We start from the raw sequence: 121,896 nt of genomic DNA on the forward strand, positions 1-121,896 counted from the left end.
GGAGTCACACAATGCCAAGCATGGTCTGTGTGGTGTTTCAGTTACCTCCACATGCAGACATCATTTGGGAAATACCTGTCATAGCAGACCATTAACCAATAATCTGTGGAATGGAAGAAAGAGCAGGAAGTTCTGACTTCTTCAGTCCCAAGCACCAAACTTTCCTGACTTAAGGAGGGCTGTCAAAATCCAAAATTAGATGCTTAACACCTGACCTCAGCCTTAGGCCCTCTTTGGTTTCCCTGTTGTTCTAGATCAAGGGCAGGATCTGCAGCCTGATGGCCTATGGGGAATGCTACTGAAAGGAAAATATTTTGTTGAGCCATCTTGGGAACACCCACAGTAGCCCTAGCCTTGAACTATAGCTTCCTAATGCCAAGTACCCTCCTTGCTTCCTTATGGGTTTGCACTTGATCTGCACCTGAGTCCTACCGCATTCTTCTTTTTACACTGAGAACACTGTAGCACAGAGAGGTGGGTTCCAACCCACACCTGTCTGACTCCAGAGCCTGTGTTCTTAACCACCCTTGCACCTACTGCTTTCAGCTGTTAAAAAAAAAAAAAAAAGAAAGAAAGAAAGAAAAAGAAAAAGAAAAAAGGTCTGGAAATTTACCCAGGATGGAAGAAGCACACTCAGTAGCTTTGCAGGGAGACAACTGCTGGCTTCTAGCAGTTTGGGGGAAGGGGCTGCCCTGCCCACTCAGCACAGGCCCACAGCCCAAACCAGGGTGTGTTACTGCCCCCCCCAACACCAGGCTCACGTCTAAAGTGCCCTGTGGTTCTGGGGCTCAGAATACAAGGTCAAAAGGCCCAGATAGTCCCAACTATGTCATCCCTCCACAAAATACTTCACTGCTTTCCCACCTCACCTACAACCAGACCCTCCACCTTTCCCAACTGCAATGGATCAAGCACAGGTAGTCTGCAGATCCAGCTCTGTGTTCCTTCTAGAAGCTTGGTTTCCCGGCTGTGAAATGAGAGTCGCATCCCTCAGTGCTTGCCCCTCCGATGGCTTGATTCCATGAGTATCTCTGCAGCCACATCGGTGAGTGCCTTCCTACTCCACCCAAAGCGCTTGCCTTGCCCCAGTCCCTCCTGTCTTCTCTGCCCTGGGCCTTTGCTCATGCTGTCCCTTCCCACAAAGCCTCTCCCTTCCAGCTCTGCCCACCCAAATCCTCCTCATCCTCCCAGCTCCAGCCCAAACATCACTTCCTTCAAGAAGCCTGCTCCTGTCCCAAGAGGAGCCTTCTCATCCCCTCGGAACCCTCCCGGTACACTGTCTGTCACTCTCCCAAGAGACACAGCTCCCTTACCTCCTTTTTACAGAGTTTCATCCCTGTGAAGAGGCACAGTATTCTTTGGGTTAAGGGCAAGACTTTGAGTCAAACAAGGCTAGGTTCAAATCCCAGGTCCCTTAACTATGATGATTTTGGGCAAGTGACTTAATGGTCCTGAATTTCATTTTCTTTATGTGTAAAAGAGGACTAAAAGAGCACCTCCCTCCGGGTCCTACAGAAGATTAAATAAAACGATGCACACAACAACTCAGTAAATAGGGATATTACTATTGTCTTTCCCTTTTATGCAAGCTCCTTGTGGGCAGACATACCATCTTTCTCAACTCCTTACAGGAGCTCAGTGCAGGGCTTTTCCTGAACACAGCTAAACATTTTTAGAATAAATGAAATGATCAGAAGTGGTTTCTGGCTGTACACCTACATCCCTAGCGGCATTATTCATAACAGCCAAAAGCTGGAAACACACCAGCTGTCCATCAATGAATAAATGAATCAACAAAAGGTGGTATGATCATAAAAAAGAATATTATTCAGCCTTTAAAAGGAAGGAAATTCTGACACATGGATGGATGAACCCTGAGGACATTATGCTAAGCGAAATAAGCCAGTATCACACACACACACACACACACACACACACGTAAATACTATATGATTCCACTTATATGAGATACCTGAAGGAGCCAATTCATAGATGCCAAAGGTGGAAGGGTGGTTTCCAGGGACTGGGGGAAGGAGGAATGGGGAGTTGTTTACTGAGTAAAGGGTTTCAATTTTGCAAGATGAAAAACATTCTGACAATTGGCTACACTTTGTCAATGTACTTAACACTAGTGCACAGTACACTTAAAAATGAGTGAGATGGAAAATTTTATGTTATGTATATTTTAACACAATTAAAACTAAACAAAGTTAAAATAAAATAAAATCAGTAACTTGTTTGGACTTCAAAAAAAAAAAAAAGTAGATTTAGGCTGAATCCCTCAAAGGTCCCAGTAGGAACAGAACAGCTGAAAAGAGGTACTTAAAGTTTAAAATGTTTGAATATAAATATTTTTTAACGTCTATGAACCACCCATATATAAATACGCTAAAAAATGAGCTCTTTTTTCTTCTCCTTTCTACTCCAAAGGGTGACATGGAGATCATCAGCACGGGAGGGACCTGAACGACCTGCTGATTACAGGATAATATTCATACAATGAGGTTAAAAGCACTGGCTGAAAAGTTCTTTCATAAAACCTGCTACATGAGAAGAGAAAATAATTTATGAGAACATGAACAATTAGCACTTTGTAAAAAAGAAATAATGCACTTAACTTGATCCCTATATTTAACATCAATTAAAGATTATCCTCATGAATGAAACTCGACCTGGAAATTAACAAGGGATTTAAATTGCATTATGCAAGCGACAGAGAAAGCGTGCACAGGTTCAGAGCTTCCAATATTCGGCTAAAATGGCAACTGCACAATGAGACCCGGCCACTTCCTCACATTTCTGCAAGCTCGAAAATATTGTTGCAACATATAGGAACATTTGTTTCAGCTCCAAAATCCTGTGATAAAAATCCCTAGGTAGCTGCACGCAAAAGGTTGGCATCCTTCATTTTTAAAAATAACTTCTGGGTCATTTTTTTTTTTTTTAACCGATAAAACTAACCAAGAGAGTCCCTTAAAAAGAGTGTCTGCACTCTTCCTAGATTTGAATCTGGATCATTTCCATAGAGCTATCCAAGTGAATCTATAGGGCAAGGCTAGATCAGAAATTATATTCTGGGTCACCTGGTTCCAAGTCATAGAACATTTTATTCCCTAAAATGAGCAGCTCAAAGGGTGTGAAATGGGTCTTAAAAAAAACAAGCATGGACTATATTTACGTGTGATTTTTTTAAAATAGTTACCATGTATTGAGCCAGACTCTATGCTAAGCAGACCAAAACCCACGAGGACAGTACTACTATCTCCATTTTACAACCAGAAGACCGTGAGGCTCAGAAGGTGCGGATGGGCAGATACGGAACTGGGACTCCATTTCTTCCATTTCCAGATCTCACCAGTAGTGACTAGCCTTTAGGGTGAAGGGCAGATATGGTGGCAGAAACACAAAACCCCTCAGCAGACAAGCACAAGAGTCCTTCCCTGAATGTTCCAAAGCTTGTATCTGGAACCAGAGACTGAACTCTCTCCTTTTGTCTCCTTCCGGTACAAAGCATCGTGCTGCTTCCCAAGGGACATGTCAGGACCACAACTCTGATACTGATGGCTAAGAATTGCCCTGTCGGGAGGAAACACAGAGCTTTTTGCCATCTTCCAGACCCCCTGGAAGACAGGGTCTTGTTCACAGCCCAGAACATACCCCTGAGAGATCTGGCTTGGTTTTTGTTTTTTTTTTTGGGTGGTTGGGTTTTTTTTGTTTTGGTTTGGGGTTTGGGTTTCGGTTTTGTTTTTTGTTTTTTGTTTTTTGTTTTTTGTTTTGCTATCACTCTTACTCTTGGCACATCCAAATTTTCTGGTTATTATTCCCAGCAGTGGATCTTGGGACAGTTTGCCACTTTGTCAAGAGAGAAGAACAGAGAGAAACTCAACTCTCACAATCCTGGCTCTGTGTGTGTGCATGCAGGGCACGGCTTTCTCCCATTGTTATCTGGGGAAGAGAAAGCAGATGTTAACCGCTACCCCTTGAGAATTCACCTCGCTATGCTGTAAAATTCTGCATTATTAACATTCCAAAATCCTTCCACTCTTGTACGCATCTTAGATGGGAGTGAATTTTTGAGAATTCAAAAATGTCGAGAGGATGGAGGTGGCAGAAGTTTATTAAATTGGCCCAGGGCAGTTTTGAAATTTGAAAGTTTCTCACTCTCCATGGCTCTGGGCCAATTCTGCTGAGCAGTCTCTGCAGAGCTTTCTCATTGGGTGGCCCTCTACAACCTCACAGAAGGTAAAAGCCAAGCACAATGGACTCTGGGGTACACCAGGAAGAGGGTACAGTGGCAAAAGGAAGACACTCCAGATGACTTCACAGTAAGTGCACTAAGTATTAGTTACATTAATGGATCTTTTTTAAAGACAAATAATTCTAAGGCAACTTCTCTTTCATGGAAGTCAGTAGTGAAACTCAGCAGTTTCTTCCTTCTCTGATCTGGCTGACCCATTGGAAAGCAACAGTTAGGTTATTTTTGTTTTTGTTTTTCAGTCTGCTTTGAAAAAAAGAGAGAGAGAGAGAGAGAATCAGCAGAGCCAAATATCCACTCATTGCAAAACTGTAGAAGAATTTTAAAGGGTATTGCCCAGCCTACAAATGTGCTGTGCAGCAAGATAGCTGCAAGTTTCTGTAATAACAGAGAAGAGTAATTAAGTCCAAGTCTTTGAAATCAGAACTTAGGCTGAGTTCTGCCTCTGTCCCTTTCCAGCTGTGTCACTTTAGGCAAGTCAATTAACCTCTCTGAGCTTCAGTGTCCTGTGCCAAATGAGAATAATAATAGCACCGACTTTATGGGGTCTACTCTGAAGATTAAATAAAATAATGGAGATTAAATCCACAGTACCTGACCCATATTACGTCCCCAAGAAATGCTAGCTGCCCCACATTATTATTCACATCATTCGTATTGTTCATGTTGTTGGTGAGGTCGATTTTTAAAGCACCTTGGCCCCCAAGGGCAGTAGCATCCACACATCATGCCCTAAAGCTATAGCTGGTTTTGGTTTTGCATCAGGAACTGGACCCAAGGATTCCCTCCAATGAGGCAAACGGTGGGGGCGACGGGGGGGGGGGGGTGAGGGGGGGAGTCTCTTCCAACAGGAGAGGCTTCTCCCCAATCTACCCCTCCCCAACCCTCACTCCCACTCCCAGGTTTTTATTTCAGAATTCCCAACTAGGGAAGATATAGAAGAACATTTGGGGGGAGGGAGAAATGAAAGACAACATAGGATCTAATTCCTATAATTGATTAACTATAGCCTTCCATGAATGGAATTTTTAATGCCCTATCTTTTAATGAAGAGATGAACAAATAGCCAGCCTCTGTGATGTGCCTTCCCAGAAGTAAGCTGTTCTCTAACCCAGGCCCAAAATGCCACCCGAAGATAACTCAGGTGAGTCCCCGCACCCGCTCTGCCTCAGAGATAGGAGTTCGGTAGACCGACGGTGGGTCTGATGTAAAAGGTTGGGACAGTCGAGCCCGGAAGACAGGATGGACGTGTGTGCAAGACTGCCACAGATCAGGATGACACCAGAGACGCCGGTCTCATTAGTGCGAACCAACTGGCCAGGTTGCAGGACCCAGAGCCCCTAGTCCCCGAGCATTCGGGGCAGGGCGTCTGCCGCAGCCGCAGCGCCGGGGGTGGGAGGCTGAGCGCCGCTCCCTGCAGAGGGAGCTGTGTAGGCGCTCCCCCGCCTGAGTAGACAGCCATCCATCACTCCCGGAGAGGCAGCGGTGGGGACGTGAACTCGGTCACCTCCTCCCCCTCCCCCTCCCCTGCAGGCGCAGAGGAGCCGAGGCGGTGGCGGCAGCGCGGGGAACAGAACGCGCTGCAAACTGCTTGGCTACCGCTTTGCAAGACTGAAGCCGCCGCCGACACAAGTTTCGCGCCGCCGACAACAGCCTCTCCCACTGCCAGGAAGGACGGCCGCTCTGGGGGTTTGCACGCCGTCCAAGGGGGCCCTGTCCAGGGGGTTCGGAGAGGCCCTCTCCGCCCCTTACGCTCCCGGGGGCCTCGGGGACACTCACCTTCACCCCCTCCGTGGCTGGTGGTGACCCCGCGGATGGCATGGCCGTACGGAGTCATTACCGAGTAATTTGATGGCTGGCCTGCAAGGTGCCAGATCCGAGTCCCTTTCGAAATCGAAATCGGCCGCCTTCTGCGTCCTTGGTGCGCACGCAAGGCACAGTTAACGCATGGGATCCCACACTCGGAGGCTCTCGGCTGCTGTGCTCTGAGCCATTGCGGCCTGAGCCGATTTGACAGGCTCCATTAGAGAGCGCCTCTTTCATGGAAATTGTAATCTTAACAGAGGGGTACAGGGCCGGGGGTGGGAGTGTCGGTCCTTGCACCTCTCTCCACCGCCAGGCAGGCCGCCTTCCCAGGGTGACAGAATCCATGGCTGTTCCCGCCGCCATTCCCTAAATCCGTGGCCGCCCTCATCAGACCTGACCTGCAGGGCCCCGATTGGGGAAGGCACGGCCTGGAGATCCACAAGAGGGAGAACAAGGCGGCTTCAACGCCTAACCCCACTCCTGGCACCTAACCCTCCATGCCCTGGGGAACACGGCCTCAGATGCTTCTCAAAATCAATGCAAACTTAAGAACTTGGCAAGGACTAAATAGAGAAGTATTCTATCTGGCAGCAAGAACCCTAAAGTAGAAGACCTGGACTTCCTGGAGTGACCTTGACAAAGGTCTTCCCCTTTCTGAACTTCGGTGTCCCCATCTCCAAGTGCCAAGGCAAGACCTGCTTTCTCAGAACCTGAAGCGGTTCGAGTCCATCATTGATCAATGCATAAAAACAGCCATTAGGCCAAGACAAATTCAGATGAGCCCCCTTCCTCCTAAAAAGCACAGAAACCACCTCCGGAGAAGGAAGTTCACTGGAGAAGGGAGGTGAGAGATGTTTGTAGAGCTCGCCTGCCCCGGAGGCAGCTCCCTGCAGAGTAATGTAGACCCTTGAAGGCAGAGACCCTAAAAACTGGAGCCTCAAAGAAAGGGCGTGATAAAATTAATCCATACTTCATATCACACTCTGCAGAGACAATAGGATTGACCCCAGTCCCTGGGAGCCACCTTCTCACTGCTCCAGGAAAGGCAAGGTTTGTCCCGCTCCAGCTCCCCTCCCCCACTCAAGGCCACCTCCTAGACACGAACAGCCATCTCTTTCCAATAGCTGGACCCTGGGGAGGGGCGGGGGTGATCCCACCTGCCATGGTGGGTGTTGAGGGAGAGGACCGTCGCTGTGGCTGAGGGGCCCGCGGAAATTGACCTCAGACCCCTGCGCTGCTAGTACGAGGCTCATCACAAGCAAGCCTGGGAGAAGCGGAGGGGGTAAGCCTTAACTTTCATCCGTAGGCTACGTCTAAGGGACCGGATCTGGTTAGACAGGGTGGCCTCCCGCCGCGGATTTCACCCAGCCCAATCCGGCCCTGGACTCGCGTGCCGCATTGCCCAGGGGGTTGCCCAATGCAGGAAGTGCCCGCCACTCCGCAGCCCTCCCTGAGCCCTCGGACCCTGCGCCGGGAGAGCCTGTACCAAGCCCTCGGTCCAGTTCGGGAACGGGGAGCCTGGGCGGCTGCTTCCAGCAACTCTCTTCGTTCGGTCGCATGGACTCTGCAACCCCGGGCTTGGGTGCCAACTGCAGCGCCTCCCGTGGAGCAGCCCGCGGGGCCTCCTGCCAACCCGTCCCGAGCGCGGCGGCGGCGCCCGCAGAGCCCCCGGCTGCGCGCGCTCAGCGCGGCGGAGACCAAGGCTGCCATCTAGCGGATGCGGCGGGCAGGCGACGGGGGTGGGGGAAGACCGGAGCCCGGTCGGGGCGGAGAGGGCTCCCGGGGTCCTCGGCAGCTCGGCTTGGAGGCCAAGGACTCGGGTGCAAACGCAGACGAGCTGCGTGTGACCTTGGACAAGTCTCCGGCTCAAGGAATCAAACCTCCCTTGCCGGTGAAAAGCAGAGGATAGGGCTTCTCCGCTCAGGGTCGTCGGGAAACGCGAGACCCCGGGAGTGGTGCACCCTCGTTCCTCGAGGCCACCCCCTCTGTGCATCGGCTCCCCATCCTGCTCTGGTCCAAACGAGTCTTGAGCTAACCCCTTCCCCCAAAGACGGGAGAGGAAGGAGGCGCTGCGGAAAAGAAAGCAGGAATCCGCACTGAACAGCAGGATCCTTTTCTAGGAATTGTAAACCCAGAATTGTAAATAAAATGCTAATGATTTATTCCTGCTCAAACTCCGGGGGCTGCGTCGCAGCTTTTGAAGACAATTCCAAGCAAGGCTTTCCAGGAAGGCGGGCCTCCCCGCGGCGCCTTCCAGGGCTCTCCGGGGGCTCGGGCGGTGGTTCTCAGCTGAGAGCTCCAAACGGTCCTTCACTGAGGCCTGAATGGGGTCGGAGGAGCACCCATCCTTTTTCTTCCACCCACAACTGAGCCAGACCCCTCCGCATTCACCCATCATTCATTCAACAAATATTTACCCATCACCAAGTACCTATTAAGTCCTCAGCTGAAAGCTGGTGATCAAAACAGACCTGGGATTCACATCTGGTGGGGAAGGTTGACTTAGCGGACAATCCCACAAATAAATACATGCAAATCACAGTGAATACCTTAAAAAAAAAAAAATACAGGTGTGTGTGTGTGTGTGTGTGTGTTTTTCCACTTCCAGTATGGAGACCATGAAAGTTCTAAGAGCTTCCATGGGCCCTAAAAATGGCTGGGGAGCAATCCAGCAATAAGCCTTCAGTGTCCTAAATATTTTAAGACATTTATGTAAATAATGAGCTTTTAAAAACTTAACAATAATTCAAGCAATATGCATTTGCCACTGCCATGGTAGCTGTCCCGATGTCGGACCTGGCTGGGGAAGGGGAGGGTCACTGAGCGCCTGCAGCTGCCAAGGGCAGATCACAGAGAACGGGCAGACTGCCCTCCATCCCGCTCAACCCGCTGAACCTGCAGAGATGGCCTCATTTCAACTTCCTCTCTGGACTAAGCAGGTGTGCAAGAGCTTCCTAGAGAAGCATCACAGGGGCCCCAAATCCTACTCCTCAGAGCTGGATACCTGGAGCAACCCTAGCCAGCCCTCCAGCAGCCACCTGCAAATGCTCCTTGCATACTTTGTTTTTAATGAATGTCTCATCCCACACTCCCTTTTACGTGATTCCCTGAGAAACGGGTGAATCTCTGGTCAACACTGACCTTTCTTGGGTCCTTTTGAATATAAGTCACAAACGTAAGAAGGATGATCAAGATTCCTGCCTCCACCGTGAAGCTGACTTTTTTGCATTTGGTGGAATCTCGGTAAGATCATCAGGACATAGTTCTTTCCTTCATCATTGGTCACCAAAGTCTGTATTGTTGAGGAAATCCAGACTTCCTGCAGAGGGCTGTTCTGAATGATCTTCATTTTCCTGCCCTGGACAAATGTTTAGTGATCTCCTGCTAGGGACGGACTCTTCACTGGGCCTTGGAGAAGTAAGACCCATAAAATAGCTCCTACCCCCATGGGGCTCACAGTCTAGGTTAAGCACCTCATTTGCAAAGCAAGGAATTCTGGGGTTCCCTCTCCTGCCCAGCACTGTGGAAATCTGGACTCCAGCACAATCCTGCATCCCTTAAATTAGTTTATGTTTTCAAGGAATTCATAAAAACAGTCCCTAAAGCTATAAAAAGAGATTAGTATTTGGTCTGGGCAAACAGAACCAAAATTTAAAAAACAACAAAAAAAAATTAAAAAAAAAAAACTCTCTGGGGCACCCTTGTCCCAAAACCCACCCCCTGGACTGAACTATAACAAAAATCACACTTTATGTCACAGGGCGGAGCTCTGGTGGTTTCTTTAAAATAATTTTCATGTAAAAAAATTACTAGTAATAAAAAAGAATAAAATTCAACTATGGGCAAAAACAGGGGTGAATCTCTAATGTTGAATCAAAGAAACAAGACACAAAGAGCTCATGCATAAAGGAGGATTCCACTGATACAAAGTTTAAAAGCAGGCACCAAGAAGCTATTTTGGGGGGCACCTGGGTGGCTCAGTGGGTTAAGCCGCTGCCTTCGGCTCAGGTCATGATTTCAGGGTCCCGGGATCGAGTCCCGCATCGGGCTCTCTGCTCAGCAGGGAGCCTGCTTCCTCCTCTCTCTCTCTGCCTGCCTCTCTGCCTACTTGTGATCTCTCTCTGTCAAATAAATAAATAAAATCTTTAAAAAAAAAAAAAGAAGCTATTTTGGTTGAAAATTTAAGAAGGAAAATTAGTAAGTGGTCATCACAATAGTGGAGATAGGCATGATTTCTAGGAGGGAGGGCTTGAGATAAGGGAGGGGCACACAGTGGGCTTTTGGGGGGAGTTGGCAATACTCTATTTCTTGACCCCCATGTTATTTGCAAAGGCATTTCCTTTATGAATTATTTGTCAGATTGTATCTGCGTTTTATGAACTCTTCTACGTATGTGTGATAGCTAACACTAAAAATGTGTTCAAGAAAATGGAAGAAAAGGATTATCCAGCCTATTTTTTAGATACAATTTTTTCAAACTGAATTCTATAGTCTGGGGCTCTATACCCTGCCTGAATTCTCTAAAACCACGTATATCAACCCCTTGAGTCTTTCATGCAGCTGCAACAGATTTCCTGACTCATTCTTACAGACACAGGAAAGACAAAGAGCTTGTCTCCTGGGACACTTGAATTCTGGTTCCATGGCATTTCCAACTCACTGTGTGACCTTGAGCAAGTCTCTTCCCTCGCTGGGCCCATATCTTCTACCACACAGTGAAAGGGTTACAGATGATTCCCCAGGCTTGCCATTATGTGGGAGGTGCCTAATATGTTGGGTGAGGTTTTCTCTGTTCTAGAAATCCCTTCCCATCTCCTTCAGGACCCAGCCCTGGAGTCTAGCAAATCCTGCAATGAGGTCACACTGCAGAGCAAGCAAACATCCCCAAAGCAAGACAATCAAACACCCAAGGTTGTCCAAAACTGCCACAAAGTCTCTTCCTGGGGGGGGGGGGTGAGCACCCCACCTCTCACCACCTCCCAGAACCCACACACAGAATCAGCTCTATCCGTTCTCAGATTCCTCCCCTCTGCAGAGGCAAGAGCTGTCTGCGGGCCTGATGTCCCTTAGGGATGAGAGCACCGCTAAAATCCCATTGATTAATCGGGTCCCACCCTTGGATCAATGGCTGGCATTAGGCGAGCTTAGCGCAGTTTTATTAGTCTGGCTGCCCTCTTGCAGATGTTATAGATGAAGAAATAAAACGAGGAGGAGAGGGAAAAAGGACAAAATCATTAGTCTGAAAGGAGCAAAAGAGCATCTTCTCTATTTTGTATTCAGATTCAGAGCTGCGCTGGGAGCACACACAACAATCCATTTTTATGCTGTTTCCAGAAGTTCAGCTCAGCCTCCTGATTTCCCATTTTCCCTGATATCTTAGATCCCAGGAGCATTTGGTCAGAAGCATCCTCCAGCCCAGTCTCTGAAGCCATTTTCTAGAACCCCCAAAACACCTGAGGACCCACTCCTACGTTCATCCATTTCTCACCAGGGCAGGAGGCTTCTGCCTGATGCAGGGTAACAGGCCCAGCTCTCCCCCAGATAATCCATCTTGCAAGTGTCATACTTGCTCTAAGGAGCCTGGCCCGTCACAGGCCCTGCCCAGCAGCCCGCCACATGGGTCCCCACCTTGCCAAAGCTTTGGTTCCAACCTAGGAAACCCACAGCCTCTTCTCCCTGAAGCTCTCCAGAGAGGCGCTTTGAATTAAGACCAGGAATGCTTTTAAGAGACTTCGGTCCCTGGCCTTCTAATGATGACCTCTTCCTTAATTTTGTGATGGCTTCATCTGCCTCCTTCGATCATCGAGGTAGCTATAAAAAGCTAAACACCTCCTACTAACCCCATTAGGATGAAAGCGGAGGATTTTATTATTCATTTTTAATAGGAAGAAGCTCAAACTCCCCCAGGAAGTGTAAAAGGTAGGGTTTTGAAGTATCTGGTATGGAGAGGTGGCAACAAAGCAGACCCCCCACCCCACAACCTGAGAATGGCAAAATCAAACGGGAAAGACTTAGGGTAACCAGTCTCTGCAGAAAGGAAATGAACTCAGGCAGCCCCGACCCGCTCCTCCAAAGCGCCTGGGCTCCCCTGAGCGCACTGATTTCGAGCCCTGCTGGGGAATCCAGAAATAACCCAAATCCCCTAGAAGGCCGTCTCCTGATAATTGTCTGTTAAACATTTGCAACTCACACACAAAGGTAACTAAACGGAATGGTTCCCTCCTGGACCGCACCGTTCATAACAGTAATAAAGCCCCTGCCACAGACAGCGTCATTATCCAAACGCCATTAACATCAATATTCGTATCAAATGCCATCTGGCAAAAGGGCTTGCAAAAGCAAGCCCCTCCTACTCGGGACTTCGAAGCCTGGTGGGGAGAGGACGGAGCCTGTTCAGCTTCTGCTTGGGGCGTGGGGGGCCGGGCCTGCCTGGGAGCGCAGGGCCAGGCCCGTGGGGCGGTCCCCGGAGGGAACCAAGGTGTACCGGGAACAGAAGGACAGGGAGAAAGAGCGACAACCGTCCAAGTCTAATTTAGTCCCTGTCATTGACTTTATTTCTTCAAGTCTTAATTAGAAAGATGCAACCACCCGCTCCTTCACATTCTCATAATAAGAAACTGACGGAGTATTTATATCGATCCTTGGGGGGATCATTGTTTTGAAGAGAAACAGAACTTAACCTCCCGCCAGTCCTCTAGGCTTCCTTGCAGATAGCGTCACATGCACAACCCTATACTTAAGTTGAAAGAGATTTCTGCTGGGAGTAATTACCTGACCCCAGCACAGGGTGTTTCCTGGAGAGAGGGGCTGGGTGCGTGACGTACAGCCCCGCTCCTCCTCCGCGCTGGTTCCTGCTGCCCTAGCCCCTGCCTCCGTGCCACCCAGGTGTCCCCCTGAGGACCCGAAGCCACCCAGCCGTGGGGCCCCACAGCCTTGAGCCTGGGCAAGGGAAAGGAAGAAAGAGGACAGGAGCCTTCTGGTGTTGGAGTTTGATAAAGTGAGGCTGGGCCTGGGCAGAGAAATATAGAAGAAATATAGAAATAAAGGCTCTGGGAGCATCCTACTATACCCAGCCTGGCCTTCCCCTCTGTCAGTTTCAGCTATTGTGATTATGAATATTCATAAATAAATACCCACCATGGGGGGGGAGGTCACGATGAGGTTCGAATGAAGTAATAGTAATGACAGTAATAATAATAACGGCCACCATTATTGAGTTCATTGTGTGCCGGCTATGAGTCTGAGGGTTTCACATTTTGTCTCATGCTGCCCTCACCACGACCATGGGAAGTTAAAAAGCATTGATCTCCAGGGGTGCCTGGGTGGCTCAGTGGGTTAAGCCTCTGCCTTCCGCTCAGGTCATGATCCCAGAGTCCTGGGATCGAGCCCCATATCCGGCTTTCTGCTCAGCAGGGAGTCTGCTTCTACCCCCCCACACCTGCCTCTCTGCCTACTTGTGATCTCTGTCTGTCCAATAAATAAATAAAATCTTAAAAAAAAAAAAAGCATTGATCTCCATTTCATACAAGAGGAAGCAGAGGTTCAGAGAAGTTAGGTAACTACCCAACCCAAGTCGACTCGTAAGTGGGAGCTAGAGTTTGAGCCCAAATCTCCTCTACCCCCCCCCTTGGCAAGCTCTTGACCATTTTGTAAGCTCTGGTGCACTGAGCACAGGATCCCCAGGCAGAAGGCCGGGGTGCTCATCCTGGCTCCCTCTGCCTCACAGCTGTGTGGCCGTGGGTTTGTCGCTTTGCCTCTCTGGGTTGCAGTTTCTCTGGCTGCCTCATTGAGAGGCAGTGATGCTCTTATGGGAAGAAGGCTGAGCCTGACTGCTCTTCTTAGTGGGTTAATGGGTAAAGCCCTGCTCAGCTGAAATGAGATTCCCTCTGAAGAGCAGCGTGGCTCAGCCATAAACGGTGGAAAGTGGCTGCAGCGAAGAGGAGTGGCTTTAGAGAAACCCCAGGGAAGGATGCTCTGCGTGAGCTCAGGGGCCCGGGGCAGCCGGAGAGCAAAAGGACCATTTCCAGAGAGGAACCAAGGACCAGAGAAGATGCTGCTTGGGCCACAGGCTAAGGACAGGCTGCTGGCTCCACACTAGCCTATCTGGGGACAATCACACCGTGAGAACCAGGGACCTGGGCACCGGTAAGAGGATCATCATTACCCTTCACAGCGGCTGCAGCATCTTTCATCCTGAGACATGACCGTGACCGGCTGCCGGCAGCACTCAGAACAGCTCCCACATGCCCTGTCCCGGTGAATGTGATCATGGGATGAGAGAGGGAGCTCTTCTCTACACTCACTGTCAATCCTTTTGGGAAAGAGACAGGACTCAATAAATTCAAATAATTTTTTCGACGTGAGCTTCCCAGCATCGGAAGCATCCATACGTAGCTGGCCAGTGATGTCCCAGGAGGAATTCTCACATAGAGAGGGAGGCCTTTCAGTGCTAGAACTTTGGTTCTGTAGCCGCCCTTTGTACTCACCCCTCACAAAGCCTCCTCACAGGAGACAAGGACATGCTTGGAGAGGGGACAACGCTCTTCTCTGGGAGAACAGAAGTCTTTGACTCCAGTTCAGCACTGTCTGAGCTCTCATGTCCCCTGTGATAACAGCGAATGTTTCCCGCCCCGCCTCTCACTCCCTGTGTGTCCCCCCGGGGAGCTGATGTTGTGGACCCTCACCAAGGGGCTAGAACAGGGTAGGGTGAGAAGCCGGGACAGAGCTGGGGTTCTCTGATGCGGGAAAGCAGAAGGCACTACTGTCGGAAGGGGGCAAAGTCAGAAGGTAGTGCAAGGAGTCCAGAGCAAGGAGACAAGTCCCGCATGGCCGGCCAGGATCTAATGGGAAATCTACATAATTGCATCAAATACCAGCCAGCATTTCAAGCTCGCCTTTGCAGCCAGTGAGGACGTGACTCATGGCTTGGTTCGTCCTGTTCAAAAATGACCTAGGGAGAGTGGGTGCTTGGAGTGACTAGGAGCAGCTCCAGCCAGCAAGCACCCTAGACTGCCCACAGAAACCTCTGAAAATCTCAGGCACATCTCTGACTCCAGGCTAATATCACAACCTTGGCAGAGGGAACTTTTCCCTTTTCTACTTTTCCCTAATGCATTCAGGCAGAAGGGCCATTAAAATACTTAACAAAGAACGAAAAATCAAAGGAGGAAGACAATTTTTTACTCTATTTTTTAAACATTTGGGTATGAAAAGTCAGATGTCAAAAAAAATCCCCATTTACATCTTTTAAAATGTGAGCAATTAATATTTTCCATGGAGGTTCATGCTCCCTCTCTTCATTCTGTTTGCAGGGTATTGTTAAGCCGTGCTTTGTAATTTGTTGCATGTTTAAATATTCAGTCTGTATTTCATTTGGGCTACACATTTAATTCAGCCAACATGTTCATTTTAAGATCAATACTGTCATAACTATGTTGAAAAATTAAATTATTGTAACTTTATTTACATTTCTTAAAAGTACTGTGAAAATTATTCTTAACCAGGACCTAATCAATGTTAGAGTCTAAAAATATGCCACTCTGCATGAAGCTATAAAAAGATTAATGTACATTTTTTTACAAGAAATTAGTAGCTTAATGAAGTGGATAAAAACGCTGTCACAATTTTTATTGGATCTAAATTGCATAGTAGTGGAGGTACAGTAAGTGCCTTCCCCATAATGACATAATGAGTCATGACTGGTGCTGGAAGGCTAATTTGCCCTTAACTGACACAAAACCAGGGAATTAACATCCCAGTCGCTCTACGCCAATAGCAGATGCATTATTTCATTGCACAGCAGGGTTTTTAACTAAACTCTTAACTGTAGAAATATTGATCTATTCTTCTGTGAAATGATGAAATTGAAATTTTTTAAAAGGACGTCTTAAATTATGGCTGTTGCGGTGACATTTGCTTTCACAGTACCACGCCTGTCAACCAAGCAGATGCAACGGGAGAAATTTGGGGAGGCTCATACCTGGGTCTTAGAGTCTTTCATCGGAGCAGCGAGGAAGGGGGAATTTGGTAGGAGAGCAAATGCTGGCATCTGGGAAACTGACAGATCATCTACAGGTGCCCAGGTTCTGGAGTGAATGCTCTAGAATATTGCCCTAGCCCCTAGGTTGGTTTACTTTGACGATGATCTAGGGCGAGTTGTTCCGAGCAACCCACTCACCAAAAACGGTGGTATTCAACTTAAGTTCCAAAGACAAATGTAGTGGTGAAAAGTAGAATAGGTAGTACTTGGAGGAGTTAGCAACCCTTCGAAGAGATAAATATGAATTTAGAGACACTATACTCTCCTGGCTTCGGTTTTGTCATTCATTCATTCAGCCATTCACTCATTCATTCATTCATCTTATATTTATTGGGCACCTACCAAGTGCCAGAGATGAATAAATACAGTAACACATCCTTTGGTGGCACACTGTTGCTTCTGTCACACAGTGCAATGATGCATACTCCTAAACTAAATGAATCAAAATTCATCTTGCTTTGAAATTTTCACAATAAACCTGGAACTAAGGGCGCCTGGGTGGCTCCATCCTTAAGCGTCTGCCTTTGGCTCCTGTCATGATCCTGGGGTCCTGGGATCAAGCCCCACATGGGGCGCCCTGCTCAGGGGGAGGAGTCTCCCTCTCCCTCTGCTGCTCCCCGTACTTGTGCTCGTTCTCTCTCTCTCTCCCTGTCAGATAAATAAATACAATCTTTAAAAACACACACACACAATAATTTATTTAAAAAAAAAAAAAAAGGCAACCTGGAAGGAACTGCAGGTGCTTTGAGCTATAACAACCCAGGAATTGAAATTTTGAAAGAACGGTGTGCTGACTCACATAGAGATCTGACATCTTTTATGCGTCTCTGTTTGTCACCTTGAGTTACCATCCAAAAAAAAAAACCAAACACACACACACACACACAGAAGCAGCAAAATCAGAATTCTTGATGCTGGAAGGCCTGGGAAACCACACCTATTTAACTCAATTCAACAAGCCTGTATTCTACCACATGACCTAGACCCAGGCACAAAGAATAACTAGACGTGCGTCACCGGATCCAGTGAAGTGGTTGGGGATGGACCTGGTATGACTATTTTTCAAATCACTCCAGGTGGTTCTGGAGTGTAGCCGGGGTTGCAAACCACCTCAGTAAAGGCAGTCGACACAGCCAGCAGAGAAACCACACAGACCTCTCGCAGGGAACTGGAGCACTTAGTGAGGGGGCTCTGCCCAAGAGCGGCGAGGAAGGGAGCCCCAGACCGGCCAGGTGAGGACGCAATCAGAGTCATTGGAAACTGCCGACGACGATGAATTTGCTCCTCTACTCTGAGGCTAGGACCATGCTCGGCTGCATGTAAAAAACCAATAAAATCTCCTCCTCATCTTCTCTTCAATATTTATAGAATTTTTTAAAATGCATATATGTATATTGTTAATTATAGAAAAGGATACATATTCATTGTAGGGAAAAAATTGGAAAACACTCTTTGAAAGGTAGGAAGAAAAAAGAGGCTTTTCAAAATCTCTGTTATTTTAAAGAGGTAGAGGAATCCATCAGTTTGAAAACATCCTAAAATTGATCGCTAAAGCTGGAATGAAAGATCCTGTTCTTGTATCCCCATCAACACTGAGTATCATCCCTTAAAGAAATGCCCATTTGATAAAGAGAAAGGGAAGCCCATTGCTATTTTAATATGCATTTCTTCTCTTCCTTGCGAGGTTTTCTCGTTTTTCATGTTTCTGGCTTCTTTGTGTGTACGTGTCACATACTAATATCTTTTCCTCACTTTCTTTTGGAATGTGTTTCTTACTGATTTATAAAACTGTATGAAGAATGTTAACTTTGGGGGTGCCTGGCTGGCTCAGTTGGGAGTCTTATCTCAGGGTCGTGAGTTCAAGCCCCACTTTAGGTGCAGAGATTATTTAAATAAATTCATAAATAAGTAAACTGAACAAAAAAGAACGCTAACTTTATGTATTCCTCGTTAGCCAACATTTTTTCCTAGTTCTCTTGTTTTGTGTATAGTAGTATGTTTTGACATAAAGAAGTTTTTCATTCCCATGTAAAGAAGACACAGAAGAACAATAAACAGAACTTTTCTGTAAATTGTCTCTATCTTTCATTTCTCTTTTCCCTTCCCCCCTGCTGGGTTGACAAGCCCCTGGGACACAGAGTCAGATCAACACTCACTCCCTAGCTGTGTGATCTCAGGCATGTCCTTCACCTCTCTTAGCCTCTACTTTCCCCCATCTGCACCCTAACTTTGGTCAGGATGAAATTCATTCACCACTCTCATGGGGAGAAATTTGCTATCTTATTCACTGATATAGCCCCAGAACCTAGAACAGATCCCTGCACCCCATAGGTGCTCAATAAATATTTGTCGATCGAATGAGTAAGTATCTGGCTTGGACCCTCGCCCAGGGCAGGCAATCAGTAAATGTCGGTCACCAGCAACAATCCCAGGCTGCACTGTTCCTAAGAGGTCTTTAAGGATCAGGAATTGTATCTCCCAGTCTGGTTGGTTGTGTTTTTCCTCTGATGCCCCCTCCACAGACAAGTGCAGACAGAGTGTGTCGCGTGAGGCCAGTCCTCTCCCGAGCATCCCTGGTGAATACAAAAGAGGCCTAATGCACAGACCTGGTCCTTCTCCTGGTGATGGCTCTTGTGGGAGTTCATTGTACATATAGAATAATTAAATGAGACGATGAGATGGGCCAGGAGATTAAGAAGGGAAAAGCGGGATCAGGGAAGGTATGTTGGAGAAGGAGGTGCCCACAAGGCACTTGAAGGGCAAAGACACTTCCAAAACACAGCAGTGTTTTTCTTTCCTCGGTTTTTCTTTCTGGGGGTTCAGCTGCCCAGGGTCAGCCGTAGTCGAGAAGCAGGCGATCTTCCTTACACTGTAGCCCAACGCTAGGTCACAAGGCCTGTCATTCCCCCCACTTCATCTCATCACACAGGCCTTTTACCATCTCGCATCATCACGTGAAGGGAGAGTACAGGACAGTAAGATATATAGTTTTTATTTTATTTTTTTAAAGATTTTTTAAATGTATTTATTTGACAGAAAGATCACGAGCAGGCAGAGAGGCAGGCAGAGAGAGAGAGAGGAGGAGGAAGCAGGCTCCCCACTGGGCAGGGACACGATGCAGGACTCCATCCCAGGACCCTGAGATCATGACCTGAGCCGAAGGCAGAGGCTTTAACCCATTGAGCCACCCAGGCATCCCAATATATAGTTTTTAAAGATCTGTTTATTTATTTGAGAAAGAGAGAGAGAGAGAGAGAGAGCGCGCACATGAGTGGGGGGGCAGTGGGAGAGAGAAAAAAGCAGACTCCCCACTGAGCTCAGAGCCCCCCCCCCCTGCAGGATTCATGTTCACAACCCTGAGATCATGACCTGAGCCAAAATCGAGAGTCAGACACTTAACCCCCTGAGTGCCCCAGGAGCCCCAGGACGGTCATGTAATTTTGAGATAGAGACCACATTCATATTACTTGTACTACATTATATTGTTAGAGTTGTTCTGTTCTATTACTAATCTCCTGATGTGCCTAATTTATAAATCAAACTTGATCATAGGTATGTATGTATAAGAAAAAACACAGTATGTGTAGGGTCGAGTATTATCTGCGATTTCAGACACCCACTGGGAGTCTTGGAGCGTGTCCCCTGTGGATAAGGGGGACTGCTGGTACAGAGGAGAGAAAGCTGGTAGGCCAGATGGTAAACAGTGATCGAGGCTCACTTTTAGTCCTATGACTATTGGCCTAATGCGCTGTTTGGCCGCAGGACAACTACGTGTTATGTTCGTGACTTCCTTTACCTGGACAAGTTCACATGCTTGTGGACATTTGTACTATCTGCTAATGTATTGGGTTTAAGAAAAGCTCTCCTTTCATAGTTTTACAATGTACAAGTGGTGTTGGGGGGGGGGTTGGAAATCCCAGGGAAAAAAATGCAAAATCCAGAACATTCAGCCAAGTTGGGTTTTTCATTTATGTTCTAAATAAGCCTCCTACACGGTTTGTGTTGAGCTTACAACTGGGGTTCTTTACTTTTTTGAGTGCATACCCCTTGGGCAATTTGGGGAAAGGCCAGGTTCCCTTGGTCAAGATGGTCTGTGTGATTTTGCACACAAATTCAGGACTCTCCAGAATTTTCCATTGACTCCCAAAGTCATATGGTAAGTTCCTTGCATTAGAAGTTTGCATGAGAGGAAGACTATCCAGCAAACCCCAGACTTGAAATTCTGTAATCATTAGCCTCTCGTTGCCCTGAAAATCATTATTTCTTGTCATTTTGCCACTGGTCACAAAACCCAGATCTTTCTTGTTCACTTCTTCCTGAGATGACTTGCCTTCCCCCTCACTACCTGACTGTGCTCCGAGCCAAGAATCAGGACCTCCGTAGTGTGTGGGTGTATTAAGTTAGGACAACACTGACTGCTCTAACAAATAAAGCTCACCGTCTCAAAGACGGCCCAGCAGAGATGTTTACTCGCTGGTATGGAGGACTCCAATGCAAGTGCTTTTGGTCATCAGATGACCCTTCCAGCAGGTGATCCAGGATTCAGGTTCCTTCCACGTCAAGGCTCTGTGTTTCCAACAGTGTCACTGTGCTCAAAGGCAGCTATCTGGTGGAAGGGGAGAGGACCGAGCATAGAGGATCACACATGAGAGGATTTTATGGCCAAGCCCGGACGTGGCGTACATCACTTCCAACTTGCGTTCTGTTAGCCAGAATGCAGTCACATAAGCATCCCTAACCGAATTGCAAGGGAGGCTGGAAATGTTATTCCTGGGCCTGAGAAAGCTTGCTTGTGGAACAGGTACCCTGCCTCTGCCTACCTGGTGTCTACAGCTATCCTCAAAGAACTCTGGGGCAAGCTGCTCAGAGTCCCCATGTAGCCATTTTCCTTCCTCCTTTTGTAGACTCAGCTTCTAAGGGACTCTACTACTACCAAGAAGGCAGACCTTTTCTCTGGCATCAGACAGATGGGACTTCAAGTCCAAGCTCTGCCAATACCTGGCAATAGGTTCCTGAAAGTCCCTTCGCCCCTCTGTGCCTCAGTTTACTCATCTGTAAAATGGACCACAAAAATAGCTCTAACCTCAGGACATTGGATAGATTATAGGAGAAGGTATTAAGTGAAGTTTAAGCACTCAGATATTATGTGTGCTACTGCTAATAATTATGAATTATATATTTTATATGTATATTATATATTATATAATATTTTATATATAATAAATATATTAGATATATTATATTTATTAGATATATATCTAATATAGATATATAAATGTAGATGTAGATCTATATATTAGATATTAGATTAGATATATATTATAGTATAGTATATTATTATGAATTATATATATAATTATGAATTAATATTGTGAATGCTACTGCTAATAATTATTACAAAAATAGTACTACCAGGGCGCCTATGTGGCTCAGTTGGTTAAACTTCTGCCTCTGGCTCAGGTCATGATCCCAGGGTCCTGGGATTGGGTCCTGCATTGGGCACCCTATGCAGTGGGAAGCCTGCTTCTCCCTCTGCCACTCCCCCTGCTTGCTCTCTCTCTGCCTGTCTGTCAAATAAATAAAATCTAAAAACAAACAAAACAGTATTATTATTATTATTATAGGCTAGTCCGGTCTCTGAAAATGAAGAAAAAAATCCAAGAGACAAACTGAGATTCCGGTAAGAACTGAGATAAAATGTGGCAAGAGGCTGGCCTGGCGTAAAATTAGAAAGAATACCAGTTGAACAAGAACTTTGATAACCTTTCTCTTGAATCTGAAAGAAGTCAAGAATAAATAATTTAAGGATCTAATAAATACATTGGGAGAGTCGAGGACCTACAGAAGTATAAAGTGGCCCAAATCCCCACTTCGGAGGTTTTTCAAAGTCACCAATCCCCCTCCACAAAATTAAGGTCTCTTCTTCATTCTCATCCTCCTGTCACTTGGCGGCATTTCGTACTGTGCAGTCTACCCGGTATTTGTTTGTTTTTTAAGATTTTATCCATGCATTTAACAGACAGAGATCACAGGTAGGCAGAGAGGCAGGCAGAGAGATGGGGGGAAGCAGGCTCCCTGCTAAGCAGAAAGCCCAATGCGGGGCTCGATCCCAGGACCCTGGGATCATGACTTGAGCCGAAGGCAGAGGCTTTAACCCACTGGGCCACCCAGGTGCCCCACTACCCAGTGTTCTTGCTGTGAGAATCGTTCTGACTTCTTTTCCAGCCATCCTCCTTCTGCTGATTGACCGAGGCCTTCCCCAAGTTCTGCCCAGGCCCTCTCAGTGTGCCGGCTCAGTCTTCCTTCAACTCACCTTTCTTCCCCTCCACCCTGCTCCCGGGAACACTGCCCCTGAGATCCTGGGCCCCCTGACACCTAAATGAGCTCCTTTTTGCCAAATAGCCTGCTGTTCTCAATTATCCCATTTCCATCAGGAGATGGCCCCCAGGGGTCATAGAGTGAGGAAACAGAGCCCAAAGAACCCAAAGATATCTTAGATATCGAACCAGGAGCTACAGTGCAGCAAACAATTCCATTTCCCAAGTCAAGGCAGGTGTTAGGGAAATGGCCAGTAGGACTATAAGCTTCCTTCTCAGCTCAACTTCCAGTGCTGCAAAGCCAGTGCCTTATTCTGAGACAAAGGCCCCATCCAGAAAGTTCCAGCACTGCTTTTTCAGAATAAGATAGGCCCCGTCTGTTCAAATAAATTAACACTTGGTTCTCAGCTGCCCCATTTACCTGCAACACCAAGTTCACATGCCTATTTGAATAGAGATGGGAGAGAGAACATGGAAAGAAAGGAGGAATATTTATCATTTACCAAAATGAGTATACCCAGCACCTCTCTTTAAAAGAAGGAAGGAAAGTTAATAAAAGGAGAAGAGAGGAAAGAGAAAAGAGGATAGAAGAAAGGAAGGAAGGGAGGGAGGAAAGGAGAGAAGACATTGTCTGAGATTAATATTCCATTTTCGTGGCCCAGGCTTTTGTTCTCCAGGTTATGTTATCTGACACCAAATTAATCGTCTGCCAAGTGTCTTCTGATGTTTGATCACTTTAACCCAAGACACTTTTTACAGTGTAAGGGTCTTCATGTGGAAGTTGTAACACTTTCACAACACATTGGGAGTAACGGGTGCTTTGAAGCAGGGGCCGGGGGGCACCAACTAGTTTCCTTCCACTCAGTTCCTCATTATAACTGTCCTTCTGCAGTGTTCTCAATTATATTTTAAACAGCTCTGAAGGTGCATTGATGTAGCTTGTTCTTTTTACATTAAAATCTGTCTTTGCAGAACAGAGTCACAGCTGGGGATTGTGGAGAGTTGCTATGGCCCCAGAAGAAAGAAAAGCAAGTGCCCGTGGAAGGATAATGTATCCCAGCCTTTTCCTTTGCAGCTTTAGCTCTCAAGAGTGAAATAATTACAACAGACCTCATTTGAGGCAAAGGAAGCTGATGAAAGCAGGTATTTTAATTCAAAGATGTGGCTTTTCCTTCCATGGGAGTCTTTAAGAGCACACACACCCACAACAGATGGCTCAGGGAGCAAGTAGTCCTGTCTGTTATAGAATTGTGGATAGAGCTGTCTTCTTAAGGCCCCTTTGGAGCCCATAATCCATGAAGCAAATGATGTTATGACCTTTGTCCTATGCCACCCCTTGTTAAAAAGCTGAAAAGATTCAAAAAGTGAAAATCACAAACTGCTCCCCTTCTAAAATGTCTCCAATCAGTCTTGAATATTATTTCAGGGGAAGTAACTTCAGCAGTTCTTTGGATCCCTAAGTTGGGTATACACTTGCGTGATTAACAGGCAATTTAAACTTTCGCAGCAGACCAAAAATGCCGGTGCCCGGAAAGCTAAAGGCTGTGTTAAAACAGTACAACACCGCCACCTACAGGTCAAACAGCAAGGCATCGGCCACTACAGTCAAACCAGATGAAGAGGCTAGGCAAGTTGAGGCCCAGACAAGAAGGGCATCCCCTCCTTCCCATCAAAGATGAGACGAAAGGCAATTTATTTTTTTAATAAAGATTTTATTTATTTATTTGACAGAGTGAGAGACATCAGCGAGAGAGGGAACACAAGCAAGGGAAGTGGGAGAGAGAGATGCAGGCTACTAGCTGAGCAGGGAGCCCCAGGACTCCATCCCCAGGACCCTGGGATCATGACCTGAGCCAATGGCAGGCACTTAACTGACTGAGCCATCCAGGCGACCCATGAAAGGGAATTTAAATGAGCATGGATTTTTCTTAACGTGTGGGATACTGAGGATATGCCTCCCCCATCCCTACCAACAAGGTCAGGTGCTCAGCAAGTTACCAATAAAGCAGAGAACAGACCCACCCAGGTCCAAGGTGCAGAGGGAGGGGAGTAGATGGGGGAAACCGGAGTGGGTGGAGGGCTTTTAGGGAGGATTTGGCATTTAAGCTGAGCTTAGGATGAATAGGATGTCTATAGGGCAAAGGAAGCAGATTCCAGGCTGAAAGAACAGATCAAGCTACCAGGCTCAACTGTGAAAATACACAGGCTTTACTCTGTGACACAACCAGGTCACTGAAGGTTGAATTGAAACACTTAGAAAATGTGGGCGCCTGGATAGCTCCATTGGTTAAGCCGCTGATACTGGATTTCAGCTCAGGTCCTGATCTCAGGGTCCTGGGATGGAGCCCTGGATATTGGGATTGAGCCCTGAGTCAAGCCCTGTGTGGCCTCTGAGCTCAGCAGGGAGTCTGCTTGGGATTCTTTCTTCCTCTCCTTCTGCCCCTCCTGTTCACGCACTCTCTCCAATAAATAAAGCTTAAAAAAAAAAAAAAAACACTTGGAAGATAGAATCGTAGTTCCAATACCACGTAAAACATTTCAGTGAAATGCCCTTCGGTGTGTTTATACACGGCTTGAGTAGGCATTTCTTAGTGTCACACTGACGCTGAACCTGGGATACAAACCAAGGCAAAACGGCTTCTCTACTGCGGTCTTCTCAGAACCTTTAATACTGGACTGAAAAAACAGTAAATTTCCAAAAGACTACAGAAGGCAATTTCTAAAATTTGACTATAGAATTTTTTTTACAAAACATCTCATAAGCAAACCCCTCCTCCCTACTTAGGGAAGCAAGGTCAAATGGTGGTTTAAGGATACAAGTTCTAGGGGCGCCTGGGTGGCTCAGTGGGTTAAGACTCTGCCTTCAGCTCAGGTCATGACCTCAAGGTCCTGGGATCGAACCCTGCATCGGGCTCCCTGCTCAGCAGAGAGCCTGCTTCTCTCTCTCTCTCTCCCTCTCTCTCTCTCTCTGCCTGCCTCTCTGCCTACTGGTGATATCTCTCTGTCAAATAAATAAAATCTTAACAACAAAAAAAAAAAGATACAAATTCTAGAATCAAGCTGCATGGTTTCCAGTTCTAACTCCACCATTCACAACTGAATCTCTAAGCCTCGGTTTTCCCATCCTCAGAATAGGAATGTAATCCCTACAACATAATGTACTCTTAAGATTATGTGAGGTAATAATATAAACGACCTAAAATAATGCTAGTAGCTGCTGCCAATTCACATCTCTTCCAGCTGCTCTTAGATCCACAGGCTCCCCAGCTTTGTGGGAGCAGTTCAGGGAAAATGCTGTTAATGGAAACACACTCCAGCCACGCCAAACTACACATTCCCCTTAAAGACTATGTTCCTTCAGGGTCTCTGGGGGAAAAGGAGAGTGTTACTTTATTAGCTTAGATGGAAAATAGTAACAATATTGATATTGTACAGTAACTAATAATCTCTTTTGGATATAATCAGAAAAGCTTTCGGCATTTGCAAACCGAAACAGGCCAAATCCACACACATTGCTTTCCCCAACAACAAAGCTGTAACTATCTTAATTTTATCTTTAAAATCATTTCTCTGTAAAAGCACAGAACTCAAAATGTAGAGGTGAAATTAACTCACAAATACCTTCGGCATTCTATATTGGGACTTCACTGTGAGTGTGTTTGTGTGTATATATGCGTGTCTGTGTTGAGACTGGTATGAGTGAATGGGAGAGGAAGTGAAACGGCTGTAATTGCTCGTGGCATAAGATTATAAAGGTTTTATTTAACCGTCTGGCGCAGTGCTCTCCAAAGTAGCCTGGAACCAATGAACAGGCAAACCCCCTTAATAGTTTTATAGGATTCTTCCATTTCCATTAATCCCAAGTTGCTTCCCTCATTCACTTGCTGTACTTCACCACTTTTCAAGTTTTCTCCTACATCACCCCCTGAGTTTATAATCTTCCACAGCAATAGGGGAAAGAAAGAATTCTTGGGCACCCATGTGCCATGGTTATATTCATCTTGGGACATCTCGATTGAAACAACAGCAGCGTGAGGCTGAAGATACAGGCAGGCCTTACTGGGCAGCCACAGCCAGCGCAAAGGCCCCATCCCGCACAAGCTACGTCCAGGACTAGGTTGGTCAACATTGATTTACCAGGACAGCACCGGGGCTCACCGGTCGCTCTGGCATCACTATGAATGGCATCCCTTCCACTCTCAACAGTATCCTGGTGAATTTATATGGTCATCCTATCTGTAACTCTAGAAAAGCTTCTCTACTCCTCCAGACTTCAGCTTCCCTAAATTTGGAAAAGGATATGGGATTAGATAGTATTTTAAGAGGTTCTATCTTTTAATCTGCTTCTGTGATTTCCATTTCAAAGTTTTAAAGTTGAATTCTAAAGTAATCCGATGATGAAAATTTTAAGATCTTTCAACCTCTAAATACCTTCCCTCCCTTCTATGAACTAATGCATACTTTACCCCAATCAATTTAGTTCTCACCTAACTGACATTTAAGGGTCAATAATCAGTATCCCAGGAACTGGAAGAACAAACAAGCTGGCACTGGTAGAAATTTTAACATGGTGTCCTACTTAATTCATCTCCTTACCCCTTCCTGGCTTGGCTATAACACATCGGTTACACCAGGCCTTGCATATTCCTCACCACGAGACAATCTGTTGGTATGAAACACCACAACCAAAAAACTATTTTCATCTAGGCCTGGGCCACCTACCCTAAGCAGAAATGGGCCAGGAGAGATGTCTGGACACGGGGCATGAAATTCTGCATCAAGACAGAGCTTGAAGTCCTAACACATATAACATGTTAACCATATGAAGCAGCAAAAGAAATGGATAGAATGATAAAGTGAGACAATCCAATGTCCCAACACCCCACCCTCCTCATACTGGAGGCAAATAAAAAACTGATTTTGGAGTAAATACATTTATTGATACCCATTTTATATAGTTCAGTGAAATAATCTATAAATATAAAAGCATTTTCTTTTGGATATCACCATGGTCCATGTAAATACTCAACAGTCAGAATCATCTGCAGGAAGCACTCCAAGTCACACTGTTAGGTTTACAGACCTGAATATACATATTTCATTAAACAGTGGCACTTATGTACTCAAGTGGTCCAGTGGCTTTGGAACATAGGACTACTGGGCATGTCGAGTAAAAATAATGGGTCACTTTAAATCAATGGACAGGGTATCAACCATCAACAAAAAGAAACAATTATGAATTAATATCCTAGGTGAAGAAAGTACCACAGTTGACACTCGGTGTCAGAATACTGGAGACAAAGTCTATGTAATGTCACATGCTGTGGTGCCATGTGCTCTCTCCAACTCCCAGTGGACAGCCCACCAGTGCCTTAGGGCATTCATGGCCAACGAAACAGCAATCTGTAAAGAATCTAGATAGCTTAGAATAAAAGGTACATAGTGGCTGGTACCACGTCTAAAGAAAAGTGAGCTAAATATTTCAATGACATAATGAGTTTCTCCCCTAAGAGGAGAAGATTGTGGGGAAAACAAATTTTTTAAATTCCCTTCGTTACACTGATCATGATCACTTATCTAATGGAGGAGAAAGAACCCAGATATCTGGTACCCAGAACAAGGTACAAACATTTTCTTCTGTTTTAAAAAGTTTCTTCAACACTTCCGAGAGAATTAACGCAGCAGCCACTGATGAGCCTTGCTCTCGACCTGATGCAGCATAAAACTTTCTCGTTTCTTCAGTAACAAATACAGGAATGTCCTTTGCTGCGGTCAGACCATGTGTCTTCTGAGTTAGCAAGCAAATGCATTTAAAACGTCTTAGGGTGTGCAATGTCCAAAATTGAAATCTGAGAGGCAGTGTTAGAACTTAAGCAAGGCAGGATTTTGAGAGACTACTCAAATGAAAACCTAAGTGAAGCATATAAAAATTCAGTTCTTTCTATTATTTCCAACTGGTAATTGACAGCAACATTCTCTGGTAAGGATGGGTAAGTGGTGTTATCTCCAGGTCCAAAATATCCCAACTACTTAAAATAGGACCCCAAAGAGGAGAAAGACACACTGAGTTCTGTGGTCTCTAGAATTCTTTTTTTTTTTGCCATTTAAAAAAAAAAGAAATAGTAGCTTCAGTTGCACACCACTGGTTGAAGGGGTTTTCATCCAAATGAGAAACTCTCCCCCTTGTCTCTAGTGGGACAGGCACCAGGATTCCCACAAGCGGCAGCTCCCCTGTCCTGTAGCACGTGGCATCTGACCCTGGAGTGAAGAGTAAGCTGGCACAGAGCCCCGACAGCTGGAATTCAGGCTAGATGGCATTTCGCGGCGTGCCATTGTGTGTCAGCGCTTTCAGGCTGGGGGCGCTGGTCTGGTGACCACAGCTCCTGTGAGAAGTCACACCCACCTCAAAAACCTCATGAATAGCTTTCCGGAAACAGTGGAAGTTGTAGTCTATTAAACCTGCAAGAGACAAAAAGAAGATGAGACCCACTGAATGTCAACTGTGAAATTATCTACTAGGAAATATTTGGTGACAGAAGAAAATTGGTTATGTATTAAACAACAAACATCCAACTGAGGAATTTTCTCTGCTAGAAACATGATAAAGCACATACCCCCAACTGTTAACACTGGTTACCACTGGGGCCTGGGAATGAGCAGAGTAAATAAATAAATCCATCAGGAAGGTAAATTTGCCAAGAAAATCTACAATAAAATTTGAAGGGAAAGTAAAATACTTTTCAAATTACCAAGCTTTTTCCTTTCATAAGTCTTTCGGGCAGCCCGTGAAGAGCTGACGGAACAGCAGGAGCAGGAGTTTGGCACCCTGCCTAGGGGAGTCTGGAGGTAGCAGAGAGGCCCACCAGCGAGAGCCTCAGGCAGCCTACACCTGCTCTCTCCAGGCAATGCAGCTCCTTCGATGTTTCATGAACTGGCTTCCAAATAAGATTTTGGTCAAACAGTTCTGTTTTGTGATAGAAATAGCCAGTTGCCTACCAAAAATCTACTTTTCTCCCTTCTTCCGTAGTAATGGAAACCCAATTTCTTTTTTTTTTTTTTTAATATTTTATTTATTTACTGGACAGAGAGAGAGAGAGAGATCACAAGTAGGCAGAGAGGCAGGCAGAGAGAGAGAGGAAGGGAAGGCAGAGACTTAACCCACTGAGCCACCCAGGTGCCCCGGAAACCCAATTTCTGATGAGCACAATGATACTCAGCTAAAACATTGTACTTCCCAGCCTTCCTTGTAACTATGTACAGCTACAGGACCAATTCTGGCTGCTGGGATAGGTGGAAGCACGTGGGACCTCGAAATTTCCTTAAAAGCAAAAGGATGTATTCTTTCCCCAGCCTTGTTCCTCCTTACTGTCTGGAACACACAGCCATTCTGGACCATGAGGTCTGCCTTAAGAACAGACACCAATTAGAAGAATGGCAGATCAGAAAGAGAAGCATAAATGCCCTTGAGAGTACTAGAACATGAAGACAACCACGCAAAAAAAAAAAAAAACAGATCAAAACAATATGATGACAAAATGTCACAGAAGTCTATAGGAAGGAGAACCCAGTGCAGGGCAAAGGCAGCCTTTGGGGATATAGGCAAGGTTTAACTAGGCTGGAAAGAGAACAGTATCACAAAAAAAACAGCAGGGAGCTGGCAATGAGAACACAGCACAGGTATAGACAGGAAAAAAACTGGAGTGACTGGAGATAGGGGCAGAGAATTCTCGCTGGGAAGTACTGGGAATCGAGTCTGACTAAGGAGATTAGAGTCAAATCCCGGAGGTCCTTCAGACTCAAGAAGAAAAAAAGCTATAAAAGTTTTGGTAAGAGGGCACCTGGGTGGCTCAGTGGGTTATGCATCTGCTTTAGGCTCAGGTCATGATCCCACGGTTCTGGGATCAAGCCCCATGTTGGGCTCTCTTCTCAGCAGGCAGCCTGTTTCTCCTTCTCCCTCCCTGTTCCCCCTGCTTGTGCTCTCTGTCTCTGTCAAATAAATAAGTAAATAAAATCTTTTAAAAAAAAAAAGCTTTGGTAAGTTCAACTACATTAAAAATGACTTCTGTGAAAATGGTAAAATAACTGACCACCAGGGAAACCCAAACACTAGCCAGAGATCTGACGATATTATGAAATCACTGTTCATTTTTTTTGTTTATTATTGGCATCGTTATGTTTTAAGAAAGAATGCTATCTTGTGAGACACCTACTGAAATCTGTAGGGACAAAATTATTTGATCACATCAGAGATTTGTTTTAGAATAACCCAGCAGAGAAAGAGGTACAGAAAGAAAAAGATTGGCTATGATTTTTATAATTATCCAATCTGGGAGAAAAAAGGGGTTCATTCTGTTACCTTCTCTAATTTTTTATGTTTGACAGTAAAAAATAATAACTTTGCTGGTAGGATAAACAGAACACGCGACTGACCATATGCTGGGAACTGCTGACGTAGGACGATGGCTATATGGGCACTCACTGTGTTGCTCTACCTTTGTGTATATTCGAAAACTTCTGTAACCAGAAACGGTTTTGTTTTTAACTTTTTTTATTTTTAGATTTTTATTTATTTACCTTTAAGAGAGTGAGAGAGAAAGCACAGAGGGAGCGGGAGAAGCAGACTCCCTGCTGAGCAGAGAGCCCGACAAGGGGCTCCATCCCAGGACCCTGAGATCGTGACCCAAGCCAAAGGCAGATGCTTAATGGACTGAGCCACCCCAGTGCCCGTTTTTAACTTTTAAGACTAGAATGGAGAAAAATAACTAAGAAGCACAAAAATAATAAAAGTATATGAACAGGTAAATTACCAAAGAACAATCTTGAACTGGCATAAAAGGTACCTGCCACAAGGAAAACGCCTGTTCTAACTAGTAATTAAAGAAGTAAAAATTAGAACCAAACGAGATACCATTTTACACCTACCAGACCAACAAGCATTATCAAGGACATGAAGTGACAAGAACTCCCACACAGTGCTACTGGGGCCGAAAATGGGAAAGCCAGATTGGAGAGCGATGTTTAATAAGGCTGAAGATGTATGAACACATCTCTATAAACTCCACTACTAAACATATTCTAAGAGAAACTCTCCACATGTGCAAAGGCAAACATGTTCATTTGCTGCATCTGAGTATTTGCTGCAAAGCTCTCTGTGATTTTAAAAATAACCTAAATGTCCAGCAGAAAGAAAATAAATTGTGGTATATTCGATCCACATAATATGGTGTAAAATTAAAATGAATGAACTAAAGCTACATGTTAACAACACAAATAAATCTCAAAAAAAGACCTTAAGTGAGGAGAGCTAGTTGCAGAAGACTGCTTACATTTTTACAGCGTTTACACAGAGATACACAATACAAAACTCTGTACTGGTTAAGGAAGATATGAAGTAAAATATATCATCATACATGAAGTGAAATTAGATACTACATTCAACACAGCACCAAAAAAGACTTCCAGTGCAACACATACATGAATGACAACCATGTCTCTGCTGTGTTTTGGTTCTGAAGCTCAAAGGTGAATACGCACATTCTTGTTTATCCAAAAATTCTGTGTATTGGATATAGTTCATTAATATTAACATTAGTGAAGTACTAATCCATACAACATTAAATTTAAAAAAGCAGACCACAGAGCAGGCACTTGTAGCACTGAACAACAGAGAGCTGTGTGAGATTCCTGAGCATTTAAATAATATGATGAAAGCAACTTTCTGAAAGCTAATAAAAGACAATACATATAGTAGCCCCTCAAAACATGTGTTGAGAGCATCACTTCAAGCAGGACATTAGTGCTCAACCATGGGCCTGCAGGGATGAGGGCCTGGACTGACAGTGGGAACGGAAAGGAAACCCAAGAAACAAAATTTGGTGAAGCATCAATGTAAACAATATAGGAAAAGAATGGGAAAGGGGGAACACAGAATGCCCTCCGGGAAATGACCTGCAACGGCCCCTTCACAGTGCCACCACACAATCACCTGACTACAAGGTACCCGAGCTTGGACGCCAGGCGATGTTGTAACAGGTAACATCACCAGGGTAGCCAAGAGGGTCAGGAAACAGAGGGGGAACAGTCATCAGTTCTGACACCACGTACATGATGATAATCAAATATTTAAGAGAAAATGTCTTACTAACAGCTCCAAACATGGGACTGGAATATGGGCCCAAGTCAGAACTGGGGAAGTCAATTTTTCAATCAACCACACAGAGAAAATTAAGTGACCATGGCTTGGAAGAGCTGAGCAGGAGAGTAAGTGAAGAAGCAAGCACAAAGACGTGGCTCTGAAAAACACTCAGAACTGAGAAAAACAAAAGAAACCGAAGAGATCAGAGAAACAAATACATAAAATAACTTGGAGAGCTCAGCTTTAGGGAAGCAAAGGGAGAAGGAAACGTCAAGCAAAGAGAGACTGGCCGGGTCACATGCTGGTTAAGGCTGAAGAGGCTACAGAATGAGGAAAGGCCGCTGCATGTAGCAAGAACACGAGCTGGCAACATGCCCAAGAATCATCTCTGTAAGCAGGTGTGGGTAGAAGCCCAACCGCAGGCATTTAGACATGTATTAAAATGACCCAAAATAAGAAAGGTTGGAATTAAATACCTACCTTAACATAAAAGATCAAAAGAAGGACAAAGTCTGGACTATATATGGAAAGGAAGGGACAAGAGCAGTTTGAGCTGATAAGCATTTAACACTGCAATACTAGTTTATCTGATTTTCAAGAACCTAATACATTTTTACAAAGAATTTAATATAAAAACAGCCTTTTAAAATGCCATTACCTTTTCGTTCAAAACTTTCTTCCCTAAGAATGCAGACCAGTGCCAAAAATTTAGTCACTTCCTTTAAATAAAGGACAGTCGTATTATTCAGCTTGATAATTGCCATAGATTCTTTGTCGTAAGCACTTCCACTTCCATCTTCCTTTAGCCTGTTTTAAAAGAAAGTATTCATTACAGGTTTCCCAATGAGGTATTCTGTCATATTTAATTTGCACAATGACAAGTCTTTCCACTCAGTTTCCAAAGTGTCTTTAAGAAAAAATAATGTGGGGACGCCTGGGTGGCTCTCAGTTGGTTAAGCGGCTGCCTTCAGCTCAGGTCATGATCCCAGTCCTCGTTGCTCGGCAGGGAGCCTGCTTCTCCCTCTGCCTCTGTCTGCCACTCTGTCTGCCTGTGCTTGCTCACTCTCTCTCCCTCTGTCCCTGACAAATAAATAAATAAAATCTTAAAAAAAAAAAAAATACTGGGGGCACCTGGGTGGCTCAGTGGGTTAAAACCTCTGCCTTCAGCTCAGGTCATGATCTCAGGGTCCTGGGATCAAGCCCCACTTTGGGCTCTCGGCTCAGCAGGGAGCCTGCTTGACCCCCCGCCCTCTCTGCCTACTTGTGATCTCTGTCTGTCAAATAAATAAATAAATAATCTTTAAAGGTGGGGGGGAGGCAGAAAAAATACTGGCTTAAATATATGGCAACAGAAGTTCTCATTTAAGAAATAAGGTTTCCAGGGGTGCCTGGAACTCAGTTGGTTAGGAGTGTGACGCTTGATCTAAGCTCAGGGCTTGATCTGAGTCATGAGTTCAAGCCCAACATTGGGCTCTACACTGGAGCCTACTTTAAAAAAACAAAAAAAGAAAGAAATAGGGTTCCCAGACGAGGATGCAGTATTCCATACATGCACACCTTCATCTTATTTACCCAGGATACAGCGAACACAGGTTTCAAACCTTCCCTCACCTTAATCTGTACTGACAAGAGTATACAAATAAAAAAGGACCTAACGTAAGAAAACTGCCATTAGTGAAAAAGGAGTTAAGTATAAAAACTAAAATTAATACAGTCTATCAAAGATATTGTCGAATCCCGATGCTTACAAAGTGAGCCTTCAAGGTCTGAAAGCTATTGTTTTTACTAGAATTGTCAGAATTATAGGTAGTTCTCCTTCAAAAGATGTAAATCAAGAGCCGAGTAAGAAGCAAATATAATAAAATACACCACACTGCAAGCACGGATTGTGTTACGAATGAGATAATGGATACTTTTTCTTCTCTTTTATAATGTAGCATATAACACAAAATGTATTATACAATGTATCTTACACTTAAAAAAATTTTGCAGCTAATTTTGATTTTTAAATTATAAAAAAGCAGTTATGAAATTTTGATTTCTTTTAAAGAAAAAACAAGTGTTCTATTCATCCATTTTTAAAATGAGGAATGGGAACATGAAGCTGTACTGAGTAATATAACAACAACAAAAAAAAAATCACATTTTCATTACGGAAAAAGAGCAAAGGAGAGCATGTAACCACAAAAGTGAGAAACAAATAGAAGACAGAAATAGACAGGTAAAGAACATGTGAGAGAAATACATTCTCCTACTGAGTCAGCTGGAGAAAGACACCAACAAATCAGGCTGAGAGACCAAGGTGAAAGGCAAGAACAGAGAGATGAAAGAAGAGTTCAGACCAGGTGGAAAAGGGAAGAGATAAGGGATACAGAAAGCAAAGGTTATGTCAGAGCATCAGAAAGTGCCTTGGGAGTGCTGATGTTAACACACTGGGGGGATTAGGGCTATTAGAAGCAACAGAAAGTTGTTGGCTTTTGAAATACCAGTAATTCTCCAAAGTTTTCATTTGTCCTCTGGACTATTCCACAAAATCACACCTTTGCTGGCATTTATAAACCTCTGTATGAAGCTTGGTGAATTTACATAAAGAAAGAGTTTACATTTTTAGAAATTTATTTTGGAAACTCACGTATGGGGTCAAATTTTTCTATGTTTAAGTCCTTCTGACACCCAAAATTCTGATTTCCTTGTCTCTTGGCTCTCTGAAAGATTAGGATCCCTCATTTCCATAAAGCCTGAAGTTAAATTAGGAACCAGTACTTACTCTGTTATTCAAAATACATTAATCTACTTTTTTGATCTAGCAGAGTCCCTAAGGGAAAAGACATAGTGCAAGCCCCCCAAATAATGGTAGTAGAAACTTTCAGTGATAATTAAATCTGGCACTAGCACAGTTTTTCGACTGCTCTTACCCATCCTCTGAAGCAGTATAACCTAGCAGTCCATCTACAGGGAAATCAAGCTCCAAGTGGAAGCACTATGGTCAGAACAATTCCACTCTATACAGTACCTGCTAGAGGCCTCAAAAATTAATCCCTCTGACAAACTGAACTGGTAGTCTTCAATATGTCTGAGATCTTGCAAATACACACACACACACACACAACTTACCCATATATACAAGACACATCAATTACGACATCAATCATGTCACAACAAAGTTCATAAGATTGCATATCCACAGGAGAACTGTCTGTTGCAATGTAGATTTTGCTGACAACGTCGAAGAGGAAAGCTTTTTCAATACCTGAATTCTAGGAAAAACAAAATTGGAGAAGTATTCAGTTTCAAGAATCAAAATTTGTAATTTAAGATCCTGAAATTATGGATTAATACACAAAGACAATTTAATTGTATAACTCAGTACCAAAGAATCAAACAGTATGTGGTTGAGAGACACTTCTGTTATCCAAAGAATAAAAATGGAATCATGTGTCTGCTCTGATTTACTGACTTAGTTGCATTAAATTTGATTTTTCTTCCTCCTCAAATTAAATGAATTACTTGCTAAGACACCATCAGAAAAGTTAACAACAAAAAAATTCCTCCAAAAATCAAGCCATGCTACATTTTCAATAATCCTTTTTTGTCACAATAATCAACCTCTGATTTAAATGACCTTGCCACCAGAAAGGCATTCTGTGGCAACTAGCAAAACATAAAAGAATTAGTCTGATGTCAACATCTAGCATAACCCAAAAGCCCAAAAGAACTGGGGACCCCTACACCCTGAACTCTTGAAAGTAATGTCTAGAAAATATAATAGTTGAATGTTATATTTATTGAAGGAATATCCTTTTATTAAGCTGAATCCTCAAAATAAGAAAAGTGAAATATGATACTAAGATTATAGTTAGCAAGGAAAAAAAAAGATCAATTTTTCAATGTGACCTCCTATAAAGCAGAGATTAAGCAGGAGTCAAATTCCCAAAACCCAGATTTTTCCAGTTACTATTCTCCATTCAGGAAACAGGTGTCATGAAGATTTTTTCTTTTTATCATGGAGGTTTTTATTAATTAAGAAAGTATGAAGAAATTTTTCACTTCATTTTAAGATCAGAAGGGTGAGCACGAAGGAAAGAACTCAGAAAATAACTCAGGCCATTTTTAAAGTATTCTTATGATTTATTTTACGTGTTAAGTGCGTCATTAGCCTTTCGGCCTGATTCAGACTAAGGCAAGACATTTTTTTGGAGAATTTGATAACACAAATATATTCAAGAAAATGGAATCAGAAACTACAGTGAATTAGCTCACTTACTGATATAAAGATATTTAATAGGTTTTCCAAGGTCGGCAGTTGTGGGATGAGTTTCTGTACCACCTTACTAAAGGCTTCAAATATTGAATGGTCATAGATACTAGTCAAATAAAAGCTGAAAAACACAACACAATTTGATTAATTTGAAACATATCTTAAGTTCAGTGACAATTATAAAATATAAAATTTTATGTTGCTTAACATTTGATTTCACTAAGTTCAAATAAAGGCTTTTTACCTCGCCTGTCATCCCCACTGTTCAAGAAAACAAATGCAGCTCCCCCACTGGCTTGTAACCATCCATCTCTTTACAGCATTTTAAAAAAAAGGGCAACTTCCTAGTAACCAGGAAAGCATTTTCAGATGCAGGAACCTGAATATTCACCTAAGTCTTTGCAACCTGATCCAAACAACCTGGTTTCTTAAGCCCATAACTGACAAAGACCAAGATAAAAACCAAGAGGGAGCATAAAGAGGGGTGACACTTATTCAGTAAGAATGTAATTCAGGTTCCTACGAAAATGCCATCTCTTCAGAAAGTTCTTGACCCTCCTACCTAAAACAGCAGCCCTTTTCCCTAATTTCTTCTCATAACACTGATAAGTACCTAAAATTACACTATATGTTTATTTGTAAGTGCTTTTGAGCTGTCTCATTCATCAGAATGTAAAATCCATGAGGACAGAGACTTCGGTGATCTTGCTCATAGCTACAACCCCACTGACCTGAACAGTGCTCATAAATATTTGTTCAATAAACAAATGAACACAGCTGATGCTCAGAATTTATGCAAATGACAAAATTAGAAGAACAGGAGCCGGGGCCCATTAAGCATAGGAATGGAACAGGAATCTGCCTAAAAGGACATACAGTGGAGAAGCAACAGCCATAGATTTAACAAAACACATATGAAAAAGAGAGACCTTTAACATTTTAATACAATTTTACGTGCTATTTTTAGCTCAGAGAGTATACTCCTCATCATGTAGTTGTTCTACTTATTTATTTGTAAGTACGTATTACAAAGTCAGAAACACAGAACTGTAGCTATGACACTTGGCAGGCAATTTAAAAACACTCTCAGGAAGCAGACCTAGGAACCTAACCCTATACAAGATGCGGCTCGACTCTAGATGTTCGAGCAACAAAACAAGTGAGGCCAAGATAACCCCCTCTCCTAAAGGCACCAGGGACAAGCACTAGGAACAACGGAGTATTTTATTGTTTCCTTTAGGCAAAAAGGTTAGCAATGTGGGAAGGTCCTTCAGACACTCTGAAGCGTGGAAGTAGATGGGGACATGGAGAACCCTACAAGACACAGGGCATTTTAGTAAACTGGATTTCTGGAAACCAGAAATCGAACAGAGCCTAATCCACAGGCATGCTAGTAATTAATAAAAGCTTGATGCAAAGATTCTTCAGAGGTTAACAAGGCCTAGGGTCCTATAAGAAACTAGAAAAAGGGATGGCATGTACCTCTGCAGTGGGACGCCCCAAAAAGGAACAAGGAAGGGGATTAGGAGAATTCCCATATGCCTTAGGAAACACAGGACAATCATGGCCTAAAATCCAGTGTTAAGTGTAGACTCCCAAAAAGTTGAGACTGAGGAATTTCACAGGGAGGGACTTTCACTTTCTCTTACAAATACTGCTAAAATTTTTTTTAAAGCATGAATTACTGATAAAGATTTTAAAATTTCAATCCAAACTACAGATTAATGACACTTTTTCTACATGACTTCCTAGAATAACTGAAAGACCCTGGCACCTGAGGCCCTAGGGAATATTAGGGGTAGGGATGAGGGGTGGCTTGAGCTTTTAAGGAAGTCACTGTAACAGACCAGGGATAAGGAAATAGCTACATGTGTGTCTCTCCCCTGCTTCCCCTTTAAGCTGTTTATAACAAGAGAACATTTTCTGGGTACTTTTTATTACTCATATCTACCTATACCACCAAAAAAATACAAAACATAGAAAATATTCCTCACACACTTCCAGAACACAAGCACATAAATCATCAATCCTATCCAGTACTTGTTCTTTAATGATACTTTCTTCATGGTATTTAGTTATGAATCCGCAGTTCTTTAAACCTAACAGGAACCCTAAACAGATTTATAGAACAAACTCACCTAACTCAAACTTCAGAGATTCATAAAAGCATAAACTGTTTTTAAAAACATACACAAGGTACATCAAAGTCCAGACTCGAACATGTGCCTCTTTAAAATGCTCTTCCTACTGAAAAAAAAATACTGTGAAGACTCCAGCTAGAGTTCTACACCAACTGTGACAGAGTCCTTGAACTGAAGCAAAATGAAAATAAATGATGAAATCACAGAGGGGAGTCCCAAAATAGATTTATGCCATGAGGAAAGAGGCTGATTCCAGTCTCCTGAGATCAATTTTTAAAAGCACCAATGAAAACCCTTCACATGACTTCAATCTCCAGGAAAGTAACTTCTCAAATACCATCGGGCTCCCAAAACTGAATTCAACAAAGAAGAGATCAAGAATATTACAGATTTGGGAAGGGCATACCAGTAACAGAAAGCCACGTGTTTGTAATGACAGAGATGGGAATACATTTAAACATTTTTCAGGGCTCTCATATCAAACACACATGTTGTTACCTAAGGTGGAGTTTTTCTAGCCCAGCATCTGCAAGGTCATCATTGGCCCTTTGATGAATGTCCCTCTGTGTTTCTATTTTGTGATCATCAGACAGACCATCAACTTTGTGAATAAAAACCTCAAAATTCATGTCTGGGTTAACTTTGTAGGCTTTAGAAACAGTAATGTGAAGTCTTGTTAAAGCCTCCATGTAGTCATCCTGTAAGTCAGAACAAAATATTTTTTAAAAAGAAATCTGGTAAAAGTCAGTAATGAATTAAGAAAGCCTCAAACCACCTCTTTCCCCAACCACAGAAAATATATTACACTAATTATTCACAAATACTCCAAACATTCAAATACATTAACCTCATCTCTCTAAATCTTTAATCTCTCCAGATAAAAAAATTCATTTACCAAGTTAATGCTTCTAATTTTTATATTGCTAATATAAGAAAAGGAAAAAGGAAATGGACACTTCTTCCCAATAGAATTTTTTAAAAGTAATCCCAGCTCTGCCATTTATTAGATGTGTGACTTTAAGCAGGTTGCTTAAACTTGTGATCTCAGTTTACTCATCCATCAAATTGGAATTACCATACCTACCTCACAGTATTGTAAAGAATAAATTAAATTGGATCATGTATGTGAAAGCCTCCATTACAGAGCCTCCCAATCAGAAAGCACTCTTTACCAATGTTTAAGCTTCTTAAGGTCAAGGACATGTCCCATTCATCTCAGGGCTTGTCACAAGCTAGGCCCTCAATAAACGCTTGTTGAGTCAAACTCAATTTGGACAACCAAGAAAACTATTCACTTTAATGTTTACTGACTCAGTTCTCCTATTCCTCATTAGATTATGGGCACCGAGAGGATCTTTCCAGTGAGTGACATCACTATTGTAATAGTTAATGAAGTATGGCAATATCCACTATTAACAAATAAAAGTGGAAAACTGCTCATTAACTAGAACTCAAAAGAAAATAAGCCACTATCTCCTAATCATCTCATATTCTGCACCGCACAACGGCATGCCTGCACACCTCTGCAGCTCCATCTCCCATACTGCTAGGAAACCTACCAGCAAAGAAGTAAGCTGCAAGAAGCACATGATAAAGAAGATAAACACCTTTCCTTTGTGTCTACATCTTTTGACAGCAGAGAAAAAGAAATAAACATTATTCCTACTACCTGTGCATCAATGACATATATCAATGCTCCTGTTCCCCTGAAGATCATCTCGTAGTCAAAAGTTGGGTCAAAAAAGTCCATTTGTCCAGGAAAATCCCATATCTGGAAATTCACAAAGGAGCTATTGGAAATGTCATCTTTATAAATCTTGTTGGTACTTTCCAAAAAGAGAGTCTCGTTGGGTGACATTTTATGAAACACCACCTGTTAAAACAAAGAAGATAATTTTATGACTATTCAACTTTGTACTTAAAGTTCAAAATTCGACCCTGAATTAACATATAAAGGATTTGATCCTATAGCAAGAATTTTAAAAGAGATAAAAAGTGAATGGTGTATCATCAGTATTCGCTATCCTTTTACTTCTGAGAAATGAGAAGGCACCAAATTACTTTCCACAAACCTATTCTGGAGCTGAAACTTTTCTGCTATTTTCTCTGCACATAGTAAATCCTAGTAGCAGCACTGTCTTTCATTGTCAATTCATTTTATTTTCTGCTAAGCTCCCAAAACCCACTTTAATATCGTAAAAGCTTAGAGCTAAAGTTTAAGAATTTTTGTTCACTGAAAACTTACCGAAATGCCTCTATCAGGCTCTGAGAATTACAAAGGTAACTGCCTAGACTCTGCCTTCACTGAATTTGCAGTTTTGTGGAAGAAATAAAAGACAGTGATTATACCAAGTAGAAAATGATTGGGGGGGTGGGGGAGTCAGGAGAGGAGTTGACAGGGAAATGACTGCTCCCATGAGAAAAGAAATGGTAAAAGTAACAGTTAAGAATCAGGATAATCACAATCCATACAACTCTAACATAAAGCTAATTTGTCTCTCACTCTTACTTTCTAGAAAAGGAAACTGGGTAGTTACTACCAAAGTTTAGTCAATGAGTAACAAGCGAGAAGAATTAAATTCAGTTTGCTAAAACCCTACCATGAATTTACTCAAAATTTGCTGTAGAGGTGAGAAAAAAAAAAAACCAGCAATCCAGTAAATTCAGAAGTTAATAAAACACAGTAATCCAGTAACTTCATTAGAAGGCTACTTTTCAAAACCATCATGTTTACAAAATATCACACAGATTTATTTTAGATAGACTTCTGCAACGGAATGGAAAGGGCAACAGACCAGGTATCTGGCGTCTTATTACCAGCTCACTTGTGTGTGAGGTGGGTGGCTAATGGAGGATGCCAACCTTGCCTCGGTTTCCCCCTTACTAAAAAGGGTCTAGCCCTCCCTTCGTTCCCGACAGACCCGAAGTGAAAGCAAATGGCCTGACAAAGATCTGCAAATATTCTCGAGGTCTCAGAAAATTTTTGCATCTGCACACATAACAGGAGGGACTATAACCAGCAATTACACTCGCCCGGCCCCAAATACTAAACCTGGTGGAATAACAGCTCCCCAATCCCCAGCGATGTTAAATTCTCCTTCGTAGTAGGAAGCATTAAAACGGCCAGTGACTTAGTCACAGCTCTTCCTGACGCTGCTCCCTGGGGCTCACCTGGGAAGCCCCGCAAACTCAGGTCACCTGAAGTGAGAGGAATACACAAAATCGGGGCAGGGGAGGGAGTCGGACAAGTTCTCCAAGTTGGAACTGCAGAGTACGTCTCAGTTTCGGAAAGGACTCTGGGGCTGGATCCCAGGGGGCGGAGGTCCCGGGCGGTGCCACCGGCACCTGCCTCCCTCCAGTCAGTCTCTCCTTCGGGGACCCACCTGGCCTCGGCTGACTTGGGCGTGGACTCCGAGTCGGGGTCCTCCCCCGGGCCGCGCCTCTGGCCTCGCTCCCCAGAGGACAGAAAAAGCGCGGTGGGACAGCCGGGCCAGCCAGCCCCGGCCGCCGCCCTCCTCTGGCCCCCCGCCTCAACGCGCCCGGCGGCCACCCAAGCCCCTAGGAGGGGGAGGGGGCGCCGGGGGATCCGGCGCGGTCGCACTCACCTTCTGGATGGAGGACTTGCCACTGCGCCGGAGCCCCATGAGCAGAATCCTCGGCTTGGAGCTGTCAGCGCCCCCAGGGCCACAGCCTCCGCCGGCCCCCGCCCCAACCCCGCCGCCCGCTGCTGCCGCCTCCTCTTCCTCCTCCTCCACGCCGTAGCCGAAGTCCTTCGGAAAGGAATCCGCCGCGCCGTAACTGCCGGCCAGGGGCGCCTCCTCCGCCCCGTACTGCAGGGACATGGTGCTGGAGCCGCCGCCGCCCGCGCCCTGACAGGCCAGGCCAGGCCAAGCCAGGCCGCCGCCTCCCCAGTACGCCGCCGCCGCCGCCCCCGGCAGCCGCCACCGCCGCGCGGCCCGCCCCCTAGAGCCAGACTCTCATAGGCTCCGCGCCGAGACCCAGCCTCTCATTGGCCGCCCGAGCTGCCACTCGGGAGCAGCAGGGTAGGTGGTGCCCGTCACGTGCCCGGAATCACCTGACTTGGAGCCGTGGAGGGGGGAGGAGGAGTCACGAGGAGGGTGGCCCGGCCGGCCGAGCCCTCTGCCCTCCGCCCTACCGAGCACCTCGGTCCTGCCCAGCCACGCGCTTTGCTCCTCGCCGCTCTTCTGCCTGCTTGGGAGCTCTGGAGGCCGTCGCAACGGGAGACGCTCTCTGGACATTTGGGGGAAGAACTGATTGTGCTCCTACAATGGTACTCGCCCAACCAGTATTTACTGATGCCCGCGATGTCCTGGGGGGGGACAAGGGACACAAAAACTGAAACGGACTCGGACCCTGCCTGCCCTCATGTTGCTCGGAGATTAATAGAGCTCGGATCTCTGCGTAAGTAGCTTCGGTACGAGATACGAAGTGTAAAGGTCAAAGGTACAGGTAAAAATGCTCGGGAGTTGGGAGGGTGAGAAAGTCTCTAAGGAAGTGGCGTCTGAGCAGGTCTAGATGGATGGATGTGGTTGGGATATGTAGGGATAGGGAGGAGGAGCCAGCCTGAGTGAAGGTAGAGCCTCAACCAAAGGCAGAGTCAGGGTGTGATACAGTTCGATCTAGCATGTAGCAGGAAAGTAAATGCAGCCAAGCTAGAACAGCTTATCCTCCCCCTTCAGCAAATCAGACGGTGGTTACTACTACCACTTCAAAATCAAAAGGATTCAGTTTCCCCTTTTTCCACACCCAGTCTACTTTGCATGTAACTTATCCTTCCCTGGCCCCATAGAACATTACATCTGCTGTGACCTTCAGCTTACAGACCAAAGGAATGAATAACGAAAGCAAACTAAAATGTTTTCACTAGATTGGTTTGAGAAAGCTAGAGGAATTTTCACTCTTGACAATCAGGCTTTAGAATTGGAAATTTGACGGAACAAGAGCCTCGTCTTAAAATGGAGGTGATGGCGGTGGCGCTGATTTTCTAAAGACTTTAACTTCTAGATTATGAAAGGAAAGCATGTTCTTGCCAGGTCTGGGCCTTAGTTACATTTGAATATATACGTTGAAGGTAGGACACATCCTCAGAGGTCATCTAGTCCAATCCTAAACAGAGTCCACTCTGTAGCACCCCAGCTGATAGATAATGCAGCGTACACTTCAGTGCTCCAAGGGAAGAGAGCTCACTATTTCAAAAGGCAGGCACATCCACTGAGGTAAAACTTTGTTTGGAATTCTTCTGTTTAGACTAAAAATCACACTCACTGGAGCTTAAAATGGAACAATACAGGAGTAGTCTTCCATCTTTTTCATTACAGCCCTTCAAATATTAGATTGCAGTCTTCATTACCCACTAAGTCTTCTCTGTTCACGTTAAACATACTCCGTTCCTTTGACCATCCCTTCTATGCTGATGTACAGTGGACCTTTCTGTGATGATGGAAATGTTCTACAACCATACTGTTCAGTATAGTAGCCACTGTGGATTGAGCATTTGAAATGTTGCTACTGTGACTGAGGAGCTGAATTTTTTAAATTGTAGTTCAGATGTGGCTAGTGGTTACCTATACAAGCCACAACCTTGTATTTTTAAATGCATTCTCCCTGATGATCATTCACTTTTTTACATGCATTTGAGCTTCCACCAAATGTCTGGCGCCTACAATTCAATACTAACCAATACAGCCTTAGGGATGACTGTTTGCACCTGGACAGTATTTCTATTAATGCTTTCCAGATGGAATTTTTTTTTAAATATCCAGAGTATATGTGGTTCATAATGATAATCACTGGAACTAGTATTTTGTCAGCAATCGTAGTGCCTAAACTTGTATCACTGCATTTTTTAACCTAAACATAAGACTTAACATTTCAGCTTTTTGGCTTAGGCCCAGAAGTTGGGGTACTCCAAGTTTATCATTTTCAAACTTCTTTCAATATAATTTACCAACCAGCCAACTTTGTGTCATTTATAGATTTGGCATTACACCATGTGACCCATACGTAGTCCTTTACAATTTACAAGGTACTTTTCATCTGTTATATTTAATTTGATCCTTACAACAACCTTGTGAGGTAGGTAAGATATGAAATCTACATTTTATAGATAACGCAGCTGAATGAAGCGTAGCAGGATCTGAATGGATGACGTCCTTTTTCTACTCCATTGAACATCTTCTTGTACATTCTCTTCATCCATATCCTTGATAGAAATGATGAAGAGGACCTCCAGAGGCCAGGCTGACTCTGAATTCTTAAATAGCACTGACTGATACAACAGTTTAAAAAGGTCAGTTTCCTCTTAAAAATGCGGTTATCCAACCCACTGGTTGCCCTTCTGTCCAAAAAGATGGTCCAGGACACAGTAACCTGACTTATGTAAACACTAATACTAGTCCCATATTAGAGAAGCAGATGAGGGTCAGCAGCCAGAAAAAAAATTCTGCTTGTCTGTATTCCACAAAGGGACTGTCATACCAACTGTTTAAAGAAACCAAGTCTCCCTCTCTTCGAAAATCACCATGGGGCCACGTTTTATTGTTCTTATGGTTCTTAGCACTTCCTATCCCACACTGTTAATTGCTGATGTACATGTCTTATACCTAACTTCAAGTCATTCATCTCTGTAACACCCAGCACTCAGCCTACTGCTGAGCATGTAGGAGGCACTCAAATTGGTAAAAGGTAACAGTGTCTGGCCCCCCTCCAAAAACAAACTTGTGACTAGAAGAGACACAGACCATTGCCACATTCTTGCCAACATGACTGATTAAAATGCCCTTAACAATTAGCTTGGTCACAGTTTCCAGCAAGTGCTGAGGCTTTTGATAGTTAAATCAGCTTTCATTGATGTGTTCTGTTTTCTACGTGTGTTTTGACCAAAGAGTAAAAACAGGTTCTCTAACAATAGGGTTAGAATACATGAAACAGATGATTCTTAATAATGTCAAGTCAGTCAGTAAGGAATATAAGTCACCAATAAAATGAAAACATCTGACTGTAGGTCTTCCAAAAGAAAGGAATAGGACTAACAAACAAGAATATAGTGCTTTACCATTTACAGATCTTTCACATACATTCCATTTGACCCTCACAACAACCCTGTGAGGTAGGCAGCACTGATATTATTCTTCTCATTTAACAGATGAGGAAAGTGAATCTCAGAGCAGTTAACTGAAGTGCCCAACGTTCTACAGTTAGTAGATAATTTGTATTAATATCAGTCTTTGGCCTAAAAATTCAGCACCCAACCTCGCCTCATACTTGCTGTACCTACTTCACAGGGATAATGAAGATAAAATGAATTCAGGGCTAGAAAAATACTTTGAGGGAAAAAGCACTATATAATTATACCCGCAAACTATAATTTTCCACAATATATGGCTCATTCCCCTTCTCATCCCAGCTTGTGCATGAACCCAGAATTTTATATTGCCTCAGTTCTGTGCTCAGCTGAGCAACTAAGTAAGGCAGGGAAACAGTGTGATCCTGTTTGAAGTTATATAAATTACAATCAGGGTAGCTGCTAGTAGAGCAAATTGAAGAACAACACAGGCCAGTGTGCAGCTAGGACCCACTGAAGCACAGAGCAAAGCAAGGCAACATCATCAGATAGGGCATGATTGCATAGAAGGAAACGTGGTGTCAGAGTTCCACCTGGCACACACACAGTCATCTAAGGCAAAGTGGTGGCAAAGAAGAGTTATTTGTTCCATATTATATAAACACGAGCAGAAGATTCATGGGAACCCATGCAAAAGCATCTTCTGTCACACTGATCTCTCCAGCTGCCTTCAGAGGATATAAACAACAGTGTCATATTCATTTTAACGAATGACTGTAGCTGTGCTCATATCCTGCACTGAACCAAGGAACAGCTCCATGCTGAACTTTCTTGGCTAAAATACAACCAGTACCATCATTGCTAGTCAGACTAATAAACAGAATGTCTTTTAAGGTAATGAATTAGATGGCTGTGTTTAGACTTTTTTTTTTTCCAGGATTCACTTTGGATTCTCCTGCTTTTAAGACCCAAAGAAAGTTATATTGAGTTTTTATTGGTGATTCTAAGTATATGTGTTTATAACAGTTAAAGTGTGATAGGTGAATTCAACATATTAAAAGAGTTCTAGAGCATCTGTTCAGAAAAGGTTATATACTATACAAACTATTCAAGTCATACAAAACCATTTTTTCAGTGTCTTTTCAACTGAGAAGGATCCTATTCAGCACGCTTCTCCTCCTGAGGTGGTTCATACTGAGCAAGCTATAGGGCAAAGACAGAGGAGTTTAGGTGAATTTTATTCTAAATTGGGTAAAAAAAACTTAATAGTAACAAAATGAGTAGTTAACTATTCAATTACTGAATCAGGAACTTTATATGAATATCCTATCCATTTTTAAACCATTTAAGATTGATACAATTTAAGATTTAATACAGTCAAATGTAATGAAAACTCTTTTCATATAAACCTTTGAAATTACTGGGAAACCAATGCTGAATTTCAGTTCATGACTGCACTGCTCAAATACTTAATAATGCAATAATCTGTCTCTTTCTTCCCAAAGATGCTATGGCTTCTGGTAAAGGACTTAACTCTTCCTCTTTAACAAAAGTTTACTGAACTTTCTCTTAAAAAGCAGGAAAAAAGAATAATGTAACATATATTAATCTAGCCAGTCAGTGAAGAGGAGCTCATGTCTTTGACTTAAATGGTGCCAAAGAGTTAACTGATAATTTGTATTGTGGAATCTTGGATTATTTAAGAGGCTGTATTTTCTGTTATGCTAAGATTTAGGTTATTCCAATTAGTTGAGAGATTTGAGAAGATGATTAGACTTCACTGTGCTTTAGTTTCCTACCTATAAATCGTTTTGTGTACCTGTTTCGCTTATCTCACAAGGTCGCTGAGCAGATAAATCACATTATAAGAAATGCCTAGAGTAATGTAAAATGCGTTATGTGATTCAGAATGTGGAAGAACCTCAAAGACTTAAGAGTTGACTAATTTGAAGTTTATGAAAAGTCTCACAGGAGTTTCAACAGAGAAAAAACTTGAGCACAGACAAAATTAAGTGCAAACAAATTTATAGAGATAAACACATTACAGCACCAGCACATGTGACTGTGCAGGTTACACACTGCACAACTCTGAGAGGTGCCATTCGCAAAGCATTGACCTTACAATGACCTACTTAAATCAAGTGCTTAGGACTCCCAGAACTCTCCATTTACTCATAAGCAGCATTAACCAATGTTCTCATCCTTTTTTTTTTTAAAGTAGGCGCCATGCTCTGCGTGGAGCCCAATGCAGAGCTTGAATTTAAGACCCTAACATCCCAAGACCTAGGCTGGGCTCAGGAGTTGGCGGCTTAACCAGCTGAGCCACCCAGGTGCCCCCCTCATCTTTTTCTTGATACAGGTTCCCGAGAAGCTCTTCTTGACCACACATTGCTTGTCCTATTTACAAGTTGTGGTTTTCTAGATAGAGCATCAGTTCAGCCTTGCAGTTAATCAAGATTTTTTATCCTCCTCCCTCCCCTACTATCCATTTTAGTGAGGTTTTGCTCTTTTAATCATTAAGGGTGAAATTATTTTTAACATGAATTCTTTTAAAACATTTACCTTTGTTTTCAGTTTTTTATTTTCTTCTACAATAGCTTCATATTTCTCTTTCATTTCTGCCAGTTCTAGGCGAAGCAGCTCTATTTCTGGATTTTCTGGAGTAGCAGCTCCTAAGTGATGCTTTAAAAAACTAATACCAAAGTTAAGAATTTACTTGAGCTGAATGAAACTAATGAAATAGCTCAGAGGAGTATCAGTATCTCTGATCATGGTCACCCCACCTTACCACCACCATTTACCCAGAGATCATCATCGCAAAACATAAAGGAAAGTAACTTTTTCAATCATGAAATATATTTTAAATATTTATCTATGTGAAAAAATAAGAGTTCCAAAAATAAGTCCTTTTTCTGACTTGAAAGATGAAAAGGATACTCCAAAGCACTATTAGGTTTCTCTGGTTCTTCATATAAGGCTACCAATACTGCAAATCAAAAAGCAGAAAAAAGCAACAATTAAAGTCTTAAATTTGTATGCCTGAAAATTATATAGCCCAGTAAATGTTAAATGCCTGTTATACGCCAAGCACATTGCTAGGACTGCCATACCATGGTAAACAAGGCAGCTAAGGTCCCTGCTCTCAACAACTTTACAGTCTAGTGCAAAAGCAAAGAACTAGACCAAAAAAAAAAAGCACCAAGTGGCAATACAGGATGATGGATTATGGGAGCGCTTTGAAAGAACACCTAACTCACCCTAACGAACCAGGGAAGGCTCCCTAACAAAGGGAAATAAGACCTGAGACTTGGTTATGGGGGTTTCAGATAAAACGGGAAGGTGAGGGGGTGGGTAGGGCAAGAGAACAACACATTGAGGAACCGAAAATTCAAGTATGGCTAGATGGAGCCGTGAACAATGTGGCAGGAAAGGAAGCTGGCAAGGTGGTCAGGATGCAGACCAGGGAGGATCCTACAAGTTTGGTTAGACTTTGATCCTTAGAACAGGCATATAATTAAACAGTTTTAAGCAGGAGAGTGACAGGATCGCTCTTAACTACTGTGTGGAAGATCCTGAGTGGGACAAGGATGAAGGCAGGTAGAGCAGTTAAGAGGCAGGTGTGGCAATCCAGCTGAAAAAAAGCAACCTGCACTAGAGTGAGGGGGGGTGAAAATAAAGTAGATAAATTTGAGAAAAATTTTGGAGAGAATCAACAGGGCTATGGTAATTACTGAAAGAAGCTTTGAATTCAGAATGTGCTTCAAGAATAGTTTCATATACAACATGCTAAATAACCATCACCCAAAGACTTTACCAGTTATCTGCATGCTCAAATCAACATTAAAATAGATGTTTTAGTTTGTATCCAAAAGCTCATGTGAGCACTACGTTGCTCATCTTCTACTGAACAAATTCCTCCTGGGATTTACTACTCAGATAAAAGTCTCTAGACCAGTGGTTAAATTTTTTGTGCATGGAACCCTTTGAAAAGTGACAAAAGCCCAAAAATGTAACTACACACAAATAATGTCCATCTCTAGACTCCAAGCTAAAAACTGATGTAAAACAACTTACACGCTTCCTTTTTTAGCTTTAATAAATCATCAAAATATATAGACAGTATGAAAAAATCAAATGGAGCCATGACTTTTTAACACCCTGCACTGAGTTCTGATAGTTACTCTTCTAAGTATACATACAACCCTATTTTTTGAGAAATTGGTAGGTTTACATCACCACCACCCTCTCTCTTCAATATGTTTTTCTTTAAATAACACACTCAAACCTGTTTCTTCTTCCATTAATTTCCACTGATCTCTGCCAACTAACGTTATAAGACATGAATACTCTTACCCTTTTCTACCTCTTCTTCCCCACCCCATTTCTTTCAGCTTCTAAATTTCTGTCTGTGATACTATGAGGTTGATAATTACAGAACATAATGTAAATGTCAAGTTTCCTGTGCTTTTCTATAGATGAAATATACTTCCTTTTAATCAGATAAGAACTCAATAGCTGGTGTTTCCCTTTTTGCCTTAGCAGGAGGGATTTTTAGAGGTTGATGTACTCAAAATAACTCAAATGCTTCTTTTTCCATATGACTTATCTTTATCTTTAGCCGTCCTTTAGTGTGTTAATGTTAGAAGCAGTTTCAGATCCTCTTGGAAATATGCTGTATTAAAATTAAATTAAATATGTGTAAAGTACCCGTGTTTGAAACTGAAAATCAAATTTTAAATAGGTCACATCAGTAGAGACATTATGCTAAATTCTCTGATATTATTTAGGAGACTGGAAATCTACAGAGATTGAGAAGTCAGATGCCAGTAGATGCGAGCAAGGGAAAAGGAGCCTTCAGGGGTTTCCAGTCTCGCGAGGGAAGATCCATGTACGGCCACAAGGCTGTTACTTCCCACCAAGGTCATTTATCTGTCTTCTAACATTCTTTTACTCTGTCCAGCCACTCTGGCCTCCTTGCCTTCCTGGAATGCTTGACATCACATTTCATCCAGATCTCTGCTCAAATGTTACTTCTTGAGACCTTCCCCCATGACACCTTATAAATGGCACACCCGTTGCTCTTTATCCCCTTCGCTGTGTTTTTATTCATAGAATTTCCCACTGGCTGGCACTATGTATTATCTGTCTCCTCCAAATAGAATATAAGGTCATTTAGAGCAGGGGCTTCCCCCCACCCCACTGCTGTATCCCCAGTGCCTGGAACAGAGACCTTAATAAAATGATGAAAGTTAATTAACTTACAGAGTTGTTTTTGTTTTTTTTTAAGGGGAGGGGTCAATGAAATTGAGCCTTCTCTGACACTTCAGGAGAGGACAGAGCACAGCACTTTCATAGAATACTCCTATCATGTTTGCTGAATATTTAATTGCAAAGAGATAAAGAAACTAGTACCTGAACCTAAGGTTGGTAGCAATTCAGAATTCTCAGCCCATACATGGGAATTAAAAGTCCTGCTTTCTGTTAAGACCCAGAGTTAATCTCCCAGAATTTTCTCCTAACCTTTGCTTCCGGCCAAAGAGCAGTTACCAAATTAATTCCCAGACACTTCTCATGTGGAGCCAGTCATCATCCCTGACAGCTCTTCTGTTCTATACCCTTGAAAGTCCTAGCCAATGAGCTGAATGATACATAGCTGACATTCACATTATTGCTGAGCTAATGAAGTAAGCAGTACCCCAACTATCTCTTGGAACTCTCCAGTTTGAAGCTCCTTATTCATCTTAGGTCTTGAAGCCCCTTGGAGAAAGAGATACAGTGTAACAGCTTCCATCTTAAAAAGTGTAAACAATATAACCATTTTCATGTGCCCTCAAGCTCTTTAAACTGTAATTCTACTTATGAAATCTGCACAGAGCAGGAATTGGTATAGCCTACGAAAGTCGGGGTTGAAAAACCGCAGCCAAACTATGAATTGCCTACTTTGGGGATTGAGTTCACTTAGTTATTTTATAAGCAACTTTGAAATCAGATAATTTTCCCACTGGCCCTTTGTTCGAGGGGAAAATGCTTCTTTACATAATTTTGACTCCGCAAAAACTGTAAGGAGAGAGGAATTGGGATCTCAAGGTCTTTAGCAAACGTGCTCGCTGCGACCGCTCGAGGCAAAGCAACGGAAGTCGGAGGGACTTTGCAACAGCTGCAAGAGTTTCACTCCCCGCCCGGAGAGCGGTAGTGTGAGCGAGGCTACCCCAACTCCGGTGCCGTCCGACAGCCAGACGTGTGCCAATGCCTGCTGAACCCCGAGGCCCACCTAGCTGGACCCCAGACAGATCCCACCTGTTCCCCTTCTTTTCCTACGCCTTGGCCCGTCGGGGGCTCAGCGCCAAGGAGCACGGCGTGGACACGAAGAACCCTCTCCTAGCCCATGCTCACCCTTAGTCAGCGTGTCCAGCACCCCCGACTTCTCCAAGTACCTCCGGAACTGCTCGCGCTTCGAGTCGGCGGCCTGAGGAGACACGGCGGGTCAGTGGCCAAAGCCCAGGGGCCGGAGCAGGAAGAAGGCGCTGGGAGTCCGGCAACCCCGCCTCCGCCTCGCTACCTCAGGCCCCCAAAACCTGCGCGCGCGCCCCCATTCCCACCCTCAGCCGACCAGCGGCTGGCTACCGCCCGCACGCCCCCAGCCACGCCGCGCCCCCCTCACTTTGTAATGGGCCATAGTGACAGCGGCAGCGGCGTAGCTGGCGCCCGAGACCGTGGCTGGCGGGCTCTGAGCCGCACTGCTCATGCGCGGAAGGGCGCGCGCGCCTGCGTGCTTGCGAACCACGGTCCGAGATCGCAGGGGTGTGGCCTGTTTTCATGACGACCAGGACGCTGTGAGTGCCCCATAGTGGGCTAAGCCGAGGGAGGCTGCGTACGCCCGCCTCTCTGCTCCCGGAGCTGCACCTCTCCTTCCTCTTCCGGTCCTTGCCGCGATTCGGTTGCTTAGCGAGAGGCGAGGTTTTGGTAACTCCGGACTGGTGTCCAGGTGGGGCCAAAGATGGGCGTGGCTTGCGGAGGCCGGTAGCGCTGGGACTGGAGCCGGGTGGGATCTTCGGACACCCGTCTGGAGCACACCTGTCTCAACTGGGACCTCATTAGGTGTGGCAACCTATGCAAGCCGGTTTCTTGGCTCTCATCCTGAAAAGGTGCACACGACCGACGCCGGGCAACCCTTGGGTATGCAGTGTCTGGAAAGGAGTGCTTAGACTCGTGTGTTTCTGCTCCCGCTCTTACTTTTGGAGTTCGTTTTGTGGCGGGCTTGATAGGGGGCTCTGGAGGATGGATGAGCGGTAACGTACTAAGCTTTTGAGGGCTTAATGTGTGCCAGGCACTGTACTAAACACGTTTCTTATTTTCTCATGCTATCCTTGTAAGGTAGGCAGTGTTAGTAAAGTGGCAAAGTTAGAGGACCAGGGAGTGTAGAGCTACGACTCCAGTCTGGGTACTGAATCAAGATGCTATAAAGCCATCAGTCTTTTTTAAATTTTATTTACTAGACAGCAATATTGTCACTATACTCAGGAGACATCAGGTTGCAGTCAATAAAGAAACTAAATTAAGTCCCAGGGACAAACAATTGAACCATTTTCCAGAAATAAAAGATTAGCAAGTAGAAAGGAGAATTATGTAGAACAAGGACAGTCTCCTAAAGCTGTACTCCCTTCAGGGAAAAACCTGTTTCCAAACCATTAAGCCTCGATTCTGAACATGTGACTTTCCCAGAATCAGTTTTCATGAATTCTAAAGGAAGTCTCTGAAAAAGTAATTCTGATTTGGTAACTATGTCTTTGAGTTTAAAACTGCCCCATTCACCATTCAGAATTAATCTCTTTTTCCTTTTTGAAATGGTTTTGCAGTTGTCTGCCTTAACAACGGGTCTTTAGGGCTACCCTTGTCTTGCCTGCGCTCCACCACCACTAGGGTACTTCTGTGATAGCTTAATATGCAGAACGTCTAGAAGCCTACAGCTGTTCAGATCTGAAGGTCTGTGGGAGCCCGCCTACCAATGAGGTTGTTTGTCAGCAACCCCAAATGATTTGGAGGACAAGCAGTAGGATTATTGCAGCTTCTGACCAAATCAGATTCAAAGGACAATTGTCCCAAAGAAGCAGGAGTATCTGGAATGTCAAGTGACTGGCAGTCTCCCTGGGAAGGAGGAAGGGTGCTAATTGTGCCCTCTCTGAACTGGCCCTTCAGGTTTCCTTTAGGAGGTGACACCTGATTTTCATCTTCCTTAGAGGGACCCCATGTAGCACTAGGCCACAACTGTTCCCAGGCACAGTTAGCAGGTAGAGGGAAAGCTGTTTGGGAGGACTGCCCCATGTGGTTGTCCATATCTATAGCAACACCTGGAATAGAACAGTGACCTCTAGAGCAGTGGTTCCTTTTGCTGTCTTTGCAATCAATTTCTCTCTTTTCCCTTAATGGGTTACCCAATTCTTTTCTAAATATTTTATGAGTGTCTTCATTATTACATGAGCTGAAGTGTTGAAGATGACTACAGGTAGCGCTAAGTGTGTGCATCTCATCAGAAAGTACAATTTCTTGTTTATCCAAAACACATTTCTCATCATTTCCGCTGTGATTGTCAGGATCCACCTGAAATGCAGGTGAATTTAAACTAGGGCACACTGCTGTGTGCTTTTGCTTTTCCATTAACAGGTAATAATCAGGTGCAGAAGAGAGTCTCTTCAGTGAATTTGCAGATGCGCTCTGATACTTGGCAGGATTTTGTTTTAACTTGTTTGCAAAGAATTCATTATGCTCATCCTTCCATTTATATTGTCCCCAAAGCCCTCTTTTAATCTTTTTAAAACCTAGGTGGAAAATTTCTAGAACATTTAAGAGAAGTGAAACAGTGGCTATGGCTTGCATAAATAGTAGGAATATTGTCTTTTCTGTTGGTCTTGAGACAAAACAATCAATTATATTTGGACAAGGGTGGCCATGGCATTTAAATAAAGGCTCTAAATGAAATCCATATAAAAGATACTGTCCAATCATGAACCCAACCTCAACCACGGAGCGAGTGAAAATGTGCACCACGTAAGTGCAAAGCAGTGTTCCTCTGAGTGGAGCTTTATTTAGTTTCCTTTGTTCCAGCTGACAAAGTTCTTGCTCCAGTCTCCTTCGGTCCCCAGGCATTTCAAACTCCACCCCCTCCAGTGCTCCTCTCAGTTGAGCTTTCTTCCTCTGCCTCTCTTTCTCCAGAACCCTCAGTCGGTATAAAGCATGGCCCATATAGACCAGGGATGGTGAAGACACAAATATCACTTGCAAAACCCAGTATCTAACAAGGGAGATAGGAAAGGCCTGGTCATAGCACACATTTCTGCAGCCAGGTTGTTCCGTATTACAGATGAAGCCAGACTGCTCGTCATTCCAGACATCTTCAGCTGCTACACCCAGAACAAGCATTCGAAATATGAACAGGATAGTGAGCCAGATCTTTCCAATTATGGTGGAGTGGATGTGAACTTCCTCCAGGATGCCTCCAAGGAAATTCCAGTTCCCCATGTTTATTTAGTCAGCCATCTTCACTCTGAACCCCATCAAATAGGAGACAGACAAATTCTTCCATTCGGAAGGACATGCTATTTCCTAAAGCAAACCTATGGCGAAAACATGAACAAAGCATCACTCTCTTCGTGTGCGGGTTACTCTCCTCTTTCCCTAGAGAACTGTGATAATCTTAGCAAGAATTTTTTAAGCTATCAGGAATTTAAAATCACTTATGTTTAGACATCATAATGCAATGAAGAAAAAAAAAAGATAGCTGGAGGAGGCATTGTATATATTCTCTATGAAGAATAGAACCGCAGATGGAGTGCTTGGCTGGCTCAGTCAGAAGAGCATGTGACTCTTGAACTGGGGCTTGTGAGTTCGAGCCCCATGTTGGGTGCAGAGATGACTTAAAATAAGTAAATAAAAATTTAAAAAAAAAACACTCTAGGACTCCCTATAAGAAAAGAGTCTTGTTATTGTTAGTTGAAGTTTATTACTGTTTTACTTTGTTTAACTGAGAACTTTTGGGGAGGTTCCTAAAACTACTGACGTGATCTTACAAATCCCTCTATTAAGATTATATAAAAATTGGGACGCCTGGGTGGCTCAGTTGGTTAAGCCGCTGCCTTCAGCTCAGGTCATGGTCCTGGAGTCCTCAGATCGAGTCCCACATCGGGCTCCTTGCTCGGCAGGGAGCCTGCTTCCTCCTCTCTCTCTGCCTGCCTCTCTGCCTGTTTGTGTGTACTCTCTCTCTGACAAAGAAAAATCTTAAAAAAAAATTATAACCAAAATCAGTGATCTTAAAATCTCATTTATACACAAAGGAAAATGAATGTATTTCATTTGATAATTCAGTAGGATACAGCACTTAATGAAAATCAGAGGAAACAGATCTGGCTCTTGCTATCAGAATTTAGATTTGTTTTTTAATCCATGTTTAAATGTCTAAATTCTCTTGGCTTTCTGACAGCTGTTGAGCACTTTCAGAAATCAGAAATTTCAGTAATATTTATGAATATTCATAAAATTCTTAATTAGCTATGAAAAATTGTGTACATTTTTATCATCTTAAAATGAACTCCAGTTAACTAAGTAAAACTTAAATTAAAAAAACAGAACTTCAAGATAAATACAAATAAAAAAAGAACTCCAGAAATTCTCAATTATTTTTGTCCTAGCAGAATGTTTTTAGATAGTTCTTGAAATAAACAGATGGCTGTGGTGGTGGTGGTATTATAGATATTTTCATTGTAACAATATTTGACCTACTTAGGACACATAACTTGCTTTTATGGAAGGAACAGTGTAATAACAGAGCAAGTTATACTTTAGATGCTTGGATGATCAAGCAGTACATTCCATATTAAGGTAGAGATTCTAGTGTATCCGAGAGGAAATATATCCTACAGGAAAGATAAAAAGATGAGTGTTTTCATAACTTTCATTTAAAATATCGATGTGTGTACTATATCCCTTATATAAAGGGAAATGTTAGACAGTTAAATACAATACTGGGATACTATAGCTAAACAATATGTTCATCACAAAAACCTTATGAGGTAGGAATATTGTTTCCCCAGTTTACAGATGAGGAGACTGAGGCACACCTAAATTATCCAAGGTTGGGGCAGCTGGGTGGCTCAGTTGGCTAAACATCCAACTCAAAATATTGGCTCAGGTCATGATCTCAGGGTTGTGGGTTCAAGCCTCACATCCAGCTCTACACTGAGCACAGCATCTGCCTGGTACTCTTTCTCCCTCACCCTATGCCCTCCCCCAACCAAATGAATAAAATCTTTAAATTACCCAAGGTCACACAGCTGGAACTGGCATTGAAAATCAGTGTGGCTCTAAAGTCAGGTCCTGTTCTACTAAAGTCAGGTCCTGTTCTATTTTTCCTCTTTGGGTGCACTTAAAATTTGCATGAAAGAAACATTAAGAAATCATCTGTTTTCTCTTAAAGGTTTACTTAAATTAGGTATGTCAAATAGTGATAGTTTGGACTTTTTAAATAACTGATTTTAAAGTCTTTAGTTGCTTTTCTAAAGCTTCATATGATTGAAAAGATTTACAAAAGCATCAAACTTCTAAAAATTAGTTGTACTTCTGAGATAGAGAAAATTTCTATTTAACTTTATTATGTTAATAATAACATATTCTTTGATCCAACAATCCAAAACACTTTAAAGTGTAAGCAATGGTATCATTCATGTTGTTTTTAATAATTGCAAATTGAATATGTCCAAAGTAATTATCACTACAAGAAAGGCAGTGTTGTACATAATAAATAATAGTGCATCTATAGTATGGTACTATGCAACCAGTAAAAATGATAAATATATACTAATATAAAAAGACATTTGATATATTGTTTCAGTTTATAAAATAGAACAGTATGACCCCATAATCATATATTTGTTTATATGTAGAAATGCATATGAAAAAGCCTAGAAGGAAATTCATCAAGGTATTAACTATGATTAAAAAAAAACTAAAGATATTAAGTATGATAATCTCTGGGTGGTGTAATTACAATTGACATTTTTTTTAATTACATGTATTTTAATTTGTTTTTACCATGAGCACTTATATAATCACACACAAAAAAATTGTTTTTCCTTAAGATACAAAAGCATAGTATTTCCTGAAAGGAGCAGTCAATTAGCTACTAATCTTAAGTTCTGAAGCTTTCCTAAATGACATGAATACTAGTCTACAAAGACTCAATCCCACAGAATTCAGAAGCAAAGAATAAAAACATTTCAAACAACTCTTTGTTAATTTGCTAAAACAGAGATTAACACAAACCTGTTCAGATAAATCTGAGAAGCAAATCGTGTTGGTTCTCTGAAGGTCTCCCTTCCCAGGTGTTGCAGGTGTAGTGCAGTTCAATTCAATCTGAGTCAGCCATCTGCTAAAATTCATTTGTGCTCATTGTTCCTGCTTCTGAAACCACTCTGTCCAATAGAACTTTTGCAACAATGCTGAAACAGACTCCCTCTGCACTGTCCAATAAGGTAGTCACTAGCTACCATAGAGCCATTGGGCACTTGCATCATGACTTGTGTAACACAGGAACTGAGGGGTTTTTATCTTACTTAATTTTAATTAAAAGTTAAGAGCTGCATGTGCCTTCTGGCTACTTTATTGGATGGGATAAATAAAGAATATTTCCAGTATTTCTAATAACACAGCAGTTTAGAAGACTAAAGTTCTGAGCCCCAAATTAAGCTGAATAGCTGGTTCCTCTATAATTCAGAGACGTCAAATTGAAAACACCAGATGTTCGTATGCTTTTTTTTTTTTTTGTAGTAATTTTGCCCCCTGGGGAGCCCAATTAGATATCACTGTTTTGGGTAATGTGAACCATGTTTCTAGTACCGAAAACTCTTTCTGACTAAAAACAGTTTCTTATTTATTTATTTATTTGAGAGAGAGAGAGAGAGCACGCGCATGATGGGGGGAGGGTCAGAGGGTGAAGCAAACTCCCTGCTGAGCAGGGAGCCTGATGTGGGATTTGATCCTGGGGATCATGACTGGAGCTGAAGGCAGTCACTTAACCAACTGAGCCACCCAGGCACTCCTAAAAAAGTTTTCATAGTTAGATGAATTCTGTTTCTCTGTCTAGTTTTCTGTTAGGAACAATTAAACTTCCATTTAGGTCATTAAAGTTCTCTCTTCAGAGCTAGTGACCTGATGGGTTGGCCATGACCAATGACTATTTCTTCTCTGAGCTTATGTTTTTTTCCCTTAAGATTTTTTATTTTTAAGTAATCTATACTCCCCAACATGAGGCTTGAACTCAGAACCCTGAGATCAAGAATGGCAGGCTCTTCAGCCGGAGCCAGCCAGACACCCCTTCTCTGGGCTCTTTGCCAATTAACAGATACTTTTCAGATTAAATGCAACTATTTTACAGGGAAAAAATTATACATTTATATTCATATATTTGTATATTATATGTTACATATGTGTAATATATACATTATACATAAACTATTAATAAACTTGAAAAACACTAAGCCTCATTAGTAGTTAGATAAATACAAATTTAAAGGAAGTATTATTTTTTCACTATCAAAATGCAGATTTTTTCAAAGATTTACAATATCTGCTTTTGGTAAAAGTATAAGGAAACTTACTATCACCTGCTGTCAGTAAGAATGTAAGTGGATGCAGCTACTTAAAAGGCAATTTAAATCTATCAAAATTAACAGCATTTCTGCTTCTGGATGCTTATAATATTCATTGAGCAAATATACTCAAAAGTATCCTGCACCTAGGAAGTGCACATAACACTGTTGATAATAACACAAAATCAGCAACAGTGTCCAGTAGAGACGTGGTTAAATAACCACAGTACATCTTTATCATCCCGCGACTCAGAGAATGGAAGTCTCTAACGTCACATTGTAGAGCAAGTTACGGAGCTGCACCCCTAGTATAATCTCATTTATCCTGTTAAAACCTACAGTTCATATGTATGAACTGTATACATATGTATGAACATATACATAATATGTATATTTAATTAGAACAGAGATTAACCCAGATCTTTCTAAGTTGGGGTAAATCATTCTTGTAAGTTATACCAGTCACCTTCAACTTGTTCTCTGAACTTGTCCCTTTGGGGATGCAGAGCAGGTTCAGTGCCATTTAGTACAGTGAGGGAGCCAGGCATCAACTCAAATCCATTTTCCTTTCTGCGCCTCGTGGGTAGAAAAAGATCTTCGAGAACATACCCCCAACTGTTGACAGCAGTCATCACCAGGGAAAGGAGCAGGTTTGGGGTGGGAAGGTAAAAGAGACTCTTTCATTTAAGTTCTTGTTCAAATCTTTGTTTAACCAAAAGCATATGCATATTCTCATACTCAAAAAACTTTTTTTTTAACAAATCTCAGATCAGTTTTTCTCAAAATGCTGACGTAATACTTGGCATATATCTAAGTAAGTATGTATGCTCCTTTCAGAATACAGCAACATGTTTAGATAGGTGTTCAAAAATAAAACATGTCAATGATGAAAGAAAAAAATTGTATTTCCTGTGTTCAGATAGCCCAAAACTACTATTTTGGAAAAATGATGACCAAGGCTCCTGGGTAGCTCCTTGGTTAAATGTCTGACTCCATCATAGCTCAGGTCTTGATCTTAGGGTTGTGAGTTCAAGCCCCATGTTGGGCTCCATGCTGCATGGAGCCTACTTTTTTTTTTTTTTTCTTTTTTGAAAGGGGGAGAGTGAGAGTGCAAGGGGTGAGGAGGAGCAGAGGGAAAGGGAGAGGGAGAATCCTGAGCAGGCTTCATGCTGAACTCAGAGCCCACTGGGGGGAGGGGGGAGGGGAAAGTGGGGGGGCACAATCCTGTGACCCTGAGATCATGACCTGAGCTAAAATCAAGAGTGAGCCACCCAGATGTCCAGACATGGAGCCTACATTTAAAAAAAAGGGGGGGGGCTAACAGTCTGGGTTCTATAATAAGAAAGGAGACAGGCTTCTCAGCTTTCAGATTTGACATTTTACCTTTTGTAAATAAATCCTACCCACTCCCAGGAGAGCCACTAGCCATGTAAAGGATGAGAATCCGGAGTCCGGGATTGCACCAGAAAGCTAGTTCTAGGTTCCTCAGGATCCTAGACACACTTCTTGAATCTTAAACTGGCAGTCCAGAAAATTTTCAGTCTCCTTTTATAAGATATTTCTAGCATCTATGATGCACTCACAGAAATGTTTGTTCTGTCCTCCTATGATACTCTCAGCTTTCAATATTTGGGGAACATAGCCTCATTAGAGGAGGAGAGAGTGTGCTTTCGAGTCATTACCAACCTTTACATCAGTGCCCTCTTATACAAGTTACTTGATTTTTTTTTTAATGATTTTCCATGTGGTCCTCTGTAGATAAGGTAATAGCCACCTTTCTGGGTTGCTGAAAAGATGAGCAATAATGTATAACAAGCACCTCAAATAGTGATCTGTCCACCCCCAACAGTGACAGAAAGTGATTATCAATAGTCTGGCACAGGTATGAAAAGTTTTTATTATCAGCACAGTACAGTATTTGTGAATTCTATCAAGTAGTCTCTACAGCATACCCTCTAAGGAGAGCAAGTCTCATTTAGATACATACGATGCACACCATGAGTCTGGAAAGAGCCAATCCCTGCTTTTTCTATCCCTTCCCTTTTCTCTCTTCCTTTTCCCTCCTCTGCGTTCAGAAGCCCCTTCCCTAAACCCTAACCCCTTTTGTAAACAGTCTTTGCAACTGAGGACATCGGTGGTGTTCTGACCTCTTTAAAAAAAATTGTTAGCATTTGCAAGGACTTCTTGGTCTCTTCATAGACTTCAGTTTTTTTCCAGATGGCTCTTTGCATTCCTTGGTTTATATATCATGAGGCAGTTCAGTTTGCTGGGGATAGGAAAATGTTGAAAAACACGGCAAATAAGACACAAGCGAAATAAGCTGCAATTGCTATCCAGAACCTTGGGTCCTTCAGCAGAGCCTTATCAAAGCAGCTAAACACAGTGTAACCTATGGACATTCCAGCGAATCCACCTGCAACATGGGCTGCAAAAGACACCTTGGGAGGAAAAGGGGAGACATGAAAATAAGCGAAGAAAATGCTAATTGCATATTTCAGTTGCGTCCCTCTTCCTAAAAGACACATACCATCAGAGTCAACAAGAGTCTTAAAAGCCTGAAGGACAAGGAGCTAAGCGAAAAAGAGACCCAAAACTCCCATGTGCACAGAGAGGAGATGTTTTGAAACCATGCTGAGCTTAAAAAATGTCACTTCATCCACACTCCGAATGCACAGGACTGAGCCGTTCTTTCTCACTCATTCTCTGTCACCATCACATTCAGGATGGTTCTGTATAATGTCAAGAGGAGGTGTTCCATGACCACAGGGGATCTCTGTAGGAGCCGCATCTAACCCCACATAAATGGAATGTCAGAATGAAAACAGATGATGGAGACACACATATGCCAGCAGAAACTACCCAATTCAAAGACTAATAAGAAAACTGGAAATCTCTGTCATTTTGTTTTTGGTTTTGTTTTTTATCTTGCAAAATCATCTGGTAGGAGAAGAATCCATGAAACAAGATGGGATAGGGAGGGAGACAAACCATAAGTGACTCTTAATCTCACGAAACAAACTGTGGGTTGCGGGGGGGAGAGGGGTTGGGAGAAGGGGGGTAGGCTTATGGACATTGGGGAGGGTATGTGCTTTTGGGTAAATTGGAAGGGGAGATGAACCATGAGAGACTATGGACTCTGAAAAACAATCTGAGGGGTTTGAAGTGGCGGGGGGGTGGGAGGTTGGGGTACCAGGTGGTGGGTATTATAGAGGGCACAGATTGCATGGAGCACTGGGTGTGGTGAAAAAATAATGAATACTGTTTTTCTGAAAATAAATAAATTGGAAAAAAAAAATAATAATAAATGAAACTCACCGGTGACCCGTCCGCAGGAACAAAGAACCTTCTGTAGAGAGCAAATCCCATATCTGACCCAACTAGAAAGAAAAACAAACTGATGAAGACCCAGGACCACCAGAGCAATACACCAGCTGTTTTGGGTTCTCTTCTAGTAATGGTAGCAGCTAACATTTACAGAGACTCACTCTGCCAGGTGCTATTATAAGAGCTTTAAGAGTATCAATTTGTGGGGATGCCTGAGTGGCTCAGTCCGTTGGGCGGCTGCCTTCGGCTCGGGTCATGATCTCAGGGTCCTGGGATCGAGTGCCGCATTGGGCTCCTTGCTCCGCGGGGGGCCTGCTTCTCCCTCTGCCTCTGCCTGCCATTCTGCCTGCCTGTACTCTATCTCTCTGACAAATAAATAAATAAAATCTAAAAAAAACAAAAAGAGTATCAATTTGCTAATCCTCATAAGGACTCTATGAAATGAGTATACCATTATCCCATGTGACAGATTGATTCATCCCACCTGTATTTGGTGGTTATCCACTATGTGCCAGGCACTATTCTAGGTGGCAGAGATACTGCGGTGAACAGATGAGATAGCCCTGCCTCTGCCTCCTGGAGCTGATGGTCTCGTTCCGGGAGGCACACAAAATTATTAAAACATAAAACGTGCAGTACAGCAAATGGCACTAAGTGCTCCATCAAATGGGCAAAATGCAGAGAGGAAGGAGGATAAGGAGTGCCGGGAGTAGGGTGTGATTTTTAATAGAGTCAAGGACAATCTCACTGAGAATATGACATTTGACAGAGATAAGAGAGCAAGCGATGCTGACCTCTGAAGTAAGAGTCTTCCAGGCAGTGGGAAGAGCAAGTGCAAAGTCCCTGTGGCAGGAATGTGCCCGATGTGCTGGAGGAAGACCAGAGCAGCTGAGCTGGCTAAGTAGTTGGTTTTCAAAGTGTGGTTTCCTGCCCCTCCAAGAGCAGCAGCGAACATTCACCTGGAACTTACTATAAATTAAACTACTCAGGCTCACCCTAGAATTATTGAACCAGAAACCCTGAAGATGAGGCTCAGAAGTCTGTGTTTTAACAAGACCTCAGGTGATTATGGACTGCAGTTGGGGATAAAATGTTAGGCGAGGAGCAGGAGACAAATCACGTAGGGGCTTTATGGGCCAGTGTAAAGACTTTGGCTCCAAGTGGTAGGAAACCTTTGAAAGCTTTTGAGCACATGAGTGATATGATTCAACTTATGTTTTGGTGGTGGTTGTTGTTGTTGTTTTAAGATTTTATTTATTTGCTAGAGAAAGAGAGAGAGGACAAGCAGGGGGAGCAGCAGGCAGAGGGAGAAGCAGGGTCCCCCACTGAGCAAGGAGCCTGATGTGGGACCCTGGGATCATGTGGGACCCTGGGACCCTGGACCCTGGGATCACGACCTGAGCTGAAGGCAGCCACCTTAACAGACTGAGCCACCCAGGTGTGTACCTCAACATATGTTTTTGAAAGATCATTCTGGCTGCTATACAGGAAGGAATGTAAGGGACCAAGGACGAGAGCAGGAGACGAGCTAGATCACAGGTATGGTATCCATCCAAGTGAGGAATGACAGCGGCATCTTATCCATAAGGAAAACAAAACACAGGAGGTAAGTACTTGTCCAAGGCCACCCAGCTCAGAGGCAGGGACAGGATTTGAACCTTAAGAAGTCTGACCATGGAGGCTCCCCTCTCACCTACCACACTAACTGCCTCTAAGTACCACCAGAGCACTGATGACAGGCCAAGAAAAGAGATGAGTCCATACTCTCCAATGGAACATCAAGAGCCAGAACTCAGCCTTCTTCAAATAAGTCAGATCCATGATGCCAAAGGAGTTTCCAGGACTTCTTGGCCTAGAAGAACTCCATCTTCCACGTGGCCTGCACTTGGAAACATCTCGTGCAGCTGTCACATTCCACACCCATCCCTCAACTCCCTGTGCTCCACTTAGTGGAGCCTGTGTCCTCGGAGATAGAAAGACCTAGTCCTTGCCTTTGGGGAAACAGCACCAGGGCCATGTGCTGTGGCTGGTTTCCCTTTCAATACTGTATTGATTGGTGTTCAAGTGACTAGACAGGAATTGAGGTCGAGGAAGTACTCAATATTAATTTAATTGTGAATGACTGTTACACAACATGCTGGATAAATGTGTCTGAGTTGTATCTGCAGCCATCATTTGGATTTCCTAGTCCTGTGTAAATAAATACACAACAGAGGTAGAACTAGGAAAGTTCTTACTGGAAAAAGTTATTCTGGCCTCGTCGTCCACAGAACAAGGCCTCCTTTCAAAAAGTTCTTGTAACATTCCTCCAACCTCTTTCTCTCTTGTCATGCCCTTTCTAGATCTCTCTGCCCGACTCCTCCTGCTTCCTGGGGGAGTTTGCTTCTACGTCTGCTGCAGTATCTACACTGGGACATGTCTTCCCACCTGAAAAGAAGCTTCTTTTCCAATAAACCAAGTTATTGTCCTTGCTAAAAATTTGACACTGATTTTAAGAGAGTTGCCTTTATAAGGATTTTTTTTTGAAGGGTGAAAATGTGATTTCATCTTTCAAAAACTCAGCTGCTTTTTCAGTAGATGCATGGAACAATAATGCTTAGGAAGGAAGGTCCATCCAGCCAATTGTCCTTCACAGTTAAGAAGAATATTTTACCTGTTTAACCAGTTTAAAAAAAAAAAAAACCATACACTTTCCCAAGGAAATGTGTTTAAAATAAAAATATACTGTATTTTGTTAATGTGGCATGTGTTGTAATTTGCCTCTTCTTCAATAATAGGTAAACCACAAAGCCACAGAACGTTTAGAAATGGTCCATGCCAGGGAGTGGGAAAGGTTAACATTAACAGGTCTTAGCTGCTCTGTAAAAATAAAGTGACTTTATTACTTACCTCGGGAATGACATAATGTTACATAAACTATTTTTGGAGATTCCCTGTGCATAAGGAAAGGGTTTTTACTCCAACACTGAAGAGTATTAAAACCATTTTCCCATCAAGGGTTTGAGGCTCATTTTACAAAGTCATTCATAATTACCCTAAAAGAAACAGACTGAAAACCAAGTAACGTGTGTGTGGCAACATGTTTTGGTCACAGGATTTGTCCCTTGGTCCCAGTGTGACACTTAACAGCCCAGGTGGCAGCTCTGCTCCACAGTGACTCTCACAACAGACATTTGCTGTCCTTTCTGTGCTCACAACTTTTGCCTCACATTTTCAATTTCTTCTGGACAAAAATATGACATCGAGTATGTGTAATGTATAAACAAGTCACTTACCTTCTCTCAAGATGAAACAGTGTTTTTACAGCTGAACTGTCCATAAACTGGATTTAGTCTCCTCAGAGGTAGTTGGCCCTATTCCCGGCAATGTGGATAACTGAACTCTTGATACCAATGAGCAGAACCATTTCTTCTTACCATGTGGACAGCCAAAATCTTAGGTTTTATCAAGTATTGCCTCCATCATGGCCTTCAAGTGGGACCCTACCGTCTCACCCTAGGGTCTGCCTTCTCCCCACACCCTCTATGTGGCTCCAGCTTCTGCAGAAGCAGATCAAAAAACACAAGTTACTAGCCCTGCCTTCGCTCTTTTTCTTCTACCCAGTGTGGCCTGCCACCACCCAAAATCTACCATGATGTTCAGACTCGGCTAAAGTTTTGCCTTCTCTCCAGACTGAGCATTCTTCCTAAATTCCTTCAGCATGTAATTCTCTGCTGTAATTCTTGGAGATTTCAAAAGCCACACTGGCCATCCTCCTAGTTCCTTGACCTCTCCATTCCCTCACCCTCTGCTCCTGTCTTCAAGCCTCAGCCACCACTCCATGCTTAGATCCTAGATAAGACTTTTTTCCCTTCATCTGAAAATGTATAAAGTGAGGAAGAGAACAGATCATGTCAGTGTTTTTCAAGCTCTCCTGTTTCAGACAATATCACATACAGAGTCCAAGGTATGAGAAAAATCCAGTATATAAAACATAAATGAAGCTGTTGTGGTTAAAGTAGACGGACTACCTAAAGCTCTACCCTCTTGACTTCCCCAACTCCAGAAAGAAACAAAAAGCAGAAACTCATTACTAATTACTAAGGCACCTCTAAAAACCATCCACAGGGGTGTGAAAACTCCTCCATTGACCTTTCTGCTTAGGGTTATGGAGCCAAAATTCTTTGTCACTCCCTGCCAGTATTTAGGAAAAGTGAGGCCCTCTGGAAGTCAAACTGATAAAGTTACAGGTGCGAAGTGTTCACAAAACAAACTGACTTATAATGGGGCACCTGGGTGGCTCAGTGGCTCAGTGGGTTAAAGCCTCTGCCTTCGGCTCAGGTCATTATCTCAGGGTCCTGGGATCGAGCCCCACATTGGGCTCTCTGCTCAGCAGGGAGCTTGCTTCCCCCTCTCTCTCTGCCTACCTGTGATCTCTGTCAGTCAAATAAATAAATAAAATCTTCAAAAACCAACAAACTTACTTATAAGGATGATGATCAGTAGTCTGACAATTCCGAAGGCAGGAATCATTTCTCGAAAATTCTTGCAAAGAGATAAATAAAAATAATGTAAGCCATCTATTGGCAAATGAAACCTCCACTGTACTCTCTCTTCACCTGCTTTTTCATTTAAAGTTTGAGTGTCAAGTATTTACAAAATAAAGCAATGCTCTCAAAGCCCAGCTTTCGAATGTATTTGGGAAGTATAATGCTGGTACACTTGAGAGCAAAAGGAATAGTTAATTCCTTTTAATTCCTAGTTAACTAGACAGGACTGTATTAGCAGGAAAAAAATCAAAATATAGGTAATGTGGAAGTCAATACTTAACATGTCATGGGTAGAGATATGATAGGTAGATAGATGGATGCTGTCAAATGAAGTCTGATGAACTATTTCTAAGGGTTTTTTGGTTAATATTCATTCAATACTTTGTCCTCTTCCTTCCAAATAGGAGTTAGTTAAAATTTGAATATTATCTCAATTCTTTTAAAGAATTTCAAAAAAATTTAAAATACTGGGTAAAAAAAAAAATAAAGTTTCATGTTAGCTTTGAAAAATCTCGGTCCAGGGGCACCTGGATGGCTCAGTCAGTTGAGTGTCCAACTCTTGCTTTCAGCTCAGGCCATGCATGATCTCGGGGTCATGAGATCAAGTTCCATGTGGGGCTCTGTGCTCAGCAGGGGAGTCTGCTTGAGATTCTCTCTCCTGCCCCTCTCTGTTCTCTCTCTCTCTCTCTCTCTCTCCAAAATAAATAAATAAATATTTTAAAAAGAAAATCTCACCTTTCTGTGTGGATTGCGCTCTCGTAAACATGGTGAACGTTCCTAAAACCCGCCGGACTTTGCAAGAAGTGTGGCAAGCACCAACCCCACAAAGTGACACAGTACAAGAAAGGAAAAGATTCTCTTTATGCCCAGAGAAGGCGGCGTTATGATAGGAAGCAGAGTGGCTATGGTGGGCAGACAAAGCCTATTTTCCGGAAAAAGGCTAAAACTACAAAGAAGATTGTGCTGAGGCTTGAATGTGTTGAGCCCAATTGCAGATCTAAGAGAATGCTGGCTATTAAGAGATGCAAACATTTTGAACTGGGAGGAGATAAGAAGAGAAAGGGCCAGGTGATCCAGTTCTAAGCTTCATATTTTTATATTATGAAGACAGTAAAATCTTGAGGTTGTGTTCACTTCATTTGGTTGCAGTTGATCTTTTAAGATGGAAATAAAGTACTGGCATCAATAAAAAAAAAAAAATCTCAGTCCAGTTTACAGTATCCTCCCGTGTTACTAAAGAATTACTGAGTCAGGGGCACCTGGGTGGCTCAGTCGGTTAAGTGTCTGCCTTCAGCTCAGATCATGATCTTGGGATCCTGTGATCAAGCCCTCCATTGGGCTCCCTACTCAGTGAGGTGTCTGCTTCTCCCTCTCCCTCTCCCCCTCCCCTGGCTCATGCTCTCTCTCTCTCTCTCTCTCTCTCTCAAATAAATAAACTAAATCTTAAAAAAAAAAAAAAAAAACTGAGACAGACATCTCCACTTTGATTTATTGAGTTACTTCTCTCTCCCCTTTCAATTTATTAATTCTCTTCCCAAAGAGTAAAGACACTGAAATACCCATGTTTACTTTAAATCAATTATTTTTAAACTGTTGGGGTCACAACCTATAATAAGAAACAATTTACATAAAAATCCAGTACACACATAAATCAAACAGTATTACACGTAATACATACTGAATTTTTTTTTTAATTTTTTAATTTTTAAAAAAAATTTTATTAGTTTAAGTCAGCTCCATGCCCAATATGGGGCTTGAACTCAAGACCCCAAGATTAAAAGTCACATGCTCTGCCTACTTAGCCTGCCAGGTGCCCCTCTTTTTGTTTAATTTTTGGTCACAATTCCTTAAACTGTGTTCACAACCCACTAATGGGCTTCAATCCAAAGCCTGAAAAACACTTTTCTAAATAACTTCTATTTTTGGAATAGTTTTATAATTGCTTCCTATTTTCCTCCTAGGGTATTTTTTTTTTAAGATTTGATTTATTTATTTGACAGAGAGAGACATAGCAAGAGAGCAAACACAAGTAGGGGGAGTGGAGGAGGGAGAAGCAGGCTTCCCACTGAACAGGGAGCCCTATGCAGAAGGTTAATCCCAGGAGCCTGGGATCATGACATGAGCCAAAGGCAGACTCTTGATGACTAATTCACCCAGGCAACCCCCCTCCTAGACTATTTATAAGTATACCTTCATGGGTCAAAGGGTTTCAGAGCTAGCCAGGATTTAACACTACAGTCTCTTTTAAAAAGTGGTTAACATTCTTATATACTAGACATTGTCATATAAAATGGTATTTTGCATTTATCTATGAAAATTTAAAGCCTTTGCCCAGTAAATCCACTTCTAGGAATTTATCCTACCAACATACACACACACACACGCAAAAAGATAAATGTAAGAGAACAACATCCTTACAGTAAGAGAACAACATCCTTACAGCATTATCTACAAGTGTGAATAGGCAGAGTCACCCCAATTTTTTTTCATTGAAGGATTAAATCAGGATGCAGCTCTACAGTGTGCTGTGGGGCACTTGAAGAGACTGAAGTGGATTTCTGTGTACTGGTATGGGTAGATGGAGTCAAGTTAACTATGTTAAGACGAAAAACAGTATCTTTAAGAGTGGGTCCATTTTTGTAGCCAATTTTGGCAGGATTTTGAATACATCTAGAAAAAGATCTGAAAGGATGTATATCAAACTGTTAACAGATACTGTATTTGAGATTTTGAATATTTTTCAGCTTAAAATTTTTTTTTAGTATTCATCACTTTTGAGATCAGAAAAAAAAATAAAGATAAAATATGAAAGGAAAATCCTGGTTCCTAAAAGGAAGATGAATGCTCAGTAAATATGATGAAGATTCCCTGATCCAAATACCAGTTATTCTTTAAAAGAAAAAAAAAAAAAGATCTGTAGATTCCATTCCCAAAGTTCTTACCACCAGAACATTCATAAAATAGCCTCCCATCAGCGCATAGACTCCTCCTGAAGCACCCACAAGGTATTTGAGTGGGTCAAAAATGGAGCTGGCAAGGGACCCTAAAGAAATAAAACACAAAGGATCGCACATAAGAATCATGAAAAGATAAAACTTTCTAACCTAAGGCAGAAGTTGGGAAGATTGGACCATTATCATATTAATAAGCAGCAAGTTTATTTTGTTTGTCCCTTCTGTACTATAAAAGTATAGCTATGTCACATCAATTTTTCTGAAATATTAAATGTTCAATATGAGGACAGTATAACAGGGACAAAGAGCATAAACTCTAGAGCCAAAATTACCAGGTGTGTGACTTGAGCAAGTTTCTTAACCCCGTGCCCTAGTTTCCCTACGTAAAGAGAATATTAATAGAACTTACCTCAGTGCATTGTCAGGGGAAGTGAATGAGTTGATATGTCCATCATGCTTAGAATGCTGCCTGACATGTATTATGTACTTAACTAACTATTGTTTCAAAATATTGCACATGTTTAACCAAAACTATCAAAATACCTGAGACATTCCAACATCTTATGATCTAATGGCTGGCTTTCTCGTGGAGTGAAGATGTGACCTCAAAACCCTTCTCAACATAGTATTCAATCAGATTCAAACAAGAGGAAATCTATTTGCCAACCCAATCTTAGATTGTCTGAACCAAAACAAGCCTTTAAAACCACCTTCTGCAAACTCAAAGATGATCTCTCTGGACTGCTTTGTTCTACTACTTAGTTTTTTGCTTTTAAGGTTCTCCTTCATTCCTTAGGATACAATGTAATACCTGCTTTGTGCCAGAAAGACAAAGTGGCCTTAGGAATTTTATAAACAAATGAGTAAACAAGTAGAAGAAGCAGAATAAAACAACTACTATGATTTCTTAAGTATAATGAATTTGCTATGGAAGCACTTAGGAAGGAATGATTTTTTTTTTCCCCCAGCAGAGAGGTGGAGGCCTTGCTCCACTGAGGAGGAGGATACAGCATTTTGGTTAAACTCTAAAATATCTTTAAGATTTGGAAGGGAAGCAAAGGAGGAGAAAGTATTCAGGACTTAGGTAACTGGAAAAGTAAAGACACAGAGACAAAGGTATATGGGTGACTAAATATCAGTGAGTAGTCCAACAGATTGAGGGGATGGTCCTCAAATGTCAACCTTCTGACTAGGTCTCAAGTGGCTGCATCTTTTTTTTTTTTTTTAAGATTTTATTTATTTATTTGTCATAGAGAGAGAAGCGAGAGCAAGCACAGGCAGACAGAGTGGCAGGCAGAGGCAGAGGGAGAAGCAGGCTCCCTGCCAAGCAAGGAGCCCGATGCGGGACTCGATCCCAGGACGCTGGGATCATGACCTGAGCCGAAGGCAGCCGCTTAACCAACTGAGCCACCCAGGCGTCCCTCAAGTGGCTGCATCTTAATCATATGAGTAATTTATTTTTAAAACACAGATGTACATGTCCACTTCTGGCCGTGATGGAGTAACAAGGATTAAGATTTTCTTTCCTGCTTGAAACAGCTAAAACCACTGGACAAAATATATGAAACAGTGATTCCAAGATACTGGTCATGAGATAACAAAGGACAGTGAAACCTGATGGACAAGAAAGAAATGAAGTGAGCTATCTGATTGCGCAGCTTACTGCCTTGAAAGAAATTACAGGGTTCCCCCCAGGGTAGCTCTCAGTTAACTTTAAGTTGATGAGATAGAGTTTCAAGTCCAGATAGTCCTAGGCAGCTGGAGGTTGCAAGACAGTGCACCAGAGAGAAAGAAGCAACAGACAGAACTCCAGAGAGGAGCACATGAGGAAATTACCTAAGCTAAAGAAAAAAACACCAGAAATGAGTTGAGGGGAGAGCAAGTAGCTTTGCTCACCCAGCACCAGAGAGGCCAAGTAACTTTCCAAACCAGAAAACTTAATAATTCATGGGGCATTGCATGAAGTACACAGAAGGGTCCTACCCAAGCAGTGGGTATTAATGAGCACTAAACATGACTCAAAAACACAGTTTCACCTAGAAAATCTTACCAGAAAGTTTCAAACTACTTCCAAATAACTGTGTTTCAGAACAAATTTAAGGAATATTTATAGGAATATAGTAATATCCACCATCCAAAGTTTAAATGTCTAGCATCCAAACAAAAATGGTCAGACATGCAAAAAAACAGGAAAATAGGACCGATAATAAAAAAAATAAACAAAATTTTAAAAACCAATTAAACCCTGAACTGACACAACTGTAAGTTTTAGCAGATAATAGCAATAAATAATTATTACAACTATATTCTATCTGTTCAAAAATTAAGTAGAGACATACAAGATAGAAAACCCTCAAATTTCTAGATGAAAACTGCCATGTCTTAAGATGAAAAAAATACACTGTTGAGCTTAATGGCACATTAGTGCAGAAAAAAAGATTAGTGAACAGGAAGACATGGCAGTAAAGGTATCCACATAGAATGAAACACACAGAGAAGAATATTTTTAAAAATAAATACCTTGGGGACACCTGAGTGCCTCAGTCAGTTATGCCTCTGCCTTTGGCTCAGGTCATGATCCCAGGGTCCTAGAATCAAGTCCTGCATTGGGCTGCTTGCTCAGTGGGGAGCCTGCTTCTCCCTCTCCCTCAGCTGCTCCCCCTGCTGTGCTCTGTCTTTCTCTTTCTCTTTGTCTGACAAATTTTTAAAAATAAATAAAGACAGCAGGGCACCTGTGTGCCTCAGTCAGTTAAGCATCTGTCTTCAGCTCAGTCATGATCCGATGTCCTGGAATTGAGCCCCACATCAGGCTCCATGCTTAGTGGGGAGGCTGCTTCAAGATACTCTCTCTCCCTCTGCCCCCTCCCCTTGCTTGCTTACACTCTCTCTCTAAAATAAATAAATAAATCAATCTTTAATTTAAAAATGCTAAAGAAAATTCTCAGGGAGAAGGAAAAAATATCAGATGAGAATATGGAATTACACAAAGGAGTGGAGGGCACTGGAAGTGGTGAGAACATGGGCAAACCCCCAAGATTTTGCTTATTACTTAAATTCCTATAGAAGATAAACATTTATCTACTTGAAATAATAAGTAAATTATGTTGGAGGATAGAAGATCAGTGTACAAAAAAATCAACTTAATGTCCATGTCATAGCAGTGAAGAATCAGAAATACAAAAATTTTAAATAGTACAGAAGATCAAAAATATGAAATATGGAGATAAATCTGACCCACACACACAAATATGCAAGAGCTGACACTGAAAGCATGGTTCCTAAAATTTACAAAGTGATAAATTATACTTCATCAAAACTTTAATCTCTGGGTTGTGACTTCAAGCCCCGTGTCGAATGTAGAAATTACTCAAAAATAAAATACTTTTTTTAAAAGATTTTATTTATTTATTTGATAGACCGCGAGAGAGGGAACATAAGCAGGGGGAATGGGAGAGGGGAAAGCAGGCTTCCCGCAGAGCAGGGAGTCCATTGCCAGGCTCCATCTCAGGACCTTGGGATTGATTGTGACCCAAGCCAAAGGCAGATGCTTAATGACTGAGCCACCCAGGTGCCCCTAAAATACTTATTTTTAATTTTTTAAATTTTTTAAGTAGGCTCCACACCCAGCATGGGTCCCAACATGGGACTTGAGCTCACAATCCTGAGATCAAGACCTGAGCTGAGATCAAGAGTCAGCTGCTTAACCAACTGAGGCACCAAGGTGCCCCCAAAATAAAAATTTTAAAATATAAATAAACAAACAAACCAACCCAGTGAGATACCATCATATACCCAACAGACTGGCTAAAATTAAAGACTGATGATAGCAAGTGTGGAGAATGTGGAGCTGGAACTCCTGGTGAAGGTGTAAAATGGTACCACAGTTGACCCTTGAACAAATGGGTTTGAATTGCTCAGGGCCACCCTTATGCAGATTTTTTCCCACTGAATACAGTACAATACTGTAAACGTATTTTATCTTCCCTGTGATTTTCCTTAAGGTTTTATTTTATTTTTTTTTTTTTAGTAATCTCCATACCCAACATGGGGCTCAAACTCATGACCCTGAGATCAAGAGTCACAGGCTCTTCTTTTTTTTTTTTTTTTTAAAGATTTTATTTATTTATTTGACAGACAGAGATCACAAGTAGGCAGAGAGGCAGGTGGAGAGAGAGGAAGGGAAGCAGGCTCCCCGTTGAGCAGAAAGCCCGACGTGGGGCTCAATCCCAGGACCCTGGGATCATGACCTGAGCCGAAGGCAGAGGCTTTAACCTACTGAGCCACTCAGGTGCCCCTCACAGGCTCTTCTGACTGAGCCAGACAGATGCCCCCTTTGGTTTTCTTAATAATTTTTTGCTCTAGCTTACTTTACTGTAAGAACACAGTACATAATAATGTATACAAAATATGTGTTCATCCACTGTGTTATCAGTAAGGCTTTAGGTCAATAGTAGGCTATTAATAGTTAAGTTTTGGGAGAATCACACATTATATGTGGATTTTCAACTGTGTGAAGGATATCAGTGCCCCTAATCCCCACATTGTTCAAGGGTGAAGTGTATTTTGTACCGTATAACCTAACAATCCCATTTTCAGTTATCTATCCGAGAGATGAACACAAAAACTTATACACAAATATTCATGGCAACATTATTCATAATAGCCAAAAAGTAAAAGCAACATAAATGTCCATCAGCTGATGAATATGCAGAGGAAACGTGTATAGCCACATAATGGAATATTGTCTAGCTATAAAAAGGAATGATGCACTGACATAAACAAACATCGATGAACAATGAAAACATTACATTTAAGTGAAAAATGCCAATCACGAAAGACCGTATATTGTATGATTCCACTTGTATAAAATGTCCAGAATGGGCAAATCTAAAGAGACAGAAAGTAGATTAGTGGTTGCTAAGTCTGGGGAAGGGAGAATGGGGTGGAGTGGGGAGGGATACAGGGTTTCTTTGGGAGACAAAAATGTCAAATCCAATTGTGATGATGGGCATATAACCCTGTGACTTAAGTTAAACACACACACACACACACACACACACACACACACACTGAATTAGGAGCACCTGAGTGGGTCAGTGGGTTAAGCCCTGCCTTTGACCCAATTCAAGATCTCAGGGTCCTGGGATAAAGCCCCATATCGCCCCCCTCTCTGCCTGCCTCTCTGCCTGCCTCTCTGCCTACTTGTGATGTCTCTCTCTGTCAAATAAATAAAATAAAACTCTTTTTAAAAAACTGAATTAAATACTTAAATAAGTGAATTGTATGATATATAACTTAGCTCTCAGTAAACTTACTTTAAAATGTTGGCAGTTTCTTAAAAGTTAAACATACCCTCTGAAAGGATCCAGTCATTCCATTCCTAGGTATTTACCCAAGAAAACTGAAAACATCTGATTACACAAATACTTACACACAAATGTTCATAGACGCTTCATTTGCAATAACCCCAAACTGGAAACAACCCCTAATGTCCATCAACAAGGAGAATGGACAATTTGTCTATTCCCACAATGAAATACAACTTGGCAATAAAAAGGAGTCAACTATTGACACAGTAACATGGATAAATCTCAAAATAATTATGCTGACTGGCAGAAGCCAGACAAAAATAAGAGTACATACTCTAAAATCCCACTTATATAAAAATTAATCTATAATGATCAGTAGTTGCCAGGGAAAGGACAGGGAGGGGCAGTAGAGAGCAATTCTCAAGGGTCACAGAGAAACTTTCTGGGGAGTGATGGATACATTTCTTATCTTGATTGTGGTGATAGTTTGTTTCATGATTGTATACATGTATCAAAATTGTCATATTATACACTTTAAATATGTGCAGCTTATTATATGTCTGTTATACCTCACCAAACAGAAAACAAAACAAAAACAGATGCGAGGGCCATATCCTCTGAGATTCTGAGTCAGTGGATCTGGGTGGGATCTAGATGGTTTTAGCTATGACAAACTCTCCAGGTGATTGTGATGATCAGTCCCACTGGGGACACTGGGTAGGACTGCACACCAGCACTTCGATCTTTAACGTGCATACAAATCACTTTTGGATTTGTTCAAATGCAGATTCTGATTAGTGGGTCTGGTTGGGGCCCAATATTCTGCATTTTTAATGAGCTTCCAAGTGATACACATAAAACTAATCCATGGATCACACTTTGCCAGGAGCAAAGATGGAGAAACTAAAGTTATTTGCCATATTAAGGAATCTAGGAAAAAAAGCAAGAAAGACAGTGGACAAGAGGAAACTTTTAGAAGTGATGGACATGTTTATGACATAGATTATAGTGAAGATTTCACAGATGTATACTTATCTCCAAACTCATTAAGTCATATACATTAGATATATACAGATATTGGTATGCCCATCATATCTCAAGTTATTTAAAAAAACATTTTACATCAAGTTCCCCTTAATGGGACGCCTGGGTGGCTCAGTTGGTTGGGCGACTGCCTTCGGCTCAGGGCGTGATCCTGGAGTCCCGGGATCGAGTCCCACATCGGGCTCCCAGCTCCATGGGGAGTCTGCTTCGCTCTCTGACCTTCTCTTCGCTCATGCTCTCTCACTGTCTCTCTCTCTCAAATAAATAAATAAAATCTTTAAAAAAAAAAAAAGTTCCCCTTAAATTCTTTATGTATATATAATTTCTTTTTTGAACATTAGTAAAGATTATGGTTCCAAGGAAAGAAAAGAAAGGCAATGGGGCCACGTAGTGGAGGTAATGAGCAATCTTGGATGTTTTGACTTTCTTCTGGACGTCGTCAGTTTTTTAGGAAGGATATAACATGATCTAATCTGTGCTTGAGGAAGGTGACCCAGGCAGCAGTGTGAAGACCAGAATAGCAAAAAGACACACACCTGCCAAGAAACTATTGCAAAAATAGCCAGACGATGTGAACAGGTTAATCACGTTCTCTCCTCTCTCTCCTCTGAAACTGGGGCAGGGCTGATTCCACAGGTCGAAATCAAGCTGCGGGGGAAACCCATGCAGATGCCAGAGCCCTGTGGACCTCACCAGCGCCAAGGCTTTCAGGGGCAGGAAACACAGGCGTGTGCAGGACCGGAAGTAGAAGGTGGAAAAACAGATTCCACAAAAGCAGGAGGGAAGCCCCTGGGGAGCTATGTCACTGAGCATTGCCAAGTCTGTCTCATGAAGGTTTCCTGCTCTCTGGCCCCACTGCTCTAGGAGGCTAGTTAACATGTTCATCGGTGAGAAAATTTCAAGCCCTGCAAAAGGTTGGCCCATGTCCCCTCTAAAAAGATGTGTTGACATTCTAATGCCCAGCACCTCACAATGTGCTATTGTGTGGGAAAAGGATTATTGCAGATATGATTAATTAAGATGAGGTCATGTTGGGTAGAGTGATATGACTGTGTCCTTATTAGAGGAGACAGGCACATGTGAATGGTGAACTCAACGTGACAATGGAGGCAGAGCACGAAGGGCTACATCTGCAAGTCAAGGAATGCCAAGGACTGATGGTCACCGCCAGCAGCTAGGGAGAAGGGAGGAAAGAAGGATTCTTTCACACAGGATCAGAGAACAGAGCATGGTCCTATTGACACCTTGATTTCAGACTTCCAGCCTAACTGTGAGATAGTACAGTTCTGTTGTTCAAACTACCCAGTCTGTGGTTCTTTGTTAGAGGAGCCCTAGGAAACTGATACAACCAGCCCCTTCAATATAAGTATATTAACTTATTTGTAGGTTGCATATAAAAGTACTACTAATGTGAGTGTTTTGATGGCAGGTACCTTGTATTGGTTTTCTTTCATATACTAATATGTATTTTTAATATAAAATAGATTTTTTTTAAGATTTTATTTATTTGGCAGAAAAAGAGGCAGAACAAGCAGGGAGAGCAGCAGAGGGAGAGGGAGAAGCAGGGAGAGGGAGAGGGAGAAGCTTTGCTGAGCAGGTTGCCAGAGGCAAGGCTCGATCCCAGGACCCTGAGATCAAGACCTGAGCCAAAGGCAGATTAGCTTAAGCTACTAAGCCACCCGGGTGCCCCTAGAAATAGAATTTTTAAAGGATGAAACATTGATTACACAATATTTTAAAATCATTTTTACTTTATTTTTGGTAGAAAAACATGGTTTTTTTAAAGATTTATTTTAGAGAGAGAGCACAAGCAGGGAGAAGGGCAGAGGGAGAGGGAGAATCCTCAAGCAGAGTCCCCGCTGAGCCTAACACAGGGCTTGATCTCACAACCCTGGTATCATGACCTGAGCAGAAATCAAGAGACAGCGGCTTAATTGAGCCACTCAGGCACCCCTGGTACAAAAAGTGTTTACCAAACCATGAAAAGACAAAAGAGAAATTTAAATGCATGTTTCTAAGTGAAAGAAGCCAATCGGAAAAGGCTATGTGCTATGTGATCCCAACTATATGACATTCTGGAAAAGCTAAAACTGTGGAGGCAGTGAAAGGATCAGTGGTTGCCAGGGGGTTGGGGTCAGAATGGGGGTAGGGATGAAGAGGCAGAACACAGAGAATTTGGGGGACAGTGAAAATACTCCATAGGATACTCTTAATGATGGATACAGGTCATTACACATTTGTCCCAAACCACAGAATGTACAATGCCAAGGATGAACTTCTTTATGGGCTTTGGGTCATTATGATGTGCCAGTGGAGGATTCGTCAGTTGTAACAAATACCCATCTGTAGGGGGATGTCAATAAAGGGGTGGGGTGAGGGGATTATGCATGTGTGGGGGCAGGGGTGATAGGGAATCTCTGTGCCTTCCTCTCCATTTCTCTGTGAACCTAAACTGCTCTAAAAAAACAAAGTCTTTAATTTTAAAAAAAATCTTTCAATGAGCAGATTTATAAAAATAAGCTTCATTATTTGTTTGAAAATCCTCATTAAATATCATAACCCTGAAGTACAATATATACTCCTAGATTCAGTTATTTTCTATAGAAATTTCCTCTTACTCACTGTCATAGCCAAAATGTAAAATTTAAAAATGACATGTAGTTTCAAATGGGAGAATTACATCATTGACTTTGCTTACTCCAATTATGAAAAAAAAAAAAGTGTTGTAATTTACCTGTTAATTGCCACCTTTCCTAGCATCAGTCCTCTGTTCATGCAACTAATCAGAAGGTGTTATAAAATAGGTTTAAAACCCACTAAAACTCTTAACTGAGAACTCTTGAAACTGATGAGGAATTGTTTCCTGTGTTTTAAGTGTGAATTTCTAAGACTTGTTGCATCATTCCCAGCAGCAAAGTCACCCAATGGGAGAACGATTTCCAATTATTAGTTTTTAAAATGCCCTTTCAGAGCATAAGTATTTTTGGAAAAGCAATTATGTTCTTTCTCCTTGTATGAAAAATGCTATTATGTCATCAACGGAACATATTTTGCATTTGCTTTTTCAACAACACCTGTTCAGTAGCATTCTAATGAAAACCTTTTGTTAACATAGGGCAAAAAAAGTCAGCAAATTAGACACTCATCTTTTTGTACAAGAAAAATGCATAGTCTTTAAAATGAGCCAAAGAGGAGAGGACTCTCACTGATTTCAAGACTTACAGTGTGTACAGTAGTACGGACGACATGGTATTGGTGGAGGGTACCACATAGGTCAATGAAACAAACAGGAGAACTCAGAAACAATGCCCTACAAATACAGCCAACTGATTTTTGACAAAGGTGTAAAAAGAATTCAATGAAGGTAATAGAATTTTTAATAGATTGTTGTGAAAATATGAAGTCATTTCCAAAAATCCCCAGAAGAACCTCACTCTAAACCTCACAGCTTCCTCACTCAAAACAGATGCCATATTCCAATGTAAAGCATAAAACTGTAACATAAAGGGTAGTGTAAGAGAAAATTTTCAGGACCTAGAGCTCAGTGAAGAGTTCTTAGACATCACCATGAAGACAATTTATAAAGGAAAAAATGGTAAATCAGACTTCATAAAAAATTAAGAACTTTTGCTCCATGACTCTATTAAAACAGTGCAAAGGCAACTACACATTGAGAAAAATATACCAGTCAACTACTTATTCAATAAAGGACTAGGATCTAGAATATGTCAAGAACTCTCGGAACTCAATGGTCTAGAAAAACCTAATTAGGAAAAAAAAAAAAAGGAAAGGAATACAATTAGGAAATGGGCAAAATACATGAGCAGGCATATCACTAAAGAGGTTAGGCACATCAACAGGTGTTCAGCATCATTAGCCATCTAATGGCAAATTAAGGACTAAGGCCATGATGAGATATGGCCTTAGTATCACATGCTTCTGAGCACGGCTGAAGTAAGAAATGGCAACAACACGAACGCTGGTGAGGATGTGGACAACAGAATCCCCTCTACACTACTGGGGGGAATGTAAAATGGAGCAGCTATTCCAGAAAACATTTTGGCTGCTTCTTAAAACAACTCAACAGGCACTACCATACAACTTCAGAACTGAGCGCTTGGGCATTTATCCCAGAGAAACGAAAACTTCTGTTCACAAAACTTGGTACTTCTGTTCACAAAAACCTGTACACAAACAGCTTTTTTTATTTTTTTATTAACAGCTTTTTTTTGTAATAGCCCCAAACTGGAAACAACCCAGATAGGATCCAAGGAGTGAAGGGTTTAAAAAAATGGTGGTCCATCTGCACCATGGAATACTACTCAGAGATAAAAATGAATGAAGTATTGATACATACAGCAGCCTACATGGGTCTCCCAGAGAATGATGCTGTGTGAAGACAGTCAACCCCAAAGGCAATATACTATATCATTCCGTTTATAGAACATGCTTGAATTGAGAAAATTACAGAAATAAAGAACAGATTAGTGGCTGTCAGGTGTGAAGGAGGGGTGGGGGTGGGGAAGAAGAGGCGATGGCTGTGAAAATACAATGTGAGGAATCTTTGTTTTGCACCTTGACAGTATCAAGGTGGATGTCCTGGTTTGGAAACTGTACTAGAATTTTGCAAGCTGTTACCATTGGGGGTAACTGGTGAAAGAATACATGCAACTGCAATGTAAAAAAAAAAAAAGTTTAATTTAAAAAAAATGTTTCCAATAGAAAGTTGAAGTGGGCTCAGGGGATTTGCTTAAAACCATAATTATATTGCTTTGATATTCATGTAACTCAGAAACTTTCTTTGACTTTGGAGTTTGAAAAAGTAATGGCTAACTTGAATCTTGGAGAAGGAAAAAGATGTTAAAATCTTGAGTCTGAAGAAATAGAAGGCAGTTCATGAGAAGAGAGGTATTTCATCCCCATTATGCAACTGAAGCTCAGAAATGTCAGCAACATTCCCATGTTCACACAGCTAATAAACGATAAAGGTAGAATTCAGGATAAGGTTTTTCAAAAGACCATATTCATTTTAATATAGTATACTAGCTGCTAGAAATAAAAAGACTGTAGCTTTAGGGGTGCTTGGGTGGCTCAGTGAGTTAAAGCCTCTGCCTTCGGCTCAGGTCATGATCTCAGGGTCCTGGGATCGAGCCCCGAACCGGGCTCTGCTCAGCAGGGAGCTTCCCTCTCTCTCTCTCTCTCTGCCTGCTTCTCTGCCTGCTTGTGATCTCTGTCAAATAAATAAATAATCTTTAAAAAATGTTTCCAATAAATAAATGGATAGATGGGAATTCTCATACTTTCTCCTCCGACCAAAGTGAATCCTCTTAAGACACACCTCCTTTCAGAGATCACTGCGTATTTTGCCTGTTCCCTCTGAGCCCTGGGCCCCTGTAGCTCTTCTCTACGTTCCCCTCAAGCCGTCTTTCTTAAATGCACATTGGCTCATGTGACTTCCCAAGATCGCTAGTCTGACATGCTGGGCCTTCATGATCTGGCTTTTAAGTCTCTACCCAATATATATGCACCTGGGCACCAACGTACACACAACTTCCAAGTGTGCAAAAGCCAGTCTGATTCTGAGATACCCAAGGACAGGCACAATGACCTATCTCTGTGTGCTTCTCTCAAATATTTTAACTGTTGTGGGTTTTTTGGTGGTTTTTTTATGGTTTTTTTTTTTCTTTTCAGTTTACTTATTTATTAATTTATTTAAGTAATCTCTGCACCCAATGTCAGGCTCAAACTCACTGTCCTAACATCAAGAGTAGCATGGTCTTCTGACTGAGCCAGCCAGGCACCCCTCTAAATTTTCTTTCTTTCTTTTTTCCTTTCTCTTTCCTTTTTCCTTTCTTTCTTTTCCTTCCTTCCTTCCTTTCTGTCCTTTCTCTCTCTCTCTCTTTTTTTTTTTTAGCTTTATTTATTTAAGTAATCTCTGCACCCAACGTGGGGTTTGAACTCATGACCCCAAGATCAAGAGTCCCATGCTTTTCTGACGGAGCCAGCCAGCTGCCGCTGATTAACTGATTTCCAGTGCTTATCAGGTTCCCCAGCATGTATTAGGAATGCAGGAAATCTTGACTTAAATGATTACTTTTGCCTTGTGCATTGTCCCCTCAGAGTGCAGAGGCATTGATTCTGTGTTACCCTCGGGATACTAACCTGCAATCACTCCTGCCAGGTACACCAGCCCTACTCGTAGGCCTTTGTGGACCATTTCCAAGGGAATACCCAAAGCGAGCTGCATCATGAGATTGCCCACGATGTGCTGAACTCTGCAGAGACAAACACAGTAGTCCCATATTACGACTAACCCACACTGTTGTTTCTTCGGGACATGAACAGGCATTGGTGTCTTGTTTCTAGTTCAAATTCCACTTTCTAATTTTTTTAGGTGACTTTTTTTTCTCTAATAAAAATCTCAACACGGTGCCTCAATATGTAAAACCGATAAAAGGACATTTTGGAAGTATCATTTATTTTGTAAGTTCTGTCTTGAAACAGTGACTGACAACATGAAACGATCAGCGATAAGGATGGCTTAAGGAACATAAACTTGAAGTTAGGCTCAGATGACTATTGCCATGTTAGGTCAGCCCCCCGCATCTGATCTTGTTTCGGTAGCATGGTAATGAGAAAATCCTAATTCACATGTATCACGTTTTAAGTTTCAATAGTTTTGTTGTTATTGTTGTTTTCTTTAAAGGAGGCTCCATACCCAACGTGGGGCTGGAACTCTCGACCCCGAGATCAAGAGTTGCATGTGCTACTGACTGAGCCAGCTGGGCACCCCAAATTTCAACAGGTTTTTAAACAACTGGTCTTGCAATCTTAGGATATACTTTTTTTTTTTTAAGATTTTATTGATTTATCTTACAGAAAGAGTGAGAGACAGAGACCATGCATGAGCAGGGAGGAGGAGCCAGAGGGAGAGAGAGAAGCAGACTCCTAGCTGAGTAGGGAGCCCAATGCGGGGCTCAATCCCCGGACCCTGGAATCGTGACCTGAGCCAAAGGCAGATGCGTAACTGACTGAGCCACCCAGGCACCCCAGAATATTTTTTTATAAAACAGAGATGGCAAGAGAAACCGCATCCCAGTTCTATTTTAAAAAGTCCAGCTGCTGAGCAAGGAGCCTGCTTCTCCCTCTCCTTCTGCCTGCTGCTCCCCCTGTTGTGTGCTCTCGCACTCCCTCTCATTCTGCCAAATAAATAATTAAAATCTTAAAAAATAATAAAGTTGAAAAAACAGTTCCCCAGAATGAAAAAGAAAGTTTACACTAGCTGAAGTTAGTATCTCCCATGTACTACAGTTCGGCATATAACATATTTGAGTGCAGGTGGTTTTTATTCCAGTTCTGAAAGAGGTAAAAATATTTTAAAATAAAATTCATATTTTGCTTGTCAAACCCCACAGGCATCTCTGAAGAATCTCTGAATGTACTTTGGTACATTCCCATATTCTAGTCATCCTTAGTTTAGTTACTACATAGAACAAGACTTTTTTTTTTTTTTAAGAGATTTCATCTTAGGGGCGCCTGGGTGGCTCAGTGGGTTGAGCCTCTGCCTTTGGCTCGGGTCATAATCTCAGGGTTCTGGGATTGAGCCCCACATCAGGCTCTCTGCTCAGCAGGGAGCCTGCTTCCCCCTCTCTCTCTGCCTGCCTCTCTGACTACTTGTGATCCTTCTCTCTCTGTCGAATAAATAAAATCAATCTTTAAAAAAAAAATAAGAAGACTATACAGCGAGAGGAGAAAAGACATAAGGATGAGATCCCCCATCGTAGACCCAGAATAGAAATGCTGACCTTTTTCATTGAATTTTATCTACTCTTCCAGGTCTAGCTTGAATTCATGTCATCTGGGAAACCATCCCCTTTCGGATCTTTCTGTCTCTCTGTTTCTATTACAGTGACTAATCCCACATCCATCTCCTTACCACCTGTCTGCCTCCTTTAGCAAGGCTGGAAGAGCTCATGTTGACTTTGCCAGCCTCTCATAGTGAGGAGCAGCTGTGTCCATGGGTCTGGCCATTGAAATGCAGGACAGAGCAGCACTGGTGGGAGACTAGAAGAGGGCTGCTTTCTTGACGAAAGGGATGAATATCCCCAGCACCTGGTCTACCCTTCCCCTTCCTGCTTTTAACACCCAGCTATGCTGCCAACTTGCAACCACGACAGAAAGGTCAAGGGAGAAGCAGATATGCCAGCACAGAACCTAGAGTCTTGGCCTTGTTAAAATGAGGAACTAAGCACATACCTCGGGGGCTTCTTATATGACAAAGAATTAACCTCCATTTGTTTAGGCCCCCATTAGATTTTTTTTGGTTACCTACAGCCAGAAGCATTCCGAACTCCTATACCCCCCTATGTGACCTGTCCTACACAGCCTTGAGAATTCTTTTTGAGGGCCTTACTATGTGTCAGGCATTGCAAAAATTACATTATAACCACAGCCTCATTTAATCACAACAACCTTATAAAATAGGTGCTGTTACCCCATTTTATAGATGTGGAAACTGAGGCACAAAGAAGTTAAATAACTACTGTATACTATAATACTATATGGCCTCCCATTACTATTTAACTGACCTGACCATTTGCCCTTATAATTTTCAAGTCCTTGAGTGCAGGAACCACATTTGCTCAGAACATGTTAAATGAAAAAGCAAACAAAGTATCCATAGAAACTGGGCAATGAGCAATTTTGTCCTTATTTGTCAAGTCTATGAGCCCTCTGTCCTGTCATGGATGCCTATTTAGCCACTGGCCAGAGTCATCCTTCAAGGTCCAAGGCTGGGTAGGTCACACAGATGAAGCTGGCCTCATCTGAACCCCCAGGCGAAGCGTCTACTGGAGGGGGGGGGGGCACAGCAAGCTGCTCATGGTCTGCAGTGGGCATAGTGAACCTTGGGTTCCGAGCAAGGTCACAAAATACTATTAGCATATAAGATACTATAACTAGGGACTCTTGGGTGGCTCAGTCAGTTGGGCATCTGCCTTTGGCTCAGGTCATGATGTCAGGATCCTGGAATTGAGTCCTGCATCGGGATCCTTCCTCCTCGGGGAGTCTGCTTCTCCCTCTGCCTGCCACTTCCCCTGCTGGTGCTCTCTTCCTCTCTTTCTCTTTCTGATAAATAAAATCTATTTTAGAAAAAAAAAGGAAGCTGTAACTAAAAAGCACTGCATTGCCCATTGCTCATATCAGTCCAGATGGACCACAGTATTATACACTCCACAAAGCGCTCGCAAATTAATTCTCCTTAAGTGTGTGGCAGGGCAGGGACGGAGGGACTGATGATCCATACCCTAAAGGGAATATTTTCACAACATCAAACAACTAGGGAAACATACATGTGCTTTAGTAACGATGGGGTCTCTTCTCACTAATTTCCCTATATAAATGCCAGGATCAGACAGTTACAATGCAATACAAAGTCCACTGGACTTGGAGTTAGCACGGATAGGTTGAGGTTCTAGCTCTGCAACTTAGCCACGTGACACAGAGCAAGTAACCACATGCCTGAAGCCTCAGACACAAAGTGGCAGGAGTAATCCCTGCCTCCCAGGGCTGCTGAGGATCAAACAAGATTATGGACGTCTAAGTGCCTTATCAGTAATGAAGCACTGACCCGATACTGGGAGCTACAAGTACTCGCCGTCACCTCCGACATCAGTGACTTACGGTGGTGTCTTACCCAGCGTGGACCAGCATATAGGAGACAAACCTCCAGGCTTGCTCCCGCTTCTCGGGATTGTAGGTAAAGGGACTCTCCAGGATGCCTGTGTCCAGAGTGATCCACTGTTTCTGAGGCTTCCACACGGCATAGTAAATAAACACCGCCAGCTGCCGGGGAGGGGCAGACATGAATGTTAACCACCTTCAGCAGAGAGTGGCCCCGAAAGAGCCCACAGGCACTACTTCTTTGTTCTCAAACACTCAGCTCTCAAGTGGGCCCCTCTGTTGCATGTGCTCAGGAAATGACAGGAATTGGGGCGCCTGGGTGGCTCAGTGGGTTAAAGCCTCTGCCTTCAGCTCAGGTCATGATCCCAGGGTCCTGGGATTGAGTCCCTCATTGGGCTCTCTGCTCAGCGGGGAGACTGCTCCCCACCCCTGCCTGCCTTTGCCTACTTGTGATCTCGCTCTGTCAAATAAATAAATAAAATCTTAAAAAAAAAAATACAGGAATTAAATGTCCTCGCCGTATATCTGACCATGTATTATCCCACTTCTCCAGTGATGAGAAGCAGCCCTAGGCCAAATAGGTAGAGGGCTCTTTCCAAACCCCTCTACCCCCTTATGTATCTTCCACCCCTATCTTCCCACACCCACCATTTTGTCTTTCACTTCCAAGTTATTATGAAATTAAGTCGCTGCTGGCCTCCATGGAACAGAATAGGGAAAGGGAACCATAATGACTCTACAGCACAGAAGCCCAGCAAACACAACCTTAATGGAGTGAGGGAGGCTCAGGTTGTCATGGGGATGTCCCATACTCTCCAATGTGACATTAGGACAAAGGCACTTCGCCTCTGTATGTTCCTCCCCAAAACTTGTTAACTCCAATCTAATCATAAGGAAAACCTCAGACAAGCCCAGATTGGGCAATTGTCTATAGAAATCTGGCCCGTACTCCTCAAGACTATCAAAGTCATGAAAAACAAAGACAGACTAAGACAACTGTCACAGATGAGAGGGCACTGGGGAGCCAAAGACACATACTGCAAGGTGATACTCTGGGTTGGAGGGTACAGAAGGGACAGAAAGAGGACATTAATGGAAAAGTTGGTAAAAATGCATATTAAAAACTCCAAAGGAAGCCTGCAGTTTAGTTAATAGTAGTATACCCATGTCAGTCTCTTCATTTTGACAAATGTGCTATGGAAATGTAAGGTATTAACAACAGGAGAAAGGAAGTGAGACCTACACAGGAACTCTCTGCACTATCTTTGCAACTTTTCTATAAAGCTAAAATTAATCCAAAATAAAAAGTTTATCCCAAAAACTTTTATTTGAAAAACGGATCTTTCTGTGAGAGAACAGGCATCCCAGCACCTGCCCCACAACCCTTCTATAGAGAACTGCCCTCTCCACAACACAGACCACGGTGGTCATGTTCGGTATCATGTGACCTTATCCTATTATTCCCCAATTCCCACACTCGCCAAGCACTCCCACACCTGACTGGACCATGGGTAGGCCCGCCAACCCATAGACTGGCAGGATAACAAGACAGAGTGTGCCAGAAATGTTGATACATTGGGCTTTTCTTTAACTGAACCATAAGAGGCTAGGTCCCTATGCTGGTTAATGTTATGTGTCAACTTGGAGAGACCGTGACACCCAGAGAGATTTGATCAAACATCATTCTGGATGTTTCTGTGAAGGTATTTTTTAGATGAGATCAACATTTAAATCAATAGTCTTTGAGTAAAGCAGATTACCCCCCATAACGTGGGGTCACATCAGTTGAAAGCCTTAATAGACCAGACTGACCTCATCTGAGGCAAAGGGAATTCTGCCAGTATGACTGCCTCTGAACTCCAATGGCAACTCTTACTCCTAGGTCTCCAGTCTGCTGGCCTACCCTGGACTTTGAACTTGCCAAGCTTCCATAATGGCAGAAGCCAATTCCTTCAAATGAATCAATCTCCCTCTCATATACATGTGTAGATAGGTAGATGGATGGATGGATAGATAGAGAGATATAGATGATAGATGATAGATAGATAGATAGATAATATGTGTGTGTTTGTGAATGTAAACACCCTATTGGTTATGTTTTTCTTTAGAACCGTAATACAGTCCTTGATAAGGAAATTGAGACATTGGTGGGAATTAAAAGGATTACATTAAGTCTGGACTTCCTAATGTCCCTGAAGTCACACCCACACATATCCATCCCCCACCCATTCTTTTATGAGACATCATGGTAGGTGCCATGAGGCTCAGAAGCAGCCCAGTCCCAGCCCAGTCACTAAACGTGACCTTGGGCAAGTCATTCCACCTCTCTGGGCCTTGTACTCTTTTTCTAGAAAACAAAAGGGCTGATGAGATCAGAGTCTGAAAACACACTACTTGCTGCCCACAGTAGGGGATCCCATTTTTTTTTCCCTACTGAAACCTGGAGGCAGCCCTAGAGCTCTTCTGGTTAGGTGTCTCTGTTGGCTCCACAAAAAGACCTTAACCAATCAATCTGAGTCGGTTCATAAAACCAAACCAATTTGTGACCCCAAGATTATTTGGCTTCTAACGCCCCAGCAACTAAAATGAAATGAAGCCACTGAAAACTATAGTCACCGCTGGGCAGTGAAAAATAAAACTCAACTCTTGGCTGAAAGTGACAGCAATCCTAGGAAAGACCCAAGGAGGCTCCAGAGAGGGTGAGGTTGAGTTCCGTGTGTGCTGGACTTGCCACCACTAAGCTCTCTTCCTTCCAGTCTCTCCTCTAAATGTGGTTGAAGCCCCTCCCCCTTTCCCCTGGTCTTTTTGCAATTCCCCAGTGGTACTTGCTCTAGTGCCCACCGCCCAACATACCTCGGCAAGGCTGACGGAGATGATAAACACGGGGGGTGGGAGGCAGTTAGCTCTCTCCAAGTATGTTCTTCGGACCTTTTCAGGAAGCATCCATTTTGAGACAACCCTATGGACCTTTTTACTCTTGAAGGGATCTTCACGTCCACCGTCCTCTCTCATTTCCTTCTCTTCTTCCAGCTCTCCTTCCATGTCTCTATCCATATTCAGATTCATATCCTCCATCTCCAAATCATGATCAGCAGCCATTGTCCTGGGTCCTCCCTCCACCTGAAAGGGCCATGAAAGTCAAGGAAAAATAGATAACCTGATAGTCCTTGGGACATGCTCTTTCCTGAGCTCTCCGGTATAACCATTGTTGGTTTCTAAGGCCTTTCCTATATACTTATAGAAGGCAACTTAAGATCTGGAGCCCAAATACTTATAATATCCATTCCCTCATCATCTGGTTCAATTGTGGCAAAGTACTAGGGTCTCCCCAAATGAGGGAGAAGACCCCCAGGGATCATTTCTGGTTTCATCTATTGCTACCACCTGAAGGATGGACTAGAGCCTTGGAATAGAAATTCTACCTTGTATACCCTTTCCTTCCCCTCTGCCACTGACTGTCAAGTTAGCCATCAGCATAAGAGATGCTTTTGTCATAACGTGATACATCTCAGAGCTTACACCATACACACTGCATAACTGAACCCAATCTTGTCCACCTGGAGTAAATGGTCTCCTTTCCATTCTTAGGTCTCCTTTCCCTTCTTAGTTTCATCTTGCTTCTACTCAAAGGACAGACATAGGTCTCTGGTTCCTGATTCAGAATCAAAAACAGTTTACTGAGCAACTATTGTATATCAGGAACTAAGGTGGGGCTTTCCCATCTATTGACTCATTGGACTTCCACAATAACCCCAGAAGGTAGGGTTTTGCAGTCCCATTTATAGATTAAAAAAAAAAAAAAAAAGAACTGAGCAGCCCAACCTGCACCCCTAAGAAAGATTCAAGCCTACACCTTTCTAAAATACCCGCACTACCCATTCTGTAGCAACTTGAGGAAGGAAAGCCATTCCTTACTGGTTCTCCAGGCACAATACCCTTGCTGAAACACATCTTCCCAACAACTCTCTGACATCTGGAGCTCTAATTTCCACATCCAGTATCCCCTTGAACTCAATCCTCAGCATTCAATTATTCAAGCATTTATTCAGTAAATATCTACAAACACCTACTATGTATCAGGCCATCATCTACCCCAAAGTGTTTATAATGTAATGGAGGAGACAGAGGTCAATAAAAATCATACAGATAACTGTATCATTACACCGTGATAGAGGACACCAAGCAGGTGGATAAGACACCAAGGGACACCTCACTGTAACAGTGAGGTCAGATCCATTTACTCTGTGCTTTCCCAGTGCCATGCCCTCAACCATGTTCTATCCATTTCCTGTTGGTCTGGTTCTGTTATTTTTTTACTCCTGGTTAAACTACTTAAATCACTCAAATGTTTCTGTGGTCAAGGGGGGTGGTGCTCAAAAATGAAGGGAAAAATATAATAAAAATAATGTTGCAAAATAGTACATAGAGTACAATCCAATTTTTGTAAAAAGTAGTGTACTGATACACATACAGGAAAAAATCCAGAGAATGAACCATGATTTTATCTGCATTGTGGGATTTCACTACATTTTTGCCCTCCATGGAGGAATGGATCCAGATTTTGTGGAGCCTGAAGTGTAAACAATTTGGGGGGTTTTCTTTGGAAAAATAATATAAAATGAAAATTCCAAAATATAAAAATTACAAAAGTGGATACACGGCCTTTGATGGAGCCCAAGGCAAGTGAGAGATCTGAAGGTTAAGCTTTATTAGCTTCAGAGAAAATCCACCTGTTTATATTTGCTTTTTTTTTAATTTTATTTTTAAGTGATCTCTACATCTGATATGAATTTTGAAGTTACAACCCCAAGATCAAGAGTGACACATTCTACTGACTGAGCCAGCCAGGCATTCCTATTTAATTTTTTAAAGTATCTATTACTATTTTAATTTAAAAAAAAAATAAAGCCATATCTATGACACCTTTACCTGATCCTAACATCTGAACTACTGTACTGTTTCTTCCCTCCCCTTTGTGGCCCAATGTCTTGAAGAAAGAATCTATACCCTAACCAGCTGGTCATCTGCATGCCCCACTGAAACTGATCTCCTGAGTTACGCCCGTCAAACAAATCCACTTCTGGAGCAATGTGAGCCCCAACCATGAATGCAGAGTACTCTTGGCACTTCAAAATATATCCCCACTGCAAAAATCTCACGTATTCCTCAGAATTACCTGAAGTAAAAAGGAGGCAATGATTATGTTCCAATTCTTCTCATCTTCAACCTCCCTAACAAACTTTCCTGTTGAAATCTCTTCCTCCATCTTTCATCTCAATCATAATTCATTCACTGACTTCATTCTCCTGCATGCTTCAACAACACTCTTTTCTTTTCTTTTTTTTTTAAGATTTTATTTATTTATTTGACAGGCAGAGATCAAAAGTAGGCAGAGAGGTGGACAGAGAGAAAGGAAGGGAAGCAGGCTCCCTGGCCCAGGACCCTGGAATCATGACCTGAGCCGAAGGCAGAGGCTTTAACCCACTGAGCCACCCAGGCGCCCCAATTCTCTTTTCTTGCAACTGGATTTCTCTAACTCGGTGAAGTGCTAGTGGCAAGGTCACTAGACGACAGGAACATGGGTTTTGCACTACTCAGACCCCGGGGAATGGCCTTGTCTTGTTTTTCTTTGCAGCCCTAGGCAATGGCCCTGGGACTGGTACCATGAACAGTAGAACAGTGGTTTCTAGGGGTGGGGAAAGGGGGAAATGGGGAGTTGTGGGTTTAATGACTACAAAGGTTCAGTTTAGGAAGACAAAAAAGTTCCGGAGATGGATGATAGTGAGAACTTCACAACAAGGTAATGTAGTTCATGTCACTGAACTGTACACTAAAAAATGATGAAAATGGCAAATTTTAAGTTATGTACATCATACACACACACACAAACCAAATAATGTGAAACTTTCAAAGTCATTGTGAAGATCAGATCTAGTGTTTGTGTCACCAATATGGGCTTCACCAATGATAGCTTACAATACTGATATTTTCAGTTTAGGTTAATGTATCTAAATTCCTAAATGAGGGGCGCCTGGGTGGCTCAGTGGGTTAAGCCTCTGCCTTCAGCTCAGGTCATGGTCTCAGGGTCCTGGGATCGAGCCCCACATTGGGCTCTCTGCTCAGTGGGGAGCCTGCTTCCCTCTCTCTCTCTCGGCCTGCCTCTCTGCCTGCTTGTGATCTCTCTCTCTCTCTGTCAAATAAATAAATAAAATCTTTTTTAAAAATAAATAAATAGGGGCGCCTGGGTGGCTCAGTGGGTTGGGCCGCTGCCTTCGGCTCAGGTCATGATCCCAGGGTCCTGGGATTGAGTCCCACATCGGGCTCTCCGCTGAGCGGAGAGCCTGCTTTCCTCTCTCTCTCTCTGCCTGCCTCTCTGCCTACTTGTGATCTCTCTCTGTCAAATAAATAAATAAAATCTTAAAAATAAATAAATAAATAAATAAATTCCTAAATGACCCCAAATAAAGTTTTTCACTATATATATTTTTTTAAAAACATGATGGAGCCAGATAGCTGGGGTTAGAACACAGCTCTACTCCACACCAACTGTACATGTAGGTAAGTCACTTCAGTGCTCTGAGCCTCAAATTACATTTTTTCAAAGATTTTATTTATTTATTTGACAGAGAGAAATCACAAGCAAGCAGAGAGGCAGGCAGAGAGAGAGGAGGAGGAAGGCTCCCTGCCAAGCAGAAAGCCCGATGTGGGACTCGATCCCAGGACCCTGAGGGAGCATGACCTGAGCCGAAGGCAGAGGCTTAACCCACTTAGCCACCCAGATGCCCTCAAATTACATTTTTTTAAAATGTGGTAAAATACACATAACATAAAATTTACTACTTTAACCACTTTAAAGTGTACAATTCAGTGGCATTAAGTACATTTACAATGTTCTGCAATCATCACCTCCATCTCGTTCAGAAACTTTTTTTTTGAAAGATCTCTTTTTCACTTTATTTTCTTTGTCAGAGAGAGAGAGCACAAGCAGAGGGAGAAGCAGGCAGAGGGAGTAGCAGGCTCCCCCTGAGCAAAGAGCCCAATGTGGGGCTGAATCCCACGAACCTGGGACCATAACCTGAGCGGAAGGCAGACGCCTAATGTTCAGGAACTTTTTCATTGCCCCAGGCAAAAACCCCGTACTCATTAAGCAATCTCTCTATAGCCACCTCCCTCCAGTCCACGGCAACCCCTAATCTACTTTCTGTCTCTATGGATTTACTTATTCTGGATATTTCATGGAAATGGAATCATACCATGTGAGGTCTTTCGAGTCTGGCTTCTCTCTGTAGTAGTAATAAGTCTTCAAGGTTTATCTGGGTTGTGGCTTAGGTTAGTACTTCATTCCTTTTTTTTTTCTTTTTTTTTTTTTTTAAGTAAGTGCCACACCCAATGTGGGGCTTGAACTCACAACCCTGAGATCAAGAGTCTTGGGAGGGGGCTTGTAGCCACAGGTGAAAGAGGTAATGGGGATTAAGGAGGGCACTTCTGATGAGCAGCATCTGGTGTCATACGTAAGTGATGAATCACTAAATTCTACACCTGAAACTAATCTTATACTGTATGTTAACCAACTGGAATTTCATAAAAACTTGAAAAAGAAAAAAGAAAAAAAAAAAAGAGTCACATGCTCCACTGACTGAGCCAGCCAGGCACCCTGTACTTCATTCTTTTTTTATGGCTGAATAATTTTGCATTGTATAGATATATAAACACATCTTTTAAAACATTTTATTTATTCACTTTATAGATATAAGAGAGAAAGCAAGAGAGAGAGAGACCGGGGGGGGAGAGCAGAGGGCCAGGGACAAGCAGACGCCATGCTGAGCACAGAGCCCCACATGGGGCTCGATCCCAGAACCCTGAGATCATGACCTGAGCCGAAACCAAGAGTCGGACGTTCAACCAACTGTGCCACCCAGGGGCCCCTACAAACACATTTTGTCTATCCCTGTGTCTGTTGCAGGACATTTAGATCTTTGATGACTATGAATGGAGCTGCTATGAACATTCCTGTGCATTGTGTGAATCCCTGTTTTCAGTTATTTGGGGTATGTACCTAGGAGTGGAACTGCTGAGCTATATAGTAATTCCATATTTAATTTACCGGGAAACGATCAGATTCCATTTTAAAGTGGGGATAATTCAAAAAAATAAAAATAAAGTGGGGATAATGATAGAACTTACCTTGTAGTATTGTTCGAGGCAATGCATGTAAAGCACTTAGAATAGTATCCGGCACACAGTAAACACTCCATAATTGTTAGTTATTCTTCGCTAAGGATGGTTGCGTGGGTGTGTGCATGGTTGAGATGGACGGAAAGACGAATGGGGCTGAGTCTAGGGCCTATTGTCACACTGCAAGTTACTGGGAACCAACTCTTACCGATTTTATTTTTTAAACTAGTTCATTAGGCAGTTTCCACATTACAATAGACTATATTCAGTAAATTTAGGGAAGAAGAGAAATCCCCTTTTATGTTACTTTTCCCCAGCAACTTTTCTGAGAAGAAAGTTCCCTCCCCTACATCATCCACCTCCCACTCACCCAACCTCCCAGGGTCAGACACTAAGTCTGTAGACCTAACTATTTCATTAACTTTCCCTGAATGTTGTTGATTATTTCTAGATTTACAACTTCTCATAATTGGCAAAAAAAAAACCAGTGTGGATTTAAGATCTGTAGCTTTTAACAGCAAATATTAAAGCATTTAAAAAATAAGTTCAGGGTCAGGGGCACCTGGGTGGCTCAGTGGGTTGAAGCCTCTTCCTTCAGCTCAGGTCATGGTCTTGGAGTCCTGAGATCGAGCCCCGAGTCAGGCTCTGCTCAGCGGGGAACCTGCTTCCTCTTTTCTCTCTGCCTGCCTCTCTGCCTACTTGTAATCTCTGCCTATCCAATAAATAAATAAAATCTTAAAAAAAAAAAAAAGTTCAGGGGCACCTGAGTGTCTCAGTGGGTTAAGCATGAGACTCTTGGTTTAGACTCAATTCATGATCTCAGTATTATGGGATCAAGCCCCATGTCAGGCTCTGCTCTTAGGGAGGAATCTGCTTGTCCTTCTCCCTCTGCTCCTCCCTCCCCATCCCTCCACCTCCCCCACCTCCACTCACACTTTCTCTCCTCTAAAACAAATAAATTTCAAAATCTTTAAAAATTAATAATAGTAAGTTCAAGGGCACCTGGTTAGCTCAGACAGTAGAGCGTGCAACTCTTAATGTCAAGGTTTTAAGTTTGAGCCCAGCATTGGATGTAGAGATTACTTTAAAAAAAAGTAAAATAAAGGGCACCTGGGTGGCTCAGTGCGTTAAGCCTCTGCCTTTGGCTCAGGTCATGATCTCAGGGTCCTGGGATGAGTCCAGCATCCAACTCTCTGCTCTGCAGGGAGCCAGCTTCCTCCTCTCTCTCTCTCTGCCTGCCTGTCTGCCTACTTGGCATCTCTGTCTGCCAAATAAATGAATAAAATCTTTAAAAAAAAAAAAGTAAAATAAAACCTTTAAATCAGCGAATAAAAGTAAGTTCAGTTAGGGATTTTAACATTGTATTAATAAGCTCTACTGTAAATTCAAATCCCATACACGATCATTTTATGAGGAAATAAAATTCTACACTGTTAATACAACCGTATAGCTAAAAAGGAGCTTAAAAAAAAAAAAAAAAACTAATGGGTGCCTGAGTGGCTCAGTGGGTTAAAGCTGCTGCCTTCGGCTCAGGTCATGATCTCAGGGTCCTAGGATCGAGTCCCGCATCCGGCTCTCTGCTCAGTGGGGAGCCTGCTTCCTCCTCTCTCTCTGCCTGCCTCTCTGCCTGCTTGTGAGCTCTGTCTGGCAAATAAATAAATAAATAAAAATCTTTATTAAAAAAAACTAAGGATTACATTTCCTCAAAATCTTCTGTCCTCTAGATTTCAAATTTTCTAGAAATTTTACAGCATCAAGCCCAGTATTTTAGGTATTTTAGAGAAATGGATTTCCTGTGCTACAGAGATACCTAACCCATTCAGCTCTGCCAAGACTCACCATGGGTCTGTTTTATTCCTTGGCACATACAGCAAAGGGATCAGACATGTAGTTCGGCCACTTCAGCAGCTAGCAACAGATGAAAATGTTGGTCGCACCTGCAGCATGTTGGTTTTACCTCTCTTCTCAGCAATGGTCACACTCTGACTTCAAGCCCTGTCTGTGTGCCCTGTTCTTCGGAAACCAGGGGCACCTCCTTGATTAAGCATCTCTGACATCTTCAGGGCTCACAGGTGTGCTTTCAGGCTGTGGCATTCCCTGGCCCTCCCACTCCTGTTTATCTTCTGCTCCCACACCTGAATTCCTGAGCACAGTTCACCACCTTGGAAACATTCCTGATCAAACAATGAAAAGATGATCCAAAAAAAGAGAAAGAAAGTGAAGGATTATCCATACTCACGAAGCTGTGGGAAATGGGTGCAGCATAATTTTGGAAGGCAACTGGGCAGAACCTAGACGCTATGAAAAGCATATACTTTCCAACAGAAACACCCTACTCCTAGAAATCTATCCTGCAAATGTATTTGAGCCAGTACACAAAGCTGTATACCAAAGATGTTCAGTGTGGAACTACTTATAGTAGTGAAAACTTACAGAGAACCAGAATGTACTTCAATCGGGTTGTATTTTCTGACGGTTCTAATTCTTAGAATGAGCCCCTATGATCTCCTCTTCCTTATACTGTGCTGAAATGTGCCCACTAGTACCTCTGCTCCTGGGTCCAAGGTTTTCCTCCCTAGGCTAATCTAAGGTTCTGACATTAATTTTGTCCTTGCATGGGTGTGGTCCAGATAATCCACAGGCTCTACAGGTCAGAGTTGGGACAGAGTCTCTGGAAGCATGCTTTTTTTTTTTTTTTTAAGATTTTATTTATTTATTTATTTATTTATTTGACAGAGAGAGAGAGAGAGAGAGATCACAAGTAGGCAGAGGCAGGCAGAGAGAGAGGGGGAGGCAGGCAGAGAGAGAGGGGGTAGCAGGCTCCCCACTGAGCAGAGAGCCGGATGTGGGGCTCGATCCCAGGACTCTGAGACCATGACCTGAGCAGAAGGCAGAGGCTTAACCCACTGAACCACCCAGGTGCCCCTGGAAGCATGCTTTAGATTACCAGAATTTTTGATGGCCCAATCACATAAAGCAGGAGTCTCAAAACAACTCGGCAATGATTACAACACATCATAGTCTAACAGAGACATAAAAGCCTCTCATCTATCAAATTATTCACTTGGTCACTTTCAACTCCGTGTTACATGTGGAATGGAATTATTTACTGCACTGACTGGGCTTTCTTACTCACTAAGCAAAGATCATCCAAGTTTCTTGAGCTTCCTTTAATGTTGGCTTGATGTTATGCTTCACCTCCTACCTTTTATCTTTAGCAGGTGGCTGTCAACTCTGTTGAAATCAATCTTTCTCTGTCTCTCGGTCTCTCTCTCTCTCTCTCTCTGACTCTCTCTCCCTCTCTTTCACACACACACATACACACATGTGCACAGACACACATGCACACACACACATACAGGTCAAAACTGGGTGGCACCATTGTGAAAAGTTCTCATCTTGCCAGTAGAGAACAATGAGGGGAGATTGTTAAAAAGAATGCTGGAAGAGTAGAAAAGACTCATAGCCATCAAACTAAAAATATGTTCCCCCTGTGCACCAAAAGCTAAAGACCTTCCCTTCATGCTTGGCAAGTTTCCCTTTTCTTTTTTTTTTTTTTAAGTAGGTGCCACACCCAACATGGTGCTCGAATTCACAACCCTGAGATCAAGAGTCACATGCTCTACCCACTAAGCCAGCCAGACTTGCCGGCAAGTATTCTTAAGAGGAAAAGTGGAAAGAAGTTTCCTGCATCCTGACTGTATCTGGGATAAGTATTGTTCATGTTATGAATCATAAAGCCATTGTGTTGGCCAAGGATTGGAAAGGGTGGGGCCATGCTAATTTACCCAGAGCACTCTTCTGCTTAACCAAAAAAAAAAAAAAAAGGTAAAAAAATATTTCCATAAGGAGATTTACACAGGAGATCCTTGACAATAGCAAGGGATTTTTCCAAAGACTTTCCAGGAGCCTTAATATAACCCATTGTGTCTCCCAAAATTATGTTATAAATTATAGCTGGAAAATTTTTAAGTGATTGCATTTCAGACCCTAAATAATTCTATAATTAGAGATGTAAGGTTATTTATAAAGTTTGTTATGTGAGGAGTATTAATTAACCACATTCAACACTTTGCACCTAAGGTCCCAAAGAAGAAAAGAGAATAGAACCTCAGTTAGTGAATTGTGCCTCTTCAACTTTAAGTAAAATTTACCCTCTCTCTCAAAAAGCAGTTCCTGCACTGGTTGAAGCACTCATTAAAACAACTTCCCAAGGCACTTTTCCTTGTATCTATCTGACATATATGATAGATCGCTTGGTATCAAAGATCCTAGGCACTGCTGAACTTGACATTCCATGCCAAGTGACACCACTGAACTTGACATTCCATGCCAAGTTTATCCATAATTTCTATTTGTGGCCATACAAAAAAGAAAAGAAAAGATAAAGAAAAAAATCACTTTCTCAAGCTTCACTTTTTTCTCATTTCTATTTCTGGCACTATCAAGTGATTTATTTTTAGGAGTCTTTTCTACTCCTCCAATAAGAAACAAAGATTTTAGTCACTGCATGCATGGTTACCTAGAGGCTGGAAACTCGTACAGAAGAGCAAAATCACGTGAGACATCAAAGTGGCATGGCAGGCTTGGCTCACTCACTAGCAAAGGACTGGTTCCAGCAAAGTCTTTCAATTCACATCCCTTTACAATGGCCTTTTGGGGGCAGCCAATAAATTGCAAAAACTGTTAAGTGCTGAAGCTGCAAATGTCAAGGGCTCCCAGTGTCTTCTTTGATAACATTTATATAATGACCCTTTGTCAGGGCTCTTGGGGAATTCGTCATCTCACAAATCCTGGCAGGCAGCTAGGACCACTTCCCGCTACCAAAGGTAAAAATCCCCACTCCTTTCGGTTCCAGGTTCCCAGGCAGCTAAGGTTCCGGTCCTGGCTTAGGCTTCACCAATCAGCAGCACTTGCTTCGGATTTTGGAGGCTGGAGCTTGTCACCTGGCTAAGTTCTTTATAGCGGTGCACTATAAAGAGTAGCATACCTAGTGTTCATGCCCCTTGGTGCCAACTGTATCTTCTATGCAGGTGGCAGCAATGAGCACGCAGCAGCAGCAGCCAGAGCAAGGGGACCATCTGCACCTACTTGGCCCTGGAATGTGATTTTGGTGTAGTTCTAGGTGCCTGGTCTTCTTTTGTCTTGGCTTATTTTCCCATCCTTGTTTCAGCAGCATTCCAATGATTTTGTAACCTACCCGTGACCCTGTGATATACTAAGATATATATATATTTGGTCTTCATCCCCAGTTCTCCCGCACAGAGCTCCTAAAACCCTTGGAATTTCCTGACAGGGTTGGGAGGGACCAGCTTCTGTTATTCACAATAAGCCCTTTTCAACCAGACCTGAGTTTAGGCTAAGGAAGTGACTCTTGGAGGATGGGAGCTGACTGCCTGAGGAAATAACCATGTGATGAGAGTGGTTCAGCCCCATCTCTGGGAAGGGAAGAAGGGCTAGAGATTGAGTTTAATCAGTAATGGTCAATGACCTATCACACCCATGTCATGGAACCTCCATGAAAACCCCAAACAGAAGATTCAGAGAGCTTCCATCCTGGTAAACACAGGAAACACCCAGAAAGCGTGTGAAAGCTCTGCATCCTTTCCCATCCACCTGACCCCACGCATCTCTTCCATGTGGCTGTTCTTGAGTTGTATCCTTTATATAAAAACCAGTAATAATCAATAAAGCCCTCTCCTAAGTTCTGTGAGCTGTTCTAGCAAATTCTTTTTGGTTTGTTTGTTTCAAATTTATTTATTTATTTGTAATTATTTTTTATTATGTTCTGTTAGTCACCATACAGTACATCATTAGTTTTGGATGTAGTGTTCCAAGATTCATTGTTTACAATAACACCCAATGCTCCATGCAATATGTGCCGTCCTTAATACCCAACACCAGGCCAACCCATCACCATGCTAACCCATCCCCCCACCTCCCTCCCCTCTAAAACCCTCAGTTTATTTCTCAAAGTCCAGAGTCTCTCGTGGTTCATCTCCCCCTCCAATTCCCTCCCTTCATTTTTCCTTTCCTTCTCCCAATGTCCTCCATGCTATTCCTTATGTTCCACAAGTAATGTTCCAGCAAATTATTAAGCCCAAGGAGGGGGTCACCTCAATTTCAAGCCAGTTGATCAGAAGCCCAGACTCACAATGAGCATCTGAAGTGGGGAGCAGTCATAGGGCACTGAGCCCTTAATCAGGGGGGTAGTTGGTGTCAGAATTCCTTGACATGAAAAACCCACATATTTGGTGTTGGAAGTGTGAGTAGGAGTTGAGATACTGTTTTTCTTTTCTTTTCTTTTCTTTTTTTTAAGATTTTATTTATCTATTTGACAGACAGAGATCACAAGTAGGCAGAGAGGCAGGCAGAGAGAGGGGGAAGCAGGCTCTCTGCTGAGCAGGGAGCCCAATGCGGGGCTGGATCCCAGGACCCTGAGATCATGACCTGAGCCAAAGGCAGAGGCCTAACCCACTGAGCCACCCAGGCACCCCGAGATACTGTTTTTCTTTTCCTACCCAATGTGATTTCAATAAAATTAATTTACTGGAGTCATCAGCAAAAATTAGTTTCTGTCCCCTGCAGCCAAGAACCTAACTAACACCTAAATACCCAAGAAACTCTTCTAAACTCTACCTGGGGTCTTCCTGTCACAGGTTAAACTCATTTCTTGTTCTGCATTAGGGAGACACAGCGTGGGAGGGCACAGAACCAGGAGACTTGCTTTCTGGTCTAGACTCTGCCACTTCCTGGCTGTGTGAGCTGGAGCCAGTCCCTCTCTCACCCGTGCCAGGAAGTGGACAGTCTGTACCAGACCAATAGTTCCCCAAGCTAGTTCTGCCTTCAAATCCCCTCTAGCATTTCTTTTTCTTTATTTTTTTAAGATTTTATTTATTTATTTGTCAGACAGAGAGCGTGAGAGTGTGAGCACAAGCAGGGGGAACAGCAGGCAGAGGGAGAAGCCCTGAGCCACCCAGGTCTCCCAAGCAACTGTTTTTCAGCATTTGTTTCTATACAGCTTCCTGGCTCCTCTCCTGAAAAAAACTAATTTGATAGCTGTAGAGATTTCTGACAGGTGACATGGAGGCAGCAGCACCTTTGAGACCCACAAACTAAGGACTCTAAGTTCCATTCCTACCACAAACTCTGTATTCTTCCAATGGAAAGCAGAGTTAGTTTTACTGTTGTATTCCTTGTGCCCCGAAAGTTCCTGGCACACAGGAGGTGTTCAGAAAATACTAGCATCTGCGTAAGGGTAAACAAAGTCTCTGCAACTTTTCTGTAAATCTAAAATTATTCCAAAATAAAAAGTTTATGTAAAGAATACTGGAAGGAAGGAGAGGGGAAATCTGTCCAGACCACATTGATCAAGAGTCTTGTATCATTTTATGTTGAAAAGTGCCTTCTACCACCCTTTTCCTCTGCACCCCACCCCACCCCACCCCCACATCATTCTGCCATCACTGAACCATCAGAGGAGACCAGCCAAGCCACCATCTTGTAAAGGCTACCAAAGGGCTTGTCACCTGTCTTTGTGCTTGGCACTGCGAAGACCCGAGTTCTGCTCCCAGCATACCCCTTAATTTCACTGTGCCACAGTTTCCTCAGCTATAAAATACACCCTATTTCTCCCCTCAGTATCTTACAGAATTAGTGTAAGAAGCAAATGAAATAAGAAGAGTTGCCATAATAGTGAGCACTTACTAGGGGCGTCTGGGTGGCTCAGTGGGAAGCGTCTGCCTTTGGCTCAGGTCATGATCCCAGGGTTCTGGGATCTAGCCCCAGGTCAGGCTCCTTGCTGAGCCAGGAGCCTGCTTCTACCTCTGCCCTTCCTCCTGCTCCTTCTCTCTTTCTCTTGCTCAGTCTCTCTCAAACAAAAAAATAAATACATCTTTAAAAAAAAAAATAGTGAACACTTACAGACTTTTTTAAAGATTTTATTTATTTATTTTTCAGAGAGAGAGAGAGAAAGAGAGCACAAGCAGGCAGAGCAGCAGGCAGAGGCAGAGAGAGAAGCAGGCTCCCCACTGAGCAAGGAGCCCAATGTAGGACTCTATCCCAGGACCCTGGAATCATTGAGCCAAAGGCACCGGCTTAACGAACTGAACCACCCAGGTGTCCTGCACTTACAGATTCTATGCTAAACACCTGATGAGCCTTCTCTTCATTAATTTTCACAAGAACCTTATAAAACAGGATAATAACAAAAAACAAAAGTTAAAAAAAAAAATAAGACCATAACACCCCCATTGTATAGATAAGGAACCTCAGGCTTCCAAAGGAACTTGATCAAGATAACCCAGCCAGTGAGGGGAGGGCTTGGAGAGGAGCCCGGGGTGTCTCACTTCACAGACCTTGTGTGTTCCTCTGTCCTGCGATTTCTGGGCACCAAGTGTTAAAGAAGTGGACATCTTTATTTAGCTTATTTTCATCCCATCCTTCCCTCTACTCTCATCTCCCTCTTCTTCCTCCAACTCCCCAAACAGACCTGGACTAGGGCCCAGGAGTTTCCAAATAGGAGCCATGGAAGTGGCAGGTCCTCGGCCCAGAGTCTGGGGCTCCCACTGCTGCCACAGGGAGTCGGGATGGACACAGGCACCCAGGAAGGGAAAAGCATCTGCCTCTCCGAGAACCCAAATGTCTAAGTCAGGCTCCCCTTCCCTCCTTCACCTCACCCAGGAGAGCACAGGCAAGGCCACCCACCTTAGGACAACTCGTCTTTGGCAGAAGAGACTTTGGATCATGAGTTTGTGCTGCTTTCCTAGTTGCATTCACATGAGTAGGTTTTAAATATCTGAATTGTTTCTTTAAAGAGCTGACCCCACCCACCGATTGGTACCAGGCAGGCCCCTGCCAAGGCTGAGTCCAGCCTTGATGTGGCCTGGGAGCCCAGGAGGCTGAGCGGCCGTCTGTGCTGGGTGTACCCAATTTTCGCCCAGCCGGGCCTGGTGGGGAGGCTTTTGGTGGTGTTGCTAGGCAACCTGGGTAATTGGAGAGGCCACGGATTGGGCTTCTGGGCCACAGAGATTAACAGTCTCCTTCATCACGCTGCAAACCATCATTATGGCCCATTCCAGAGGCCTGCAGCAGTCTCTGTGGTTATAGCCTGAAAGAGCACTTTTTTAGCTACAGAAATAAAGAACCAGCTTTTCAATATTATGGGTTTGTGGCTATGGTTGTTTTCTTCTTGCTACATCTCTGAGGATACACTCGGAATAAATAAGCGGACGATTTAAAAACAAACAAACAAACAAACAAACAGACGCCTTCAAAAACCTCCTTTTCCAAAAGTTTTTCTTACTCCTAAAGCAAAGCAAACTTGCACTCACTGTGAGGGCCATTAAGGTAGAGACACCCTGCTTCCTGAGGTCTGTGTGCGCCCACGACGCGGTAAAAGCTGCTTCCTTGGAATCCCACGCAGCTGGGGCTGTGGTTCAGGGTGGGGGAGCCATGGCCTTGGTCCCGAACAAGGCCTCTCAGCAGAATAATCTCTGTCTTTCCCACTCAACAACAATCACAATACCCCCCTTCCCAGGCTCCAGCCACTTTCACTTACATTATTTCAATGGTCCCTCCTTGCTGCTCTGTGAGGATGACGTCATACTCCTCCCTTTTTACAGATGAACCACTAAAGCAAAAGAGTCATCCCTGATCATATAGCAACCTAGTCACACCAAAGCTGAGACACAAACCCATTTTTCTGAGGCTAGAGGGGCTCTCCCCTATCCTCACTGTTTCCCCCAGCACTACCTAGGGTAGGACATACAACTTTGAACCTGATCACAATGTAAGTGATAGTAGTAACAATACTCACTGGCATAGAGACACAAGAATTATCGTATCATATCATATACATATTATACTATTCTCCACACATCACCCTTGCTGATTGTGGCCAGTCTTCCAAAGCTGCCTCCCGTACACTAAGGAATACAGTCTGGAAGAATTCCCAGAGCTGGACACCCTATTTAAGTAGCTTAACCCAGTCTACCAGGGGACAGGGCTGAAGGGAAACACTGACCCTGAGCCATCTCCGCCTTTATTTGGGAAGTTGACTCTGTTGGATGGTATTCTGATACTACTCCGTCAGTCCTGTGAGTCAAGAGGCAGAATCATGGCTCTCATTAGGTATTTGTAGTTACTCTTCAAAAGGGCTTTCACTGCCTCATCTACCATGTCCCTGGTCCATCGATAGTGACCAGCTGTGCGAGACTGCAGAGGACTAGGGATTTCCTGGGATGTGGGGCTTGGGGTGCTAAAATTAGGACAGTCCTGGGCAAACTGAAGACAGTCACTTCTCATAGATCACCTCCATCAGAATCATCTAGGGACGTCAGGGGAAGATAGCTGGTTCTCTCATCCTGGCAGTGGTTCCTAACCTTGGCTACACATCAGAATGATCTGAGAAGCTTGTAAAAAAATGTTGACATCGGGCTCATGAGCCCAGCTCGTCCACCAATGGTATCAGAGCTTCTGGGACTAGGGCCCAAGTGCTGGTATATTTTAGCGTTCAGCCCAGACTAAAAACCCCTACCCTAGAGACTTGGATTCAGAGGGTCTGAGCTGGGGTCTTGCCCAGGAATCTCCATACCTTTTGACAGCTCCTCAAGGGATGCTTAATGTATACTGTGGTTTGAGAAGCAGTGAATTCTTATGTGATGTGTGCATTCACTGGATAAGCACTCCCTGAATGTCTTATGTACGTTGGGCTCTGGAAACATAAGAAAAAAAACAAAAAACCACCTCCTATTCCCAGGTCCTCCCTATCCAGGGAGGAACAAAGATCTGTAAGTTGTCCCAACACAGTATACTGTAGCTTAGATTTGTAAGTGACTCAGCCCCATCAGGGTGATTACAGTTAATCAGTTCCCAGAAGCCTAGGGTGATAGATTACAGATGGCATCTATTATTTGCCATTCCTCCCACTAAAAGGTGGGGTTTATTTCTCCTGCCCTTGAATCTGGGCCAGCGCTGTGACAGGTTTAGGCCAGTAATATGGGGCAGAAGTAGCACATCTCAAGGCCAGACCCTAAGAGATCTGCAGCCCCACTCTTGTTCTTTGTGGAAGCCTAAGACCATAAGAAGGTAGACTACTGGGGCACCTGGCTAGCTCAGTTAGTAGAGCATGCAACTCTTTTTTTTTTTTCTTAAGATTTTATTTATTTATTTGACAGACAGAGATCACAAGCAGGCAAAGAGGCAGGCAGAGAAAGAGGAGGAAATAGCCTCCCTGCCAAGCAGAGAGCCTGATGCAGGGTTGGATCCCAGGACCCTGGGATCATGACCTGAGCCCAAGGCAGAGGCTTTAACCCACTGAGCCACCCAGGCACCCCGAGCACGCAACTCTTGATCTCTCGGTGTCATGAGTTCAAGCCCCACATGGGGTGTAGAGCTTACTATGAAAAAATATAAATAAGTAATTCAAAAAGAAAGTTGGGCACTGTGTATGATATGAGACTGAAAAATCATTGACCTCTACCTCTGAAACTTATAATGCATTTTATGTTAGTTAACTGAATTTAAATTAAAAAATAAAATTCTTGGGGGCACCTGGGTGGCTCAGTGGCTTAAGCCTCTGCCTTTGGCTCAGATCATGATCTCAGGGTCCTGGGATCAAGCCTTGCATCGTGCTCTCTGCTCAGAAGGGTGCCTGCTTCCCCCTCTCTCGGCCTGCTGTTCTGCCTACTTGTGATGTGTCTGTGTGTGTGTGTGTGTGTGTGTGTGAAATAAATAAATAAAATCTTTAAAAATAAAGAAAGTTCTTGTGAAAGTAAGAAAAAAAAAGAAAGAAAAGTAAATCCCTAGAAATAATCAATTAATTAGTTAATTAATTCATTAAAAATTTAGAAAAGACGCTTGATTACCCTGAAGCCACCATGCTATGATGAAGCCCAATCTATTCATATGGCGACAGAGAGGCCATGCGGAAGGGCACCGAGATGCCAGACCTATGTTTAAGTGAAGGCTTTTTTTTTTTTAAGATTTATTTATTTGAGAGAGAGAATGCCTGTGTGGGGGAGTAGGGGGAGGGGCAGAGGAAGAGGGAAAGAATCTCCAAGCAGACTCCCTGCTGAGAGGAGGGGGTGGGGCTCACTCTCAGGAGCCTGACTGAGATCCTGTCCTGAGTGGAAACCAAGAGTCTGAAGTTCAACGGACTGAGCCACCTGGGTGCTCCTAAGTGAAGTCTTCCTAGACCCTACAGCCCAGCCCATCCACCAACTAAAGACAGTCAAGTCAGTGACCCTGGCTGACACCACACACAGCAGAACTACTCAGCAGGACTCTGCCCAAATTCCAGACCCACAGAATCAGGGCAAAATAAAATGATTGTTGTTTTAAGCTGCCACGCTTTAGAGTGGTTTGTTAACACTGCAATAGTTACCAACATACTCATCAGAATGAGAAGACAGAATGGCATCCCATACCATTCTGTCTTCCCATTGACATTGCTCATCTTGGTAACCCTCCATAGAATAGACTGCTGGTGTCCTACCTGAAATATTCTCCATCTCAGATTCCACTCCTGCCCCTCCAAAGCAAACCAATACAACCATAAATCAGACTACAGCAACTCTGCTTAAAACCTCTCAACGGTTCCTTGCTGTCTCCGAGACAAATACAGGATCCTTACCAAGGCTGGCAAGGTCCTGCATGACCTAGCTCCTGCCTTCTTTGTGGACTTTTACCACTCTTCCCCCAACATCTCTATTCTTTCTTTTATATGCAAATATATGTATCCTTTTATTGAAGTATAGTTGACATACAATATTATATTGGTTTCAAGTGTAAAATATAATGATTTGACAATTATATACATTACAAAATGCTTGCCACAACAGGTGTACTTGCCATCTATCACCATACAACATTATTATAGTGCTACTGACTATATTCCCTATGCTGTTCTTTTCATCCACATGACTTACCTATTTCATAAGTGGAAGTTCAACCCCTTAATTCCCTTCACTTATTTCGCCTCTCACCCTCGCCTTCGGCAACCATCAGTTTCTTCTCTGTATTTATGGTCTGTTTCTGTTTCTGTTTGTTTATCCATTTGCTTTGTTTTTTAGATTCCACATATAGGTGAAATCACATGGTAGTTGTCTTTCTGTCTGACTTATTTCACTTAGCATAATACCCTCTAGGTCCATCCATCGTGTTGTTACAAATGGCAAGATGTCATTCTTTCTTATGGCAGAGTAGTACTCCGTTATATATATATATACCAAATCTTCTTTACCCATTCGTCTACTGATGGACACTTCGGTTGCTTCCGTATCTTGGCTATTGTAAATAAAGCTACAGTAAATATAGGGATGCATACATCTATTTGAATCAGTGTTTTTTTGTTTTCTTCAAATAAATACCCAGAATTAGAATTACTGGATCGTATGCTATTTCCATTTTTAATTTTTTAAGGGACCTCCACATTGTTTTCCACAAGCTCGCGTTCCTAAACCCAAGCTCTCTCCTGCCTCAGGGTCTTTGCACTTGCGTTTGATTGACCTTTAACATATATACACAAGGCTGCCTCCTTCATAACAAGAAGCACCTCCCTAGGAAGTCCTCCCTGACCCACCCCTTTGCCCACCCCTTTGCTATATTCTAGCACATTCCCCTGCTTATTTGCTCCCAGCACTAGACACTATCTAAAACTATAGGATGTGTTTACTCACTTTACTCTCTTCTACTAGAATATAAATTCCAGAAAAAGTAGAAAATGTGTAGTTTTTACTCCATTTGTAGATGCTCAGCAAATGTTTGCTGAATGAACCATCAAGAAACGAAGAAGGTCGAAGTATGGAGGAAAAGAAATCACAACATCAGAAATGCCTGATCTTGTTTCACTTCTGCCTCTGCTTACCTGTGGACAAGCCACTTCAGCTCTCTCATCAGGAGCCTCATCCCCAGCCCGACACACACGGCCAGTGACGGCACAAGCCATATGCCGGAAGTCCTCACATTGTTTTGCACACAAATCCGCATTAGATTTTGAAAAAGCTATGACCCTCACACACATTTTACAATAATGGCTAAAATTCTTTTTTACAAGTTAAAATAGGTACTAAGACAGAATTTTCTGGTGTAGACTTATTATGCTTTAGGTATATTTCCATCTAAACCTTGGAGTTACACATTTAGTTCAGTTTTTGGAAAACGTCTGTCATCTAATCCAATTGTCAAAGCCAATTTGAGAAGCTGTCCAACCAATTAGCCAAAGCAGAATAATTTTCTGTCTGTAAGAAAACCCACCCTCATTTTTAAACATTTCTATCAGTGAGTATATCTGCAGTGATATACAGTAAGTATATCCAAAGACAACCAATTCAGGTCCCAATTAATTCTACAATACACAGTTAATGAGCTAAGGCACTTCAATTCAAAGCAGAGTGACATAATTGAGCACAAATTCTAGAGGGGAGGTTCTGGAGTTCAAGTCCTGATTCTGCCACATAATAGCTCTCTGACCTTGAGTAGCCTGTTAAACCTCTGGTTGCTGGGGCACCTGGCTGGCTCAGTCAGAAGAATCCAGCTCTCAGTCTCAGGGTCATGAGTTTAAGCTCCACACTGAGTGTAGAGCTCACTTAAAAAATAATAATAAAATAAAATGAAAAGCAAATTTTAAGAGTCTGCAGTAAGGGACCACCCCTTCAGTTTATCTTATCTGATCCCTCAGGAACAAAGCATCCTCCAGTTGTCCTTCTGGTTTTTATAGCCCTGGGCAATGCACCACTGAAAGTTTCAGGACAAATCTAGCAAAGCCAGAGAAAGGAAATAATGAAAGCAGAACTAGGGTCTCCTGCCTGGTTCCAGTGGAGCAAGGCAACCCTGAGCCTCAGGGTCTTGAGTTCAAGCTGCACCTTGGGCATGAAGCCCACAAAGAAAGAAAGGAAGAGAGAGAGAGGAAGGAAGGAAGAGAGAAAGAGGGAGGGAAGAAGGTAGGGAGGGAGGAAGGAATGAGTTCACAAGGAGAACTTAAAAGAATGCAGTCAGGAGTGCTTGGGTGGCCCACTGAGTTAGGTGTCCAACTCTTGATTTTATCTCAGGTCTTGATCTCGGGGTCATGAGTTCAAGTCCCACACTGGGCTGCCTGCTGGCTGCGGGAACCTACCTAAAAATAAAAATAATAAAATCTAAAAAAAAAAGAAAAGAAATCGAGTCAAGCAGATTGCTTTCAGGAGGGAATACCTGTGGAATCTGAGGGTCCGGAAACGGATTCTCTGAAACCTATCCACATCCAGTTCCATATTCAACACAAACTCTCACGCCACATACAGAGCCCAACACAATTCCTGGTGCCCCCCTGCAACTCCATCTCTCTCCTTTACGTAACAAAGCACAAATCAGCAAGGTGTATACCCCAGAATTTGCTCCAGATTATACAAATGTAAATCACTTGTAAATTTCAGTACTTCTATTAGAAAGAATAGATTAGCTGTAACCCAGCATACAGCCGAAGATGAAGCACAGTAGATCAGAACACAAGGCAAGTTAGGAGGCCCTTCATGAACCATTAGGAAGTCCTAAAAAGGAAGTCCTAAAGAGGAAGGCTCATTTCTTCAGACAGAGAGGAACCCTATCAGGCCTAGAGGTCTTGGTGCCATTTCCCTGACCACCCCCCCCATGCCTCAGCCACACTTCTGAAATACAAGTCAGATGGTGTCCTCCTTTTGCTAAATCCCTTCAATGGTTACCCAATACCCTTGGTGTAAAATCTATTTTCCTTAAACAAGGCTCATGGCCTGAGTCCTGCCCATTTATCCTTCATTCTTCAATTGACACTACCCTTTGGCCATACTAAGCTCCTAGCAATTCCAGCTCCCACCCTCCACTAGGCTTTTGCATGAGCATCTCTCTCTGCTAGAGTATCTTCCTTCCCCAATTTGTTTTCCTGGCGAACTTCTTTTTTTTTTTTTTCTTTGTTTCAGATTATATTTATTTGAGAGAGAGACAGAGAGAGCAAGCAGGGGACGGGTAGAGGGAGAGGGACAGAGAGAGAATCTCCAGCAGACTCCGTGCTGAGTGAGCATGGAGCTCAACTCAAGGCTCAATCCCACAACCCTCAGATCATGACCTGAGCAGAAACCTAGAGTTGAGCGCTTAACCAGACTGAACCACCCAGGCGCCCCTCTCCTTCTAACACCCTCTTCTAACATTTCTAACTTCTAACTTCTAACAACCCCTTCAAGACTCTGTCCTAAACACCTCCTCGGCAAAGCCTTACAGGCATCTGCCATGAGCCTGCCATTGGCTAGGCCCTGTATCCAGTAGAGAACAAGGCAGACGTGGTGGAACTAAATGACGCGCATCGTTCCCTCTGCAGCCTCTGTTCCTGTCTAGGGTACCAGGCCTTCTTTGTATTATCACCATCTCCTCTATGTGGGTCTTGAGGTTAGGACTTCTGTTTCATTCATCTATGAATCCCTATGAGGGAGCCCACAGAATACATCAAAAAATGTTTGTTGGACCCATTTACAAAAGGATTCATCAAACCTTCCTGTATTAGGGACACCCAAGGTGCTGGTTACACAACTGTGAACACACAGACGTGGTCCCTGCCCTCTTGTGCCCAACAGAGCACTTGAATGAATAAATGATGGGTGAGTGAATAAATGAAAAAACTGAATGAATAAATGAATAAGTAAACGAATTAATGAATCAGGAAGGAGTGTGCCCCTCCCCATGGGGATGAAGCAACCCAGGGCAGGAGATTACAGGAAGTGAGAAGCTGGTGTCTAAGAAGTTGGGAGAATAATCATGTCCTTTTGTTCTCTCTGATACAGAGGAATTGGAAAGACAGCAAGGAGTTGGACAAAGAGCATGGATAGAGTCTGATCTAGACTTGAACTCTGGATCCATTGTTTATCAGCCTTGTGACCTTAGGCAACCCCTTAGGCTCAGCCTGTTTGTATCTCCATGTGTCTCCATTTCCTTATCCGTAAAATGGGAATAGTAGTATCTAACAGGGATAAGACAACGCATTTAAAAGGCCTTAGCCTGAGGCCAGGCAGAGTTGGTTTTAGGAACTAGTAGTTCCCATCACTTGCTCAGTGTGACTGCAAATTCAGAAACACCGCAGGGGAGCCTGCCCGGGAACTTCATCTCCTTTCCCTGGAGTCCCAGCCCTGGTTCGGTGTTCTTACCTCAGACCGGTGGGAGGCTCCTTCCCCATCCCGCCCCATCCCCACCCCTTCTGAGCCTCCCTCTCCCTTCTCCACCTCCCCCTTCTCTACCCATTGTGAGTGTACGCGTCTGCCTACGCGCTTTCAAGATCAGGGGTTGTCTTAGAGATCTTTACAAACCTATGGGGGGGGGGGTGGCGGTCGGAGGTTCGGGGCAGGAACGCGCGAGGGGAAGGGGGAGCGGTGTGCTAAAGAAGAAAGGAACAGCACTGGTGTTTATTAAGGACCCACTGCCTGCCAGGCACCGGCTTGGTGCCTGACCAGCTCCCTTTCATGCCATCTTCATGACAATACCACTCTGCAGGGGCTCCTGGGTAGCTCAGCCGTGGAGCGTCTGCCTTCGGCTCAGGTCACAATCCCCGGATCCTGGGATTGAGCCCAACACGAGCTCCCGGATCCCGGGGAAGCCCGCTTCTCCCTCTCCCGTTTCCTCTGCTTGTGTTCCCTCTCTCACTGTGCCTCCCTCTGTCAAATAAATAAATAAAATCTTAAACAAAAAAACAAAAAAAACAAAAAAAAACAAAAAAAAAAAAACACTCTACAGATGAGGGAATGGGGGCTCAGAAAATGAACAGGAAAGATGGGATAGGAATCCAAGTGTCTGGTCAACTTCAAAATAATCTTACCAATGCCACAGGGCGCACCAGCTTATCATTATTAAATGTGTATGAAAAAAAGAGCAGTTTCCCCAGTCCCTTTAAGAGGACTGTGCCCCCTCCCCCGTAATGCAGGTTTAGGCTCAAACAGTGATGAATAAACAAGTGAATAATAACACATGAATGAGCGAAATCCCTCAGACACCCACACCAGGAAGGAGGAAACAACCCCAGGGGAGGCGCCTAGCAGGAAGAAGTCCTCCCTGGCAGCTGTCTCCAGTGCGGGGCACGCGGGAGGTCGGCCAGCCCAGGAGGGCTAGGAACTGGCTCAACTGGAAGGGACTGGGGGCAATGTTGAGGGACAAAGGTGTGGAAGGGGGGTTGGTTATGGTGAAAAATGGGATGAAGGAAGAGAAGGCCAGTGACTGACCAGGGCTGGGAAGGAGAATGCCATTACCTGGTCCCCCGCCATGTCCCTGGGGGAGAAGCCAGAGTCAGCCCCCCACTCCTAACTCAACATGGTACGTTTATTTGATTGCATTTATTAAAGTAATCTCTACACAACTCATGACCCCCGAGATCAAGAGTCCCATGCTCCTTGGACTGAGCCAGCCAGACGCCCCCTCGACATCCTACTTTCAAAATGAAAGTTGCAGGATCCCAAGCGGCCATCCTGAAGACTAGTCCGGAAGGGAGGTTGGCAAGAGCGTCCCACCGCCGGCTCCTTCCCGCTCAGACCCGGGACTCCGGCTTTTCTACCCCGGAGCGCTTTCTGCCCCGCCCCCTTCTCCCCAAGGAGGGCCTCGTTCCGCAGGTCCCAGCCCCCGCACTTACCTCGGGAGGCCCACGTTGTCCCAGCCAGGACAGGCTGCCCACCGCTTTCCAGGATGCCTGGGCCGAGGGGCTGCCTGTGCGGCCCTGACGTCCCCGGCCTGCCAGCGGTCCCTCCGTCCCTCCCCAAACTAAAATCGTCCCAACAAGTTCCCAGCCGCCCGGCCCACGGGGAGGGAACCTGATGAAATCCCCTCCCCGCCTTGACACCCAGTCTGGGCCGGGATAGGCGGCTCTGCAGTCTCACTCCTGGGTTGGCCCTGGATGAATGAGTCCTCCCCTCCGCGGGCCTGGGTCTGAGCCAGGGAGCCTGCGACAGTTTCCGATCTTTCTCTGTGGCCCCGGTACTGACTCCATTCTGTCTCCAAGTCCTGCTTTCATGCCTACATCTGAGCCCTTCCCCACGGTGCCCTCCTAGGGAAAAACCTCAGCAGGGTGGTCTCTGCCGCTCTGCCTTTGGTGGTGGTGGGTTGGGAAGCCAGATCCGGCGCTGGACACCAGAGTGGTGTGACTTGGAGACCCCCTGGGCTCTGTCTACCAAACTGGTTCTACCTTGGCCCCTGGTGAAATAGGTTTACTAGTTTCTCTTTATTCATTCAGTGCATTTTAATAATTCCCATCTCACTAGGCCCTGGGGAGGGTTGATACACCCTTAAGTATTTTTTGTAAATTAATAAATTCTCATTTAGGATTTGAACATCGGTTCCTTCTGAACCTTGTTAATATGAATTTGTGCCTACAAAATCTCAGTTCTGATATTTTTATTTATTTATTTATTTAAAGATTTTATTTATTTGAGAGAGAGAGACTGCAGGGGATGGGGGTGTGGAAGGGGCAGAGGGGGAAGCAGACTCCCTTCTGAGCACAGAGCCCAACTCTGGACCCTGGGATCATGATCTGAGCAAAGGCAGATGCCTAACCAACTGAGCCACCTAGATGCCCCCTTCCCCCTGATCAAATCAATTTTTGCAATGCTTAACCCCCACCTAGCGCCATCCCTTCCCACCCCACCACCATCACAGTGCCTAGGGGACCTTTTCCCATTTGGATGTTCCATTTGAAATTTCTACAAATGTTTGTGTGGTTTTTTTTTTTTTTTCTCCAGCAGCTCTTAGCTGCTCAGGCAGAGAAGATGGCAGGATTGAATCAGGTTTAAGTGCTACAGAAAGACCAGAGCCAAGTATCCTGCCGGCTCAGTACAGCACCATTTCTCTGAGAACTGCTCCTTCCCATACCACCCTTTGGGACTTTGGCTGTCATGTATATATTCTGTGGCCAACATTGGTCACAGTGATTGGACCAGAGAAGGACATTTGACTGGGGACGGGATGCGGGGGGACAAACAAATTTCCGTTTCCCTAAAAGTTTGCACTGGGGGCAGAAAGACTTCACTCTGTCTCTGTCTGTAGCTGAAATGAAAAACGGTAAGTTGGGGCGCCTGGGTGGCTCAGTGGGTTAAAGCCTCTGCCTTCGGCTCAGGTCATGATCCCAGGGTCTTGGGATCGAGCCCCGCATCGGGCTCTCTGCTCAGTAGGGAGCCTGCTTCCTCCTCTCTCTCTCTCTGCCTGCCTCTCTGCCTACTTGTGATCTCTGTCTGTCAAATAAATAAATAAAATCTTAAAAAAGAAAAGAAAAGAAAAGAAAAACGGTACATCTGGGATCTACAGAGTGTTCCACGTGTGGAGCAGCAGAGTAAACTAACTTCCCTGCCTCTGAGCTTACCGCATCATTGGGGGCGGGGGTGGGGGGTGTCTTTCCCTCCTGTGTGTCTCCTTTATTACTCACATACAACACTTCCCCTCGGACAGTTCCGGTTACCAAATGCACGGAGGTTTTCCCCCTCCAAGCAGTTCTCTGAGATACCAGCTGGGGGTCCTAGAATTTAACTCAATTCTGACACTGCCGACCCAGAGATAGCAGCTGATCCCACAGATTAAGGGCTCGGTCCCACAAGACTGTCCCCCACTTCAGATGCCCATCGCCAGTAGCAGGTACCTGGGTCACCCACACCACCTCTCTGATGTGGCTACCAATCAGAGGTTCCCATACTCCTCTTCTCTAGTTTGGTTAATTTACTAGAGTGGCTCACTTGGGGAAATACTTACCGTTACCAGTTTTTTTTTTTTTTTTTAAGATTTTATTTATTTATTTGACCGAGAGAGCACAAGCAGGCAGAGAGGCAGGCAGAGAGAGAGGAGGAAGCAGGCTCCCTGCTGAGCAGAGAGCCTGATGCGGGGCTCGATCCCAGGAGCCTGAGATCATGACCTGAGCCGAAGGCAGCGGCTTAACCACTGAGCCACCCAGGCGCCCCCCCGTTACCAGTTTATTAAAGGGTATGATAAAGGATACAAGTGAATGGCCAGATGAAGATGTGCATTGGGTAAGGTCTGGGAGAGTCTCAAGCACAAGAGCTCTGTCCCCTTGGAAACAGAAGGGCTGCGTACCCTCCCCATTCCTGGATGGTTCATGGACTGGGACTCTCTCTGAACCCCATACTACTGGGATTTTATAGAGGCTTCCTCACATAGACATGATCAATTACTAAGTCCATTTCTAACCCCCTCCCCTCTCTGTAGAAATGGGAGGGGAAGAGCTGAAAATTCCAAGCTTCAAATCAGGGCTTGGTCTTTCTGGGGACCAGCCCCTTCCAGGAGCCATCCAGGAGCCCATCCAGAGCCACCTCTACAGAACAAAAGTGGCTTCTAGTGCTCTTATCACTCAGGAATTTACAAGGGAGCTCTGTGCCAGGAACATGGGAGAGACCAGCATATATTTTTTATTATCTCACACACATCCTAAGAGCTACCACAAAGTATTTAAATTATCTGGGTGTGTGTCTTTTTCTTCCCCTGCTAAAGAGTATGCCCTGAGATTATGAATTCTTCCAGAGCAGTAACCCACTTTGTTTCATCTTTGTATCCACGCAATGATGCCAAAGTTTGACACAAAAGTGTGAAACAATAATTGTTTGTCAAACTTTTGAACTCAAAAGCAACAACAGTTCCCACCTTTAGCAGATGAAGTCTCCCTCAGCCACCAGCAGGTGTCAGGACGTATCTCTGTAGATCCTGACCACCAAGCTTCTTTTCCGAATTGTGATTCCTAGCAGGCAGTAAAACTACGGATGAGTCCCTAGAGATGTGCAGTGTATGGGATAGCTCAAGACCCCTGAGTGTTAGGCCACTCAGCAGGAAGCAATATAAACTAAGCTGCATAAAGTTACTCATTATATTCTTCCAGACTCCATGGAGTATGTTTCCCAAATGCTGAATTCTTCCCTAAATGTCCTAGATAAACTGCAAATGTGAATATCCCAATAAGGTAGCTTTCCTTCTGGGACTGAGCATTGGTTACATGTTTAAAATATATGAAATATGCATTTTTTAAAGGTACTCTTTATGAAAAAAGACACATTAACCATTCACAGAAAACCCAGTACAGCTAAAAACACTAGATAAAATGTAAAAAAAAAAAAAAACTTTTTCAATGCATGACTAACCTTGGCTGATATCTAAGGGATTCCTAGGAGAAAGCAGGAGTAAATGAAGGCTAAATGAACAAATCTATTTAAAGAAGACACACCCCATAATTAAGAAAGTCAGAAAGGTTGAGAGTTTTTATTATTAAAATAAAATTGACATATAACATTTTAAAAATGATTTTATTTACTTATTTAACAGAGATCACAAGTAGGCAGAGAGGCAGGCAGAGAGCCTGATGCGGGGCTCAATCCCAGGACCCTGAGATCATGATCTGAGGCGAAGGTAGAGGCTTAACCCACTGAGCTACCCAGCACCCTGGCATATAACATTATGTAAGTTTAAAGTATATAAAGGATTTTTAAAATTTTTTAAAGTAATCTCTACACCCAACATGGGGCCCGAATTCACAACCCCAAGATCAAGAGTTGCATGCTCCACTGACTGAGCCAGCCAGGCACTCCCAAAAGTTTTTTTAAAACAGGTGAAAACATGATTAAACTAACCAAAAGAGAGTTGGTATAGTTTTATTAATATCACAAAAAATAGAATTTAAGTTAGCAAAGTTATCAGAGATAAGGAGGGTTACTATAAGTTGAAAAGAGCTTCTGGGTGGCTGGCTGGCTCAGTACATAGGGCATGTAACTCTTAATCTTGGTGTTGTGAGTTCAGGTGTTGTAAGTTCAAGCCCCATGTTGGGTGTGGAGCCTACTTAAAAACATTTTTTTAATTTTAAAAAATTATATATATATATATATATATTTATAGATTAATTCAAAAATACATTTTAATGTAGATATATAATAAATATTAAATACACACACATAATATATTACTATATAAATAAATATATAAATATTTAATAAATATTTGAATATATTTATTTAACTATATTTATTATATATTTATTTATATTATATGTATCTATTTATTTAAAGAGTTTTGAATTTACCAGGAATCTACTACTTATAAATATATGATTGATTGATAGATGAATACCTACATACAGAGAAACATATATAAGAAAGCTTTCTGGGGTGCCTGGATGGCTCAGTCAGTTAATCTCAGTCAGTCATCTGCCTTCGGCTTGGGTCATGAACTCAGGCAGTATCCTGGGATTAAGCCCCATATCAGGCATCTTACTCAGTGGGAGCCTGCTTCTCCCTCTCCCTCTGCCCATCTCTTTCTAGTGTTCTCCCTCTCTCAAATAAATAAATAAATAAAATATTTTTTCAAAATGGAAAAAAAAAAAAAAACCTTTCTTAGCGGTGCCTGGGTGGCTCAGTCAGATAAGCCTCTGACTCTTGGTTTCAGCTCAGGTCATGATCTCAGGGTCCTGGGATCAAGCCCCACGACGGGGCTCTGAGCTCCCTTGGGAGTCTGCTTGAAGATTCTCTCCCTCTACCCCTTCCCCTCTCACTGTCTCTCTCTCAAGTAAATAATTTAAAAAAAAAATACTTTTTATTAGCATCTTATCAGAGTAAAACCTAGTATCGCATAGGAAATATAGTCACTGGTATCGTAATAGCATTGTATGGGGACAGATGGTAAGTCAGCCTGTACTGAGCACAACACAAGAATAGACACAGTATAACCAGTGGACTTGTCCAATCACTATGTAAAAGGCAACATTGAAACTAATGTAAAATTGTGTCGACTATACTTCAATATTTTTTTAAAAAGTAAAAAACAAATACATCTGTCATATATTGTCATATATGTCTATATCCAGAATGTCCTCAAGCAAGGAAGATCGCTGATAACACCAGGGCATCCGTTCTCTCACTCACTGCCATACTTCTGCCAATGCAAAGTGGGTTCCTTAAACAGAAAATCCTGCTGCAAAAGCCCCACCCAAGAGGGAGAATCTGTCTTCTTTATCTGTATCCACCAGGATTCTAAACTGCAAGCAACAAAAACCAACTCTGGAAAAAAACAAAAACAAGAACAAAAAACAACTCTGGGTATTGCAAGCTGAAGGGCAATGTATTTATTGGTTGATTGATTGATTAACATTTTATTTATTTATTTGACAGAGAGATAGAGAGAGCACAAGTAGGCAGAGAGGCAGGCAGAGGGAGAAGAAGAAGCAGGCTTCCTGCTGAGCACAGAGCCCAGTGCTGGGCTCCATCCCCAGGACCCTGGGATCATGACCTGAGCAGAAGGCAGATGCTTAACCGACTGAGCCACCCAGGTGCCCCTGAAAAGCAATGTATTGAAAGGAGATTAAGTAGCTAGTAGAATTCATGAGGGCTGAAGAGAAGACTCATATTCTGGGTTACGCAGCGAGAAACAGCAAAGTCAAGGAGTAGAATGGGGTGGGCGGTAAGGCCGCCTCTGCTGTGGCTTTGGGGCTCTGACACACAGCTGTGCCCGTGGTACCACTAGCATGGAATGCTGGCTGATGGCTTCCGCCACCCGCCCCCTGACTCCCGTGGCCTTGGTCTGTCCGGGAAACGAGTTTCCCTAGCTAATTTGGAGGTAGGTGTGTGAGACCCGCAGAGTGCTGTCCACATGCCAACCCTCTTCCTGCACGGGATGTGGCCAAGGGCATACTCAGCACTTTCACCTTTTGAAGAGGATGATGGTTCCTATATCCCAGATGCAAAACCTGAAACCTAAATGCAAGACAGGAGTTCCAATGTCAAGGGCCCAAAAGAAATTTCAAATGTCCACTACACTCTTAAACTTCAAGACCACCCCTGCCAGGGAATAAAGATCAATCTAAGAATTCAGCTAATCAAATTAAGAATTATGACTTAAACTAAGAATGAAAATCAACTCTGGACTGGTTCCAGTATATCTCACAGTGCCTGCTACAAACAAAACTCAATTCCAGATTCAAACCCTTAGCACGTAGAGGACTAGGAAATTTAAAATACATCCAGAGACCAAGCTCCAAGAAGGTCTTAGAAGTGCAGTTTTAACCTACCAGCCTCTGCAATGTAGGCAGGCTGGACCGGGGGGCTTGGTGTCAACCTTGAGCATGCCGTCTACCCCACTTGTCTCAGATACTACCCATTACTTCTATTCAATCTCCAAATGGTACTTTTTACAACTATTTTAATAGGTAATGCATTCATATGGTAAAAAAAAAAAATGCAAACATCATCACCAGTAGACAATGAAAAGCAAATTTCTTAGTTGCCTTTATCCTCCAAACCCCACCCCCCCTCCTCCTAAGAAACATTGATTTTTACTGGCTTTCTATTTATCATTCCAATGATAATCTGTGTGTATGTGTATATATATTCTTTTTGTTTTACATATATGGGACATAAAATGCATATTGTTTTTCTCCAGTCTACTTTTTTTTTTGCTTATTTCATTTTTTTAAATTGAAACACACTTGGCATATAATATTATATTAGTTTCATGTGCACAACACATAATGATTCAACATTTATGTGTATTATGGGATGTTTACCACAATAAGCATAGTTACCCTCTGTTGCCATAAAGAATTACTACAATATTATTGACTATATTCCCTATGTCATACTTCATATCCCTGTGACTTATTTATTTCATAACTGGAAGTTTGTACTTCTTACTCCCCTTTACCTATTTCCCGCAACCTCCTACCCTCCCCTGCTCTGGCAGCTATCAGTTTCTTCTTTGCATTTATGAATCTGTTTCTGTTTTCTTTTGTTTTTAAGATTTTATTTATTTATTTGACAGAGAGAGAAACAGTGAGATAGGGAACACAAGTAGGGGGAGTGGGAGAGGGAGAAGCAGCCTTCCCTCTGAGCAGGGGACCCGATGCGGGACTCTATCCCAGGACCCTCGGATCATGACCTGAGCAGAAGGCAGACGTTAACAATTGAGCCATCCAGGTGCCCCAAACCTCCATTCTAGTCTTCTGTAGTGGCTGTACCAGTTTGCATTCTCACCCACAGTACATGAAGGTTTCCTCTTCTTTTTCCTATACTTTTTTTCACCCCAATCTACATTTTTTAAAATATTTTATTTATTTATCTGACAGAAAGAGATCACAAGTAGGCAGAGAGGCAGGCAGAGAGAGGGGGGAAGCAGGCTACCTGCTGAGCAGAGAGCCCGACAGGGGGGCTCAATTCCAGGACCCTGAGATCATTACCTGAGCGGAAGCCAGAGACTTAGCCCACTGAGCCACCCAGGCGCCCTCTATGTTTTTAAAAGATTTTATTTATTTGTCAAAGAGACAGAGAGCAAGCACAAGCAGGGGAAACAGCAGGCAGAGGGAGAAACAGGCTCCCCACTGAGCATGGAGCCTGATGCAGGGCTTGACCCCAGGACTCTGAGATCATGATCTGAGCCCAAGGCAGCCACCTATCCGACTGAGCAACTCCCATCTGCTTTTAACACCTGATGAGAGAGAAGAGTCCTGGAGAACCCAACACCAGATAAGGACGGTCTGATGACAATGGGAACTCCACTTCTTTTCCATGCACTTTTATTTTTTTTTTATTTTTTTTTATTTTTTTTTAAAGATTTTATTTATTTATTTGACAGAGAGAAATCACAAGTAGGCAGAGAGGCAGGCAGAGAGAGAGAGAGGGAAGCAGGCTCCCTGCTGAGCAGAGAGCCCGATGCGAGACTCGATCCCAGGACTCCGAGATCATGACCTGAGCCGAAGGCAGCGGCTTAACCCACTGAGCCACCCAGGCGCCCCCCATGCACTTTGTTTTTAAAAAATCTTTCTTTTAGGACGCCTGGGTGGCTCTGTTGGTTAAGCATCCGACTCTTGGTTTCGGTTCGGGTCATGATCTCAGGGTTTTGGGTTGGAGCCCCACATCAGGCTTCACTCCCTCTCCCTCTGCCACTCCCACTTCTCATGCACTCTCTAAAATTAATTAACTAATTAAAAATTCTTTTATTTATTTCTTATAAAATACTGCAAAATATTTAAATGCACAGTAAAACAGTAAAAAATGAAAGTTTCCCTAAATTCCATTTCCAAAGTAATTAATGTAAATAGCTACCTTATCTATGTATCCATCTCATCTATCTATCCACCAGTCTATCCCTATGTGTATATATTTGCATAGTTTCTACAGCTTTAAATTCCTTCCTCTACATTTTTCCAAGTTCTTCACTGGCCAGAGTGTTGGATCTAAATTTGCCTCACAGTTCTGTT

General features: G+C 43.1%; 4 protein-coding genes and 1 pseudogene across 9 annotated transcripts; 1 reads left to right on the forward strand and 4 right to left on the reverse strand.

The window, feature by feature from the left end:
- Positions 1 to 27,335: 27,335 nt before the first annotated feature.
- RRAGC (Ras related GTP binding C) lies at positions 27,336 to 42,836 on the reverse strand. Its single transcript, XM_044237853.1, has 7 exons — positions 42,557 to 42,836; positions 40,621 to 40,824; positions 39,450 to 39,649; positions 36,817 to 36,931; positions 35,667 to 35,809; positions 33,211 to 33,359; positions 27,336 to 28,876 (listed from the first exon to the last, which is right to left on the reverse strand). The coding sequence occupies exons 1-7, from the start codon at positions 42,791 to 42,793 to the stop codon at positions 28,725 to 28,727; spliced, it is 1,200 nt and encodes a 399-aa protein (XP_044093788.1). The 5' UTR covers positions 42,794 to 42,836; the 3' UTR covers positions 27,336 to 28,724.
- A 2,162-nt stretch (positions 42,837 to 44,998) lies between these two features.
- Positions 44,999 to 52,780, reverse strand: LOC122899783 (MYC binding protein). Its single transcript, XM_044237854.1, has 5 exons — positions 52,697 to 52,780; positions 52,429 to 52,501; positions 48,973 to 49,021; positions 48,598 to 48,727; positions 44,999 to 47,238 (listed from the first exon to the last, which is right to left on the reverse strand). Exons 1-5 carry the CDS (start codon positions 52,778 to 52,780, stop codon positions 47,194 to 47,196), a joined length of 381 nt encoding a protein of 126 aa, XP_044093789.1. The 3' UTR covers positions 44,999 to 47,193.
- Positions 52,781 to 53,502: 722 nt separating this feature from the next.
- Positions 53,503 to 55,654, reverse strand: GJA9 (gap junction protein alpha 9). Its single transcript, XM_044236373.1, has one exon. The coding sequence runs from the start codon at positions 55,549 to 55,551 to the stop codon at positions 54,007 to 54,009; it is 1,545 nt and encodes a 514-aa protein (XP_044092308.1). The 5' UTR covers positions 55,552 to 55,654; the 3' UTR covers positions 53,503 to 54,006.
- A 5,896-nt stretch (positions 55,655 to 61,550) lies between these two features.
- Positions 61,551 to 113,481, reverse strand: RHBDL2 (rhomboid like 2). 6 transcript variants are annotated; one of them, XM_044237859.1, is made up of 9 exons: positions 113,305 to 113,479; positions 96,528 to 96,862; positions 89,367 to 89,633; positions 86,527 to 86,675; positions 82,995 to 83,107; positions 70,468 to 70,568; positions 67,460 to 67,520; positions 62,988 to 63,049; positions 61,551 to 61,938 (listed from the first exon to the last, which is right to left on the reverse strand). In XM_044237859.1, exons 2-9 carry the CDS (start codon positions 96,528 to 96,530, stop codon positions 61,912 to 61,914), a joined length of 783 nt encoding a protein of 260 aa, XP_044093794.1. In that variant the 5' UTR covers positions 96,531 to 96,862; positions 113,305 to 113,479; the 3' UTR covers positions 61,551 to 61,911. The 6 variants fall into 6 exon arrangements, with proteins under 6 accessions (XP_044093794.1, XP_044093790.1, XP_044093795.1 ...); XM_044237855.1 differs by having other exon boundaries at positions 61,551 to 62,110; positions 113,305 to 113,474; XM_044237860.1 differs by lacking the exon at positions 67,460 to 67,520 and having other exon boundaries at positions 113,305 to 113,481.
- On the forward strand, positions 68,275 to 68,669 carry LOC122899785 (annotated as a pseudogene).
- Positions 113,482 to 121,896: the final 8,415 nt, after the last annotated feature.

The sequence above is a fragment of the Neovison vison genome, chromosome 2, assembly GCF_020171115.1.
Source record: "Neovison vison isolate M4711 chromosome 2, ASM_NN_V1, whole genome shotgun sequence".
Lineage (NCBI taxonomy): Eukaryota > Metazoa > Chordata > Mammalia > Carnivora > Mustelidae > Neogale > Neogale vison.

Bases quoted from the DNA above. Each gene is read 5' to 3' on its own strand.
- RRAGC (XM_044237853.1), bottom strand. From the start codon at position 42,793: ATGTCCCTGCAGTACGGGGCGGAGGAGGCGCCCCTGGCCGGCAGTTAC. The intron at 35,810-36,816 runs GTAAGTGAGCTA...TGTTTTTCCTAG, and splicing joins TATTAAATATCTTTATATCA to AATTCAGGTATTGAAAAAGC. The intron at 33,360-35,666 runs GTAAGTTGTGTG...CTTTTAAAACAG, and splicing joins GATGTGTCTTGTATATATGG to GCTAAAGGAAGATGGAAGTG.
- LOC122899783 (XM_044237854.1), bottom strand. From the start codon at position 52,780: ATGAGCAGTGCGGCTCAGAGCCCGCCAGCCACGGTCTCGGGCGCCAGC. The intron at 52,502-52,696 runs GTGAGGGGGGCG...GTGTCTCCTCAG, and splicing joins TCACTATGGCCCATTACAAA to GCCGCCGACTCGAAGCGCGA. The intron at 47,239-48,597 runs GTAAATGTTTTA...TTTGCCCTATAG, and splicing joins ATAAAAAACTGAAAACAAAG to CTTGCTCAGTATGAACCACC.
- GJA9 (XM_044236373.1), bottom strand. From the start codon at position 55,551: ATGGGGAACTGGAATTTCCTTGGAGGCATCCTGGAGGAAGTTCACATC.
- RHBDL2 (XM_044237855.1), bottom strand. The intron at 70,569-82,994 runs GTTAGTATCCCG...TTATTTCTTTAG, and splicing joins CCTGGCAGGAGTGATTGCAG to GGTCCCTTGCCAGCTCCATT. The intron at 62,111-62,987 runs GTGAGTTTCATT...TTTCCTCCCAAG, and splicing joins TTCCTGCGGACGGGTCACCG to GTGTCTTTTGCAGCCCATGT.